Genomic DNA, 144179 nt, shown 5'->3' with positions numbered 1-144179 from the left:
AGCATTCAATCAAGCAGTCTCTGTTTTTGGTCGACCTCCTCGTCTGAGATGTTCTCCTGATACCAGGAGTAATTTTTCGCCGAAATTTCTCCGATTTGATCGATTCTTAGTCAAAGTATTATATAAGCAAGAGATCGCGGGCTCTCTTAAGCTAGCAGGCATGCATCGAGACTCACAGCATCGACATCATAAGCATTCATTCAAGCAGTCTCTGTTTTTGGTCGACCTCCTCGCCTCAGCTGCTCTCCTGATACCAGGAGTAATTTTTCGCCGAAATTTCTCCGATTTGATCGATTCTTAGTCAAAGTATTATAGAAGCAAGAGATCGCGGGCTCTCTCAAGCTAGCAGGCATGCATCGAGACTCACAGCATCGACATCATAAGCATTCAATCAAGCAGTCTCTGTTTTTGGTCGACCTCCTCGCCTCAGCTGCTCTCCTGATACCAGGAGTAATTTTTCGCTGAAATTTCTCCGATTTGATCGATTCTTGGTCAAAGTATTATATAAGCAAATGATCGCGGGCTCTCTTAAGCTAGCAGGCATGCATCGAGACTCACAGCATCGACATCATAAGCATTCAATCAAGCAGTCTCTGTTTTTGGTCGACCTCCTCGTCTGAGATGTTCTCCTGATACCAGGAGTAATTTTTCGCCGAAATTTCTTCGATTTGATCGTTTCTTAGTCAAAGTATTATATAAGCAAGAGATCGCGGGCTCTCTTCAGCTAGCAGGCATGCATCGAGACTCACAGCATCGACATCATAAGCATTCAATCAAGCAGTCTCTGTTTTTGGTCGACCTCCTCGGCTGAGATGTTCTCCTGATACCAGGAGTAATTTTTCGCCGAAATTTCTCCGATTTGATCGATTCTTAGTCAAAGTATTATATAAGCAAGAGATCGCGGGCTCTCTTAAGCTAGCAGGCATGCATCGAGACTCACAGCATCGACATCATAAGCATTCAATCAAGCAGTCTCTGTTTTTGGTCGACCTCCTCGTCTGAGATGTTCCCCTGATACCAGGAGTAATTTTTCGCCGAAATTTCTCCGATTTGTTCGATTCTTAGTCAAAGTATCATATAAGCAAGAGATCGCGGGCTCTCTTAAGCTAGCAGGCATGCATCCAGACTCACAGCATCGACATCATAAGCATTCAATCAAGCAGTCTCTGTTTTTGGTCGACCTCCTCGCCTCAGCTGCTCTCCTGATACCAGGAGTAATTTTTCGCTGAAATTTCTCCGATTTGATCGATTCTTAGTCAAAGTATTATATGAGCAAAAGATCGCGGGCTCTCTTAAGCTAGCAGGCATGCATCGAGACTCACAGCATCGACATCATAAGCATTCAATCAAGCAGTCTCTGTTTTTGGTCGACCTCCTCGGCTAAGATGTTCTCCTGATACCAGGAGTAATTTTTCGCCAAAATTTCTTCGATTTGATCGTTTCTTAGTCAAAGTATTATATAAGCAAGAGATCGCGGGCTCTCTTCAGCTAGCAGGCATGCATCGAGACTCACAGCATCGACATCATAAGCATTCAATCAAGCAGTCTCTGTTTTTGGTCGACCTCCTCGTCTGAGATGTTCTCCGGATACCAGGAGTAATTTCTCGCCGAAATTTCTCCGATTTGATGGATTCTTAGTCAAAGTATTATATAAGCAAGAGATCGCGGGCTCTCTTAAGCTAGCAGGCATGCATCAAGACTCACAGCATCCACATCATAAGCATTCAATGAAGCAGTTTCTGTTTTTGGTCGACCTCCTCGGCTGAGATGTTCTCCTGATACCAGAAGTAATTTTTCGCGGAAATTTCTCCGATTTGATCGATTCTTAGTCAAAGTATTATATAAGCAAGAGATCGCGGGCTCTCTCAAGCTAGCAGGCATGCATCGAGACTCACAGCATCGACATCATGAGCATTCAATCAAGCAGTCTCTGTTTTTGGTCGACCTCCTCGCCTCAGCTGCTCTCCTGATACCAGGAGTGATTTTTCGCTGAAATTTCTCCGATTTGATCGATTCTTAGTCAAAGTATTATATGAGCAAAAGATCGCGGGCTCTCTTAAGCTAGCAGGCATGCATCGAGACTCACAGCATCGACATCATAAGCATTCAATCAAGCAGTCTCTGTTTTTGGTCGACCTCCTCGGCTAAGATGTTCTCCTGATACCAGGAGTAATTTTTCGCCAAAATTTCTTCGATTTGATCGTTTCTTAGTCAAAGTATTATATAAGCAAGAGATCGCGGGCTCTCTTCAGCTAGCAGGCATGCATCGAGACTCACAGCATCGACATCATAAGCATTCAATCAAGCAGTCTCTGTTTTTGGTCGACCTCCTCGTCTGAGATGTTCTCCGGATACCAGGAGTAATTTCTCGCCGAAATTTCTCCGATTTGATCGATTCTTAGTCAAAGTATTATATAAGCAAGAGATCGCGGGCTCTCTTAAGCTAGCAGGCATGCATCAAGACTCACAGCATCCACATCATAAGCATTCAATCAAGCAGTCTCTGTTTTTGGTCGACCTCCTCGGCTGAGATGTTCTCCTGATACCAGGAGTAATTTTTCGCGGAAATTTCTCCGATTTGATCGATTCTTAGTCAAAGTATTATATAAGCAAGAGATCGCGGGCTCTCTCAAGCTAGCAGGCATGCATCGAGACTCACAGCATCGACATCATAAGCATTCAATCAAGCAGTCTCTGTTTTTGGTCGACCTCCTCGCCTCAGCTGCTCTCCTGATACCAGGAGTAATTTTTCGCTGAAATTTCTCCGATTTGATCGATTCTTAGTCAAAGTATTATATGAGCAAAAGATCGCGGGCTCTCTTAAGCTAGCAGGCATGCATCGAGACTCACAGCATCGACATCATAAGCATTCAATCAAGCAGTCTCTGTTTTTGGTCGACCTCCTCGGCTAAGATGTTCTCCTGATACCAGGAGTAATTTTTCGCTCAAATTTCTCCGATTTGATCAATTCTTAGTCAAAGTATTATATAAGCAAGAGATCGCGGGCTCTCTTCGGCTAGCAGGCATGCATCGAGACTCACAGCATCGACATCATAAGCATTCAATCGAGCAGTCTCTGTTTTTGGTCGACCTCCTCGTCTGAGATGTTCTCCGGATACCAGGAGTAATTTTTCGCCGAAATTTCTCCGATTTGATCGATTCTTAGTCAAAGTATTATATAAGCAAGAGATCGCGGGCTCTCTTAAGCTAGCAGGCATGCATCGAGACTCACAGCATCCACATCATAAGCATTCAATCAAGCAGTCTCTGTTTTTGGTCGACCTCCTCGGCTGAGATGTTCTCCTGATACCAGGAGTAATTTTTCGCGGAAATTTCTCCGATTTGATCGATTCTTAGTCAAAGTATTATATAAGCAAGAGATCGCGGGCTCTCTCAAGCTAGCAGGCATGCATCGAGACTCACAGCATCGACATCATAAGCATTCAATCAAGCAGTTTCTGTTTTTGGTCGACCTCCTCGGCTGAGATGTTCTCCTGATACCAGGAGTAATTTTTCGCCGAAATTTCTCCGATTTGATCGATTCTTAGTCAAATTATTATATAAGCAAGTGATCGCGGGCTCTCTCAAGCTAGCAGGCATGCATCGAGACTCACAGCATCGACATCATAAGCATTCAATCAAGCAGTCTCTGTTTTTGGTCGACCTCCTCGGCTGAGATGTTCTCCTGATACCAGGAGTAATTTTTCGCGGAAATTTCTTCGATTTGATCGATTCTTAGTCAAAGTATTATATAAGCAAGAGATCGCGGGCTCTCTCAAGCTAGCAGGCATGCATCGAGACTCACAGCATCGACATCATAAGCATTCAATCAAGCAGTCTCTGTTTTTGGTCGACCTCCTCGTCTGAGATGTTCTCCTGATACCAGGAGTAATTTTTCGCCGAAATTTCTCCGATTTGATCGATTCTTGGTCAAAGTATTATATAAGCAAGAGATCGCGGGCTCTCTTAAGCTAGCAGGCATGCATCAAGACTCACAGCATCGACATCATAAGCATTCAATCAAGCAGTCTCTGTTTTTGGTCGACCTCTTGGCCTTAGCTGCTCTCCTGATACCAGGAGTAATTTTTCGCGGAAGTTTCTCCGATTTGATCGATTCTTGGTCAAAGTATTATATAAGCAAGAGATCGCGGGCTCTCTTAAGCTAGCAGGCATGCATTGAGACTCACAGCATCGACATCATAGGCATTCAATAACGCAGTCTCTGTTTTTGGTCGACCTCCTCGGCTGAGATGTTCTCCTGATACCAGGAGTAATTTTTCGCTAAAATTTCTCCGATTTAATCGATTCTGAGTTAAAGTATTATATAAGCAAAAGATCGCGGGCTCTCTTGAGCTACCAGGCATGCATCGAGGCTCACAGCATCGACATCACAAGCATTCAATTAAGCAGTCTCTGTTTTTGGTCGACCTCCTCGTCTGAGATGTTCTCCTGATACCAGGAGTAATTTTTCGCCGAAATTTCTCCGATTTGATCGATTCTTAGTCAAAGTATTATATAAGCAAGAGATCGCGGGCTCTCTTAAGCTAGCAGGCATGCATCGAGACTCACAGCATCGACATCATAAGCATTCATTCAAGCAGTCTCTGTTTTTGGTCGACCTCCTTGCCTCAGCTGCTCTCCTGATACCAGGAGTAATTTTTCGCTGAAATTTCTCCGATCTGATCGATTCTTAGTCAAAGTATTATATAAGCAAAAGATCGCGGGCTCTCTTAAGCTAGCAGGCATGCATCGAGACTCACAGCATCGACATCATAAGCATTCAATCAAGCAGTCTCTGTTTTTGGTCGACCTCCTCGGCTGAGATGTTCTCCTGATACCAGGAGTAATTTTTCGCCGAAATTTCTTCGATTTGATCGTTTCTTAGTCAAAGTATTATATAAGCAAGAGATCGCGGGCTCTCTTCAGCTAGCAGGCATGCAACGAGACTCACAGCATCGACATCATAAGCATTCAATCAAGCAGTCTCTGTTTTTGGTCGACCTCCTCGGCTGAGATGTTCTCCTGATACCAGGAGTAATTTTTCGATGAAATTTCTCCGATTTGATCGATTCTTAGTCAAAGTATTAAATAAGCAAAAGATCGCGGGCTCTCTTAAGCTAGCAGGCATGCATCGAGACTCACAGCATCGACATCATAAGCATTCAATCAAGCAGTCTCTGTTTTTGGTCGACCTCTTCGTCTGAGATGTTCTCCTGATACCAGGAGTAATTTTTCGCCGAAATTTCTCCGATTTGATCGATTCTTAGTCAAAGTATTATATAAGCAAGAGATCGCGGGCTCTCTTAAGCTAGCAGGCATGCATCAAGACTCACAGCATCGACATCATAAGCATTCAATCAAGCAGTCTCTGTTTTTGGTCGACCTCCTCGCCTCAGCTGCTCTCCTGATACCAGGAGTAATTTTTCGCTGAAATTTCTCCGATTTGATCGATTCTTAGTCAAAGTATTATATAAGCAAAAGATCGCGGGCTCTCTTAAGCTAGCAGGCATGCATCGAGACTCACAGCATCGACATCATAAGCATTCAATCAAGCAGTCTCTGTTTTTGGTCGACCTCCTCGGCTGAGATGTTCTCCTGATACCAGGAGTAATTTTTCGCCGAAATTTCTCCGATTTGATCGATTCTTAGTCAAAGTATTATATAAGCAAGAGATCGCGGGCTCTCTCAAGCTAGCAGGCATGCATCGAGACTCACAGCATCGACATCATAAGCATTCAATCAAGCAGTATCTGTTTTTGGTCGACCTCCTCGGCTCAGCTGCTCTCCTGATACCAGGAGTAATTTTTAGCAAAATATTTACAAAAGTAGCATGTAAACGAGCGATAAGATGCCCTCCTAAGCGAGCAGGCATGCATCGAGTCTCGCAGCATCGACATCATAAGCATTCAATCAAGCAGTCTCTGTTTTTGGTCGACCTCCTCGTCTGAGATGTTCTCCTGATACCAGGAGTAATTTTTCGCCGAAATTTCTCCGATTTGATCGATTCTTAGTCAAAGTATTATATAAGCAAGAGATCGCGGGCTCTCTTAAGCTAGCAGGCATGCATCGAGACTCACAGCATCGACATCATAAGCATTCATTCAAGCAGTCTCTGTTTTTGGTCGACCTCCTCGCCTCAGCTGCTCTCCTGATACCAGGAGTAATTTTTCGCCGAAATTTCTCCGATTTGATCGATTCTTAGTCAAAGTATTATATAAGCAAAAGATCGCGGGCTCTCTTAAGCTAGCAGGCATGCATCGAGACTCACAGCATCGACATCATAAGCATTCAATCAAGCAGTCTCTGTTTTTGGTCGACCTCCTCGGCTGAGATGTTCTCCTGATACCAGGAGTAATTTTTCGCCGGAATTTCTTCGATTTGATCGTTTCTTAGTCAAAGTATTATATAAGCAAGAGATCGCGGGCTCTCTTCAGCTAGCAGGCATGCAACGAGACTCACAGCATCGACATCATAAGCATTCAATCAAGCAGTCTCTGTTTTTGGTCGACCTCCTCGGCTGAGATGTTCTCCTGATACCAGGAGTAATTTTTCGCCGAAATTTCTTCGATTTGATCGATTCTTAGTCAAAGTATTATATAAGCAAGAGATCGCGGGCTCTCTTAAGCTAGCAGGCATGCATCGAGACTCACAGCATCGACATCATAAGCGTTCAATCAAGCAGTCTCTGTTTTTGATCGACCTCTTCGTCTGAGATGTTCTCCTGATACCAGGAGTAATTTTTCGCCGAAATTTCTCCGATTTGATCGATTCTTAGTCAAAGTATTATATAAGCAAGAGATCGCGGGCTCTCTTGAGCTAGCAGGCATGCATCAAGACTCACAGCATCGACATCATAAGCATTCAATCAAGCAGTCTCTGTTTTTGGTCGACCTCCTCGCCTCAGCTGCTCTCCTGATACCAGGAGTAATTATTCGCTGAAATTTCTCCGATTTGATCGATTCTTAGTCAGAGTATTATATAAGCAAAAGATCGCGGGCTCTCTTAAGCTAGCAGGCATGCATCGAGACTCACAGCATCGACATCATAAGCATTCAATCAAGCAGTCTCTGTTTTTGGTCGACCTCCTCGGCTGAGATGTTCTCCTGATACCAGAAGTAATTTTTCGCCGAAATTTCTCCGATTTGATCGATTCTTAGTCAAAGTATTATATAAGCAAGAGATCGCGGACTCTCTCAAGCTAGCAGGCATGCATCGAGACTCACAGCATCGACATCATAAGCATTTAATCATGCAGTATCTGTTTTTGGTCGACCTCCTCGGCTCAGCTGCTCTCCTGATACCAGGAGTAATTTTCAGCAAAATATTTACAAAAGTAGCATGTAAACGAGCGATAAGATGCCCTCCTAAGCGAGCAGGCATGCATCGAGTCTCGCAGCATCGACATCATAAGCATTCAATCAAGCAGTCTCTGTTTTTGGTCGACCTCCTCGTCTGAGATGTTCTCCTGATACCAGGAGTAATTTTTCGCCGAAATTTCTCCGATTTGATCGATTCTCAGTCAAAGTATTATATAAGCAAGAGCTCGCGGGCTCTCTTAAGCTAGCAGGCATGCATCGAGACTCACAGCATCGACATCATAAGCATTCAATCAAGCAGTCTCTGTTTTTGGTCGACCTCCTCGTCTGAGATGTTCTCCTGATACCAGGAGTAATTTTTCGCCGAAATTTCTCCGATTTGATCGATTCTTAGTCAACGTATTATATAAGCAAGAGATCGCGGGCTCTCTTAAGCTAGCAGGCATGCATCGAGACTCACAGCATCGACATCATAAGCATTCAATCAAGCAGTCTCTGTTTTTGGTCGACCCCCTCGGCTGAGATGTTCTCCTGATACCAGGAGTAATTTTTCGCTAAAATTTCTCCGATTTGATCGATTCTTAGTTAAAGTATTATATAAGCAAAAGATCGCGGGCTTTCTTGAGCTAGCAGGCATGCATCGAGACTCACAGCATCGACATCATAAGCATTTGATCAAGCAGTTTCTGTTTTTGGTCGACCTCCTCGGCTGAGATGTTCTCCTGATACCAGGAGTAATTTTTCGCCGAAATTTCTCCGATTTGATCGATTCTTAGTCAAAGTATTATATAAGCAAGAGATCGCGGGCTCTCTTAAGCTAGCAGGCATGCATCGAGACTCACAGCATCGACATCATAAGCATTCAATCAACTAGTCTCTGTTTTTGGTCGACCTCCTCGGCTGAGATGTTCTCCTGATACCAGGAGTAATTTTTCGCCGAAATATCTCCGATTTGATCGATTCTTAGTCAAAGTATTATATAAGCAAGAGATCGCGGGCTCTCTTAAGCTAGCAGGCATGCATCGAGACTCACAGCATCGACATCATAAGCATTCAATCAACTAGTCTCTGTTTTTGGTCGACCTCCTCGGCTGAGATGTTCTCCTGATACCAGGAGTAATTTTTCGCCGAAATTTCTTCGATATGATCGTTTCATAGTCAAAGTATTATATAAGCAAGAGATCGCGGGCTCTCTTCAGCTAGCAGGCATGCATCGAGACTCACAGCAACGACATCATAAGCATTCAATCAAGCAGTCTCTGTTTTTGGTCGACCTCCTCGGCTGAGATGTTCTCCTGATACCAGGAGTAATTTTTCGCGGAAATTTCTCCGATTTGATCGATTCTTAGTCAAAGTATTATATAAGCAAGAGATCGCGGGCTCTCTCAAGCTAGCAGGCATGCATCGAGACTCACAGCATCGACATCATAAGCATTCAATCAAGCAGTTTCTGTTTTTGGTCGACCTCCTCGGCTGAGATGTTCTCCTGATACCAGGAGTAATTTTTCGCCGAAATTTCTCCGATTTGATCGATTCTTAGTCAAATTATTATATAAGCAAGTGATCGCGGGCTCTCTCAAGCTAGCAGGCATGCATCGAGACTCACAGCATCGACATCATAAGCATTTAATCATGCAGTATCTGTTTTTGGTCGACCTCCTCGGCTCAGCTGCTCTCCTGATACCAGGAGTAATTTTCAGCAAAATATTTACAAAAGTAGCATGTAAACGAGCGATAAGATGCCCTCCTAAGCGAGCAGGCATGCATCGAGTCTCGCAGCATCGACATCATAAGCATTCAATCAAGCAGTCTCTGTTTTTGGTCGACCTCCTCGTCTGAGATGTTCTCCTGATACCAGGAGTAATTTTTCGCCGAAATTTCTCCGATTTGATCGATTCTCAGTCAAAGTATTATATAAGCAAGAGCTCGCGGGCTCTCTTAAGCTAGCAGGCATGCATCGAGACTCACAGCATCGACATCATAAGCATTCAATCAAGCAGTCTCTGTTTTTGGTCGACCTCCTCGTCTGAGATGTTCTCCTGATACCAGGAGTAATTTTTCGCCGAAATTTCTCCGATTTGATCGATTCTTAGTCAACGTATTATATAAGCAAGAGATCGCGGGCTCTCTTAAGCTAGCAGGCATGCATCGAGACTCACAGCATCGACATCATAAGCATTCAATCAAGCAGTCTCTGTTTTTGGTCGACCCCCTCGGCTGAGATGTTCTCCTGATACCAGGAGTAATTTTTCGCTAAAATTTCTCCGATTTGATCGATTCTTAGTTAAAGTATTATATAAGCAAAAGATCGCGGGCTTTCTTGAGCTAGCAGGCATGCATCGAGACTCACAGCATCGACATCATAAGCATTTGATCAAGCAGTTTCTGTTTTTGGTCGACCTCCTCGGCTGAGATGTTCTCCTGATACCAGGAGTAATTTTTCGCCGAAATTTCTCCGATTTGATCGATTCTTAGTCAAAGTATTATATAAGCAAGAGATCGCGGGCTCTCTTAAGCTAGCAGGCATGCATCGAGACTCACAGCATCGACATCATAAGCATTCAATCAACTAGTCTCTGTTTTTGGTCGACCTCCTCGGCTGAGATGTTCTCCTGATACCAGGAGTAATTTTTCGCCGAAATATCTCCGATTTGATCGATTCTTAGTCAAAGTATTATATAAGCAAGAGATCGCGGGCTCTCTTAAGCTAGCAGGCATGCATCGAGACTCACAGCATCGACATCATAAGCATTCAATCAACTAGTCTCTGTTTTTGGTCGACCTCCTCGGCTGAGATGTTCTCCTGATACCAGGAGTAATTTTTCGCCGAAATTTCTTCGATATGATCGTTTCATAGTCAAAGTATTATATAAGCAAGAGATCGCGGGCTCTCTTCAGCTAGCAGGCATGCATCGAGACTCACAGCAACGACATCATAAGCATTCAATCAAGCAGTCTCTGTTTTTGGTCGACCTCCTCGGCTGAGATGTTCTCCTGATACCAGGAGTAATTTTTCGCGGAAATTTCTCCGATTTGATCGATTCTTAGTCAAAGTATTATATAAGCAAGAGATCGCGGGCTCTCTCAAGCTAGCAGGCATGCATCGAGACTCACAGCATCGACATCATAAGCATTCAATCAAGCAGTTTCTGTTTTTGGTCGACCTCCTCGGCTGAGATGTTCTCCTGATACCAGGAGTAATTTTTCGCCGAAATTTCTCCGATTTGATCGATTCTTAGTCAAATTATTATATAAGCAAGTGATCGCGGGCTCTCTCAAGCTAGCAGGCATGCATCGAGACTCACAGCATCGACATCATAAGCATTCAATCAAGCAGTCTCTGTTTTTGGTCGACCTCCTCGGCTGAGATGTTCTCCTGATACCAGGAGTGATTTTTCGCGGAAATTTCTTCGATTTGATCGATTCTTAGTCAAAGTATTATATAAGCAAGAGATCGCGGGCTCTCTCAAGCTAGCAGGCATGCATCGAGACTCACAGCATCGACATCATAAGCATTCAATCAAGCAGTCTCTGTTTTTGGTCGACCTCCTCGTCTGAGATGTTCTCCTGATACCAGGAGTAATTTTTCGCCGAAATTTCTCCGATTTGATCGATTCTTGGTCAAAGTATTATATAAGCAAGAGATCGCGGGCTCTCTTAAGCTAGCAGGCATGCATCAAGACTCACAGCATCGACATCATAAGCATTCAATCAAGCAGTCTCTGTTTTTGGTCGACCTCTTGGCCTTAGCTGCTCTCCTGATACCAGGAGTAATTTTTCGCGGAAGTTTCTCCGATTTGATCGATTCTTGGTCAAAGTATTATATAAGCAAGAGATCGCGGGCTCTCTTAAGCTAGCAGGCATGCATTGAGACTCACAGCATCGACATCATAGGCATTCAATAACGCAGTCTCTGTTTTTGGTCGACCTCCTCGGCTGAGATGTTCTCCTGATACCAGGAGTAATTTTTCGCTAAAATTTCTCCGATTTAATCGATTCTGAGTTAAAGTATTATATAAGCAAAAGATCGCGGGCTCTCTTGAGCTACCAGGCATGCATCGAGGCTCACAGCATCGACATCACAAGCATTCAATTAAGCAGTCTCTGTTTTTGGTCGACCTCCTCGTCTGAGATGTTCTCCTGATACCAGGAGTAATTCTTCGCCGAAATTTCTCCGATTTGATCGATTCTTAGTCAAAGTATTATATAAGCAAGAGATCGCGGGCTCTCTTAAGCTAGCAGGCATGCATCGAGACTCACAGCATCGACATCATAAGCATTCATTCAAGCAGTCTCTGTTTTTGGTCGACCTCCTCGGCTGAGATGTTCTCCTGATACCAGGAGTAATTTTTCGCGGAAATTTCTCCGATTTGATCGATTCTTAGTCAAAGTATTATATAAGCAAGAGATCGCGGGCTCTCTCAAGCTAGCAGGCATGCATCGAGACTCACAGCATCGACATCATAAGCATTCAATCAAGCAGTTTCTGTTTTTGGTCGACCTCCTCGGCTGAGATGTTCTCCTGATACCAGGAGTAATTTTTCGCCGAAATTTCTCCGATTTGATCGATTCTTAGTCAAATTATTATATAAGCAAGTGATCGCGGGCTCTCTCAAGCTAGCAGGCATGCATCGAGACTCACAGCATCGACATCATAAGCATTTAATCATGCAGTATCTGTTTTTGGTCGACCTCCTCGGCTCAGCTGCTCTCCTGATACCAGGAGTAATTTTCAGCAAAATATTTACAAAAGTAGCATGTAAACGAGCGATAAGATGCCCTCCTAAGCGAGCAGGCATGCATCGAGTCTCGCAGCATCGACATCATAAGCATTCAATCAAGCAGTCTCTGTTTTTGGTCGACCTCCTCGTCTGAGATGTTCTCCTGATACCAGGAGTAATTTTTCGCCGAAATTTCTCCGATTTGATCGATTCTCAGTCAAAGTATTATATAAGCAAGAGCTCGCGGGCTCTCTTAAGCTAGCAGGCATGCATCGAGACTCACAGCATCGACATCATAAGCATTCAATCAAGCAGTCTCTGTTTTTGGTCGACCTCCTCGTCTGAGATGTTCTCCTGATACCAGGAGTAATTTTTCGCCGAAATTTCTCCGATTTGATCGATTCTTAGTCAACGTATTATATAAGCAAGAGATCGCGGGCTCTCTTAAGCTAGCAGGCATGCATCGAGACTCACAGCATCGACATCATAAGCATTCAATCAAGCAGTCTCTGTTTTTGGTCGACCCCCTCGGCTGAGATGTTCTCCTGATACCAGGAGTAATTTTTCGCTAAAATTTCTCCGATTTGATCGATTCTTAGTTAAAGTATTATATAAGCAAAAGATCGCGGGCTTTCTTGAGCTAGCAGGCATGCATCGAGACTCACAGCATCGACATCATAAGCATTTGATCAAGCAGTTTCTGTTTTTGGTCGACCTCCTCGGCTGAGATGTTCTCCTGATACCAGGAGTAATTTTTCGCCGAAATTTCTCCGATTTGATCGATTCTTAGTCAAAGTATTATATAAGCAAGAGATCGCGGGCTCTCTTAAGCTAGCAGGCATGCATCGAGACTCACAGCATCGACATCATAAGCATTCAATCAACTAGTCTCTGTTTTTGGTCGACCTCCTCGGCTGAGATGTTCTCCTGATACCAGGAGTAATTTTTCGCCGAAATATCTCCGATTTGATCGATTCTTAGTCAAAGTATTATATAAGCAAGAGATCGCGGGCTCTCTTAAGCTAGCAGGCATGCATCGAGACTCACAGCATCGACATCATAAGCATTCAATCAACTAGTCTCTGTTTTTGGTCGACCTCCTCGGCTGAGATGTTCTCCTGATACCAGGAGTAATTTTTCGCCGAAATTTCTTCGATATGATCGTTTCATAGTCAAAGTATTATATAAGCAAGAGATCGCGGGCTCTCTTCAGCTAGCAGGCATGCATCGAGACTCACAGCAACGACATCATAAGCATTCAATCAAGCAGTCTCTGTTTTTGGTCGACCTCCTCGGCTGAGATGTTCTCCTGATACCAGGAGTAATTTTTCGCGGAAATTTCTCCGATTTGATCGATTCTTAGTCAAAGTATTATATAAGCAAGAGATCGCGGGCTCTCTCAAGCTAGCAGGCATGCATCGAGACTCACAGCATCGACATCATAAGCATTCAATCAAGCAGTTTCTGTTTTTGGTCGACCTCCTCGGCTGAGATGTTCTCCTGATACCAGGAGTAATTTTTCGCCGAAATTTCTCCGATTTGATCGATTCTTAGTCAAATTATTATATAAGCAAGTGATCGCGGGCTCTCTCAAGCTAGCAGGCATGCATCGAGACTCACAGCATCGACATCATAAGCATTCAATCAAGCAGTCTCTGTTTTTGGTCGACCTCCTCGGCTGAGATGTTCTCCTGATACCAGGAGTAATTTTTCGCGGAAATTTCTTCGATTTGATCGATTCTTAGTCAAAGTATTATATAAGCAAGAGATCGCGGGCTCTCTCAAGCTAGCAGGCATGCATCGAGACTCACAGCATCGACATCATAAGCATTCAATCAAGCAGTCTCTGTTTTTGGTCGACCTCCTCGTCTGAGATGTTCTCCTGATACCAGGAGTAATTTTTCGCCGAAATTTCTCCGATTTGATCGATTCTTGGTCAAAGTATTATATAAGCAAGAGATCGCGGGCTCTCTTAAGCTAGCAGGCATGCATCAAGACTCACAGCATCGACATCATAAGCATTCAATCAAGCAGTCTCTGTTTTTGGTCGACCTCTTGGCCTTAGCTGCTCTCCTGATACCAGGAGTAATTTTTCGCGGAAGTTTCTCCGATTTGATCGATTCTTGGTCAAAGTATTATATAAGCAAGAGATCGCGGGCTCTCTTAAGCTAGCAGGCATGCATTGAGACTCACAGCATCGACATCATAGGCATTCAATAACGCAGTCTCTGTTTTTGGTCGACCTCCTCGGCTGAGATGTTCTCCTGATACCAGGAGTAATTTTTCGCTAAAATTTCTCCGATTTAATCGATTCTGAGTTAAAGTATTATATAAGCAAAAGATCGCGGGCTCTCTTGAGCTACCAGGCATGCATCGAGGCTCACAGCATCGACATCACAAGCATTCAATTAAGCAGTCTCTGTTTTTGGTCGACCTCCTCGTCTGAGATGTTCTCCTGATACCAGGAGTAATTCTTCGCCGAAATTTCTCCGATTTGATCGATTCTTAGTCAAAGTATTATATAAGCAAGAGATCGCGGGCTCTCTTAAGCTAGCAGGCATGCATCGAGACTCACAGCATCGACATCATAAGCATTCATTCAAGCAGTCTCTGTTTTTGGTCGACCTCCTCGCCTCAGCTGCTCTCCTGATACCAGGAGTAATTTTTCGCTGAAATTTCTCCGATCTGATCGATTCTTAGTCAAAGTATTATATAAGCAAAAGATCGCGGGCTCTCTTAAGCTAGCAGGCATGCATCGAGACTCACAGCATCGACATCATAAACATTCAATCAAGCAGTCTCTGTTTTTGGTCGACCTCCTCGGCTGAGATGTTCTCCTGATACCAGGAGTAATTTTTCGCCGAAATTTCTTCGATTTGATCGTTTCTTAGTCAAAGTATTATATAAGCAAGAGATCGCGGGCTCTCTTCAGCTAGCAGGCATGCAACGAGACTCACAGCATCGACATCATAAGCATTCAATCAAGCAGTCTCTGTTTTTGGTCGACCTCCTCGGCTGAGATGTTCTCCTGATACCAGGAGTAATTTTTCGATGAAATTTCTCCGATTTGATCGATTCTTAGTCAAAGTATTATATAAGCAAAAGATCGCGGGCTCTCTTAAGCTAGCAGGCATGCATCGAGACTCACAGCATCGACATCATAAGCATTCAATCAAGCAGTCTCTGTTTTTGGTCGACCTCTTCGTCTGAGATGTTCTCCTGATACCAGGAGTAATTTTTCGCCGAAATTTCTCCGATTTGATCGATTCTCAGTCAAAGTATTATATAAGCAAGAGATCGCGGGCTCTCTTAAGCTAGCAGGCATGCATCAAGACTCACAGCATCGACATCATAAGCATTCAATCAAGCAGTCTCTGTTTTTGGTCGACCTCCTCGCCTCAGCTGCTCTCCTGATACCAGGAGTAATTTTTCGCTGAAATTTCTCCGATTTGATCGATTCTTAGTCAAAGTATTATATAAGCAAAAGATCGCGGGCTCTCTTAAGCTAGCAGGCATGCATCGAGACTCACAGCATCGACATCATAAGCATTCAATCAAGCAGTCTCTGTTTTTGGTCGACCTCCTCGGCTGAGATGTTCTCCTGATACCAGGAGTAATTTTTCGCCGAAATTTCTCCGATTTGATCGATTCTTAGTCAAAGTATTATATAAGCAAGAGATCGCGGGCTCTCTCAAGCTAGCAGGCATGCATCGAGACTCACAGCATCGACATCATAAGCATTCAATCAAGCAGTATCTGTTTTTGGTCGACCTCCTCGGCTCAGCTGCTCTCCTGATACCAGGAGTAATTTTTAGCAAAATATTTACAAAAGTAGCATGTAAACGAGCGATAAGATGCCCTCCTAAGCGAGCAGGCATGCATCGAGTCTCGCAGCATCGACATCATAAGCATTCAATCAAGCAGTCTCTGTTTTTGGTCGACCTCCTCGTCTGAGATGTTCTCCTGATACCAGGAGTAATTTTTCGCCGAAATTTCTCCGATTTGATCGATTCTTAGTCAAAGTATTATATAAGCAAGAGATCGCGGGCTCTCTTAAGCTAGCAGGCATGCATCGAGACTCACAGCATCGACATCATAAGCATTCAATCAAGCAGTCTCTGTTTTTGATCGACCTCTTCGTCTGAGATGTTCTCCTGATACCAGGAGTAATTTTTCGCCGAAATTTCTCCGATTTGATCGATTCTTAGTCAAAGTATTATATAAGCAAGAGATCGCGGGCTCTCTTGAGCTAGCAGGCATGCATCAAGACTCACAGCATCGACATCATAAGCATTCAATCAAGCAGTCTCTGTTTTTGGTCGACCTCCTCGCCTCAGCTGCTCTCCTGATACCAGGAGTAATTATTCGCTGAAATTTCTCCGATTTGATCGATTCTTAGTCAGAGTATTATATAAGCAAAAGATCGCGGGCTCTCTTAAGCTAGCAGGCATGCATCGAGACTCACAGCATCGACATCATAAGCATTCAATCAAGCAGTCTCTGTTTTTGGTCGACCTCCTCGGCTGAAATGTTCTCCTGATACCAGAAGTAATTTTTCGCCGAAATTTCTCCGATTTGATCGATTCTTAGTCAAAGTATTATATAAGCAAGAGATCGCGGACTCTCTCAAGCTAGCAGGCATGCATCGAGACTCACAGCATCGACATCATAAGCATTTAATCATGCAGTATCTGTTTTTGGTCGACCTCCTCGGCTCAGCTGCTCTCCTGATACCAGGAGTAATTTTCAGCAAAATATTTACAAAAGTAGCATGTAAACGAGCGATAAGATGCCCTCCTAAGCGAGCAGGCATGCATCGAGTCTCGCAGCATCGACATCATAAGCATTCAATCAAGCAGTCTCTGTTTTTGGTCGACCTCCTCGTCTGAGATGTTCTCCTGATACCAGGAGTAATTTTTCGCCGAAATTTCTCCGATTTGATCGATTCTCAGTCAAAGTATTATATAAGCAAGAGCTCGCGGGCTCTCTTAAGCTAGCAGGCATGCATCGAGACTCACAGCATCGACATCATAAGCATTCAATCAAGCAGTCTCTGTTTTTGGTCGACCTCCTCGTCTGAGATGTTCTCCTGATACCAGGAGTAATTTTTCGCCGAAATTTCTCCGATTTGATCGATTCTAAGTCAACGTATTATATAAGCAAGAGATCGCGGGCTCTCTTAAGCTAGCAGGCATGCATCGAGACTCACAGCATCGACATCATAAGCATTCAATCAAGCAGTCTCTGTTTTTGGTCGACCCCCTCGGCTGAGATGTTCTCCTGATACCAGGAGTAATTTTTCGCTAAAATTTCTCCGATTTGATCGATTCTTAGTTAAAGTATTATATTAGCAAAAGATCGCGGGCTTTCTTGAGCTAGCAGGCATGCATCGAGACTCACAGCATCGACATCATAAGCATTTGATCAAGCAGTTTCTGTTTTTGGTCGACCTCCTCGGCTGAGATGTTCTCCTGATACCAGGAGTAATTTTTCGCCGAAATTTCTGCGATTTGATCGATTCTTAGTCAAAGTATTATATAAGCAAGAGATCGCGGGCTCTCTTAAGCTAGCAGGCATGCATCGAGACTCACAGCATCGACATCATAAGCATTCAATCAACTAGTCTCTGTTTTTGGTCGACCTCCTCGGCTGAGATGTTCTCCTGATACCAGGAGTAATTTTTCGCCGAAATTTCTCCGATTTGATCGATTCTTAGTCAAAGTATTATATAAGCAAGAGATCGCGGGCTCTCTTAAGCTAGCAGGCATGCATCGAGACTCACAGCATCGACATCATAAGCATTCAATCAACTAGTCTCTGTTTTTGGTCGACCTCCTCGGCTGAGATGTTCTCCTGATACCAGGAGTAATTTTTCGCCGAAATTTCTTCGATATGATCGTTTCTTAGTCAAAGTATTATATAAGCAAGAGATCGCGGGCTCTCTTCAGCTAGCAGGCATGCATCGAGACTCACAGCAACGACATCATAAGCATTCAATCAAGCAGTCTCTGTTTTTGGTCGACCTCCTCGGCTGAGATGTTCTCCTGATACCAGGAGTAATTTTTCGCCGAAATTTCTCCGATTTGATCGATTCTTAGTCAAAGTATTATATAAGCAAGAGATCGCGGGCTCTCTTAAGCTAGCAGGCATGCATCGAGACTCACAGCATCGACATCATAAGCATTCAATCAAGCAGTCTCTGTTTTTGGTCGACCTCCTCGGCTGAGATGTTCTCCTGATACCAGGAGTAAGTTTTCGCCGAAATTTCTCCGATTTGATCGATTCTTAGTCAAAGTATTATATAAGCAAGAGATCGCGGGCTCTCTCAAGCTAGCAGGCATGCATCGAGACTCACAGCATCGACATCATAAGCATTCAATCAAGCAGTCTCTGTTTTTGGTCGACCTCCTCGTCTGAGATGTTCTCCTGATACCAGGAGTAATTTTCAGCAAAATATTTACAAAAGTAGCATGTAAACGAGCGATAAGATGCCCTCCTAAGCGAGCAGGCATGCATCGAGTCTCGCAGCATCGACATCATAAGCATTCAATCAAGCAGTCTCTGTTTTTGGTCGACCTCCTCGTCTGAGATGTTCTCCTGATACCAGGAGTAATTTTTCGCGGAAATTTCTCCGATTTGATCGATTCTTAGTCAAAGTATTATATAAGCAAGAGTTCGCGGGCTCTCTCAAGCTAGCAGGCATGCATCGAGACTCACAGCATCGACATCATAAGCATTCAATCAAGCAGTCTCTGTTTTTGGTCGACCTCCTCGCCTCAGCTGCTCTCCTGATACCAGGAGTAATTTTTCGCTGAAATTTCTCCGATTTGATCGATTCTTAGTCAAAGTATTATATGAGCAAAAGATCGCGGGCTCTCTTAAGCTAGCAGGCATGCATCGAGACTCACAGCATCGACATCATAAACATTCAATCAAGCAGTCTCTGTTTTTGGTCGACCTCCTCGGCTAAGATGTTCTCCTGATACCAGGAGTAATTTTTCGCTGAAATTTCTCCGATTTGATCGATTCTTAGTCAAAGTATTATATAAGCAAGAGATCGCGGGCTCTCTTCGGCTAGCAGGCATGCATCGAGACTCACAGCATCAACATCATAAGCATTCAATCGAGCAGTCTCTGTTTTTGGTCGACCTCCTCGTCTGAGATGTTCTCCGGATACCAGGAGTAATTTTTCGCCGAAATTTCTCCGATTTGATCGATTCTTAGTCAAAGTATTATATAAGCAAGAGATCGCGGGCTCTCTTAAGCTAGCAGGCATGCATCGAGACTCACAGCATCCACATCATAAGCATTCAATCAAGCAGTCTCTGTTTTTGGTCGACCTCCTCGGCTGAGATGTTCTCCTGATACCAGGAGTAATTTTTCGCGGAAATTTCTCCGATTTGATCGATTCTTAGTCAAAGTATTATATAAGCAAGAGATCGCGGGCTCTCTCAAGCTAGCAGGCATGCATCGAGACTCACAGCATCGACATCATAAGCATCCAATCAAGCAGTCTCTGTTTTTGGCCGACCTCCTCGTCTGAGATGTTCTCCTGATACCAGGAGTAATTTTTCGCCGAAATTTCTCCGATATGATCGATTCTTAGTCAAAGTATTATATAAGCAAGAGATCGCGGGCTCTCTTAAGCTAGCAGGCATGCATCGAGACTCACAGCATCGACATCATAAGCATTCAATCAAGCAGTTTCTGTTTTTGGTCGACCTCCTCGGCTGAGATGTTCTCCTGATACCAGGAGTGATTTTTCGCCGAAATTTCTCCGATTTGATCGATTCTTAGTCAAATTATTATATAAGCAAGTGATCGCGGGCTCTCTCAAGCTAGCAGGCATGCATCGAGACTCACAGCATCGACATCATAAGCATTCAATCAAGCAGTCTCTGTTTTTGGTCGACCTCCTCGTCTGAGATGTTCTCCTGATACCAGGAGTAATTTTTCGCCGAAATTTCTCCGATTTGATCGATTCTTGGTCAAAGTATTATATAAGCAAGAGATCGCGGGCTCTCTTAAGCTAGCAGGCATGCATTGAGACTCACAGCATCGACATCATAGGCATTCAATAACGCAGTCTCTGTTTTTGGTCGACCTTCTCGGCTGAGATGTTCTCCTGATACCAGGAGTAATTTTTCGCTAAAATTTCTCCGATTTAATCGATTCTGAGTTAAAGTATTATATAAGCAAAAGATCGCGGGCTCTCTTGAGCTACCAGGCATGCATCGAGGCTCACAGCATCGACATCACAAGCATTCAATTAAGCAGTCTCTGTTTTTGGTCGACCTCCTCGTCTGAGATGTTCTCCTGATACCAGGAGTAATTTTTCGCCGAAATTTCTCCGATTTGATCGATTCTTAGTCAAAGTATTATATAAGCAAGAGATCGCGGGCTCTCTTAAGCTAGCAGGCATGCATCGAGACTCACAGCATCGACATCATAAGCATTCATTCAAGCAGTCTCTGTTTTTGGTCGACCTCCTCGCCTCAGCTGCTCTCCTGATACCAGGAGTAATTTTTCGCTGAAATTTCTCCGATCTGATCGATTCTTAGTCAAAGTATTATATAAGCAAAAGATCGCGGGCTCTCTTAAGCTAGCAGGCATGCATCGAGACTCACAGCATCGACATCATAAGCATTCAATCAAGCAGTCTCTGTTTTTGGTCGACCTCCTCGGCTGAGATGTTCTCCTGATACCAGGAGTAATTTTTCGCCGAAATTTCTTCGATTTGATCGTTTCTTAGTCAAAGTATTATATAAGCAAGAGATCGCGGGCTCTCTTCAGCTAGCAGGCATGCAACGAGACTCACAGCATCGACATCATAAGCATTCAATCAAGCAGTCTCTGTTTTTGGTCGACCTCCTCGGCTGAGATGTTCTCCTGATACCAGGAGTAATTTTTCGATGAAATTTCTCCGATTTGATCGATTCTTAGTCAAAGTATTATATAAGCAAGAGATCGCGGGCTCTCTTAAGCTAGCAGGCATGCATCGAGACTCACAGCATCGACATCATAAGCATTCATTCAAGCAGTCTCTGTTTTTGGTCGACCTCCTCGCCTCAGCTGCTCTCCTGATACCAGGAGTAATTTTTCGCCGAAATTTCTCCGATTTGATCGATTCTTAGTCAAAGTATTATATAAGCAAAAGATCGCGGGCTCTCTTAAGCTAGCAGGCATGCATCGAGACTCACAGCATCGACATCATAAGCATTCAATCAAGCAGTCTCTGTTTTTGGTCGACCTCCTCGGCTGAGATGTTCTCCTGATACCAGGAGTAATTTTTCGCCGAAATTTCTTCGATTTGATCGTTTCTTAGTCAAAGTATTATATAAGCAAGAGATCGCGGGCTCTCTTCAGCTAGCAGGCATGCAACGAGACTCACAGCATCGACATCATAAGCATTCAATCAAGCAGTCTCTGTTTTTGGTCGACCTCCTCGGCTGAGATGTTCTCCTGATACCAGGAGTAATTTTTCGCCGAAATTTCTTCGATTTGATCGATTCTTAGTCCAAGTATTACATAAGCAAGAGATCGCGGGCTCTCTTAAGCTAGCAGGCATGCATCGAGACTCACAGCATCGACATCATAAGCATTCAATCAAGCAGTCTCTGTTTTTGATCGACCTCTTCGTCTGAGATGTTCTCCTGATACCAGGAGTAATTTTTCGCCGAAATTTCTCCGATTTGATCGATTCTTAGTCAAAGTATTATATAAGCAAGAGATCGCGGGCTCTCTTAAGCTAGCAGGCATGCATCAAGACTCACAGCATCGACATCATAAGCATTCAATCAAGCAGTCTCTGTTTCTGGTCGACCTCCTCGCCTCAGCTGCTCTCCTGATACCAGGAGTAATTATTCGCTGAAATTTCTCCGATTTGATCGATTCTTAGTCAAAGTATTATATAAGCAAAAGATCGCGGGCTCTCTTAAGCTAGCAGGCATGCATCGAGACTCACAGCATCGACATCATAAGCATTCAATCAAGCAGTCTCTGTTTTTGGTCGACCTCCTCGGCTGAGATGTTCTCCTGATACCAGAAGTAATTTTTCGCCGAAATTTCTCCGATTTGATCGATTCTTAGTCAAAGTATTATATAAGCAAGAGATCGCGGACTCTCTCAAGCTAGCAGGCATGCATCGAGACTCACAGCATCGACATCATAAGCATTTAATCATGCAGTATCTGTTTTTGGTCGACCTCCTCGGCTCAGCTGCTCTCCTGATACCAGGAGTAATTTTCAGCAAAATATTTACAAAAGTAGCATGTAAACGAGCGATAAGATGCCCTCCTAAGCGAGCAGGCATGCATCGAGTCTCGCAGCATCGACATCATAAGCATTCAATCAAGCAGTCTCTGTTTTTGGTCGACCTCCTCGTCTGAGATGTTCTCCTGATACCAGGAGTAATTTTTCGCCGAAATTTCTCCGATTTGATCGATTCTCAGTCAAAGTATTATATAAGCAAGAGCTCGCGGGCTCTCTTAAGCTAGCAGGCATGCATCGAGACTCACAGCATCGACATCATAAGCATTCAATCAAGCAGTCTCTGTTTTTGGTCGACCTCCTCGTCTGAGATGTTCTCCTGATACCAGGAGTAATTTTTCGCCGAAATTTCTCCGATTTGATCGATTCTTAGTCAACGTATTATATAAGCAAGAGATCGCGGGCTCTCTTAAGCTAGCAGGCATGCATCGAGACTCACAGCATCGACATCATAAGCATTCAATCAAGCAGTCTCTGTTTTTGGTCGACCCCCTCGGCTGAGATGTTCTCCTGATACCAGGAGTAATTTTTCGCTAAAATTTCTCCGATTTGATCGATTCTTAGTTAAAGTATTATATAAGCAAAAGATCGCGGGCTTTCTTGAGCTAGCAGGCATGCATCGAGACTCACAGCATCGACATCATAAGCATTTGATCAAGCAGTTTCTGTTTTTGGTCGACCTCCTCGGCTGAGATGTTCTCCTGATACCAGGAGTAATTTTTCGCCGAAATTTCTCCGATTTGATCGATTCTTAGTCAAAGTATTATATAAGCAAGAGATCGCGGGCTCTCTTAAGCTAGCAGGCATGCATCGAGACTCACAGCATCGACATCATAAGCATTCAATCAACTAGTCTCTGTTTTTGGTCGACCTCCTCGGCTGAGATGTTCTCCTGATACCAGGAGTAATTTTTCGCCGAAATTTCTCCGATTTGATCGATTCTTAGTCAAAGTATTATATAAGCAAGAGATCGCGGGCTCTCTTAAGCTAGCAGGCATGCATCGAGACTCACAGCATCGACATCATAAGCATTCAATCAACTAGTCTCTGTTTTTGGTCGACCTCCTCGGCTGAGATGTTCTCCTGATACCAGGAGTAATTTTTCGCCGAAATTTCTTCGATATGATCGTTTCTTAGTCAAAGTATTATATAAGCAAGAGATCGCGGGCTCTCTTCAGCTAGCAGGCATGCATCGAGACTCACAGCAACGACATCATAAGCATTCAATCAAGCAGTCTCTGTTTTTGGTCGACCTCCTCGGCTGAGATGTTCTCCTGATACCAGGAGTAATTTTTCGCCGAAATTTCTCCGATTTGATCGATTCTTAGTCAAAGTATTATATAAGCAAGAGATCGCGGGCTCTCTTAAGCTAGCAGGCATGCATCGAGACTCACAGCATCGACATCATAAGCATTCAATCAAGCAGTCTCTGTTTTTGGTCGACCTCCTCGGCTGAGATGTTCTCCTGATACCAGGAGTAAGTTTTCGCCGAAATTTCTCCGATTTGATCGATTCTTAGTCAAAGTATTATATAAGCAAGAGATCGCGGGCTCTCTCAAGCTAGCAGGCATGCATCGAGACTCACAGCATCGACATCATAAGCATTCAATCAAGCAGTCTCTGTTTTTGGTCGACCTGCTCGGCTGAGATGTTCTCCTGATACCAGGAGTAATTTTTCGATGAAATTTCTCCGATTTGATCGATTCTTAGTCAAAGTATTATATAAGCAAGAGATCGCGGGCTCTCTTAAGCTAGCAGGCATGCATCGAGACTCACAGCATCGACATCATAAGCATTCATTCAAGCAGTCTCTGTTTTTGGTCGACCTCCTCGCCTCAGCTGCTCTCCTGATACCAGGAGTAATTTTTCGCCGAAATTTCTCCGATTTGATCGATTCTTAGTCAAAGTATTATATAAGCAAAAGATCGCGGGCTCTCTTAAGCTAGCAGGCATGCATCGAGACTCACAGCATCGACATCATAAGCATTCAATCAAGCAGTCTCTGTTTTTGGTCGACCTCCTCGGCTGAGATGTTCTCCTGATACCAGGAGTAATTTTTCGCCGAAATTTCTTCGATTTGATCGTTTCTTAGTCAAAGTATTATATAAGCAAGAGATCGCGGGCTCTCTTCAGCTAGCAGGCATGCAACGAGACTCACAGCATCGACATCATAAGCATTCAATCAAGCAGTCTCTGTTTTTGGTCGACCTCCTCGGCTGAGATGTTCTCCTGATACCAGGAGTAATTTTTCGCCGAAATTTCTTCGATTTGATCGATTCTTAGTACAAGTATTATATAAGCAAGAGATCGCGGGCTCTCTTAAGCTAGCAGGCATGCATCGAGACTCACAGCATCGACATCATAAGCATTCAATCAAGCAGTCTCTGTTTTTGATCGACCTCTTCGTCTGAGATGTTCTCCTGATACCAGGAGTAATTTTTCGCCGAAATTTCTCCGATTTGATCGATTCTTAGTCAAAGTATTATATAAGCAAGAGATCGCGGGCTCTCTTAAGCTAGCAGGCATGCATCAAGACTCACAGCATCGACATCATAAGCATTCAATCAAGCAGTCTCTGTTTCTGGTCGACCTCCTCGCCTCAGCTGCTCTCCTGATACCAGGAGTAATTATTCGCTGAAATTTCTCCGATTTGATCGATTCTTAGTCAAAGTATTATATAAGCAAAAGATCGCGGGCTCTCTTAAGCTAGCAGGCATGCATCGAGACTCACAGCATCGACATCATAAGCATTCAATCAAGCAGTCTCTGTTTTTGGTCGACCTCCTCGGCTGAGATGTTCTCCTGATACCAGAAGTAATTTTTCGCCGAAATTTCTCCGATTTGATCGATTCTTAGTCAAAGTATTATATAAGCAAGAGATCGCGGACTCTCTCAAGCTAGCAGGCATGCATCGAGACTCACAGCATCGACATCATAAGCATTTAATCATGCAGTATCTGTTTTTGGTCGACCTCCTCGGCTCAGCTGCTCTCCTGATACCAGGAGTAATTTTCAGCAAAATATTTACAAAAGTAGCATGTAAACGAGCGATAAGATGCCCTCCTAAGCGAGCAGGCATGCATCGAGTCTCGCAGCATCGACATCATAAGCATTCAATCAAGCAGTCTCTGTTTTTGGTCGACCTCCTCGTCTGAGATGTTCTCCTGATACCAGGAGTAATTTTTCGCCGAAATTTCTCCGATTTGATCGATTCTCAGTCAAAGTATTATATAAGCAAGAGCTCGCGGGCTCTCTTAAGCTAGCAGGCATGCATCGAGACTCACAGCATCGACATCATAAGCATTCAATCAAGCAGTCTCTGTTTTTGGTCGACCTCCTCGTCTGAGATGTTCTCCTGATACCAGGAGTAATTTTTCGCCGAAATTTTTCCGATTTGATCGATTCTTAGTCAACGTATTATATAAGCAAGAGATCGCGGGCTCTCTTAAGCTAGCAGGCATGCATCGAGACTCACAGCATCGACATCATAAGCATTCAATCAAGCAGTCTCTGTTTTTGGTCGACCCCCTCGGCTGTGATGTTCTCCTGATACCAGGAGTAATTTTTCGCTAAAATTTCTCCGATTTGATCGATTCTTAGTTAAAGTATTATATAAGCAAAAGATCGCGGGCTTTCTTGAGCTAGCAGGCATGCATCGAGACTCACAGCATCGACATCATAAGCATTTGATCAAGCAGTTTCTGTTTTTGGTCGACCTCCTCGGCTGAGATGTTCTCCTGATACCAGGAGTAATTTTTCGCCGAAATTTCTCCGATTTGATCGATTCTTAGTCAAAGTATTATATAAGCAAGAGATCGCGGGCTCTCTTAAGCTAGCAGGCATGCATCGAGACTCACAGCATCGACATCATAAGCATTCAATCAACTAGTCTCTGTTTTTGGTCGACCTCCTCGGCTGAGATGTTCTCCTGATACCAGGAGTAATTTTTCGCCGAAATTTCTCCGATTTGATCGATTCTTAGTCAAAGTATTATATAAGCAAGAGATCGCGGGCTCTCTTAAGCTAGCAGGCATGCATCGAGACTCACAGCATCGACATCATAAGCATTCAATCAACTAGTCTCTGTTTTTGGTCGACCTCCTCGGCTGAGATGTTCTCCTGATACCAGGAGTAAGTTTTCGCCGAAATTTCTCCGATTTGATCGATTCTTAGTCAAAGTATTATATAAGCAAGAGATCGCGGGCTCTCTCAAGCTAGCAGGCATGCATCGAGACTCACAGCATCGACATCATAAGCATTCAATCAAGCAGTCTCTGTTTTTGGTCGACCTCCTCGTCTGAGATGTTCTCCTGATACCAGGAGTAATTTTCAGCAAAATATTTACAAAAGTAGCATGTAAACGAGCGATAAGATGCCCTCCTAAGCGAGCAGGCATGCATCGAGTCTCGCAGCATCGACATCATAAGCATTCAATCAAGCAGTCTCTGTTTTTGGTCGACCTCCTCGTCTGAGATGTTCTCCTGATACCAGGAGTAATTTTTCGCCGAAATTTCTCCGATTTGATCGATTCTCAGTCAAAGTATTATATAAGCAAGAGCTCGCGGGCTCTCTTAAGCTAGCAGGCATGCATCGAGACTCACAGCATCGACATCATAAGCATTCAATCAAGCAGTCTCTGTTTTTGGTCGACCTCCTCGTCTGAGATGTTCTCCTGATACCAGGAGTAATTTTTCGCCGAAATTTCTCCGATTTGATCGATTCTTAGTCAACGTATTATATAAGCAAGAGATCGCGGGCTCTCTTAAGCTAGCAGGCATGCATCGAGACTCACAGCATCGACATCATAAGCATTCAATCAAGCAGTCTCTGTTTTTGGTCGACCTCCTCGGCTGAGATGTTCTCCTGATACCAGGAGTAATTTTTCGCTAAAATTTCTCCGATTTGATCGATTCTTAGTTAAAGTATTATATAAGCAAAAGATCGCGGGCTTTCTTGAGCTAGCAGGCATGCATCGAGACTCACAGCATCGACATCATAAGCATTTAATCAAGCAGTTTCTGTTTTTGGTCGACCTCCTCGGCTGAGATGTTCTCCTGATACCAGGAGTAATTTTTCGCCGAAATTTCTCCGATTTGATCGATCCTTAGTCAAAGTATTATATAAGCAAGAGATCGCGGGCTCTCTTAAGCTAGCAGGCATGCATCGAGACTCACAGCATCGACATCATAAGCATTCAATCAACTAGTCTCTGTTTTTGGTCGACCTTCTCGGCTGAGATGTTCTCCTGATACCAGGAGTAATTTTTCGCCGAAATTTCTCTGATTTGATCGATTCTTATTCAAAGTATTATATAAGCAAGAGATCGCGGGCTCTCTTAAGCTAGCAGGCATGCATCGAGACTCACAGCATCGACATCATAAGCATTCAATCAACTAGTCTGTTTTTGGTCGACCTCCTCGGCTGAGATGTTCTCCTGATACCAGGAGTAATTTTTCGCCGAAATTTCTTCGATATGATCGTTTCTTAGTCAAAGTATTATATAAGCAAGAGATCGCGGGCTCTCTTCAGCTAGCAGGCATGCATCGAGACTCACAGCATCGACATCATAAGCATTCAATCAAGCAGTCTCTGTTTTTGGTCGACCTCCTCGGCTGAGATGTTCTCCTGATACCAGGAGTAATTTTTCGCCGAAATTTCTCCGATTTGATCGATTCTTAGTCAAAGTATTATATAAGCAAGAGATCGCGGGCTCTCTTAAGCTAGCAGGCATGCATCGAGACTCACAGCATCGACATCATAAGCATTCAATCAAGCAGTCTCTGTTTTTGGTCGACCTCCTCGGCTGAGATGTTCTCCTGATACCAGGAGTAAGTTTTCGCCGAAATTTCTCCGATTTGATCGATTCTTAGTCAAAGTATTATATAAGCAAGAGATCGCGGGCTCTCTCAAGCTAGCAGGCATGCATCGAGACTCACAGCATCGACATCATAAGCATTCAATCAAGCAGTCTCTGTTTTTGGTCGACCTCCTCGTCTGAGATGTTCCCCTGATACCAGGAGTAATTTTTCGCCGAAATTTCTCCGATTTGATCGATTCTTGGTCAAAGTATTATATAAGCAAGAGATCGCGGGCTCTCTTAAGCTAGCAGGCATGCATCAAGACTCACAGCATTGACATCATAAGCATTCAATCAAGCAGTCTCTGTTTTTGGTCGACCTCCTCGCCTCAGCTGCTCTCCTGATACCAGGAGTAATTTTTCGCTGAAATTTCTCCGATTTGATCGATTCTTAGTCAAAGTATTATATAAGCAAAAGATCGCGGGCCCTCTTAAGCTAGCAGGCATGCATCGAGACTCACAGCATCGACATCATAAGCATTCAATCAAGCAGTCTCTGTTTTTGGTCGACCTCCTCGGCTGAGATGTTCTCCTGATACCAGGAGTAATTTTTTGCCGAAATTTCTTCGATTTGATCGTTTCTTAGTCAAAGTATTATATAAGCAAGAGATCGCGGGCTCTCTTCAGCTAGCAGGCATGCATCGAGACTCACAGCATCGACATCATAAGCATTCAATCAAGCAGTCTCTGTTTTTGGTCGACCTCCTCGGCTGAGATGTTCTCCTGATACCAGGAGTAATTTTTCGCCGAAATTTCTCCGATTTGATCGATTCTTAGTCAAAGTATTATATAAGCAAGAGATCGCGGGCTCTCTTAAGCTAGCAGGCATGCATCGAGACTCACAGCATCGACATCATAAGCATTCAATCAAGCAGTCTCTGTTTTTGGTCGACCTCCTCGTCCGAGATGTTCTCCTGATACCAGGAGTATTTTTTCGCCGAAATTTCTCCGATTTGATCGATTCTTAGTCAAAGTATTATATAAGCAAGAGATCGCGGGCTCTCTTAAGCTAGCAGGCATGCATCAAGACTCACAGCATCGACATCATAAGCATTCAATTAAGCAGTCTCTGTTTTTGGTCGACCTCCTCGCCTCAGCTGCTCTCCTGATACCAGGAGTAATTTTTCGCTGAAATTTCTCCGATTTGATCGATTCTTAGTCAAAGTATTATATAAGCAAAAGATCGCGGGCTCTCTTAAGCTAGCAGGCATGCATCGAGACTCACAGCATCGACATCATAAGCATTCAATCAAGCAGTCTCTGTTTTTGGTCGACCTCCTCGGCTAAGATGTTCTCCTGATACCAGGAGTAATTTTTCGCCGAAATTTCTCCGATTTGATCGATTCTTGGTCAAAGTATTATATAAGCAAGAGATCGCGGGCTCTCTTAAGCTAGCAGGCATGCATCAAGACTCACAGCATTGACATCATAAGCATTCAATCAAGCAGTCTCTGTTTTTGGTCGACCTCCTCGCCTCAGCTGCTCTCCTGATACCAGGAGTAATTTTTCGCTGAAATTTCTCCGATTTGATCGATTCTTAGTCAAAGTATTATATAAGCAAAAGATCGCGGGCCCTCTTAAGCTAGCAGGCATGCATCGAGACTCACAGCATCGACATCATAAGCATTCAATCAAGCAGTCTCTGTTTTTGGTCGACCTCCTCGGCTGAGATGTTCTCCTGATACCAGGAGTAATTTTTTGCCGAAATTTCTTCGATTTGATCGTTTCTTAGTCAAAGTATTATATAAGCAAGAGATCGCGGGCTCTCTTCAGCTAGCAGGCATGCATCGAGACTCACAGCATCGACATCATAAGCATTCAATCAAGCAGTCTCTGTTTTTGGTCGACCTCCTCGGCTGAGATGTTCTCCTGATACCAGGAGTAATTTTTCGCCGAAATTTCTCCGATTTGATCGATTCTTAGTCAAAGTATTATATAAGCAAGAGATCGCGGGCTCTCTTAAGCTAGCAGGCATGCATCGAGACTCACAGCATCGACATCATAAGCATTCAATCAAGCAGTCTCTGTTTTTGGTCGACCTCCTCGTCCGAGATGTTCTCCTGATACCAGGAGTAATTTTTCGCCGAAATTTCTCCGATTTGATCGATTCTTAGTCAAAGTATTATATAAGCAAGAGATCGCGGGCTCTCTTAAGCTAGCAGGCATGCATCAAGACTCACAGCATCGACATCATAAGCATTCAATTAAGCAGTCTCTGTTTTTGGTCGACCTCCTCGCCTCAGCTGCTCTCCTGATACCAGGAGTAATTTTTCGCTGAAATTTCTCCGATTTGATCGATTCTTAGTCAAAGTATTATATAAGCAAAAGATCGCGGGCTCTCTTAAGCTAGCAGGCATGCATCGAGACTCACAGCATCGACATCATAAGCATTCAATCAAGCAGTCTCTGTTTTTGGTCGACCTCCTCGGCTAAGATGTTCTCCTGATACCAGGAGTAATTTTTCGCCAAAATTTCTTCGATTTGATCGTTTCTTAGTCAAAGTATTATATAAGCAAGAGATCGCGGGCTCTCTTCAGCTAGCAGGCATGCATCGAGACTCACAGCATCGACATCATAAGCATTCAATCAAGCAGTCTCTGTTTTTGGTCGACCTCCTCGTCTGAGATGTTCTCCTGATACCAGGAGTAATTTTTCGCCGAAATTTCTCCGATTTGATCGATTCTTAGTCAAAGTATTATATAAGCAAGAGATCGCGGGCTCTCTTAAGCTAGCAGGCATGCATCGAGACTCACAGCATCGACATCATAAGCATTCAATCAAGCAGTCTCTGTTTTTGGTCGACCTCCTCGGCTGAGATGTTCTCCTGATACCAGGAGTAATTTTTCGCCGAAATTTCTTCGATTTGATCGATTCTTAGTCAAAGTATTATATAAGCAAGAGATCGCGGGCTCTCTCAAGCTAGCAGGCATGCATCGAGACTCACAGCATCGACATCATAAGCATTCAATCAAGCAGTCTCTGTTTTTGGTCGACCTCCTCGGCTGAGATGTTCTCCTGATACCAGGAGTAATTTTTCGCCGAAATTTCTCCGATTTGATCGATTCTTGGTCAAAGTATTATATAAGCAAGAGATCGCGGGCTCTCTTAAGCTAGCAGGCATGCATCGAGACTCACAGCATCGACATCATAGGCATTCAATCAAGCAGTCACTGTTTTTGGTCGACCTCCTCGTCTGAGATGTTCTCCTGATACCAGGAGTAATTTTTCGCCGAAATTTCTCCGATTCGATCGATTCTTAGTCAAAGTATTATATCAGCAAGAGATCGCGGGCTCTCTTAAGCTAGCAGGCATGCATCGAGACTCACAGCATCGACATCATAAGCATTCAATCAAGCAGTCTCTGTTTTTGGTCGACCTCCTCGGCTGAGATGTTCTCCTGATACCAGGAGTAATTTTTCGCTGAAATTTCTCCGATTTGATCGATTCTTAGTCAAAGTATTATATAAGCAAGAGATCGCGGGCTCTCTTAAGCTAGCAGGCATGCATCGAGACTCACAGCATCGACATCATAAGCATTCAATCAAGCAGTCTCTGTTTTTGGTCGACCTCCTCGGCTGAGATGTTCTCCTGATACCAGGAGTAATTTTTCGCCGAAATTTCTTCGATTTGATCGATTCTTAGTCAAAGTATTATATAAGCAAGAGATCGCGGGCTCTCTCAAGCTAGCAGGCATGCATCGAGACTCACAGCATCGACATCATCAGCATTCAATCAAGCAGTCTCTGTTTTTGGTCGACCTCCTCGGCTGAGATGTTCTCCTGATACCAGGAGTAATTTTTCGCCGAAATTTCTCCGATTTGATCGATTCTTGGTCAAAGTATTATATAAGCAAGAGATCGCGGGCTCTCTTAAGCTAGCAGGCATGCATCGAGACTCACAGCATCGACATCATAGGCATTCAATCAAGCAGTCTCTGTTTTTGGTCGACCTCCTCGTCTGAGATGTTCTCCTGATACCAGGAGTAATTTTTCGCCGAAATTTCTCCGATTCGATCGATTCTTAGTCAAAGTATTATATCAGCAAGAGATCGCGGGCTCTCTTAAGCTAGCAGGCATGCATCGAGACTCACAGCATCGACATCATAAGCATCCAATCAAGCAGTCTCTGTTTTTGGTCGACCTCCTCGGCTGAGATGTTCTCCTGATACCAGGAGTAATTTTTCGCTGAAATTTCTCCGATTTGATCGATTCTTAGTCAAAGTATTATATAAGCAAGAGATCGCGGGCTCTCTTAAGCTAGCAGGCATGCATCGAGACTCACAGCATCGACATCATAAGCATTCAATCAAGCAGTCTCTGTTTTTGGTCGACCTCCTTGGCTGAGATGTTCTCCTGATACCAGGAGTAATTTTCCGCGGAAATTTCTCCGATTTGATCGATTCTTAGACAAAGTATTATATAAGCAAGAGATCGCGGGCTCTCTTAAGCTAGCAGGCATGCATCGAGACTCACAGCATCGACATCATAAGCATTCAATCAAGCAGTCTCTGTTTTTGGTCGACCTCCTTGGCTGAGATGTTCTCCTGATACCAGGAGTAATTTTTCGCGGAAATTTCTTCGATTTGATCGATTCTTAGACAAAGTATTATATAAGCAAGAGATCGCGGGCTCTCTCAATCAAGCAGGCATGCATCGAGACTTACAGCATCGCCATCATAAGCATTCAATCAAGCAGTCTCTGTTTTTGGTCGACCTCCTCGGCTCAGCTGCTCTCCTGATACCAGGAGTAATTTTTCACTGAAATTTCTCCGATTTGTTTAATTCTAAGTCGAAGTATTATCAATATTTCAAGTAACAATAGTTTCGCCTCAGAACTGATTTGTAAGATCCCCTCTGGAAGAATTCGACGTTGACCAACCAGAAACAGACATCAAAGAAAACATCGGACCGACAGTTATGGAAATATGAAGAAAACACACAGAAGTTCATTTTTTCATTTATTTCAATTCAGGTTACATAAAAGAATACAGTGATATGCATATTATATCATATGGAGCTGCAGTGCACCTGTGCGCACTGCAGTTTTCTAATATAAACTCAGGAACCACAATGATAACCATTCCATATACTACTCTCTACATTCAGCTTAGCGTATTCTACTCTTAAATTGTATTGTCGTCGTCAGCATTGTTATGCAATAATAAATTATATATGTTTACATTTTCTCTATCTGATTCTACAACATTCGGTAATCTTATGTCATACTAAACACTCCCATCTGAACGCTTGTATTGGGATAAGGACGTACCAAGCAAACTGAAACCTACAATAAACAGAACCTATTTTGTAGTGGTTGTTATTTTCCTGAGGCATCTTTTTGACAACCTGTTGCGAATTCCGTGTTTTGCTGCGGCTATTTCCAATCCGTTGTTCGCTGCCAGTGAAAACTGAAGGCAATCGATTTCTCCGCAAAAATCGTCGGAATAGTGCATCAGAGAATTGGTTGCAGCATCTCTTGGATTCCTCGAAATATTCACCAAAAATCCAAAGGGGTTAAGCCTTTCTTTTCTCTGACTGAAGAATCTTCTGTCTCGTAATCAGTATGTACGAGCCTTTTCAGAAGAATCGATACCCCTGAAACCCAAAACATACAGCAATGGCAGGGTATGACCAACAGCAGAAAAATTACGTAGCGAAGACGAACGGCAGAAGAATAAGAATACGAAGTAACTCGTTTTTCGGCCGTAAGTTTTGATTCATCGTTCGCAGTGTCTTCGGACTGCGCTCAATCGATTTCTGTCGCAAAATTACTTCGGAATAGTGCTTTAAAGAATTAATTGCAGCACTTTCCAGAATCGTCGAAATTTTCGCCAAAAACCCAAAGGGTTTTAGTTTAGTTTTTTCGTGATTTTCGAAGCCGAAAATTTTCTGCCCCGGAACCGATTAGTATGACCCTTTCTAGAGTAATTGAACCACCAGGAACTCAGAAAACACATGAAAAATAGCGTAGGACCAACGGCAGAGAAATGACGATAAAATCTCCAGTTTTTCGGTTGTTACTTTTCAGGCTTTGCTCGCACCGTATTGGGACTGCGCTCAATCGATTTCTCTCGCAAAATTATGTCAGAATAGCGCCCCAAAAAACTGATTGCAGCACTTTCAAAATCGCCGAAATTTCCGCCAAAAATCCAAAGGGGTGAGCCTCACTATATTTACTGGCTGAAAATCTTTCGTTTCGGAATCATTTGTATGATCTCACCTAGACCAATTGGACCCCCAGGAACACAGAAAACACAGCACAAATATGGTTGGACCAATAGCGAAAGATTCACATCGGAAGGAAATGCTGCAGAAAAATGAGAAAACGAACTGTAACGACTCGAGAGCCGTTTATTCCCGAGCGGTAGGAATATGTTGGTTTGATCCGTCTCCCCCTTTGCGCTCTGCAGTAACCGGTACGGTGAATAATGAGGGATAACGATTCTGTATACGTTTATCTTCATCAAGAGCGTTCTGATTCGGAGTGAAGTGTTCTGTTTGGATGGTGGATCAGAAGTGCCCGAGTAGCAGAACGCACCCAAAACCAGTGCAGAAAGCTGGGTGCTTGGTCAGGGTTCTGGGAACGAGAGGAGATAGTCAGGTGAGGACAGGCTGTATGGAAGATGGTATAGTCTGGTGAAACGCATAGGTTTATAGAAAAGAGGGAGGAAGAATGAGTAGTAAGTGTGAAGAAGGGCTGAGCACGTAACAGTACCGTTTTGTTTTTCGGCCCTAACTTTCTATGCGTTGATTGCAGCGTATTGGGACTGCGATGAATCGATTTATCTCCCAAAATTACGTCAGAATATTGTTTGCAAGAGTCGTTCGCAGCATTTTCAAATTCGTCAAAATATTTGCCAAAAATCCAACGGGGTTAGCCTTACTTTTTTTTGTTCAGAAATTCTTTGTCTTCGAATCGATATGTATCACCGTTTCCGGACTTATCGGACCCAAAGGAGCTCAGAAAACACAGCAACAACAGCAGGGTAGGACCAACAGCAGATAAATTCCGTAGGAAAGACGATCCGCAGAAAAATGAGAAGAAGATGTGTTTAATTTTCTGGAGTTCCCTTTTCATGCGTCAATCGAACCGTTCCGGGACTGCGCACAATCGACAACTCTCACAAAACAACCTGAATTTTGTCATCCACAAATCAATTCCAGCAGTATCCAGAATCATCATCGTCGAAATTTCCACCAAAAATCCAATGGGTCAAGCCTTTCTTTTCTTTAGCTAAAAATCGTTTTCTTATAGATCTCACCTACCTTTAGGAACAAATTGAGCCGTCAGGATTGGGAAAACGGCTCTGAAAATAGTGAAGGCGAAAGTGCTAAGAAATTTTTCGTCTCGCGACGAATCACTCTTGATCCGCTGCCCTTAGCGACCTCATACAATTAATTTATTCGCAAAATCAAGTCGACAAAGGGTCGTGAAATTCATTCTAGCATCATTTAACTTGCCAAAAATCGTCCTTGAAAATGCAAGTCGTTATCCGTACTTTTCTACCATTTTTAGATGCAAAATTTCATTGTGTTAGAAACAATTCAACCGACCAATTGGTCTCCAAGAACTGCAAAGAAAGCATTCAATATACCAAATTTTGAATTCACACCATTCATGACCGAAGTGATGATTCAGTGGTGCTCGGATTTCTAAATTCTTTGAAACTATGGTCGTTGGGTTAGGCTTTAATCCGCTATTTGGTCACTTCTAAAGTGATCACCAGATATTTATAACTGCATGGTGGATTGTCGGCAGGTATATATTATAAGTGTGTAATTTTATTTCATTACATAGTAATTACAAGCAAAGAATAATGGGCACCTTACTAGCTATAGTGTGACAGATTAATTTTTTCCCTTGAAAACGACGTAGTAAACAATGCTCTGCGTATTTAATTATATTATTCATATAATGCATATGTATTTAATATTTATAGTTCTTGAAAACTGCATCGTATAACACGTAAATTTATAGTATAATAGTATATATAAATATAATTAGGCAGACTAATGGAATGTTCGATTTTATACATAAATACAAACGTTATGACATTATCGCAATATACATAATAAGGTACGGAAACGCAGTCTTTAATTTCTTAAATCAGATATGAAGATTGCAAACCGTAAATAAGTTCATGAGAATCGTTGATGATTGTGAAAACCAGAATAGTAAAAACCATCGATGATTGTAATAACAATTATAACAATATTGAATACGAAAACAAGATTTTCAGCAAAACATATTTTAATGGGAGATGCCATCAAGGAAGGAGAAAAAGATCTGTCATTATTGAATGACTAATCGGTGTTACTAAAAATGGCTCAACTCAATAGAATAATATTTTTTTTCAACAGGATACTTTTTCGCCTCATTTCGATTTGCCTCAGATCACTTTGCACATGATTTTATCTCCCACAGCATTATTCGACAAGAAATTATTCCTCTCAGGTTTTATTTGTTTGATGCTGGTGTTGTTCGACACGACGTTCTCTCCAAGGACGTCTTAGTAGAAGTACCTGAGGTGAATAATGTCCTGTAAATTAATGCTGTGTGGAATAACGTCGAGTGGAATATTTCTCCTCGTGCAAAGTGGACTGCCGGTGAATCGGGCCCTTTCCCCTTTTTCTTATCTAGATCTAAACTTTAAAAGAAAACTTAGAACATAATTTTGTACCATTGAACTGAAATGTTGTACGATTTTCTTTGGTGTTGTACACGGTATATCTATATAAATATATGTATATATATATATATAGTATCGTAGATATATTTGTATGTACATAAATAATAATTATAAAGATGTAAGTAAATCGTTGAATTATGAAGTTTTTTCTATTCAACATAACCTCACGCAGTACCTACTTATTGTTAGATATAATCAGTGTAATAAAAGAAATAAAATATGAAAATAAAAACCGGTCAACCTCACAAAACGCAATCTAAACACGAAACAGCTCGATTTAATCACTCTTAATTATCGGAATAATTATTGTAGACAAACAATCGTAGGCAAAGTTGCATTATATATCCGCAACTATGTTGACCCATAACGCAAACATATAAAACTAACATATAAATCACTTTTAAAACGCTATAACAGCGGTTAGTCTGTACCGCGACAGACACTATACATAACATATCTCCCACCGCGATGACACAGTACTGCAAATTCAGCACTGTAACAACTCCGTGACACTTTGAAGTACGTGTAACAGTATTCTATTATAGATAAAAATACATCATAGGCTGAAATACGAAATTATTTGGTATATCTATCTTTTGGTATGTTAAATAATAGTATAAACTCGTATATAATATGCATGTAATATACCAGGGCAATCGTCGTAGGATGTACATGAATTCGTTTTTTCAATTTCAATTATCGAACCACCCACGGCGATGGAAATGATTACCCTGACCGCGTTTCTTTGGTCCAATAAATTCACGGAAATTTTGTCACCCGTTTGCAATCCCCCTATTATATTTCGATCTCACAAGTATTTAAATAATCCTCATATAATCGTGTTACATCAATCACAGTTGTGATCCTCTATGTACATCATTCAAATGTATAAATCCGCCATCACATAGTAACAGCCAGTTGAAATCTGTCCACAACATGTTCTACATGGCGCGACCATTCTGTAGCCCATTCAGTCCATTCAACCCGTTTAAAACTATTCCATTTTCAATTTTTTCAATGCTCTTTTCCACGCTGTTGAAGAGCAGAAGGTCCTCTTGTCCCTCCTTCGCCTTCTTTCCGTCCATATCGATGTAAGATTGGGGCCGTTCATTCGGGGGTGTTTTAAGGGTGTTGTCCGTGCTACTGGCTACGCTTGCGTTCCGCAGTTTAATGGGACTCTCGTAATGGTTCTGGGCCATCGGCCTGTTGGAGATGTCGTTTACGTACGGCGGCTTGATCGGCTCTTCCGGAAACGAGGCGATGGGCTGTTGCCACAAAGCTTGAAGCTTGTCGACCTTATCGCACTTGGTCATCTCCTCGGCGGGTGTTTTCGTCAAGTAGTTAACATCCGTCCGCATCACTTCGTTGTTCACGTTGCCATAGCCCAGTTTGTCGGTTCCGGAACCTGAAACACAAGAGCAGACACTGACAACCATTCTTCGCGGATCCTTTCACCGAAACTCACTTGTTGGACTGTCCAATGCGTGAAGGGACGTGAAGTAGGCCCTGTTGTGAACTGTCCTTGGGTTTAGGTCCAAGTAGTCGACGCCATCCTCTAGCATGCGCTCCCAGTGGCACGTCAACTCCTTGAACGAAGGCCGCATACCCGCTTCTTCGTGCCAACAAGACACCATCAGCTTGTACCTGCAGGGCGTAAAGAGAGTGGTAAAGTGTCAGGATAAAGAGACGGAGAATACGTCAGACGTACAGTTTACAGACGTGTCATATTCTGTATTACTCACAACTGGTGAGAGCAGTTGGCTGGCTTCTCCATGCGGTAACCGGCCTTCAGCAGGTTGTAGAGATTATGGACATCCACCCCGGGGTAAGGCGACGCCCCGAGAGTCACGAGTTCCCAAAGAAGTACTCCGAAGCTCCAAACGTCCGATTTACTGGTGTACACGTGATCGGCGAGTGACTCAGGCGCCATCCACTTAACGGGAACTGTAATCCGGAAGACAAAGAAGTTTCTCGGTTAGTCGATGAGGATTTGCATAATGCGCGACATTATCCGAGTCTAATTTCCACTTCTTCTCACCTCGACCCTTGCTTCGCTTAAGGTAAGCGTCATCCTCGTAGACATCTCGCGTTAGCCCGAAATCCGAGATCTTGCAAACCTTTCCGGTTGCAAGAAGAACGTTTCGAGCTGCCAGATCCCGATGTACTAGCTAAACGTAGGCAATGATTCGGTATTAATATTTTTCAACAAAGATACATATGGATGTGGCTAAATAACATGGGATTTGAAAGAGATCGCGTCAGAGAACAGTTTTCGTTTTTAACATAGAAGATGCTAGAAACTACTAATTGAATATGACAGTCTGAAATGCAGCTACAGGATTCCAATTCATTTGATTTTGCCGAATCAATTTCAGCGATGCTCACTTTATCCTCATGTGCTTTTCAGTCGGTCAAATTACCTTGATATCGGTGAGGTAAGCCATGCCTTTGCTGATCTGCCATGCGAATGACAGAATATCACGTGGCGTGACGCCGTAGTTACACATTGAGTCAACAGTCGAGATGTCTTCTCGAGTTACAGCAGGGGATGCCGAAAGCAGGGACGTAGAGCAGGGCGCTCTGCCCTCTGACTCCAAGTGCCGACTTCGTCTCAGATAATTTCTGTGCAGGGGAAATACGAAGAAAACGACCATATTATACGACGAAAAAAAGGGTGGGAAGAAAGTGGGGAAGACGGAGAGAGAATGCGAGGTTGACAAAGAGAAGAGGAATTCAATACTATAATGTCGACTTGTTGGGGTCAGCAGCCAACCAGGGTGAATTCAACTCCCCACCACAATGAGCGTGGATATACGTATATAGGTATAGCTTGGGGAAGAGATGAAAAATTTAATAATAAGCGGAAAAGAACTATTGTCCACTCGACCAGCGGAAAAGCATTGTGCCATTCGAATGGAATTCGTTGGACTACTTTAATATATATCGTGGATATAGGTATGTGCGCACATACATCGACGTTACTTTCGCTATACCTATACTTACCATTTTTACGTAAGGCAGTAGTTCTTTTCATTTTAAATATTCTAACGATACAATGGAACACCTTCAGTTCATTCTTATGGACAGTACAGCGGACATAGTAGGTGCCAATCAAGCATTCGGAGAATACGAGTATATTCAGTAAACTAGAGTGGAATCATTTCTCTCAGATTCTTAGAAATGAAAAAATTTTCCTCCGCACCATCGCGTACCGTTCTAGTAATGATTCTACGAAAATTCACGTATCTGCCAAAAGGATTCCTGATATGGTATCTCAAAGTATGTCTGCAACTTCGAAGCTCGTAGAAGCGAGCGACGAGTTGACAGGGAGAAAGGAATTGCAAACCTGAGAGATCCGAATTCGGCGAATTCGATGATCAAGTAGACCGGTCCCCCGGGAGAAGTGCAAGCTCCGAGGAGTCTGATGACGTTTGGATGCTGTGCTTCCTTCAGTAGTTGATACTCGGATAGTAAATCAGCTAGTTCCGAAGCACATGCTCCTTCCTTCAGTGTCTTAACGGCAACAGTCGTCGGTCCAGGCCAACCGCCGATGTCAATGGCTCGAGCTCGAAGGACGCGACCAAATTCGCCTTCGCCAAGAACCTGTTCGATGGTCAGCTGGCCTCGTGGAAATTCCCACTTGGGATCCGGCTGAATAAATTGGATTCGGTTTTTGTTAGATTTTTTTTAATTTTGTTAGAAATGGCTATTTCATCTTCGGGAAAAAATATTTATCTCGTTTTTTATCCTATTTTTGAACCTTTCATTATGGAACAACGCAAAAGCAGTGTTTGTCTACTGGACGAAACACATTGCTCGCTTTCCGACTTATTTGTTTACCCTTCCGCGTAAACACACGTGCGCAATTTCCATACATATTGACAGTGGAAATTTAATTTCAGTTGGAAGGTCGGAGGTGAACAAACTTTGGAACTGAGCATTTTTAAAGGTCATTGTTGACTCCGATCCTCTTGAAAATTGCTACAGTTTGTATTCCAGTACTGGTATGGCGTAATCAAGTGTCCTTGATATACCAAAATGTTCTAGTATCGATTAAGTAGAAAAAAATTTAATTTGCTTTAAAATGTGGTAGAAAAATAAAATTAGAAAAAAAAAAGTAAAAAACCTTTCACGAAGATTTGAAATTGATTGATACATACTCACAGATTTGTTATAGATTCGCAACCTTAGCATTCAAATACATTGTCCCTTAATTTCATTCACCGAAAAGGTTTTCGAAAAGAATTGTTAAAGAGAAAGAACTTTCGTGTATCCTTCGCCACGATGAACCGCCAGCTTATGCAAAAGGTTACGCTGCTAATCGCCGTTTTTGCCCAGGCTATTAGCGTTGATGAAACGTTTCTCTTTTTCACTTTCGCAATGGGAATTCGCTTAGGGTACTGCACGAATAGATATCTACTAATGGATCGATTTCCCAGGGATAGGGAGTTTATCTAACTTAATCCAGACGATACAGGTTCCTGATTTATAGGACTCAATAAAATCCATAAATATCTTCTTCCATCTCCTCGGTACTATACCTAGCACTTCACCTTACACGTACACTGTCGTAACTGTAGGTACAAGGGTGAACAACGTTCGAGTATAGCGACGATCAATCACGCGATGAAGGGACGCGTGGACGCTGAAGTAAATGAACCGCCCAGGAAACTTGATTGCTCGATCCGGCGAATAGCACTTGGAAACTTTACTGCAGAACTAATAAGTACCAGTCTCAAAAACAAACTTAAGAGGCTGGGCCCAGGCCATGCATCTAACAAACCACGATGAACTTCTGCTCGAAATTTAAAATTAAATTGCGAGGTGTGTTGGTATATGCATATAGATAAGCGAAAGCCTTCGTCAGACGATGTAATTGCAAAAAAGTTGAGAAGCAGCCTTTGGCTTACGCACTAGCGTTATTTAACGTGGATTATACTCTTCGCAGCATTAAGGGTAGGGTCATGCAGCCTGCAGAATTCAGCTATGCGAATAGAAGGGGCGACGTAAATCCCGGAGATTTAAACTGACTTCTCCGCTCTCTGAACAAGAAGGATTTCTGTGCACTGTAAGTGGTGAGAAAATCCCGTATGCAGGCCATCCGGCGATTATTTTTAGTCATCGTCAGTCTGCGGTTTCGTTCAAATTCTAAGTACGCGAGATGGAAATCCGCGAAAATCTGAGCTTGAAAGAATTCTTTGCAGACTGATTCTCGCAAAATTTAAGGAATGAACTCATTACTTGTGAAATAAGAAAAATTAATAACTTACCGGACAAGATTTTGGCAAAAGCAGTGTTCGATTGGCTGTGGCTAGAGAGTCCAGGCCGATGAGAAGACCATCACCGCGGTCGATGTAATCGGAGGGTAGAATGCTAAGACCGCCAACACCGCCATCGGCGTCATGTTTGCACTCTCGGCGCGATCCTTTGACTGCCATTCTGTGAAAGATAAATTGATAAAATGCCCAGTGAACGAGAACTTATTCGCAATTTTGAAACTTCCGAAAGCCTGATTTTAGAAATATTTCATTTTCGACGGAAATCATTTTGTCCAATAATTTTAAATCCTTACCTAAAGTTAACCATTCATAAACCAGTTTTCAACATCTTAGGAACGAAAAGACTTTCAAAATTTGGAAAATTTCATAGTATTTCGAGTAGATTAAAAAACATTTTGCTGACTGTTAAAATACTCGAACATGTCCATTTTGCACAATACGTTTTACAGATTGATGAATTGATTGCTAAGAAACAAAGGATTTGTACGTTGCATTGGCGAATTTGAGAATAAATCAGGAATCGAATGAAGATTGAAAAGTTCGCGGATTCTAAATAGATATCGGAAGATTTTCTTATACATAACTAAAATATAATAGACTGTTACGCGGTACAAACTAGATATAAGTACCTATAAGCGAAAAGATTGGCCTCCTCCCAGAGCATAAAGAGAGAATAACTCGAGAGCTAGAAAGTTTTGTAATCTTTCAGGCGAGTGGGTTGATATTGCTTTGCGCGGTGGGAGTACTGAGCTTTTTTCAAGTAGTTAGTCGTAGCTTTGAGGTACGCTTCTCATCAGCAGCGTCCACCATAACTACTCAGTATTCGACCCCTGGTCACACGCCTTGCGGCGTCTGATCGATATCCCAAAGTGTCGACGATAAGGATCTTCCTGCCTGGGGTTCGTAGCCGAGGGTGAAATGAGTGAAATGACTACGTATATACTACGGGAGTGCGTGCAGTGTGGTGGATTACCTATAAGGTCCGATTCGCTAACCTAAGCGCACTGTAAACGTCAATTTCCAGCCCATCTAGTTCCTCCGGGAAAATGGATTGACCAGATCCCAACCGTTAGTCAATCCTATCATGTAAACTTTTCGAAAGCTTTCGCGAAACCCGAGGATCAACCGAATTCTTACGTCATGTACAAGAGGATAGGAAATCGAGTCACGATTCAGCTCTGCGTCATATATAACGTGGATTCCTCGTCGAGAAGGAAAGTTTTAAGCTGTTTTCTCGACTGAGGTACAGAGTTTCACGTTTCTGATCAAATAATGAGATTAACTTATCACTTTTTCGCCGGTTTGCTACACCGCCGGCTGACTCGACTGTGCGATGCATCTTTCACCAGCCGGCTGCAACGTCTGGTGCAACCGCTGTGCATACAAAAAATGCAAACAAGTTTAGTGCGACTGATGCAGTTTAGCTTGTTGCAGTGACGTGATGCAGGGGTCTCGGCGTCTGCTTATGGACTTTGTACAGTCTTTCATCTTCAATTTATTGCATCTGCCATGCATTCGATGGCGTCGCGAGGAACGATGGAATCTTCCTCGCTACTTGTTTTTCGCAAAACTATTTTATCGTGCTTTAGAACGCGTTAAAATCGACGATTTCTGTGACGTGAATAACAGAAAAACGGTTGTTCGGTCTGATAGGGTACGAAATGAAAGAGGAAATGAGTTTACTTCCAGGTCTCTGACGCAATACAATTGCACTCTGATATTTGAACCCCAACAAAAGTCCGAGCCTGATATCACGCGAGCCGGGAATATCTGATCCAATCGTGTTAACTAGACGAAAAAAAAACTTATTGCTCGTAGAAAATTCGATTTGCCAATATACCGGGGAGATGACCTCAATCAAACTTAGGTACGAGCACATTCGAACAAATTTGAAAATGAAGTAATCCCATGGCTCGGAAAAATAATGAATTTTGAGCGTCATATAGTGGCAGGTAAATATTTTTCAGAAGTTTTTTGCGCTGATGATTTGAAATGAACTATATTTCAGACAGTTTACTCATTTACTCTGATTAATTGGATAATGTTATTCAACGAACACTGAACACGCATATACAGATAAAACAAGGAAATTTTAATTCTCACCGGTATCTCCAGGTGATGAAAATTCCGGCGACGACGATAAGAACAAAGAGGCTCGCGCCGATTACGCCGACAAGACATGTGGGTCCACAGGAGCTGGCAGGAACTACTGAAACACCAAAATACTAGAGTTAGAAATTTTCAGATTGAGAATTTGAAAGCCAGAATTCGTCTACATGAGTGGAATTCAACTCTTTTGCAAGATAATGGTATCAAAATATCGAATTCGGTACCGACGACTCTTTAATCCTTCATAAAAACGAACTACCAAGAACGGTTAGTTAAGGTTTCCTATAACCAAGGTAAGGATCATGGCGATGTAATCTGGTCTCGATCTCGTTGAGATTAACGATCATAACGTTGGAAACAAGAACCTACTGCGATCCCAAACGACTTTGTCCTTGCTTGGAGTTAGGATTAGTCGACCTTTGACTCGGCCTATGTTACAACGTTAATTGCTGTTATAAATATCGATTCTCCATCACACGCTAACGATGATGGTGATAACTGATAAGACGCAGGCCATTCTCTCAACACTCAAAATAGTTTCCTCTTTTTCTCCGACTTTTATGTATATGTGTGCTGAATATTCACGAAATCGAAATTCCTCGCGATTTTTCAATACACGCTGTGTCTTTTGAGAAAGAAACAGTTGCTTTTTGAACCTACTTTTTTCCGGTCCTGCAACACCGGTCAGGCTTTTACCATCCTTCTTCGACTTGCCGTTGGATCCAGGACCTCCATGCGGGCCATTTTCCTTCTTCTGAGGTGTCCTGGGACCGCAAGTGCATTGCAACGTGTCAGTGCACGAGCACATACCCAATCCAACGTCGATTCCTCTCCCTTCCTTGTTAATGTGAGCAAAGTGGACGTCGGCTGTAAAAGAGATACAGCTCGAAAAAAAAAGATTTATGGTTCTCCGTACTGAGAAGAATTTCATTTCTTGCTGTTACTAGATAAATATAATTGTTACAATAACAGTTTGACGTAGAGTTAAAAGGAAATGTGGTACAAGTAACTATTTGGTATGATTACAGTTATTGATACTATATTTTCTAGTTATTGCATGACGTTAAGTCTGTTTGTTTAGCCAACATCAAATTGTCACAACAGTTGTACAAGAAAATATAGTATTATGCGAGTAATTGTAATTATAAAACAAACAAACAAAATAAAAAATAGTAACGTATACTAGATTTTCTGATAACACCTACAAGTCAAATTTTCATCTTATAACCATGACTACCTTTTCCATGCATGATGTTAGATTAGATGAGACTAATTTGTGAACGTTACACTAATCGGAACACAAAAATTTGTCTCCACGTATACAACTGTATTCAAATCTGAGAAAACTCACATTCGATGACGCAGTCCTGGGGGCAAATTCGTGGGTTGAGTTCTTCAAGGGCGTCGCAAGTTTTGTCTGGGCAGTGTGAAAAGGACGGAGAACAAGTTTCGTACCGCGAAGTCATGACCATAGAGGCGGCACTCGCGTCATTCTTTCGCCAGATGCATTCGGGGGTGAAGTTGCCATTCCTGACGATGACACAGTGACTGGTATCGATCAGGGTATTCGCGGGAGAGAATGATTTTTGGTTGTGCAAATACAAGGGATCAGGCTGTTCAGCCTTATTTGCACAACATTATTAGTGAAAATTTCACAAGTTTTATCTCACGTTAACGTTCCGCTGCCCACGCCGCAGCTGCTTCCGCAAATTTCCTCCGTCTCGGCATTGGCGCAGGAATGTAATCCCATCGATGTGCGATTACAGGCTGATCCGTTGACCAGGTGAACTGTTAGCGAGGTTGTTGATACTGTGCCGTTTCGGTTAAGCCACTCGATTTTCAGTCTGAAATATCGGTCATTTAGGTGGGGCTGCAATATCGCCGTGGTTGTGTTTGGATTTCGAAATCCAAAAAATATCCGTCACGAGACTCTAGAGGATCTTTGAAAACTTTAAAGACAACTAAACGGCCTATTTTTAATTATTTTTCAGACAAAAATTTACAATTTTTAAAACGCTAGTAACTTACGATAAAAAAAAAATGTCATTCCAAAATCTTTAAAAAATTGTTATGGAATTCGATACACAGCTGTGCACAACTTCACGCAACTTGTCAAATCCTCGTTGATAACTTATTATGGGATAGTAGCTATTAAAAAATAGCCAGCTTTTCAACTATTGCAGAAAGCGATGAATTAATATAATAATCCTGAGCGCAGCACATAAAAGTGATCGATTCCTTTGCTACCTACTCAAAATAGTTAATCGACTAATTACTTACGTTATCGATGACGGTGCCGATTTCAATTCCGTCGAGTCGGCCACGTAGACGATGCCGCCGCTTCTGGTAATGTTGAAGGTCCTCGTATTTCGCAGGGTGAAAACCACCGCCGCGTTTGGTGAAACTGAGGGTGCCGCAATGCGAGAATATTGCGAGGCTCCACGGGCTACTCGTATGGTTTTAGGGTATGATATCGGATGCTGCAGGGGAACAGATGTCGTTGCTGATGAAACTTGTCGTATGGAACCGTAAAACGACAGCGTGATGTTCACCTGGGATACAAAAAGTGATAGGTTGAAGTACGGGGAATTTGTAAAAGATTCTTTCACAACCCCATGATAAAGTAATTTGATGAAATCAAATCCTGAGTATATTGATTATGAAACAAATTTCACGTCATCCAAAAAAGATCGGTTTGAATATTGTTGGACTTCCAAGCACACGAGGTACAAGTTACTATTTAGCGTAATTATATTTGTTAATACAAAATTTTCCTGTGATTGCAACATTAATTCTCTTCAGTTTACAACATTTTTTCATCGAATCAAATTACTCGGACGTTAGTCAGAATTTAGTTCAATCGTCTCGAATATTTGCATTCGAGTTGCAGATTCGATATGAGCAGTATCATAAAATGGTAGCACTCTACTCTAATTGAGAAAAACCGAAGTGCTAGCACTTGGCAGGGTGAAAAAAGGATCGGTCGTCTATTAATAGATCGCGGGGTTTATTTTTTCCGTACGGAAAAATATTGGACCGATGAAGTTTAAGTCTGAAACAAGTTTTACCACAAACCTAATCACAAACGGAGAAAAGAAATCAAAAAAGCAGACCCTCGAAGCGAGATTTATTTTCAAGAAAAGATCAAATCGGAATCGCGGGTTGGATTTGGCGAGCGTGGCTTTGGCTTTCACAGCCAATAAAGGATCCCCTGATCCCACCGCGATACGCGGAGTTCGCAAAAATTGGACGCTCTTGGTTCTTCGCTTATAAATTATATTCCTCCGAGCCATGTGTATGAGCGAGGAGACAAAGGTTAAGGTCACTGAATCTTTTTATTACTCTATCGTGGCAATCCGGAGAATCTTATCTGCAGGCAACACCATTTATATTGTACTTATGTATACATGACTAAACCAACTAGTGTCTGCAGTATTTATGGCTAGGGTAGTTTTTATAGTTGTGTTTACTATGTAGCTCTTAACTATTCCGATTTTTTAACATCACCAAAAATATGATTCTGAATACAACGCGAAATCAGGTTTTGAAAAGTTTTTTTGTAACTATAACAAACGAATTTTTTATCACAATCAGTGTCTTAAAAATTTACTCGAACGCTTGAATTTGCTACTTCGATGAGCGACAATCGTCGAACATCTGGAAAAATTTCATCAATACAAATATTAGTCTCTAATTGACACTATTGAATTGAAAATCGATTGTATCTATACCTCGCTACGCTCGCTACATTCTGATTCTTTTCACCTTGCACTAGCCTCAAATTAATCGAAAGTCCATTTTCTCAAGTTCAATTTAAACTGTTGATCAGGTTGGGAAACGTCTACGAAATACGTCACGGTCAGGCCAATGTCCAGCAGCCGTGGCTCGCAGCCAATCGAGAGGTTTGGGGGGCTTAAAATGTCATTAATACCTGTCAGCTACACGCTGCTCGTGAAAAAACTACAAATAATATTTTGTACATCGGTTCGTGACTAGATATGATTGCGGAGTGAAAATACCAGGAGGCACCAACCCTCCGGATGCGCCCTTCGACTACCACCGAAGCAGTTGTACCGCCTAGGAAAAAAATCACTGGCATTATTTCTTGACTCAGACCTTTAGAAGTCTGTAATATGTCAGCGATAACTTGAACCATGTTTGCGAAAGATTGTAAAGGCGGACTTGGAATTTTCGTATGTAAAATATTCACCTTTACTGTACATTTTGTATAATATATGAAAATTTATGGGAAAAGTTTGGTGGGAAAGTGTGTTATAAATTCGGTTAACTAACGCGACAAGTTCTTCGATAAATTTTTTATGCAAAACATAAAAAAATGCTTGGTCAAGTTAAGTGCGAAATATTTCATACACTCTCAGATTCTGTATCAGATTTTCTTAATTATTTCAAATGAACATTTCAAGCTCTGTTTAATTTATAATAATTAAACAGCCTGTGAGAATCCAGTTCAATTATGCACGGCAGGTCGGGTCTTAGTTTTTTTTAGAACACAATAACAATGAATGTCCTAAAATATTGCAGAATAAAAGTACAATCTACAATGAGAGAGTAAAAGTGTTGAGATTTTGGCAGTTTTCAAGTGAACGAAGTCTTGAATTAATTGGTTTAATTAAACCTAGTTAGCAACATTACGATATTGTATCGATTAGTATCAAAGGTTGCGGCAAGCAATTTGAGCTTTGCAATGATTAGAGGGACATTCATTAGGTGTTTAATTCGGGGCGGGGTTGAAGTTCGTATTTTGAAAAGTTCTGATACAATTTAATTCCGGAGAGTAAAATTTCGATAGAGTAAATTCCGAAAATTAGAATACACTTACAAAATCAGAAAACCCGGAAATCAGAATTACTAGGATTCCGAACGTAAAAACTACGGAAATCCAAAACAAAGAAAGATCAAAGTGGTGAAATTCAGCCAAGCAAGAAATTCAAAGAAATGAAAATCTTCGATTATTCGGAATTTCAATGCTTCAGATTTTCAAATTTTCTCATTTTCACACTTTCGGAAATTTGATTTGTCGAAGTTATGCCGTTTCAGCATTTTTTCTTTTCGGAACTTTTAACGTCGGGTTTCGAACCATTCAAAACCTTGGTGGTTCGTCAAAGATTGATTTCTTTACTTCAAGTTTCTTCACCAAAAATTTGTGATTTCAGCGATTCCAGAACTTTTCAAATTCGAAATTTGAACCCCGTCCCTTTAATTTAACAAAAGTTCTAAACGTTCCGTTTAATAACACAATTAGTAGCCACACCGTGAGTTTCTCCCATGAGTTACCGCATGAACATGTGGGTAGGGCATTGATTTTTGCCGGTTATTAATTGCCCCCGTAGGTGTCATTTTTTTCGCCCACGTTTATAATTCACCTATATACACCACTGAATAACGACCCATAAAAACCCCGGTAGGGTACAAAAAGCACAATTGAGACAAAAAGCTGCGGACCAGATTGGAGCAGCAAAAAAAAAAAAAAAAAAAAAAAATTGTCTACACCGCGAAAACAATAAAGATGAAACATCGTAATTACCGATTTATCGCCGCGTCCCCGTAGCAAGCTCTCGTCGGTCATCTGCAGGACAACCTTGTACGGTGACCTGGGCAGCAATGTTGTATTCGCGTACAACCCTGGAGAACAAAAAGAAATTCTGAGTATAAAAATTTGAACAGCGACGAGAAAAGAGAGTGAGTGTCAAAAAGTTGAATGGCCACATAACTGAAGCGTCACGTTATCGGATTTTAAAGATCTCGAAACTCTGTTTGATAGAATTTCAAAATGTAGAACGATAAAAGGTGTATAAAAAGTCACTATACAGTATCATCAGAATTATGAATAAAAATACGTTTCTGACCGGAGTAAGGAATACGAAAAATCGGTTGACTTTCAAAATTCTTATTTATTCTGACGATCATTCTACCCTGTTTATAAAAAAATTGACTGTAATTTTTTATAAATCCAACACTACTATAAATAAATGTGGAATTTTCAAATCGACCATAATAATTATTCTATAATGGTCCAATCTAGTTGATTTTCGTCAATTTCAATACCACAATTTTTTACAGTGTATATTTTGGCATAATTTTTTTTTTATCAAATTTACAAGTCCTTCAAAAATGAATATAGCGAGCCTCTTATTACGCAGGCACTAAACTCTTTGACTCCCAGTCGAGTAAAGTCTCAAAGTGATGAAACTCACTGGTGTAGATGGCCATGGAAGCAGGGTTGGTGTGATGGTCAACGAGATAGGGTTCGTAGTCGATTTTGAGGGCGTTATCGACGTCTCCCAGTATCCGAACGCTGTACTGATTCACGGTCATGGTATCCGCATCTTGGATGATCAAGTCGTTCTCGTCAAGCCTGTCCCCCTGTTTCCGGGCAACGAACTCTGTACAGTCTCGTGACGAAGCGAAGAGAATTCCCACCCTTTACCCCGAGAAAATCCTCCCCGAAATCTCATCCGACGACTGTCACTTTCAACCCGAAGGAAAGCGAGCTTTGGAACCAACTGCAGGAGTCGGGGTTTAATCAGGATGTGCCGGAGGCTCTTACGCAGCCTTTCTCTCTCCTTCTCTCCTCCCAACTTTCTCTCGCTCGTTTTACTCCCATTCCCTCTGGTTCGGAGCATCGCTTCACTCCTCCTCCTTCTTCTCTTGCATTTTTTATCCCGCCATTTTCAATTCTCGACAGTTTATAGTCAGTCACACTCATCCCGAGGTCTGAACAACGCTTTAATCATTTACACAATACGCAATCCTGATACTCTTTGACTCCTGCAGTGGAATCCTGTTACAGTGCAAACCGCAGTTCTGACTTACGTGAGGCTAAGTTTAGTAACGTTAACGCAACGATACATCAGGAAGAAAATCGTTGTTGGTCAAATTTGTAATGACTTTCAAGGAATTGGCTTTCCAGAATAAGATCATGTTTTACTAAATTTTTCCTAAACATGCATCGTTAAAGTCACGTTGCTAACTTCGTCCTCATTGACTTACCGCGACGAAGTCCTTGAGTCGAATCTCTTTAAAGCTAGGAAATTGGGGAACGGGAGGATTGTCGTCCTCGTCGAGGATGTCGATGCTCAGTGTCGCGTTCGAGACATGCTGGTTGCCCGTCTTCTCGTCCCAAACAACGCAGCTTACCAAAAGGTCCATATGGGGTCCAGGACCAGGGCCAGTTGGCTTCGGTAACGTGTCTCGGTCGAGAGCAGCTTCAGCGTGAAGGCTGTTGTTTATTATACGAAAATATTTCGTGCCTGCGAACAATTTTTTGGAAATATTTTTTCTGGGCTGAAACTGTTGAGGATAAGATGAAAAATTTATGTTTTGTTTCGGAGTTTGATTATTCTTTTTTTTTATTACATGTAAGGTACGACAAAGGAACCGTAATTAAAACCAAATTTTTTAAAGAACTGAATTATTGAATTGAAAAATAATGTATTTTCTAAACAATGGTAAAGAAATTAAATAATCGTTTGTTCAAGAATATTTCAGACGATTTTAGGTTAGGTTCCATTTTTTTAATAATAAATGAAGAATGGAGTCGTTGAAAAATATTTCCTTATCATGATACGAAATTGACGATTGAACCTTCTATTACACAAAGAAACACTACATTTAAGGTAAACTTTTCTTAAATCGTTGGAAGATATTTTAAAGTAACTGATGATGCAGTTTTCTTACAATTTTTGAAACAATACTAAACATCGAATGAATATGTAATATTTTAGGGTTAAACAAGTATCATTTTATAATCTGAAACCAGGTACTGGCTATATTTTTATTGATACTCAATCTGATGACAGTTGAGAATTTATTTAACTTCTTCTTGACAGGATGAATTGTCTACGAGTATGAAAACTAATTTTGAAACACATTAGTGGGATTCAAAAGAAAAGAAAATTTGCATAAGTATATCGATAATTATTGCCAAACATTTATAACATACGTATTATTTACGACCAAAAAAAAAAAAAATATATATATACATATATTATTACCTTGCCGTGAAAAAAAATCGTGAAAATGTAAGAATCAAATTAACTATGCACAGTTCAGTTCATCACGGTCTCGTTTTATTTGAATAGCACGGTTGAAAACAAGGGACATAGGAAAACGTGCGTAAATAATAACAATTATGTGCATTCAGGCACGTATACAAATATTGAAATTGCATTCTAGCGCTCATACGTAGGTATAATAACGGCTGGAGAGCGAAAATCCTTCGTTCTCTAATAGCTGCGGTTATTTCTATTCTCGTGACGTATTAGATAACCTTTGTGACACAAGCTGAAAACGTTCCGGATAAATTGAAACTGGAATCGGAGTGAACGAGGGAAATTTGTCGCAATGCCAAAGATATTTTATGATATTCAATGAAATTAGCTTTGATAAGTAATATTGTGAATACAATTGTTTCTAACGAATCATCGAAAAAGATGAATCAGAATTAAGGTTTAATGTGTTCTTGAGTAAATGAATAGTAAAATTCATTTTAGTTTCTTCAAGGGCTGAAGGGTTTGCCTGCACTTACCGTTTAGCAACTCGTAACGCGTTACATGAAAGTCTGGACATATCGTGGCATAAACATCTGGTCCAAGTCGGCCAAGCATGGTGGCAGGTTTGTTTTCGTATATTCGGTACTTCGAAGTGTTCCAAAAGCACATGTCCTGCAAGTTGAATCGCCGAGAAATATTTAGCAACTAATAGATCAATTATTCTGGGCGGTATGCAGCGATGGAAAAGGATCAAGGCGCTTATGAGAAGTCATGAAAGGAATGGAAAGTGCGACTACTCGGTGACCGTTCTACCCACTTCGTACTTCGACAGAAATACAATTTACCCGCACCAGCTGCTGGGTATAAAGCAGTCATCCTACCCTTTAAAATTGTCGGGTATAGGTAGGTATACACGTTTCTATAAACATACAATTTTATTTTATCTCATATAGCTACGCAGAAACGTCGACGAGTTTTAAAACTCATAAACTCCAGACGAGATGTCATAAAACTCGGTGTCGAAGCCTAATGCCAAGTCAATACACCGGTGTTGTTGCACACACGGATAAAACATGTATAATAAACGTGACTCTTGAGTCATAAAAATATCCCCCAAGAAAAGCGATGCAAAGAATTTTTGTCCCGGATTGTATCTACAATTAAAACTCGACTGTAATTGACTCGGCTAATCGCGATTGAATCGAGGTCCAATTCTCCTGACCGTACTTAACGAATATTTTTTTTTCTTAAGTCTTACCTTCACGTAGGGAGTACAATTCAATTTTTTTCCCTCCGAGGAAATGCTCTGAAGTTTAATTTCCAGTTCAGCGTCTGATCTTCCACGTGCCGTTGCCTGCACGATTACGATCTTTGGAAAGTCTGAAATTTAAAAGAGAAGATGGATGTCAATGGATATGAAAATTAGGCGAAAATGAGATACAAGTTGATTCTGTGCACGGTTGAAGTATCGTGCAAGTTCGGAACTCGAGGCATTAATGATGCGAATGATAAAATGAATCATTTAGTTGAGAAGGTTTATTAGCCAAAAGTCAATATTATTCGTTAGTTTTATGACGTTAATAGTATTAGATTCAGTATTTAGAAAATTATTATATACGTGAGTAGATATATTTGTTTAAGGATCGAAAAAAAAACAACAAAAAAAGTGAAATACTAAATACTGCAATTGTGAACGAAAGCTTAGAACGATACCGATGCTTCGTTTGAAATCGCTTCTAAATGTCAAATGCAGTAAAAAATTTTTTCGAATTCACTTTACGATGGTGCATTTTATTCAGAAGACTTTTTTCCAAAAAGTCAGTGTAGCAGATTGTTTCTTTTATAATTCAATATTGCTACTTGTTGATACATAATCAAATAAAGAAATTCTGCTCGTTCTGAACTTTGATTTTCAAAAAATAATTTTTTTTTTTTTCAGTTGTTCGAAGTATCAGCCGCTCTTAATTTTTAATTTCGCAACTTTAAGTTTTCTGTGTATTCACATTCTGTGCTTTGTTCATTCGGAATGCAGACTGTTCTGAAAATACTTTTTTGGATAAAAGATCGTTTGTCTAAATGAACTTTCGGAAGAACAACAATTCCATTGATTGATTTATCGAATAAACCGATCAGTCATCATTCTAAAATTCGTATCTCAGTACAATCGATTGAGTTACTCAATACCAAAGCCATCGAGCAAATTGATTTTACTGACTAATTGTAAGGCATCTTTATCCTCGAGTAAACATATTTCATCAGGGCTGAACCTCCTTAATACTCGTCTAGCTGAAAATTAAACAACCATCTCAAAGCAAACTATACCTACAAGGTAATTGATGAACGCTTGATACTAATGATCACCGGTGATCCAACGTCTTGACATTGACGTTAATTAGCTGAAAATTGGGGTATAAGGTACATAAAGTAACGGTATACTTACCTCTATTATTCGTGATCGATAATTTCAGGTCTCCGGTGGAAGGATTTAAGGTCAGTGATTCGTGGGACGACGAGGCGATAAAGTACTTTAGATCCGTGGAAGCGACAGAGTCATTCCTAAGTGCCCTGACCGTGACTAGGCTGACATTTCCGATCAATTTACCCCCGCCTTTGGCTAGGTAAGGTAACCTCAGGGATAGATCTGACTGAGGAAAGTACAAAGCTGACACTGGAACAGAAAAGTAGGAAAATATTTTAGGTAAAACTGATGATATTGAGTACAAGATTTACAGAGGCAACCTAAAATTGATTGACTCGATTTTTATGACAAGAGATGAAATTCAAATCGTCAATGAAAGCTCAGTTCTAATCGAAGTACGAAGTAATATCGCATTTTTGGTTTAATTTTTATGCTTCACTAGAACTGATATTGTTGTAATTGTAACCTGTGAAAGTACCGATTATAATCTGATTATTAATTTATTATTTTTAGTAAAGACTTGCGGGACTTGAATAATTTTCTATATTAAGGAGAAATACTTCTAATTAAATTTAGTTTATTAGTTTATAAATCTTCTTTGTAATAATTCTTATAATAATTCGCATTTATTTTCTTCTCCACGACATCTTACAGGTGTTATTAAATTGTCTCAAAATAAGCCGTCGTGCCGTGAAAAAAATCCCCTGAGATGCTGTGACCTTTACAAAATGGCTCCATTTAATGGTACATACATTATGCGTAAACGATAATCGCACATCTTAAAGAAACCGGATGCTTCTTAATTTTTATACAGCATCGAGTGAAAATTTTGTGATTGAAATTTTTCTTTGTAGAAAAAAGTGCGCCGCGTTATTCACGTGTGTAATGTACAGGCACATGTATATATCGGATATCCTAAAATAATCGGAGCAAATGGAACTTCCGGAATTTCAATCAAACGAGATGATGAAACCTGCGTTTTTCTAAACGTGTCGGTACCGGATGCACACTGAGGAAACGGTTTTTTTACCACTCAAACAACGAATCTTCGTTTTTTCGTTTTCACTCTTTTAACGGGAAACTTTTGACGGATGAAATGATGAAAGGTTACTCAATGGTCAGCATAATCAAACATTAAATAGAATTTTGTAATTATTTAAGGGAAACAGGATGTCGTTTAGCAATTGATTTCACTAACAGAAGTAAAAATTCATTCAAGAACTTCTTCACTTTTGGTTATTCAGTCTGTGAAACAAAATATTGGTTGAAATCAAACCTGATAAGTGAATTAACTCGAGTATATTTATAACATCGGTGTGAACTTGATTCTAACGAAACAAACTCAAATTTCAATAAATTTACGAATCAGTTTTCTTTTTTTCTTTTCAATTTTACTACAATTTGTGAGAAAGTTTGATACTTCACGTAGGCGATATACGTATTGGCAGTTGTATTTTATCGCTGTGGACAGACACCTGTGACATATCAAATATATTTATCATCTGACCGTAAAGTATATCACATATATCTTGAGCAGTATAAAATATTTGAAACACTCGAGAGATGAGGGTCATAAATTTGGAGTTTTATAGAACTGTCAGATGAGTCAAAAGCGACCGGATATATTTTGAGCATTTATTTTCATCGCCTTACTTAAATGGATCGCAACTTCCTACCGATTCAAAAACGAGGATCTCGAATTTCACCGCAATACAAAAACTGCTATCCAAAATCTAAAATTATTTCATTTTTGCGCTCTTAACAAACTCGTTTTATTCGTCGCGGGAGATAAATTGCCGTACATTATACAAAAACACACACGCACACACACACATGTGTTCGTATGTATTTAAGCGACTTAATCGATCCTAGCAAAGTGAATAACGCCCACGTTGTCGTTGCTTTCGAGGATGAAGGGATGAGCAGCTTTGTTCGTTGGTCCATTTAGGGGCGTGAAAAGGTTCATCAGTTTTCAATATCGCTAATCCGTTGTTAAGTGAGCTTGATAAAGGTTCTTCCACAATTTCTTTACTGTTTTCTTTTACCTTAGCCAAAATTTAGCAGACAAATTCTTTCTCAAAGTATAACTTATCGGAAAATTTGGTAATTAAATCGGGTAAAGATATCATGAATGAAAAACATTTTCTAAAATACGGTAATCTGTTGCGGAGATTTTTCAGTGTGCGAAAAATGTTTTACTGACAAAATATTGACGTTAGGAAATAACCACGTATTGTGGATGGAAAGATTTTGTGCGAATCACGCACGTATTTTCACAGTTTTGAAGAGTGGCGATAAAGAGTTACGACTAGCTAAGAAAAACACACAGAGATATTGAGCATTTTCTACGGTAACTCTACTGCGCCTGGTTTCTGGCTACTATTTTTTTCTCTTCATAATCACTCCAATTATCTGAAAAAGAAAGTTAAATTTGTCCAGATTTTTCTTCACCAATCGTGATTATTAATCCGTGTTTTTTTTTTTTTTAACCTTCAAGAATAAGTTTTGCCAATTTTGTGTTAAATACCGATAATTTTTGTAGATTTATGATACAATGGAATCCATGTTTATTTCGCCAGGTTGATTGATTTGTAGAAATTTTTATTACGAGAAACGCGGTATGAATGAATTCCATGATTTATTCATCCATTAGGCAGAATGCATCATATTTTTTCTACATTAAGTGTATTTTCGAAACTAATCGATGACGAAACATTGATTGACTTCGCGTGAAATAATTTTTGTCCTTTCTAGCATTGTCCATTTGGAAACATGTAGGTATAGCTCAATAATCCGTTAATATGTTGAAAAAAAAATCACGGAAGCCACTAGCCTGATACTTTGAATTACATAATTTTGTTGAAATCGTTCAAGTATAACAAAGAATAAAGTTAATTATGCTTTTTAAAATGTCCCAATATTATTTGTATGGACAAAATTTTTTTTACAATATAATTAGAAATCTTTAGAACCGAAATTATATTTAGATCTCAAAAAAGCTGTAATTACTTTTGAGGATCGAAGAAACGATAGTTACTCAAACAGGTATTAAGGGTTGCACGCTAGTCCAGTAAAATATATTTTACTACACAGGTACGGAAAATTTTTTTGCAGTGCCGGAACAAGTTAAGGAATTAAAGGCGGCTGGTAGAACCTTTGCTGGACAGCAGAAGCCGGAAATGAGTTCAGATGTTGGCGCAACATTTACAGCCTGCATATAACATGGCTGTACGTATTCATATAGACGAAACAAACTAACACGTGTCAAGGTGAACGTTTAATCGATATTTACAAGGCAGTTAATTTTAATCAGCACAGTTGCGTGACGCCATTCTCGTGCAGGGTGAAAACATCCGCTATTATATGGAACGTTAATTTTTTCTTTCTCTCTCTTCATTTACAATAAGTCAAGGTATCCCGCCGTTCCTTTTTACCGATCCTCTGCTCCCTTGGACGACATCGTATGTTTTCACATTGGGGAAAAAAACGTGTAAAATAAATGCGAGACGTTTACGGAAATAAATTTTTAGTTTTATTTATTAAAATCATTAAGCGAAAACGAAAAAAATGTAATTTTGCAGGCAAAAAATGAAAATCAGTTTAGTCATTTTGGGCAGAAAATCTTGATTTGATGTTGGTGAAAAGCGGAAAAAGTGAAGTTAGCTAAAGAAACAGATTTAACTTGCTGATAATCAGAAAATGTGAAAAAGTAATGTAAATTATAATCGCAATGATTGCTTTTACTACGTTTTCTTGTAATGTCAATAATATTTAAACCGTTATTGTAAATATGCACATTTTACTAGAATTATCTTTTAAACGTAACAAATGAAATGCTTCTCAATGCATGATGCAGGGTTAATTTCGGCAATAGCGGGATTTTTGGGTTTCGTGAAACGCGATTGAACCCCAAGGGGCTCGCTCATACCTTGCACGGCAGTGCGGGGGCGTCTATTACCAAATTAAAAATTCACGTGCGATCTTGATTAAGAGCCATACGCGTTATACCAGCAATGGCCTTAGCACTTTGACTGTGGCATTTAGGCGTGGGCGTCTGGTTGTCGCGAAATCAGCCAAGCCTTTATAGTCTTGGAGATTGCGAAATTCAAAACCGCTGCGATGTTTCGACTCGAGAAATTATTCGGAGATTAAAAAAACAAAAACAAAACGGTAAGAAATAGACTCGAGAGAAACGTAATATCTCGAGTAGAGAATAAGATGTAAGGAAATATCGTCCGACCCCACGGGATACAACAAAATGGCGATAATTTATCGTGCGAAAATAATTCTTGTAATTGCTCATGTGAGGAATAAGAAAAGTGAGTAAAAAAAATGCAAAACCTGTATTCTCGATGAGAAAATGAATGAATAAATCAATATCTTAAACTAAATACTGAATTATTATATCTAATTAATTAAGTGTACTTAGAGGAGAAAAAGTAAATTTATTAGAAACGATTGTTTGAATCAATTTAAATGGTGTACAGTTGTTGTTTATATTTTGGGGAAAAAATAAAAGGCTAAATGATATTATTGTGAATAATTTTTCTCCTTAACTTAGTTAGAGTCAATTAATTGTTTGTGATAAGTTAGTTTTCAAGTCTACTCTTGATGGATTTGAATGAAACCAACGATGAAATGTTTCTGTCCATTAATAAAACATTTCCCGTTGATGTAGGGAAAAATGCAAAAATGTCTTAAACTGGAAGGAAAAAATCTTCGCATATTATTAACAACTTGTGAATAACTTTTTTATGTGAAAATTTTCCGTTTTTAATTAACGATAGTTTCTTAGGTTTCTATTAAGGATAGTTTAGTTTAGTCGTAAATTGATATTCTTAAGAAATTTTCAGAAGTCAAATTTTTAGTCATCTTCTTCTCACTTAATGCCAAAACAATAAAACATTATACGTGATCACGTCAGTTCACCAATGATAAACTTTTATACGATTTATGAATTTGAAAACTGTAATTAGTGCCAAAAAAATCAGTCTTAGAATTAAACTAATTGATAGAAATTCAAATTCATAGCGTGACGAATAAACTAGATTCGTTAAAACTGACTGTTTTTACTTGTTCCGACCAAAATGATCGATTTTTTGTAAAAAATGAAGACAGCTGATAACGTGATAAATATTAGATTAACGAAAATTTTTCAAAAAATCTATCTTCTAGAGCATTATTACATTTTTCAAATAATAGCAACAAGAATTTTTTGTTCTGATAAAGTGATTAACAGTTTTCTTAATAAAAATTTCAAATGCATCCATTTTTTCATATGAAAATTTGACTGCTCGCTGGAACATGTTAAACTTATCAGACAAATTCGGAGTTGCAGCCAATTTGTTCATTGACGTATTAAATATCGCTATAAATATACACAGCAATGAAGCGCTAACTTCATGCGTCTTAATTTTTCGATTTTAAAACCGCTAACTTCAGACGATCAATATCTTTTTATTAGATAGAGATAGAGAGATACGTTGATTCTTTTCGAGGGGTGAGCGCAAAGAAATTCCTCCACGATCAAAATAAAAACCAACCTAATATACATATACGTAAATATCGTGCGTTGTACAATCTTACACGTGTAAAACTGTGACGTAGGAATAAATAAGTATAATATACGTAATTCGTGAACGTTTCCGAGTCGCCGGTGACGCGGGATTCGCGAGGTCGAAGCGTGGGTCACGCGAGAGGAGCGTTAAAGCGAGGGCGAGGGTGGCTCTTAGGGGTAGTAAACACACATCGACAGACGCACACACAGGCGGATTTCCTGCAAGGTAAAGTTCAAGTGTCGTGTGTGGCTGTCCAAAAGGCGAGTGCTCTGTGTAATCTGGATCGCGAATTGCACCACCTGAATGCGTATTCGCGTGTCGACCAAAGACATTCCTTTTCCTTTTTTTTTTTCTTTGTTTTTCGCAAGTGCCATTTCACGTGATCGTGCTTTTAGTCAGAACCTTGGCTTCGTCTTTTGGTTCAAGTTCTCGTCGGAAATAAGCTTCACCATTTTTTCATAACGTATATAGGTTGGGTAAATATTTAAACTTTTTATTGGTTAAGGCATGAAATAATCGTATGTACTTTGAGTATTTAACAACTTATTATTATTATTATACTATCATGCGAAGATCTTGTCTAAATAAGTGCATGAATATATAATAATTTAAATGGCTTAGGTATCGTTGAAAATCTAGTAGGTTCGTTAGATTTTACTATAAACTTTGCAAAACTGATGAAACATTCTCTTTGCAATACTGCAATTTGTTCGTAGCAATTAATAATATCGGTGTAATGTGAGATGTAAATATTAATAACGATACCAATGTACCAAAAGAAAAAAAAAATAAAAAACAAAAGATTTTCAATGAATTTGTAGAAAATAATCTTCTGAATAAAATAATCCATCGAGATAATGAATACAAGCTCTCAGAGTAAGCTTCTCTTCACAATTCAGGTATTTCTTTTTCTTTTTTGTTATTGTTGCAATTGTGAAGAGACCTTCTTATCCTCCGATTATAATAATCTGATAAATGATCGGTGAACGGCTATTCCGTGATAAAAGAGTATAGATCATAGGCCAACCAACCCCCTGAAAAGCGATTTCGACCGTTTAGCAAAGTTCCGTGACTTTCGTTTCCGAGAGTGCTCGATGATCTTCTCTTCCTCTCAACCCTTATCCCAAGCCTAGTTTATTGGGGCTCTGAAGAGCCGCCGTCTGATCCGAGAATGCTGGAAAAACTCGCCTCGATCCTGAAGCGAGGATGTCGGGGACGGAACTCATCGATTTCAACAGGCTTGCTTTAGAACCCGTTTTATTATCCCATTTGGACTGTTTTATCTTCCTTATACTTACTCTGTACTTACTTAGTATAATTTTATTTTGAATCCACCCGCGGTGAGCCGATGCGCTGGTTTTAAGCACTTCGATTTTCCTCCGCGATGCTGTAATTAATTGCACTGATTTTCGCACCTTCAGCGCGTGTAGATCCGCGAACTTTTTTAATCGTTTAACAGAAGTGTATTTCTCATCACCAAGTTCAGAAAAAAAAAATTGAGATAAAAGTTTTACCCGATTCACTGTAACCAAGTTTTCTTTTTTTGAGATTTGGTTTAACTATTTTGAATTTTGATAACTAACATCTGAAGCAATTTGAGTAAAAATTAAACAGATTAGGAAAAGAATTTATATATGATTTATAGAATCTCATGATTATTTTCTACAAGTATCCAAAGCGATGCTGTCTAATGCGGGAATAAAAAGGAAAAATTTGAAAAAAATACTGTGAATTTAAAACTTGGCTAATTTCAACGTAAATCATAATCCTAACGCGCAGATAACAGAAAGTCGTTTCGGAAAAAACAAATAAGGCTATACGCTCCTTATAGCAGAAGCCGGAATGCTGAAAAAATTTTTTGGATATAAATCCCGAGAATATAAAGCGACGAACTGAACGACGTGCTTCGAGGAAACGGGCAATACGAAGACGAGAATTTCGTAACAGAGACCTTGAAGATCTCTATAAAAAAATTTTCATGCGAATGGCAAGAATTTATTATTTTTTCACGGGAAAAAATAATATAGCCACATCCTTACAGATGTCAAGGATTTTTCGTAGGACATATACTTGAAAAAACCATACATAAAATACACGCTTTGATAAAATATTTTCATTTGCATTCATCAATAATTTGCATTTCTCATAATCCTGATGATTTTTCTTTCTTTTTCGGATCTACGACAATGAATATTCGTGTATAAGTCCCTTCGAAAGTGCATAAAAATTTTTCAAAATTTTACGACACTTCAAAATCCGGCCGCGTTGCAGGTTTTTGGATCTTACAAATAAGTTAGGTCAAGTTCAGGGTATGAAGTACTTGCAATACGCCGTTAAAAACCGTGTTAAATACAAAGTTACCAACAGCCAGCATCCAAGGATCCCGCTACGATAATCGAGTGGTGCCAACAGCGGTCAGAGCGGACCATTCAAGCATGGCTGACCCAACGCGGCCTATTCTACTCATCGATTTGTCTAAGCGGTCAGAAGAATCAGTTCGAAAACTTGAGAGACAAGTCTGAGTCAACTTCGAGAAATGGGAAAACACGCAGAGTCATGTTACGTTGTGAGTAATTGTTTTCCAAAAGTCTTGACATTTTCGCCACGAATTATAAAGTAAAAAATCTATCAAATGAACAAGAATTAAGGCCTTGGGGTGAAGTTATTTTTAGTTATATGTGAACATGAATATATCGTCAGTTAGCAATGATTGATAGTCTGATCTCGATTATCGGGATCTGAGTTTCGCCAGAAATCGTAAGAAGGATCGTCCAAATCGTCATTTACTTGGAGAACCGAAGAACGATTTCAATTGATCGATATTCGTTTAAAACGATTTCTATTGATTTCTATCTTATCATGTGATTTTTTTTTTATTTCTCATTTTCATTGAATGTTCACGTGATCCATAATTTGCAATGTTTAATTTCGGCGATTCCCAACGCTTGCCCTGCGACTTCTTCAGTCCATTACATGATTTCAAGTTACATATCCGCTAATATTTCTAATGATCTCAGTTTCTCAATTATTCCCTCATTATTTCAAAGAATACTCTAGTCATTCAATTTTCTTTGAATAACGATTGCATTTCCAACTGTTCAAAATTTATGATATTCTTCATTGAATTAAGTGGCCTTAGCTTTTCATACAACATAAAAACGGTTTAATCACGTGAAAAAAATCTTTAACAACTAACAATTCGTTTATAGAAAACCAGAACTAATAATTTTCCTAATCTATCTAAAAAAAAAAAGCTGAAAATAAAATCGCATCGACCGCGTCTTCCTTGTAACTGTATTTCCTTATGCATCGGATTCTTCGGCGGGAAAAACTGTTCGTTGTATCTGAAAATAAGGAAGGGAGCGTGTAATCGTAGTGTGAAAAAAAGGGCAAATAAATAGTTGAAAAAAAGTCGTATCAACCCCGACAAGTAAATCCGTACGTTGAAGAGGCTACGCGTACCGTAGGACATAGGAAAGATCTTAGGACGTTGCGCGTGATAATAAAACCAAAGGATTAGGCCGTAAGCTCGAGGCGACTTATCGCCCTCCCTTCCACCTTCCACCCTCACCCTCTCTCTCTCTCTCTCTCTCTCTCTCTCTCTTTCTCTCTCATCGTCAGCAAGGCAGGGGCGGTTACACGGGGGAGCTGCAAGTGCCCGTCGACGATGATGCCGACGGTGGGAAGAAGCGGAGGAGGGTCTCCAAGGAATTGGTATTCCGAGGGCTGTAAGGGCCTATTTATACGCCCTATGGTAATATATGTGTGGCCGGCCCTCGGTCCTGTTTGTTATACACGCGCTAGGCGCACTGTAACACGATATTGTCAGAGCGGGGTATTTTCGTGGCTGCTCTACTACACGCGCACTTACCAAATATCTAGGAAAAATAAAGTTGACTGCCGTTCGAAGGTTCCTCTTTTCACTGTGTTTCCCGCCCTTTGCTCACCCGGAGCGTTTCTTGTCTTCGGGCTCTTTCAGGTTGGACGTCGGTATCGCGTTGATGGTGTCTCATGGCGAAAAAGCAACCCTAAATCGATCGACATTCCTCAGGGTGCTGATGTTATCAAATCACTTGATGTATAGTAAGGGGAAATAGTTTGAGGCTTGTGATTTGAAAAATTTATCGATTCAAATAGAAAGCGCTAATTTCAAAATACAAAAATTTCTAGCTGGTTGTAAGAAACTAACTGCAGAGTTAAGTTATAGGTAAAATGAAACTTGCCGGGGATTTTTGTAAAAGATAACTTAACAAGAATTTTATAAAGGTAATTATCTTTTGCAATTCATTCTATCTCCAACTCTAATTCCATATTTTGTATTCTCTTTGCAATTTCAATTTGGAATCCGCCTTTGTACATTGATGAGGCGAAATAAGAAAAAAAATTTATTTCCGTAAAAGTTATTAATTCGATGGGTTGTATTGAGATAATAAGATGGAATTATTATTACACCGGAAATTGTCTCGCCAACTCGATTAGAGAATGCAAATTTATAACGGCTGTAGCAATTTTTTAATTCTCTGTAAAGCAGTAAGTAGATTTTTCTTCATGAAAGATATTTCAATTGAATTAAAATACAAAATCGATACGAAATGAACTCCGCAGAATCGCAATTCATCAATTACCTCAGGACGTGTCTTCAGAATTGAAATAAAAAAAATCAACAAATCTTTAGGTCATTAATAAATGTCATCTAAATGTAATGAGTCGATAATTTTTTACCTGTCAAAATTAACGTGTTATACAAACCTCTGGCAATTAGCCTCATCAATTCCGGTGCCTTTAGTCTGTATGCGCATTTGAATCATAATTATTTGTTATTATAAGAGGAATTCAAGCTTCGGTAATATTGATTGTACCTAAACTAAATGGTCTAGAAATGAATGGTGATATTTATGTCAAAACAGTTCGAATCCTTAGCGATACAGCATTAAAGCTTTTAGAATAAGAGTGCCGGCAGCAACTTACAGATCGATAAATAACTACGTGATATTTTAAACCCATCGTAGCTCGCGTCTCTTACTTACTAAGAAATTGTACGCTTGGGAATAAAAATGGAAAATTGAAAGTCTGCGTAGAGCGATCGAGGAGTTTCTGATTTGTAGTGCGTATTGATAACTATAATTAGCTTTGTCTTAGCTTTACGCCTTCCGCAGCTGCAGTAACGAGTCGCGGGATGTATCATCAAAGAAGCGGATTAAGAAAATCAGGAAACTGAAAAGCAGAGGCGAATACATTTTCGCTTCGTAAGAAACTACTGGAAAATTTTTATTAACGGAACATTATGCGGTTGAAATACGTTAACCGACACCCGATCTCGCTTCCATTGACAGCTGTTCAGTTTTTTTCGTTCCGCTTATTCAGGATAAAATAATTATTGGCATTCGAGGATTAATGGTGACGAATGACTGTCTCAGCAGTTTATTTAAAATTTGAGAGAAATATCTATTTTCAGACTACACGGTAATAAAGTCGTTAACCGTCGACGTTGACAAGTCACAATATAAAATTATTTCCTCCTTTCTAATTAAGAGATTATATAGAGTTAAAATTGTCAAAATATCGATTTCTTCTTTATTTTATTATCGTAATGTACATATATTTAAGTACATACACAGAAAATTTCTTGTCAATCCGGCAACTGTTGAAAACTCGATGTAAGTTGAAAAAAAGAAATTTTTCCCTACATGAAAAGTGCTTTTGAAATTTTAAACGCGTTATTCTCGGAACTGTGTTTTTAAAATCGGTGAGTAAGATTTCTTGGAAACGACTCAAACCGATCAGTCTCAAATTTTAACCAAAGCTTTTCAAGTATATTTTTTAGTAATTAATCAAAGGTGTCTACTCACCGATAAATATTTTCCATTTTATACACAATTTAAGGCCTAAATTTTTGTTAAAAATCGATATTTTTATTCTTGAGAAGCCGCCATTTTGTCAAAAATTATCATTTTGCTTATTCCTTCGATCAATTACAAGTTAATACGTTATATTAACGAAATATTTTTGGTTCTTTCATTTGATAGCGTTCAAAATAATTATTTTTACAAATAAAAAATGTTAAAATACAGTTGAAAGTTACTATACATGTGTCCAAATTTTTACTTAAATAAATTAAAAGGTCTTCTCAAGAAAAATTCTTGAAAAATAGATTTTTCGGGCCTTCTGACTGTATGTAACTTCTTAATCACCATCATCGTTTTTCTTTCAGCATTAAACAGACATGCAGAAACGATAAAAAAAACCAAGTAGCAGAGACTTGACGAAGAGGGACCACGAAGATCGAAGTTCAAGATATCTTCCATGCCTTCGTATTTCACCCATTTAAAGTCCACCTCGCGTCAAAATTCATGAAAAACTTTTCAATCTTGCCTACACGTCTAGTTAAAATTTTTTCTCTAAGTTACCGCAGTTTCAGGCGAAGATATTTCACATCACCAAAAATAATCATTCTGAGTAAAAATTTTGTTCATATGTTTTTCCGTTTGTTTTCCAATAATATAATGTAAAATAATATCTGTTAAAAAAGCAAATTATGTCAAACTCGAAGACACATATTGATTTCAGCAGATTCTTTCTAGAAATATTCTGCTAAATAAATAAAACGATTATCACACCCTCTTGAAATAACAATATTGATTCGACGGTTTGTTAAATAATAAATTTGAATACTGCAATTAGGGATAAAAATTTCGGAAAGTAGAAAAAAAAAAGAAAAAAAAAATAATCCTGGTTCAAGGAAGTGAGAATAAAACAAAGGTGAAATCGGCGATCGGGTGAAATAGAAGGGGGTGTCGCGTTACGAGTACAAGAGACTCCGGAGCGTCGATGTATACCTGGAAACCCTATTATTCCATGGATGCAGTTCGAGGTACGATTCCCGAAAACGGAGCCAGTGAATTCGATACAGCAGCCGTATAACAGTCGTAAAGGAGTCCAAAGACCCGAAGGCCCCTCGTCCTTAGACCCCGAGGCCTCGGATTGCTGTCGCGACTCATTGTCGGACTACCGATGGTCGATTCAAGTCGAAAAGAATTTCGGGAAGACCGAAATTTATCCAAGTCCAGAAAGCTAAGAGTGAAAATTTCGGTGTTATAAATAAATTAAAGGCAAATAATCATGGTGCCGCGATATTTGCCAAGAATTCGAATTATGCTGTTTGAGGATTAAACGCGTGCCACGAGCCACGTGTGGGTGTTCTTTTGTCAATTAGGAAAAGCGGCGAATTAATCTCCGGCTTAGCTAATTATCATCCTCTTATAATTAAACCCGGTATGAGAATGTTGGTTCAGGGTCAGCTGCGCATTCTATTCGGGATGTCGACTCGAAAAATGTCAAAGGTTATCAGACTTCTGTCTTTTTCTACTTTTATCAGTTGGGACCGGAAACCGTGTGGAAAAACAAATTCATTCCATGATGAAAATTGATAGATACATAATTATTGCAGACCAATAATTAGCATAATATGGAAATCCTTATTCGTGGAGTCAAGTTGGAGTAAATTAGGTTGATTAAAAAATACACAATATCTGCTTAATGAGATTTTCTTCTGATGAAGGCAATAATACGTTATATCAGAGAAGGGGCGGGTAAAATAGGGTAGGAGGGTACCTTTAAAGTTTTATAAAAAAATTTTGTTTTTTAAAATGTGTTTTAAAAAGTCAATAATCACTTCTTTAAACATTACTGAGCATTATTTTGAATTCTCGAAATTTTTCAAAAGTTCTTTTCTTCCCTGACATCTGAAAATCATTTTTTATTTTCTTTGGTTGCAATTAAAAAAAAAAAAAAAGATTTAGTGTATTTGAGTCATCGATGACAAAGTATTTCCTTAAGTACGCCGTTTCTTGAAGTTCTTTACCTTCCAGTCGTCACGAAAATCAGAACTCGTGTTGCAAAAAGAAAAAGCATTACGTGTAAACTCAATCAGGTTGACAAAATACTTTAAAGAATATCAAGAGCTGATTGTCAATAAACGTGTAAACTCAATCAGGTTGACAAAATACTTCAAAGAATATCAAGAGCTGATTGTCAATAAACGGTTCAATGTAGCTTTGCCACTAATTTTTTTTTTTTTTTTTGCAGTATACCTTGACTTATCCAGGTGTTTTATATCCAAGATTGTCATCTTCGAGATTCTTTATTCGTCTCTCAAAATTGAACGATGAGCGAATAAATTTCATCAATCGTTTAAATTACAATTTATTTAATTTCAAGTTCTTTCATTTCACTTGCATGCAAATTTTCTGTTTAAAATCGAATTACGCATAGACAAGTACCGATCCTACTATAAGCATATCGCTAAAACATCAACATTCCGAACACGAAGTGACAAATTTCAGTTTTATTTTTAAAAATTCGACCAGATTATCTGACTCTCCTAGAATTATTCAGGGTGAAACAAATACCTCCGACTATTCCAGCTTACTCAAATTCCCAAGTAAAATATCAATTTCCTTGACTTTGAAAATTGCGCAAGACAATTTTTCTCCACGAATATTCTATTTTTATTTTCTTCTCTCTTTTAAGTGTAATTTCCTCAACTCCGTGAGCTTGCAGCAACGATTGCATAATTCATCGTCTCAGCGTGTAACCTTAAACGCCCTCGAATTTACCACTGGCCTAAAAATGTCTGCTATTTGGGGTGGGAGCGCATTGCGCACATAACATGTAGAGATGCACACGGATATCGGTGGCTACGTCAGTCGAGCAGCTCGTGGCGTGTATAACCTAAAGGCGCTGGTAAGTCATAACTTTGGGGCCGTAGGGTATAAGTTCGAAACTTGGTACCTACACCTGCACGCAGTCGCAGCTTGTAAATTACGAAAGGACTTTCCATGCCGCCCCGAAATAGCCCCGTGCACCGTTTTTTTCATCGACGCTTATTTTTAGGGGGGAGGGGTGTGTTTCGTACCCGCGACTCGAGTAACGCCCAGCTTCGAAACGATTCGAGAGGATCGACGGAGCTTTCTGCTCTCTTTTCTCTTATTTCCTTCGGCTCTATTTCTTCCTCAAGTTCCTCTTATTCCTCTCATTTTTCCGAGTTTGATAAGCGTCTCGAGTGTCGAATAAAACCAACGCGAGAATACAGGTCACCTCGACTTTTTTCCAGTTAAAAAAAATTCACTGTTTTTTTAGATATCCTCTATCTAATGGTATAAGGACATGTGCGCAATTTTACTACCTTTTACTATGTGTAAAGGTAAAAAAGCGTATTTTTTCTCATTTGGATTCAGGCGAATACATGAGGATACATTAAAAAACTATCGAAATTGAAAAACGGATTTATTAGCGGTAAAAGATCGTAAGTCTGTAGATATCTCGGTTATGCCCGTTCATCACGAATTTTATGAAAAGTAATCACCTTCACTAATAATGTAAAATCGCATGTGCCCGACATACGATATTACACCCTTACGTTTGATGTATTTTTTTTTCTTTCAATAACAAACTTCAAATCTTGCTAAAATCGACGAAACATTACGTTTTAAAGATTTTTAAAGCATTTGCGAAAAGAAAAATTGGCGGATTCGATATAATACCATTTATAAATGTTATAAATGAAAATATACTTTGTTGCTGAAAGGGTGTATCCATTAAACATATGACCTTTTAACGTAAAGGTATTTTTAAATTATTAGTAGATTGATGTATTTGTAAATGAATATAAAAAATTGTAAATGTTTGTAATCACGATGATGACTGTTGTATTAAATAAATATTATAACATTTCTGACGTGGGTCCCTCCCCACTCGGGGCCAAAACGTCAAACAATTTTTTACTTTTAATAATATGATCTTCGATCTCGCAAATCCTGCACATAATTCTGAAGATAGGGTCGAGAAAACATTAACATCACAAGGCCTCTTACCTTTATTTATTTTTTTCACCAATTTTAATGTAAATATTTGGTTTTGAGTGCTTTTTCCGAATGCGATGAGGAAAAAATTTATGTGTCGTTCTACCACCAAATCTACCATTTTGGCGCACATGTCCTTATATACCTTTAAACGCGTTATATGCGGTCATGCAGATCCGACTCTGCGGATATTATTTAAACTGTTCCATCAACCGGAAGGTAAGACCTTTGTTTTCACTTGTTTTTAATTGGCTCATCGTGACAGGTGAGTGATAAAAGAAACTCTATAACGGACTGGGTTGCGCAAATCGTGTCATGTACAGGACGCAGCAAAAGGAATAATTCGTACTCTTCAAAGATTATACCTGGCAGTATAACGCTTTCTCATCCTTCGCCTAGCAAGCATCACGATCCCGCCTTTGTAGCCGATGTTTCCTTCGAGAAATTTGATTTCCTTGTACTCGCGAGAACTCCACTGAATAGCTAACGACCCCTGATAAAGACGAGACTTTGACATCCTCAACCCCGTCTATTCGCTGAAGTTTGCATGATTCAAAATAATTGCTTGACATGTTGACCATCTTGGTATCACAGAGGACCACGTACTTGGCGACTCTTTTTTCTAGGTTGATCTACTTTTTTATTGATTTTATTACGATTTCATGTACTCCATGTACGATATCACATCATAAAAAATTGACGAAACGCATCGACTTTTGGTCAACGAACCTCGCGAAGTTTTCGGTATTCATCGTTCTTCAGAATACAAGCTTCTATCGATTGGTATCAATCATCATCATAGATTAACTGCTTCAAAAGTAATTATTCTCTAATCAAATCTCAGTTATTTTACTCATTTGTCAAAGTGAACTCATTACGACGATACTTTTCCTTGAGGTGCATGGTTTGACCAGGCGGAGGTACAACGTGCAAGTATGTGCCATGATATTGATCCAATCTTCGCAGGAATTGGTAGGCATAAAGTGTAAGTACTGTCAAACACGGAGTGCGATGAACCCGCAAACTGCATTTCACACATCCCGAGTACTTACCCCGGAGACTTTGATCTGGTCGGAAGTGTAACGTGTGGCAGGAAACGTTGCGGGTGGAAAAATGGTGTAAAGAAATTGTTGGAGTTACGATAACGGTTTGCGGTAACGTCGAGAGTTCCGTGATGAGGGGAGAATATAGATAGATGGTGAAAAAAAAGGGGCAGCGGAATGGGTTCGAACGTTGGAGATAAAAGTTGTGAACCCAAAGTCATAGCCTCTAACGTCTAACGTCTAAAGTAGGTGTAACTCAAGTTCTTTTTATATCGTTTCGGTGGTTTTCACCACTTAAAACGTTGAAAGTACGGTTTTTATGGTACTCGCCCCGACGAAACTGAGTGACTCTAAATTACCGTCGCTCTATCTTGTGGCGAGAAAGGCGTAGGTGGCATTGAAAAGTAATTAGTGACACGCGCTCACAAAGTGTGATAGTAATTTATGTCACCTATAATACGTCTCTGAAGTTCTTCCGCTGAGTAATATTTCATTCGTTGCCTAGGATCGGAAAGATTGAAAGGAAGAAAAGTTTTTCTTTATCTTGGAGAAAAATCATCTCGTCAATCTTATATGGCGTGATTCGATAACAGCCGCTTATGAGTCGATCTACTGTCCATCAGACTGTTTTTGGCGGTGTAATACAGGCGTGGTTAGCCTTAATCAAGACCTCGGCAAACACGACCCACTTCTTCCCAGAACCCTTCGAGCTCAAGTGAATTCAATCCGCCCACGTCTTATTAACTTATACTAAACCCTGCACAAAGGCCCCTGAACAAACCCATTCGCCATCAAATAAATTTCGGTCAACCTCTGCGTCGCTTCTCAAGAGATATATGGATTTTACTGCGTGTTTTGCGGTTCATCTCCATTACTAGTCTCCAAGGTGCGCGTTAAGCTGGACTAGAAAAAATACTCAACGTGCTTAATAGTTGACGCTGTACCATCCAGCTGTGTTTCACCATTTCACGAGGCTTAAAGAAAACAGACAATTTTAAAAAATTTGGAAATGTCTGTTTTCATCGAAACGTTGTTTCTACTACCAAAAACTCATAAATAAATATTTACGAATTATTTTTTAATACAGTGCAACCTTACTTGTGAAATGAAAAAAAAAATTTAAGCAACGAATGAGAAAGAAATGGCAAGATTCGCGGCTCCTTTTGCAGATGGTTTAGATCTTTTACGAATAGTGAGAATTCCTTTCCCTCTTAACGTTGGCGAAAGACTTGCATATCATACCCGATACAATGAAAGGAAGGTACGACGGCTGGGCGCGATGATCGCGTAAACAACCGGTTTACCATGAAAGGGACAATCCTATTTTGCTACTAATAGGCGGTACCGGGTGGTGGTAAATATTTGAATTAAAAAAATGTCCATTACCGTTTCCACCGTAACGTTCCTCGGAGAGAGTGTATAGATAGGGATACGATTACAGTATAAAGTGGCGTCCTGTTGACAAATATGCCTTATGTATGCGGCATGGATGGTTGGCTTCGTCGGAAGTTAGGTACAGTAAAACAGCGTTTCCATGTTGTTCTACCTGTACGTCGATCCATACGGTTTCGCGATTGATGGTTAAAAATTTGCCAAGTCAACAAAGGTGTCGCACTCGGTTCATCTTTCGCGAAGAAACTCGTTGGGAATGCGTTGTCATAAATAAAATCGAAAATCGAAAAGTCCTCTTGATAGCTTCCTTACTTTTCCCAACGACCATTGGGACCATCATCAACGTTTTCTAACGTCTCCTGCTTGAGGAGAAGTCATCTGAAAGAATTGCAGTACCGGTCTTTTACGAGAGCACCTCATACTTAGCTGACACTCTCGAGTCTTTCCGTCCGAGAATTCAGTGCCGATTATAAGGGGGAGAAAACCATCGGCGACTTACTGCAAACACACCTTGAAGCCAGAGGGCGAGCACCCGTTTGCTAGAATAACAAGGTAGAATTGAGGGGATGGAAAAATGGGAGTAAAAAAGATCGAGCACAAAGACGATGGGACTGGAAGAGGGGGAGGATGAGGAGCTGGTTTACGGCGCTTCGAAGGGAAAGGATCAGCGGTACAGTAGAAGACGGAGATCAAATTAACTTCCATTATGGAACTACACGTGTCGAACGGCTTTGTCAACGACACAAGGCGGATTATTGTCTGGCCCACAGTGTGGCAGTCTCGCTAACAGTCTAGTCGTAGTATCCAACAAGTACGACGACTACACGGTATCGTCGCTCGTGGATATCACATTTGTATCCACAATACAACATCACGAACCTATTATGTATCGTCAACTTCGACGCAGCAGTGTTTGTTCGAGAGACTGCTTGTAGTTTGGCCTAAACGATATTATGTAGCTTAGTTTAATAAAAGTAAGGTTCCTAATTCCATGTTTCGTTGCTAATATATCCGGGCTTGCAATCTACATTCAGGAGAATTGAAACACTCAAAATGATGGTAATAGTCCTTGTGAGGTTGAAGTTCGCAAGGTTGAAGGAACTGTTTGTCATCTTTAGGAAAAATGGTTAATTTGCAGCCTAAGGATTCTTCGGAATTCGGTAAACTATAATTAAGGTAAATTTGCACAAACTTTGCAAGCTCAACGCCTCGAGCGATGAGGTTGTAGTTAGTAACGTTAGCGTAACGATGCATGTTTAGGAAAAATAGTTTTTTCGCAATTTGAAACCTTAACGAAGGGTACCGTGCTCATTAGTGTGGTCCTCATTTGGAGTGTTGATGAATTTTTGCCCTCCCACCGCCCAAGTCAACTTCAAGTAATTCGAAAACAATTGCTTCATTTTTTCAGACTTCTACCTCAACTCTGGGATAATCCGCTTCGTGATCAAAGTTTCTTATGGAAATAACATGAGAAAAACTTGTGTCTTCGGTATATATTTTGTTGCAAGAGTAATAATAATCAAAAAAATCAGTAACTGCGAGGTTTTAATGGGCATTAGTGCTACTAATGATTTTTGTTTCAACGCTTCTATCGTTTTCATTCGTTTTAAATTTTTGCGATCCATCTTAGAAACATCTTAGAAAAAATCAGACACACATTGTATCAGTAAAATAGTTATTGCGAGTTCTTATGATTCTTCTCAGAGGCGATCGATTACGGAATTTTTCCAATAATACCGACAATATTCTTAGTACCTGTTTCAGTTATTTAAAATTATCAATGGTTTTTAAAACTTTAACTGAACAAAAGCACTGCATGTGACGTTATTGATTAATGAAGCAATGAACATAAATTAAGCAATGCTTGTGAAGTTGGCAATTGGCAATTGCTGATCGTCAGTATAAGAAACACTTCTACGAAAATGATTTCTTCTCAATTCAACGAAAAATCTCAAACTTTCGCAATTATCCTGTGCACGTGAACAGTTGACTCACATTTACGTCATGAAGCAATTTGGTGAGCAATAATGACGGTAATTTCGGGGTGAAACAGGAAAATACAACATCGCCTCGAGCGGTTTCTGGCTAGTAATCCATGTATTTACCTACCAAACAACCCCAAAACAGATTAAAACCGTCACGTTCTAGAGCTAAAGAAGCATTAATATTATATCCGAGCCGAATTAACCGCAACACCTTTGTCCCAATCCAATTTCCGGTGTCCAATGAACGTTTGGCATAATTTTCCCGCCAAAATTTTCCCAAGACCATGTGTCACGTCAGGACCGTACACTTTTTCGTCGCATGCTTGTACTCGTTGACTTTCTACCGCGGACATAATCCAGTTTTATAGAGGAAAGGCGGTTGCGGGTTTGTTATGGAAACCCCATGGGCCTCGGCCGCACCCTGTAACCTAAATACTAAACCATACAACATTATGCAGCCAACGAATGCATGCACGTATACAGTATTTGTTCACGATGATAGTAAGAGGTCTGCGCTAATTAAATAGCTATGCCAGATCACTTCCTCGTTCCAACGTATCATCATATTAGCCTGATGCATATGATATGTTACATTGTGTATTATATTTATTTTTCCGTACACGCATGTACCTGTTTTTTTTTTTATTTTTTTATTATTTTTTTTATCACTATCCTTTTTTACCGCGCTAATTAAGGCTCGACTCGTTTATTCACACTTGCGTTCGGACACGTCGATCACGAACAAGATTTACTTCGGTTTAACCTGTGCAGCAGCTTTGAATTTCGAATTAAATTCCCTGGGTAAACGACGCTGTTATTACTGATCATATCGTTTTTATAACGCATTGCCGACACCCACGTACCTCTATGTCACGGCACAAATTACTCTCATAAATTGCTTCGTTAAATGAAAAAAAAAAACTAAAAGTGAATACGAAGTTTTTTTGTATACAAGATTTGATCATATTTCTACTTGATAATTTTAAGCGATTTTCAAACTTGAATATTCTTTGACAAACATAATTATATAATAAGGAACAAATTATAATTCACCGCAAATTCGTAGCGTCCTTTAATAATAATATTAAGGAATATATGACAGGGTTGGACTCTGGAAAAGATTTTCAACCACCCTTTTGTCACCCCTTTTAACCTTGCAACACTCTCGTTGCAATAAAGAAATAGCTCTGAGGTTATTGAGATGTAATTTCTGCGTGCTAAACAACATTTGTATCCTCGAACACAAGATGCTTATTCGAAGTAGATGCATGTTTAAATACTCCATAGAAAACGGTCTCCTAATTCAAATAAACATTTTCTTGTCCAAGTACTGGTTCTTTTTTATCAAACCAGTTTAAAAAAAAAAATAGAATAATTGTTTATTTAAGTCCAAGAACATTTTTTTTTTACTGAATTCAAACGAACGCAAATGAGGGATAAACTTTTCTCGGGGTTTACTTTGCGTTGGTGTTCAGTTTAATCGATATTGACAGTATGACGGATGGGTTAATGTATCACAGTCAAACGCGTTGTAGATTGTGCCAGATTCCGGAAAAGACATTAGTATGTCTTTTGATATTAACAAGGGAAATACGAAATATTCCATAATTGTTATACATCGAGAATTTTCAAGTCACACACGTCTGTTCCTTAAATATAGCAAAAATATGTTCAAATTGAATATGAATTTTTCAAAATATATTTCCTTCACTAGTTGTTATAACGTAATGGTTGTTCCTCGAATGACTAAATATTTTTCAAAAAAGTCTTCTGGAAAATGAGGAAAGAAAAAAAAATTCAAGATCAAATTTTTGTCCAGTAGAAAAAGAAAATTTCACCCAAAAAACCACATATTACAGTTAAACAGACAGAATTAGAAAATCCATTGATGATTCGGTATATCTTTGTGAATAAGAATAAGGTTAAAAAATATTTCATGAAAATTATATAAAGTTTTTCAAGATCAGATACAGAATCACTAAATTATATGTAATTCCAGTTTTATTATACCCGGCGTTGAATAAATCTTCAGTGTAAACGTTTCCCTGGTCGTTTCCACGAAAGAAAAAACTACACCTCCGAGGATAAAATATCATTTATATGTAATATATATCTCTTAATCTGGCTGTACGTTAACCTTGCCATTCGCTGAAATAGCTACTCTGCATGTGCGGGAAAACATGCCAGAAAATTCACTCGAAAGCACTCAAACCTTGAACTTCTCTCTCCCGACCACAAAACTGTCTTGGCTTCATTAAATATTCTCGTTGCTCTTGTTTCGACTCTTATCACCATCTACTACACGAAATTTACCCATTATTATTATTATTATTATTATTATTATTAGATATCCGCTGCACTTTAGGGAACGTAATGAATAAAGTAACTACTAGACGTTCATTTTCCAGCACGTGCAATGAAAGCGAAAAGAATCAGTATTAGATGAATAAATAGCGGAACGAAAAATTGTGAAAAAGAGAAATTTTGAAGACGTTGAAGTATTGAAACTCCAAAATTTTACGTTACTATTTAGGAGAGGCAGTAAAAAGCTTGAGGAGATCATCCCATGGAATTAGGATTAATCTTTTTTCGTCCATAAATTCAAGGGATGATGGAACGAGGATTAGTTTTGAGGGTTGATCCGAGGACTTGTAACCGAGTTATTCTACTCTAAAAATTTCCTCGACGGCTTCGAAAGTTTTTTACAAAATTATCCTCCTTGAAAAACGCCAAGTGAATTTGACTTTCCGAATTTCTTTAACGTAAATCATTTCACTGTCATCAGATTTTTTTTTTTAATGTTAGTATATATGTTAGGTTTCGAGAAGTTAAGCCACTTTAGAAAGTTCTATTAAAATTCATTTGCGTTGACGTTTTACTGAAATAATTCAGTGACTTGAGACTAAACAATTTGTGAAGTTAGTTTGAAAAAGTTAAATTTGTGCACTTGTTTTTATATAACAGAATTCATGTTGTACAAAGATATTGAGTGTTGTTGGTTCTTATCGTAAAGTTCAAATAGACACATAAACTATCATAAAACTAAGTCTAAAGCCAAGTGCATGTAATCTTTGTTTGACAACAAACACGCCAATTGACACAAGTAAATAATTTAACTCAACTCACGTGCTCTGGCAAATGATTATAATCCAAAATTTGTAGAATTTCAGAATTATTAATTTTATAAACGCGAATTGAAGTCTACTTTAGGTGAACATTTCCAGTTTTATGGACACTTTGAACCCGGTGGTGCGTTGCACCGTGATTTTTACAGATCGATAGCTGCGTTTAATAGAAGCCCAGGAATCGAGCATGTATAAGGTATTCGCGGCGATGACGATGAACTTCCACGTTGGGGTTAAGGCCACAGACTTGCATGCTTCTAGGCAATAAGTTGCCTCCGACTGCGACTAGAGACAGCAAACAGAAGGCCCACCGAATCGATACCTTAACGGTAACACGCATCTGTCTTGGTGCGCATTAGACACATCACGGAGGGTCTAATACACCTTCGTATAGCCCTGCATTCGTTCCTGGCAGCGTGCACTGCGGGAAGTTCGTGCATAAGAGGTGAAGAAAACGATGGACGTTTGGAAGTCACCGTGCAAAGTCGTCCGTGAAATTTATTTGTGTGCACGCTTTATGCCTGTTCTATATTGGTGAAGAGCAGGTAAGAGGAGTTTCATTTCTATGAACTTTGATGGAATTGGTGAAGCGAAATTACACTCGTCTCCATGCAATTATTGAAAATATCAGTTGATGAAAAATGTATTTAGAATTTTTTTACTCGACGTAAAAAAATTCAGGATGTACAGTGAAGTTAAAAATATCTCAAAACAAAAATATGATACGGCAAGAACTTAAAACATGAAGCTTAAACTTATAAAGTTGAATGAAATTCGATAAGTCTGTGATACGGTAAAGGAAAAATTTCAAATACTAAATTCCAATTTTAAACACAATGTTACTTCGATATCAAATAAATTTTTCAATTCAACTATTTTTGTTTTTTACCAAACAATCCATATAGATCTTTCGAATTTGTAAATGGAAATCTTTTCAGCCAATTTTTCTTGAACTCATCGGTGTGTGAAAAAAGAAAATTCGATATGTACCTTCAATCGTTATAATTTAGATGATAAACTCGTGGTTAAACAATAATTACATTATCACTACCGAAAATTTGACGTAGATGACCTACTGAGAATTTATTCCGAAATTAAATACGAGTCATAATTTATCAGAATCGGATAAACAGTTTCGGAATTTTTTCTGAAAAATTACAGAATAATGTTATTTCTCTGAAGTTGTTAACTTAATGAGGTCATCGCTATTTAAAATTATCCCTTGTGTCACGGGGACTTTCTTAGTGACATGTAACTAGATTATTTATCTAAAATGAGCCTTTTACGTCATTATTTTATCACCTCTGAAAACTAGTTTCAACTATATTTTTGCCTTGACTGTACGTACCGTGTATCTTTAGGCGTTCAGTGCCTGGCGATAGTAAAGAAAAGAGAAAAGTTTGACAAGTTTTGAGACATTGTAGGTAAACTTCTGATACCGGTGTTTCATCAGAGAGTTCATTTATTCAGCAACTGAAAATTGAAAAAGCAATTTTTCATACATTGTAATAGCCAGAGAAATGTTTTGCAGTTGAACGGAAGCTGGTTGTAGGATTTGAATTCAATCATAGTAAGTGAGAATTTTCAAACATCGTGACAAAGCGTCTTTCCGCGATCGGTCGACACGAGACCTGCATGCTTAAGGACGAACCAAACGCGAGAGAATCCCCGTCGTCTGCAGCTAGAATGGCCAACGCCGCAGGTATAAAACTCTGTATAATATTACACACCTATAAGCTATTGTTGTGTACCTTGAAATTCGACCTGTCCTACGCCAGGATGCGTTTTATGCCGTGTAATGCTAATGTCCCTCAAGGATCGATAACAGGGGTTCGCCCGATGCTCCGTGTCGACGATCCTGCTTGCAGTGCAGCGGCCTGCAGGATGAGGCCCCTGACTTCAAATCATCGGGTATCCTGCCGTCATATCGTCTTCTTACTTACAACAAAAGTTTGTTTAAACTATATAGGTGCCAAGGGATGTTGATCAGGGGGACTTCGAGACGTCCTCAAACAGTTCTCGCTAAACTTCGATCCTGGATGGATCAAAGGGTTGGCTTCTTACATTCAGACTTCCATTTAAACGCGTTTGAAGATTTTCAAACAGATTATCAATCTCATGCAAATTTTCTACCAGCAATCCCATCACTCTCCCGCAGTGTGATACCATTTTATTAATCGAATAATTGACCAGCAGTCTTTAGAGTCTTTAGCCTCATCGTTATTGAAATGAGTATTTTCAAGACGAGTAATTTGTCATTACTGGCTCTTCAGGAACCAGTGCTATCAATTGTTCCATTCGAGCCGCGGGCAGAGTATCTTTTTTCATCTCTGAGTCAATTTTTACTCGGCTGACGAGCCAGGCTCTGCACCCTCGGCGAAAGAATTTCAAGCTCGACTGGAGTGAGATTTGTATGCGGGGGTTTTGACGATCGAAGACGAACCGTTGCAGGAGAAACAAGACGGCGTCTTGACTATTCGAAAATTGCAGACGGCCATTACTTTCAGCATAATTGGCAGGGGCACGCCGCTCTGCGATACGTCAAATACGTCTATCCATCGTACCATCGAGCACCATCCACCTACAGTAATTATAAAAGATTGCTTGATAGGTCTGTGGATGATTTTGACCGGATACTGTTAGGGAGCGATAAGATTCAAGATCGTTAGATGACCGTCGAATTTTGAAAACAACGAATAGTATAGTGAGTATGGCAACGTTTTGCTCGATAGTCAGACGATGGGCCCATGAAGTCTATCAAGCAGCTCTATTTATACTCAGGTATAAGGTATATGCGATCGTTTCGTTCGGCATGATTTAAAGTGTTGCGCTTCGGTTCGAGATATAAATATATAAATACGAGACATTTGCTTCTTGACGTCTAACATGTACTGTAAAGCGTCTAGATACTATAAATAACACAGTTAATTGGTCGCTTATACATAGGCAGTGAGGCTCGTTACGCGAGGCTTCGGGTACGCTGCAGCAAATTGCCGATATGGAGATTGCCTGGACGAAAAAAATGAAAGTAAACCAAAATAAAAACAGACAAGATTATTATCTCTTCCGTACTTCCCCAGGGCTGATATTTATTATTTCGGATTTTTTATGCATTCCACTAATTCCAAGCCCGATGCGTTGCAGTGCACACGAGTCACGCAAGATTATTAATTGTCATTTTACGAGTACGATAATTACTCAGCGGAACGCATAAAAGTCAGATCTTGGCACGTGTCACGTCGAACCAAATAATCATTTTCAGTTCAAACTACCTCCGGTCTTTTAAGCCGGAGATAATTTCGGGCCTTGAACCAAGTTCATCCACCCCCTGATCAATATATGCCCATTCGCTATACGACTTAGTCAAGGCAACGAGTATCGTAGATGAAGCCTTTGCAGAGTTGCGGAGTTTAATTTGGCTTACAGTTCATTTACTCATCCCTTCTCATTTTTTCCCATTTTTCAAATGGCACGCATTACGGATATTAAATGTTGCCGAAGTTTCCCCGAGTCCTGCACATCTATGGACGATACGACAATTATTGTAATCAAATCTTTTCGCGATATCGATTCCACGTATTCTTTGCACACTTGATGAGTTACACAGAGTTGAAGTTGTCACATAGAGACCGTGATCTTAAAGCGGCGGGGTAAAGACAAATTACATAGTAATTTGCAAGCAACGAGACCATATAAGACCAATTTCGACCATCGCTGAACTCTTACTTTGGTAATTCAGATATACAACGATAATTGAGGCCCTTGTTCAAGTTCTTTATGAGATTCACTAAGCAGTTCTGACGACGAAGAGAGTCAAGGTTGGAAATTACAGTGCAGGGATCTATAAAAAAAGTTATGAAATTAACCTCTTTGATGAATCATTTTCTACTCGTTAATTTTTAACAAGTTTCCTCATAATCAAATCAATCTCGTCTACTTTTGTAAAGTTGTATCGTTTGTGGGTCGGGTGTAAATTTCATGGAATAACAAATTAGATGTACCTATGCCATCGGTTAATGTTCATACCCATGATACATTCACCGATGATCCGAGACACTTTGGTATAACAGTCCGGACATCCTAAATCAATGTCTCTATTGACGATAGGTTATCTCCAGATATCATTCGACCTTGCACCTCCTCCGATCGCCCCTCACCAGCCAACCGACCATGAAATGGCCGTCGAGGTTGAGTTGTGAACGAGGATGGCAGGGGGGCTCGTGAATAGGTAAATGCATAGAGACTGATCTCGCTGATGAGTCAATATTGTCGAAAGTGAGGTTTTTTCTCCCCCCCTCCCCTCGACGCGTCTGACCTAGGCCTAGACTCAGCTGTCGTGACCACGTCATTACGTGTGCTTTGATGGACGGTGTCCAAGAGTTTCCCCTCGTAGAAGAAGAATATCATGCAGCAAGGGATGTGAATAGTGTGTCAGTTTCCTGATGTGCAGGAGAGAACAAAACTCTGAGGAAAATAATTTGCTGAGGACTTTCACTAGCTGCAATTTGATGTCAATTCAATCCACTATCTGATGCCAAATTTCAGAACCGATCACAAAAACTCGTCTCTATCAATGTGGACATGATTTTCTTTTATAGTTTTGGATTGTTGATCATTGGCTGCGGGAAATTAAGGATGCAACAATGTGAAATCACATGTATAACAATTCTTAATTCTATGACGTCGTTGCGATCCTGCTGAGAAAATTTTTGAGCAAATATTACGCACTTGTCGTCACTCGGTGAAAAGTTGCTAAAACTGTGAGTTGATTTTCACGGACAGTTCAGGCTGCCAAAAGGCATGTACACGTGTTAGTGTCGAGCACCGTTCTCGATCCGATCATCGAACTAGGTACGTGCGTGCGTGCCTCACGCACACAGACGCACGCTAATACACACGAAGTCGCTTATCTGCTTGTCAGGTATTTATACAGAGTGATGTTCTGTTGTTTTCGGGAAAAAACGTTATAGTATACCGCATATCTATACATTCCGTAGCCAACACGTTATACGCAGCAGCAAAAGCAGCGGCAGCAGAGACGGTGGTGCCAGATTACCTATCGTACCTCACAGAAGCTCTGACAAGCAATTAGTAACGGTACCGCTCTACCGCGTTCTGAAAATACTGTTGAAACGAAAATAAAAAAAAATTATGTGCTAGGCACACGGAATAGAAATGAACACATGCAAGGTTCGATTTTAAACAAAGGATAATTTAAACTCAACAAGTATTGTGCAATCTTGATGGAAATTGGGCCACTGCAGTGGGACTATAAAATTGACTCTATGAATCTAATTACTTCACTCTCCGCAGGCCACTTGAATTGGATTTCAATACGTATAATCTTAAACCCAAACTTCCGGCAACCGGAAAAGCTCCAAAGACCCGAATTAAGAATCGACAGACGTCCGTCAGGCGGTTCTGAATGAATATATCCATCGGGTTAACGGTTAAGAATTGGCGATTGACGTTCGCGAGGTGCAGAAACCGGACAGCAAACGTACCACACACATATAAGACGGTACTACGTCACGCGGAGCTTTAATTAACGCCTTCTGTTTGCACACCTTCCCTGGCGACTATAACACTAAAATAGGAAACGCAATATCCTCGTCTGGTCTCACGCGAGACTTGACTCTACCAGACTTGGTCTGGTTCATGACTTTGGCTTGGGTTAAATCCTGATTATACCGTCCATGGTGGATCCGACGTAACCATTTCCACCGTGGACAAGATCTCGGTTCCAAAACAGTCATCAAGAGGATTGATTTAGAAGAGTGATTAGTAGCTTAGAACCTACAAAAATGTCACATTTTCTAATGTATCATTGTGGTTTGGATAACTAGAATCCACTAACCTCTCGGATTTCGAGTACTAAATTCTCTCGCAAAATTTAGAAAAAGCTTAATAAATTCAGGTAGAATCCAGACATTCTGATCACGATGGAATGACACGTGTTGTTTTTTCTTTACTAAACGTAGAAACGATCTTTGATCCCTAAAACCAAGCTAAACGCCTAGAACTTACTAGTAACCAGTATACAAAATATCATCCGGATATCCCTCGAGGATAATAAAAAGAACTATAATCGGCGTTGGCCTCGTGTTAGGAATACGCAATAACGATTCGAGCCAATAGACTCATCACGGGTTAATCGAGAACGGGAACCAAGAGGCCGACATCACGCGGCGAAGGTTAAGAAAAGACGCCCTCTTATCGGTTCCCAACATACGACCACGTTATGGAAAGATCGATACCGGCTACTCGATTCGTGGCTATATTCGTCGGCTGACTCGAAGCGGATGAAGACTTCAAGATCCGAGATACACGTCAATCACTGTCCTTAGACTTGGCTTAGGTTTGCCGAGCGGCAGGGGAACCGATAAGGAAACTGCAGTCATGAAATGAAGTCAAGACGAAGCAGCCCTAATGAGGATTACCAGTCCAATCAGGGCTGCACGCTTGTTACCGAGGAGGTGAGGGTCTCGACGCAAAGTTCTACTGCACAGAAACGAAAGATAAAATTACGCCTCTCTCAATGCAATCTAAACGAAGTCAACCAGCCTAAGAGTGCGAATTCATGAAGCCGATCTTCTGCATCGACTACGTGACGTGCAGTCACATCAGAGAGTCTCGTTTCCAGCGTTCAAGTCTCCGCTTCAAGGAGACATGCAGCACCGAGGCGTATACCTGGAATTGTTATCGATCGGTTTGAAGATTGCTGTAATTAACGTGGATACACTTATCCGACCACTCAATGAGCTCGGTCTTGTCATGTAGTTACCTGAAGTTTCGACTGATCAAGCTCCAACGACATGAGTTTGAATAATACACTCACATATCAAGCAGCTTTGCGTTAAGATTTTTTCAACCGAACAAAGCCGATTTCTGCTTACGATTTAGCAACAATTCACCGATACTCTGCAATTTTGAGTTTACGAATATACAGCTATTGGCAGTCCAATCGTAAGTCTCTAGCCTCATTCTGGGTCGATTGCTTTCTTGCCCTGATCGGTAACGTGAATAGAACACCACGAAAATCGAGTTTTTTATTTGTAAAACTGAATCAAAAATGGAGTAACTAATCCTTATCGTAGTGCAGACTACTTGACAAAAGCGAACACTTCTGACGATTTTTAACTGCACATAAGTACAATTGGTTTCAATTAACTTTCCGATTCTCTTGTACTACGGTGAACCGAATATATTTGAAACTGCATTACCATTAAAAAAATTTCTCATCAACACGATCATTCAAAACTCGTCCGACTGTCAGCTGACTTCGATGCTGCCACACGATAGACAAGAGTTAAGGACTATGAAAAGTCAGGCTGTTTACATTTCTCTGCAGTGCTAGTTTCCATTTCTTACAAGGTCCTCATAATAGACCGCCTGTAACATATTGCCACGAGGTAGCCGACGATGATAGACTGAAAAACGTACTTGAATAACCCCTCGGTGTTAAGTACCCCGCATCGCGTACGTCTCACCCTCGAAAATCTGAGGCACTTGCTTGACGTAGATATACGGCACGAGAGGCCAAACACACTTAGGGTAAAGCTCCGCAGTGTGTATAATGCAAGTATCACGAACTCGCATTGAAACACCGTCAAAGCAGTACATCATGCAAAAAGATGAGAACTGAGTATTCATCTCGATATGCAGAGTTAAATTTTAGTGTCATTTTTGAGGTTTTTATTTTCAAACCCTCGGGCTTTATAGGCTTTAGATACTGTACCAATGATAACAGAGTTCTTTGTTTTTCAGATTGAATTTGAAAGATTAATCGGAAACTTTTTTCTAAGCGATCATACAGATACATGGAATCTATTTCCATACTCATTTCAGCCGAAAAATTCCAATTTTATCGAGGAAAAATCAATTTCCGGAACAAAGTACTCTATATATGGTAAGTTTGTGCCGCTGGCACTTCCAAGTCTGTTTTTTTTTCTCGCCTCATACATTCATAGAATTACAATTTTCAGAATCGTCTCGTCCTAAATCTATATATATATATCTCCTATATGTCCTATATATATATATATGGGCATGATTTTCTTGACTTATGAATGTTTGGCTTGTATCAAGTCACTGAGTCCTGCCACAAGAAAGTTAAATACAGCCCAAGAATCAGCAATGTTTATACTCGATAAATTAGTTTAAGGGTTCCATCCATCATCTCAGATCAGGTAGACAATTACGCTTATGATGAAGCTTGTGTACATGAATTTCAGAGGCGTTTTAACGGACTTATAGATTCCGCCTCGCTTGTCGAAGTCAAGAAGCATCGACTAAACCGATTTTTCTCACAAAGTTTACCCAAAATTTTAAACTTTCTCAGAGCTTCTCGTAAAAAACGATTGAATTTATAATTACAAAAACTTTCAAAGGATTTCACAAAATTATAAATAAATTCGTTTCTCTCGTGTTACAAAATCCGTCTATCGCACCAAGTTTGTTTTGAAAAATTTTCCATGATTTTCACCAGTCTCTATGGTTATAGCTATTACAAAACGGCGCTGTCAAGCCTGTGATCATGTATTTAATTGAAATCAACCATTTCATTTATCTTGGGTCGTAACTCTCAATCCAGGATTTCGCCGGATTTCGTGTTTGGTAAACCGGGCATCTAATTTCAGAGGGATGAAAGGATACGCATAGAAATCGTTCCGAGTATTTTCGTTCAAATTGTATCAAACCACCAACTCTGAATCGCCGGTATTATACATACAATACACGGCTTAAAAGTTCAGCTTCTGGACTTTTGCAACTCAAAGAACCGCAAGAGTGACATTAAAATCGGCGGAGAAATGAGAAAAGTTGACAATCATTCGTGCATATTCGCAATAAATTGGAGACTCGTTACCATAATTTCTCAACATCCGCAGTCCAATTTACTTGTCGCGATAGGATACATTCCATTCTAGTAACATGTATGGGTACCTATAACTCACATTACCTTGGTTGCCATTTTCGAAAAACCAATACGGTATTTATACCGCTGAAGCTGATCGAAGCCTACGACGATAAAGGTCAATAAATTTCAGTCACCGCCAAAACCACCCCCACCCCATTTGATACTCTGATTGCATATCTCACGCGAAAGATCGCAGCTGAACCGAGAGTTGAGATTATACCGATATAAAGAGTGACGAGCATTTGTTGATATTTTTGGCGGGAAAACTTTGCCTCGAACAAGAAGCGTCGTCACGTGCACGCCAAAAAGAAGCAATTCAAAGTACGTCTAAGTGTGTAAAATTCAGAGCTTAGCAGACAAGAACACATTTGTCCGTATGGCTGGTACGAGATCAGCAAATATCAGCATCAAACATAACGTGCGGTTTAAATTTCAGGGAAGATATACATATAGGTAGGTAAGCGTATGCACACAATGTATGCCAGAGATAAAAAATTATCGCATCACGACGATAAGCGCAAAATTCACAAAATAACGGAGTCCGTCAGCGATGCGAACTCTCTACAATTCTTCGCCCACTTTACTCGCCTCAGTGTGTGTAGACGTGCAAAAACTTCCTCAACAAATAAGACGCAAAATAAAAATCCTAAAGTTACACGTTTCTTAAAACAAACATAAAAATTTCACGCCAGATGATATTTGCAATATCGAGTCAATATTGAATCGAGCCTCGGGATATCCTTAATAAAAATTCTAAGTGTTCCCCGTCTTCCAGGGCTTCGCAATCACGCTTTATTTTTTATTTTTCGCAGACTCGACGCGCATGGTTTCCCATGTGTAAGTTTCGATATGGCACCAGATGAGCAGCAACCCAAGCACCTACGCAATCAAGTTAGTCAATCGAGTCCCTGGCTTGGGAAAATACGAGCTCTATTATCGGCCATACCCGTGTGTCACTATTGCGCAGTAAATAGATCGAAAATGAGCGTTCGCTTGGCCGGATAGACATCAGTATTTCGCACAGTATCGTTGGCTTGATACTGCTAATTCGATTCGCACGAGTATACATCGACGAATCGAAAAAATTCGCAGCTGGTAACACTGACGCATATTTCACAGAGTACCTAGTACCTCAAAAAGCGAGTTTATCCACAATCGACTCGACTGATTGTGAGACTGAATGGTGCCTAACGAACAGCCACGGTAAAAAAAATTTCCTGTCGCATCGCTGTTCCAACAAATTGCTCGGAAGACTTGAAATTAGGGAGGGTCTATCCCTGTTCTACTCCCAGAGTACACACCGCCATTCAGAATTGACAACACAATCCACCAACGTCTCGACCCCATCACGTTTCTTGTGTAACTATTCCGAGTGGCGACGACCTTTATTTATTGTCGGGATAGCCGCCCAAACCTTCGCAGCTTCCGTTTGGGGCACAAGAAAAGTTAATACCCCTTATAGGTAGGTGAGAGTCAAGACCATTGTGCTATCATCGAATAAGAATATGACCACTGTTATAGTTAAACTGTAATTGGCTAACGCGAGAAGCGGAGGGCAGATGAGATCTCGTTAGGCGGAAATTGTGCCGTGCCGTGTTTATTCCAAGGATTAGGACTCGGGACCGACGACGGGAGAAGGTGATTCTGCACAACCAAGAGCAGATGTTCGCTGTTTAATTCCTCGCGTATATTGTAATGAAAATTTTATGCGCGCGCCGGTTGAATCATCCGGATCATTCCTCCCTTTCGTTCATTCTGCAGTGTTTATAACTATGTATAGGTATATATTATATGTATATATGTATCGTGATTTGTTGGCTGACAGAATACACTGTGCGGTACAAGACAGGATGGATCAAATCTGGGTCGCGACTTATACTTGTGATCGTTAGTTTGAAATCGTGTTAATGGACGCTGAACGTCATTCTCCAGTATCAATTACAACAGTGTTAATAGCCGGACGGCAAAAAAACATTCAATGTGGTCTTGATTGTTGTAAAACTCGATTCTGGAAAGAACAAAGTTTCGAATGGTCGGAAATCCGACGGCTTAATAGAGAATCCAAAATAGAGAAAGATGAAAGTGGTGTAGTTTCACTGAACTGAAAATCTTCGATCATTTGGAAATTCAATGTTTCAGGTTTTTAAATTTTCGCATTTTCAGAACTTTGCACTTTCGTAACTTTGAGCGTCGGGTTTCGGAACTTTCCAAACTTAGACATGTCGTTAAAGTTTGATTTCTTTACATTAATTTTTGCCATAAAAAAAATCGGAATTCTTTCGAAACCTTTCAAATTAGGAACTTCAACCCCTTCACCGACTTGAACCTGTATCAACCAGAATAACAACATATCGCATTTCCCTCATTACTATAAACTTGAGAAATCCAGAAAGCCGTGACAATGATTTCCATTTGATAAATGCCCTCAATTTATTCTACTTTTCGGCTAATAATCGTTATACGCTGAATTACCCGAAAACAAAAGCTGATAATTTTCAGTTACCAACAATAAGACTGTAATTCTTAGCTCAAATGTCATCGTATACATATAACACCTGTGTCAATTGTTCGACTTAGCATACAATGGTTGGGCCAGCTGATCGAATGCAATTTATGTATTTGGCGCGTGGAATGGCATAAGTATGTACGCTGAATAGCCCTAGTAAGAATTTATGGCAGGGTATAATGCTGCACATTAGAAGGGACTCTTGAAACGTGATGAACTGACATGTATCGACAGGAACAAGATTTTATCGTGGATATGAGGTAAAAAAAAGGTCAAAGTAAACGCGGAGGTATTTCCGGAAGAAAGAGGGTCATCCATTACAGAAAACATAGGAAACAAGCCTCGTGCAACGAATATTTCCGAACAAATCACGCGCACGAGAGACACTCGTTAAGCGTTAAAGCTGCATTCCTCGGGTTGCTGGGATTAGGATCAAACCACCTACATAGTATGCTAGCTTTCATTCCTATCCACGATACCGGCAAAGAGCTGAGCCGGCTTGTGATTGAATTTATTACAGCCAAACCATCGGCTTGCTTAGTTGCTTGACTGTAGGATGCAGGTTAACCGTTGCGTTGGTTACTTCTCAAACAACCCTAGTATGCGCTCCGTGGTAAACTAGTGCTGCTGCATTCAAAGATGGGCGTTAAATTGTTAACGCACACCTGTCATTAATGCCACAGGTGTTTTCGATGCTCTGATGATCCGGCTCGCACGGTAGTTGAACGTGACATAAAGAGGTATGGATGTAAATAATTCCTGGACACCGGGTACCGTTCCAGGTCTGTTGGCACCGCAGTTTGTTTACCGTTTCAAACGTGTCTCGATGTTTCAAACACGTCAAAAGCTCGTCTGATGGATCGACCAAGTCAAGAGAGTACGTACTGCGGAAAAAGAAAAATTTTAAATCGGAAATAACCGGTGGCGAATAGTCTCTTCGAAGGTCACGGCTGCCAACAAACGACGGATTGTCCATTGGGACTGACTTTTAGCCAGTAGAAACCGTCTGAGTATCCTTGATTCTAAGGCAACGAGCTTTGCCTCTGCACAAGTCGAACAACGTATATATTTATACACAGTAGTTTGGTCTATTTTCAAATCTGCGTCGCGGGATTCAATTATAGTTCACGAATATTCGAGGATCGAGTGTTTTCTTCGAAGGCAGGTAGTACAAGAGCGCTGATAGTTTCCGGCTCTAATTACCCTGCGGTCTCAATAATTAGAGGAAACAAAAAGATAGAAGGCAAAGGTAAAACGAAGAAAGAAAAGAACGGAAACACCGTCTTACCTGCGGCGCACGTAGTCAGCAAAAGCAGCAATCTGACAGTTCTAGTGTCCATCGCTATGCCGTGTGAATTTTCAGCAACGCCAGGCTTTCTTCAGTCAATTTTCATCGTTCTCGAAAAACCGCTTCTTCTTCTTCTTCTTCTTTCTTATCTCACTGCAGTTAATCGGTCGGTTTATTCGCAAAAAATGTCAACTTCCGATGCCATCGACGCGACGTGGCAAATCTGCATCCGCGATGCCGTGACCATTTCAAAGCTTGCAAGCTCGCTTAAAAATCCGCAGCACAAGACACTGAAGTTCACTGTTTCCTCTTTCCTTTTTCAAACAAGTTTCACGATTCCAGTCCAAACTTACGCGCTTCCCAAAACTCGACTTCCGCTTCCGACAAGATAATCCAGCCGCGTGGCCTGTCAAACGGTGGTTAGAAAAGCGCGCGAGGGTTGCTCCGTGAGCGTCGTGACGCAGCGGCGTGACGGCCGATACTAAACCGACGACGTTGCGTCGCGACGCCTCGCGTTATCACCAACTTTTCGCCCGCCGCTCATGCGCATGCGCCGAAATACATTTCAACCAGGGGTTGGTGCTGCTTTTCTTTCTGCCCCGCGCTGCGATGCATGTTTGCAAGACGAAAAGGCGCTAATTGACTTAAAAAAATTCGTCTAATTTTTACCCCTTTTCACCAAGTTATTAGGGGCCATTCGTTAATTACGTAAGGGTCCCAAGAGGCCGGGGGGAAGAGGGGGGGGGGGGGAGGGGGTAATATTAATTTTTACGTATTATTTTACTAGTTTGAATGTGCGTAATAGACATTTTCCATTGAGATAAAAATGTCAGTGCAGCAATGTCTCGGGAAACAAAAATTGGAGAGAAAATTAAAGGGCAGTTTTTCAAAAACAACAAAAAATTTCTATTTCAACGTTCGATAAACTGTGAGATCTATTTTTTAATTCTTAACATACAATTTTATTTATACATTATTATTGTAAAAAAATTTCTTTCATAACCAGTATTTAAAATCTTAAATGTGTTCATTTTTGCATACTTTGAAGCTTATAAAGGAAAACTATAGGTCAAATCTTACGTAAGAAGTAGGAGTGGAAGGGGGGGGGGTAAAAATGGCTCAAATCGTCCTTAAGAAATTAATAAATTTCCCTTAATACACACGTCATTAATATTCGCGTAAAAGTGGGCGTATTGTATACTGTATAAATATTATATTCTTTTTGCGTATATTAAACATAATAAGGGACGGATCCACCGAGCGGTCGACCCTCTCATTAACATTTCTATATTAGGTGGTTGAATTCTGTGAGAAATTGGAGCGGTAAAGAAACGACAAAGAAAACAAAATTATAATAGTATGTAAATACTCGTGACATCGTTTTCACGCAATGGCTTAAGGATCACTTACACATGACTAATTAATTAATAATTAGCATTTTTACGAACGTGCTGGGTTTTTTCAACGCAGAAGTATAAAAGTTCGCTTTTTTAAACTAAGTGGATAGATGCACTGTTGATATATCAATCATTCGTGGCTTTCAATTTCTACGAATAAAATTAGAATTGGATAAAAAATATTTTCATGAAACTCGGTTCTATATTTCTGTACAGATTCCATTGAATTGAAAAGCGCTGCAATTATTTAATCTTTTACACAATCATTGTGTTTATAACTAGATATTTTTACCATACAAAATACGATATTACGTTCGTAAGGAAAATTATTACCAAACACTAGCCTTCGTAAAAAAAAGTTTTAGAAGTTAACTAACTATTAAAAAAGACACCATTTCACTTGAAATATGACCGAGAAACTTGAAAAGAATGGGTTGCCGTTAATTTTTCCTTTGTAGACACAGTGTCAGTCAAAAGTCTGATGTACCACCCCTCGAAATTGGGTTAATCCCTAGATTTGCGTCGATGTCGCGGGACGAGAAGACGACGATTAATTCCGAGGGATTATCTCAGACTGTTGATCGCCACTGTGCACTTTACTATTAAGAAATGATATAAGAAATTTCAGTTTTTCTGTACTTTTATGCACAGCTCCTGCGAGTTTGAGACATATAATTCTTAGTTTAGGTTTAGAAAATATTCAACACATTAAGATAATAGAAGCATTAAGTTTAGTTCATACCACAATTAGTTAAATGAAATAAAGACAATTCATTGAGACAGAGAAAATTTTATTATTCACCTGATCTCATTTCCAACCTCTTTTGAAAAATATGAGTTCTTTACGGAAAAACTGCGAGCCTTCATATAAGAATTACAAATTTGAGATAGAAGCTGACGAACATAAAAAAACAAACGTGGCTTTTTTATACTTTCTGAAAATTTATTTTAAAATGGTTCGTATGATAGTCGGAAGATTTATACTTTTCTAGATCGAAAACACCTTGGATCTCATTCACCCCGCGACGTATATAGGTTACAGTAAAATTATCGTTTCAAAAAAATCATTTGTTCAATGTAAAAAAATCGGTCAACGTGTTTCTCTTTATCGCTAAGAGTTACAGATCTGAAATTTGCAGGATCTTCACATTTTACAATCAGTACAGATTACAGGACATCGAAATTCCGACCCTGGATGGTTTTCAGACAATGGTTGGATGCAACCATTGGCCAATCAAATATGCAATACACCTGTTCGACGTTACTTTTCATCTGTTATATCTGTTTTCCTATCTCCGTGGCAAAACACGAAGTAAAAACCGACGAGAAAAAGAATTCTGAAGTGTGTAGGTGAAGGATAAGGTGTCGTGTGATCGGGTTCCCAGCTGCAGTCGAGTTCGTTCCCCAACGCCTCGAGGTATTGGTTTTCAGTCAATACCGGCGCCCTTTATTCTAATTGAATTAAAATATCGACCAGAATAAGAGTCCCGCCAAAACCAACACCATGGATGATGGGACACGTCCATGGGCAAAGGGTTGCGGGCTGCCAGAGAAGCGCGTCGAGCCCCGAAGACGTATTTAGATCTCTCGCGTAGCGATATTTTTTCTTTCTTTCATTTTCTCAGCAGTGCGGAAGGGTTGGCTTACCGGCAAGCACGTATGATTTAAGACGTCGGGCTTTGGACAGGGCTCAAGTCCGCTTCTCTCACCCTGATCCAAAAGCCGACACGAGCCGCGCCGTCACTTATGATTTACTCCCGGAGTCTTGAACTAAAGAAGATTGCCCAAAGACCGATACTTTTCAACATGTCCTTACGATATAGTCGTACAATGAGTAACTGTTAAATTATCACTTTCGAACTGATCTACAAGAACATCAACATTCGAACTTTTCGATTGAAATTTGAAATTTTTAAAAATAATTTTCGTGTTTTATACTTTTTTTATGCTTCAAGATGCATTTTCGTAGCTTACAGATGCAAAGTTTTTGTGAATCAAAGGTGTAGATTTTTTACCAACCATCTTTATCGACGATTCTCTTATATGCTTTCGATGGTCTTAAGGGGATTTGGTACCCTTGAGAGTCGTGAAACAGGCTTTTTTTAAACATTATTTCTGAAGTCATGAATAACGATAGACACTTGATTTGTTTTTCAACTTAAATCTTCTATTCGTCAACTTTGTTCACATTTGAGACAAAGTCATTCAGCTTCAGTAATCTAAAAGTTATTAACAATAACGTGCAGTGTTGCACTCGGTTCACCATTGAACGGTGAACATGATTCCGAGTAAGCGACTCATCTAAAATAAAATAAAAAAAAACTCGTCCTCCAATCCGAAAGATATTTATTACAGCACGCAGGAAACAGATTTTGAAAACACAAATTTGAAACGCTTTTTTACTCGCTATTCAAATTTGATTAGCTTATTTTTTCGGTGGAAAAGTGTTATAATTTTTTTTTTCAAAGAATTTCTCTGAAATTATTTTTTTAGTTATCGTTATTCATGAATTCAGAAATAATGTCTGAAAAAAGGCTTGAATCTTTTTACTTTTCTAATTAATTTATCTATTCGTGAGCTAAGAGAATTACCTTTAAATCTCTCGAAAAAAATCTTAAAATTATAAGCAACAGCTTAGATATGAATTTTTCATTTCAAGTGTTTTAAAATTGAGAAAAATACAGCAGTGTCGATCGATTCACTTTACCTTGGCTTATTTTTTTGAGCCAACTATTTTCTACAATTTTACCGTAACAATTAACATTACCAAAAAATTGTGCCCCGATGAAGTTGCGGAAAATAGTTGACTGAACAAAATGAGCCAATATATAATGAAATCGCTCGAATCTGATGATTTTTTTTTCAATGTTAAAACACTTCGAAATGAATAATTCATATCTAAGCAATTGCTTACAATTTTAAGATTTTTTGCGGGAGATTTAAAGAAAATTCTCTCAGCTGGCAAGTAGATAAATGTCGTTAATATCCAACATACGATTATAATGTATGAAATTAATTATAAAAATACTGATTCACGTGTAATAAAAATTCCCTCAAATCACGGTACTTAAATTTCATTGCTAAAAGTTGCCTCTCTTCGATTCCAAAGTCTCGTTTGATCGGGAAAATTCGGAAAAATGCAGTTCTTGCCGCTGCAGGAGTAACTGCAATCTTGAGAAGGAAGCGGAGGTCCTAGTCGAAGCACGGAGGGCTTAAACCCCGAAGGACTTGCATGCCGCATTCTAACTATGATTTACATCCCTACCCACGGTTCACGCACCCCCGTTATTTTTACGTGCAGGGTTCTGCGCGGCGTGCACGCATCACGCACCCCTCTTGCGACACGCGTTGCACGCTTCAGTAACGAAAAATTTCAAAGGTGGCATCGCCCCTGACATTATTCCATATTGTCGTGTCACTCTTGCAGGGGTGTAACACCCAAGGCACCAAATCTCTGGTATAGAGGATGAAAAAATTTCTAATCATAGTCACCACGCACTTCCAAGCCATTGCCATTGTTTACCATAACCGAAAAATATAAATCTTTATTCTAACTAGGTATATGTTCTTTTTGATCCTATTCACTCGCGCTATTTTTTTTTTTTAATTTTTGTAACTATTCAGATAATTTAATGTTGGTGCAACAATAATTTGATGCTGAGGCTGAAATTAGAGATTTAAGGTTGGAATAACCAGTGAAAATGTGTTATTGAGAATTATAATGATGTGATAAATAGTATTATTTAAAGTACCGCGTTATTTTGTTCGAGTTAAAAAATATTTGAAAGGTTGTTGAAACGGCAACCATTAGATTACTCAGATCAAGATATATCTACTCGGAATAAAATGTAGCGTTTTTCAGGTGAAAATTCAGCTCAAGTCACGAATAAAATAGTCGTAAAGTATATTTGACATGGTAATAAAAAGTTGGCGCAAGATCAAGACGCCCGGCCGAGCTTTTATCCACTTGCGATTTTATATCTCACATCAGCTGCGATCGTTCACAGCATCCACCGACCATCGTGTTACACCGATTCACACGAAACTGGCTAACGGCAAGAATAATCTTACAGTCACAGCGCTTGAGATTAGAGAATATTGAAATTCTCTGTTCATTCAATTGCGTCGAGAGCAATTCACTAATTTTAGGAAAAGGATCGAAGAGCCTATAGCGCAGAAATCAAACGTGAACAGGTTTTTAAAAACACGCGTTATGACGTCAATTACGGCGTTAATGACGAGGCTTGTTGTAATTGCATATCATTAAAATGTATTTAAACAGTTCTATTCAAGTGTTTGCATACACATTTGCAACCAGCATTATATGTATATATATATATATATATATATATATATATATATATATATGTAATGTATATACAATAAACGCGATGCCGCGGCAGTCATTGCTCTTGATATAAAAATTGCACGCAGGTTAAATGCGCATGATAATGCGCTGCGCAATTCGACGACATTATAACACCTTTTTACACTCTGTTAGCAGGAAAGGTGCGTCTGACAACTGAATTTATTAGCCCGCGTCGTCGCTGAGTTTGGACATACGATGCATGCGCTATTGGCGAGTCTTTTTAAGTCTGGCTTCTAGATGTCATATTTTCATTTCTTTCACGTAATACTAATAAAAAAAGAAAATAGTTTTATTAGATGATATTTGCTTTTGTTGAAAGCAGAACGATATTTCGTACCCAATTTCTCAAACATTTATTATAAATAACAATTAAACAATCTTCAGTACCGCATTTAAATCAATTTTATTAAAAAACAATAATTAATCAGTTTTTTTTACTTTATATTTACATAAATAAATTCTGATTCTATACATCGAATAATAAACAAAATATCCATTTATTATTTATAAAGATTACTTTCGTCTTTTTTACGTTTGTAAACAAGTCTTCAAGTTTTTGGTTATACCTAGCTATCAGGATTTTGATTATTATTCGATGTATATTATCAAAATTTATTTATCTAAGCATAAACTCAATATTTTTTATTTCTTCCTGTTCACCTGTGTAATTAATCCCCTCAAACAATGCTGCGAAAAAGCTCTCGGTGTCCTTTAACTTCCGTTGTCCAATTCGACCACCACTTTCAATGCCGAAGAAGCGATCAGCGCGACTTCATTGAGCGATTATTTATCGATTGGCCTACTCTCTCGTGCGGGACTCGGACAATCTTCGTAATTGATTCATTAAATTTATTGGTCATTCGGCTCGTTTACCTTACCCGTTGACAAAAAGACCCTCCTTCACGTTTACTCCACGCAGGACGAGTGGACATTTTTTTCAGATCAGAGTACGATGGTCAATGTTTGGATGTAACCGAAACGAAGCGATTGTTTCATTGCTAATTGTTTTCCGTCGGTGATGCGGAAACAATATGTTCTTCAATCCAATCAGTTGACAAATTTCACCAAGGCTGACGTTTGCGTTCAGAGGCGAATACAAAACTGAACAAATCCTCAAGTTCCAACAGTTCCAACAGCCTCTAAACAATCAACTTTGAATTAATTGTCGTCAAAGACGTTATATACGCGACTAATTGAAGCTCTTCTGAATGACACTGGATTTGAACAAGTTCTGCAGATTCATTGTCGCATTGTCAGAGGGTTGTTTGCCACTCTACATCCTTTGGCCTAACTTGGTCAGCGTAAAAATGCGAACGGTTGGACGAGCCTCAAGGGTGTGATTCGTACGCTGTTGGACGATATCAAGATGACAAACCTGATCAGAAGCAACGCCGCGAGATTTAATGGGGCCGATGAGGCGTGCGGGCGCGTCTTTCGTTCCTCTAAAATCTAAATCGTAAACTTCTTTTCGTCAACAGTAAAGCGGCGAGAGTCGCTGCACAGAGAGAGCGGAGGGATAGTGACTATAAATATAGGACATGTATGGGGTATGCGTGTGTGCGAGAGTGGTGATAAATTAGAAACGCGATTAATCTTATGGAACGCTTTGTGTATAAGGAGACCTTAATTTCGTGCCATATGTCTAAATTAGTCGCTGATGATATGATATTGCCCGAATTCTACTGGCGGACAGTTCTTACAGAACACGTCACAGATTTTTCTCCCAATTAAGAAGTCTCGCCTTATGTTCGATTCGCAATATTGAGATCAGTCGAGGAAATACAATTTCTAAACGGCTTAGGCAATCTCACGCACGCCATGAGCCCCTCTAATTGGTCCCATGGTTCTCTCATTGTACCATTGTCGACGGATTTTCCGGTTTCCGTTTCTCGTTTCACACGCTTAACGACTTAGTCCCATTTTCCGATTACACGGGGTAGGTCCACCATTTCTAGTTATTCAAAAATGTGAATGTAAAGACTGAAAAACTGTTGAATCTAAAATTATTCGAGTAAAACGATATGTGGAAGGAACCACCAGAACCTGTTCTATACATGGAACAAAATGTGATAACTGATAATTTTAATCGACAAAGTTTTATGAATTGTTGATAATATTGGAGTGATATAATTATTAGATCGTTATTTTCGGTACCAAAATAATTTCTCCAATATTTATAGATGATCAGGGATAATCTCAGTCGTGAGTCGATTCTTTTACCTGAATCGCGACTGATACATTTTTAATATCTTTACACATTTTGTAATGATAAAAAAAATTGTAACCGGCGGTAATTTGATAAAAGAATATATAATTTATAAGCAAAGTAAGCTAATTCATAAAAATTTATTAAACAATTAACGAGTAAAAGTTTCTACTTCTTAAATTAATTAATCTCGATTGACTTTAGTTTCATCTTTCGAATCTCTGTTTCATGATTTTGTTTTTAAATCTCATTTCTTTCTTGCCATGAATCTCTTTGTAGTAAAAATCGTAGGTCGGATAAATTTCCCAAGAGTCAAAACATCGGTAGGAGATCAGAAATCCGTACAATTAACCTCCAGTATTGCAACTTGGCTAAAATTCCCTTAAATTATATTACTGCTCGCAATTCGTCTCGTGCTTCCTCGCTATAGTAAATAGTACAAAACATATCTAGAAGTGCCTGCTCAAGAACCGGATGCAGGTTGCACCTTCAGCCGACACGATACGGAATGAGTGATGCGACGAAACGCGGAAATTAGTAGCTATAACTATCGCGCTTTACGCTTTTATGCAGTTTCGTATCTCGAATTGCTAGTCCTGCAGCAATAATACGTGACAACTTCTAATCTCCCCTCTAGACTGTGTGAATTTTTGTGCCACAGTAATGGCCGGTGGGCCACTAGAATTTCCCGTGTTACGATACCGAGAATATATATATTATACATATATGTATGTATGTATGTTTATAATGCATAATGGCGAACGGCACGCGACGACTTCCGGCAGAGACTCGAATTAATGACGCTGCTCGGTTCCGATCGCCTGCAAACTCGATCTGCATCGGTCTGCAGTAGTGGTGAAAATTTGTGCAGCAGTTATCTCAGGGGGAAAAAAACCGGGTATTGATTTTTGAGGTATAAAAAAAAATTGAAGTTAATTTTTTAGCTTCATATTGTGATAAACTTATACTGATTTACTAAAGAATTTTAGAGAAGAAATGAAATATAAATCATATACCTTTCAGATCGGCATTTCGATGGTTACGTTCATTCATCAGTTTACACAAAACATTCATTAACGAATACTTGTGAACTATTTTTTAATGTTAAATATTATATTTGGATGTACAGAAAAGAATTCTTTTCCGTCGAAATTAATTCCATTAAATTGAGGAGCTTTCCGACATGTTATGTTTTATATTTAAGATTCTCAACAGAGTTCGTAATCACACTTAAATTCGCGGGTAAATTAAAAATACGAGGAAAATGGTATTATAGAAATTTTATATATTGCTGGCGCCAAGCGTGCCAAAGGTATTCTGATCTAGAAATTTGAAAAAATCGATTCTTTTCCTCCATATTTTTAAAGTTTAGACCTTTAAGAATAAGCCTCTGTGCAGGATTTTTGAAAATTCAAATTATTTTTGGAGTTATAGTTATTTTTGTGACGCGCCAAGTAAACTGGTCCAACCGAAACGAATCTTTTGACGCGTTTTTCTCGAAACTACTTTTTTCGATACGGTTGACATGATATCTAAGTTCTGACGGACTGATTTACTTGAAATGTTCTTTGTATATCCCTCAATGGTTGGAGGCACAGATAAAACAAAAAAAAAATTGTTACTATTTAAAAAAAAATCGGAACGGAAAGGTCAAAAAACAGGGGCACAGACAAATTTTTTTCGATTCGTCGGCATTTTGAGAATTTTTTTTTCTCTCTTTCTGTTCTTCGAACTATTAAGATGTCTTCACTAATAAAGAATTTCTTTGGATTTTTTGTTTCGAAACACTACAATGTCATAAACATGTCGACCAGGACGCGCCATTTTTTGTAGCCCCCACTTTACCACCCTGTAACTTTTAGTATTTTTAATTGTTTTTTGTATTCTTGAGATATCAATAGAGTTCTTGTAAAATAATTGATGTTGAAATTTTTTTTTATTTCTTTTTTTATCTCACTTAGAAAAATTCCCAAGATTTAGGCCTCTAGACCAGAATACACCCTTAATGACCGATTGACCAACTAACCGTAATCCCTGCTCAGCTATATATAGCAACGAATTCGTTTTCTACCCTTACAATATGGTTAGATTTCTGGACATAACAATTAACGTCAGCGCTCTCATACCCTAAGATGAATTTCTAGTTGCGGCTACTGTGCAGCCCTTGTTAGTCCTTGGCTATATTTTCGTTTTACAGCATCAACGAAAAATATGGTTCTGGACATAAAATGAAAATGAGTTTTGTATCTAAATCCGGAAAATCAAACAGGTCTTATTTTTGTTTTTTTTATTATGGTGAGTATGATTACTCTCACCATATTTTCTGGTACTTATTGGTATACTTCGATGTTGATCCTACAATAAATAATGAATTTTGAGACCTTATATATAGAACTATAACATGAATAAATTCATTTTTCACGGCGTGGACCGTTGCTCGGTAAACCCTGGATCCTGATTGGGGATGAAACGTGCTGAAAGAGGGTAGACAACCTGGGGTTCCTTCTGCATGCCGCATAATTATCACTATATCGAAGTCTGATTCGATAACGACTGCAGCAAACGGAGAGAAGACACGAAAGCACCGTCTGTTAACCGTGAAAGAAATACATTTGAGGGTTGGGCGGGTCAAGTTTGCGACTGGCTTCCATCCCCATTATGCGCAAAAAGGTCTACTTCGATTCCACCCTGCGAGGGTGGGGAAAAAACTTCTTTGTAAACCCCTGCAACTGCACGGGGGTAAAGAAAGCAAGCAGCGTCTGCTGAAAGGCACCGATTTGATCGAACGGCCATTATGCAGTCGATGAATGATCGGTATAACTTATTGATACATATAGGTAATAAAAATACGGAAATATATTTGTTGGTTATCGTACTGCTTGTACTGACGTTTCTTATTCTTTGCAGTCTAGTGAAGCCAGATACAAACTCAAGCCGTGTATCGATTATAATGCTGAGGGTAAGAGAAAGAATTCTGGTATAATTGGACTGGAATTTCTCAATTTATAATCTATAAATAAAATAAACTTTTGAATTTTTAGCGAGAAATAAACGATAAGCATGTTGAAAATATTTGTATTTGTAATAAATTATTCAAGCAGCCAGGAACCCGGTTGAGTTACACGATCTTGAACTCTTACCTCTGAGCTCTTACATATCAGCTTCAACTTGTTCGAGAAGGATTTTAGAAAAATTGAAATATGAATTTTTCGCAGAGCTGTACGCAAGGAAGTACAATTTTTGATAAAATATACACCATGTGTTTACCTTGTTTTATAAGTTGTAACCAAAGAGAAAAAATCCATACTCGCTTATAAACAGAAAATATTTGTTTTTTTGATTTCATATTTATATGATATGAATATTTCATAGAATATTGTTCAAATATTGTTCTCTTATATGCTTAATGCTTGAATAACATAATTATTTTATTGCATGAAAAAAAAATTTAGAAGAAATCTGTTTTTGTTTCACCTGTCAAAAACCATGTAACCTCTTAACACGAGCAGTCATCCCGCAGGATAATTGTTTTGCAACAATGGTGTTTAGATATGGGTGTGAAGTAATTCCTACGACAGCGATTGCTATGGCTCATCGTTATAAGTTTGTTACCGGAAAATATCACTCAGCACTGAACACAATGGATACAAAAGATTGCAGTATTAATGGTTTCACCAAGGGTCCATATTGCGATTATATGGCATAGGGTCCTTCGTCTCCGCTAAGATCAATTAATCAGTAGAATATACGCGAGAGTCCTTCTCGAAAATGAACTATTTTCTTTCACAAAAATTCCAGTGCTTGCAGTTCCGCGTTTATGTAGCATCTCCAAAAGCTTCGCGAGCTTTTAGTGGCTGCTGAACAAACTATTCTTTAATTATACACCAAATCGATTTCCCGCTCTACAGGATACGCGCTGCACGAGAAGCCGCTGATTACCCGTTGCCCTAAAAAGTAATGCCGGAAGTAACGAGCCGGGAATAATAGAAAAAAACTTATTTTTAGACCGGGAGTATAGACCAGGCATTGCAGTGCAATCACCAGAATGACGTGCCATTTTTATGCGGATGTATTTTCCTCTTGCCGATCCTCTATTAAAAACGAAACGCCATTAGGCACTGCACCGCATCACTTTTTCGGTGAATTATTATGTCGTTTTTACCCATGAGAATGACGTTCAAATCAGACGGTTGGCAGGGATCTATCGGTAATTGAGTTGAAATGTGTTTTTGGTATCCTTTAAACTTTGCAGAACTTTTTTTACGTCGTACCTTATCTTTCTTGAAGGAGTTCTCTGGGCGATTTCAACGTTGATGTAACATCTCCAAACATCAAAGTCCACGAATCTCAAACGTGAAAACTGGCTTGACATCCATTATGAACAAAAACACTTCGATACATTTTCCACGAAATTTTCATTTGACGCAGAAGTAACAAAATGGCACAGGTTCTACGACATCGCAATAGTAAAATCGTAAAATTCATGCCACTTTTGAGTTTGAGATACGTGGACCTCGATATTTGGAGATATATGCGCCATTGTCGAAATCGACCAGGTATCCCCTTAATCCTTGCTCCATAGCTTTGATAATTATGACTTATTTCTTTATCTAAGAAATATATTCGATAAGAATTCAAAACTTTGGTAAATTATATCCATACAAGCTTAGAAATAAGAAAAAATATCACCGATTTCGTATACAGTGTGCGAAGAGACAATTTTTGTCGAGAAAAAGAATTATGGCAATGTATTTACTTCCATGATTGCGACATTCATCATCGCCAAATCCAGTCCCGTTCACACTGCTGTCTCGGCGACGCTCTTCTTCAAGGATGTGACACGTAGCTGGAATGAATCCTGTACCAGAGGATGAGTCATATCCGCGAAAAGCCTTGGGTTAAAGGTGCACTCGTGCTAGGATTAAGCTCTGCGCTTGTAGAATAGTGGATTATAAGATCTGCTGCTACTGTTGGAATACCAAATTGCAATTCCTCTGTATTGATAGGCGTTTTCTTTCATCGAGCTTTCACGAAACACAATCAATTTTCCAGCAAGTTAAATTACAAATCCGGAGGTAAGTTGGTCAGGAATTCAAACTTCAGAACTTCGGAAAACGCTAGGACTTCTAAACTTCGTGAAATTCACCACCGAAATTTGATCGTGAATGCATTTTTGGATTCATAATATTTTTACAATACGTAAAAAATGTTTAATCCTTAATCGAAGAAAACTTCTCGAGTAATTGGCTCGACTTGTATTTCCTATCGACTGATTCCACAAGCGAACGTATTTCCGGAGGGTTATAAAACTCCCTTAAGGATTTCCTGCGGGATACACGCCTCGTGTCGAAGATTCGACGATGGAAAAGTCCGGCTGGGCTGCCGAATTGTCTCGCCAGGGAAATGCCAGTGACTCAGAGCAACCCCCACCACGAATCCGGCTGCTGTTATACGCGGTTCCAAGTCATCCCTAAATGAAGGAGTTTCTTCCTTCGAGGAGAATAATTCGCGAGATGCAGGAGTTGAGTGAATTCTAAGAATTACCTACGTTTTGGTTCTTCTGCGATGTTTTGGCTCGGCTGTTCGTTTTTTTAACCTCTCTTTTCTCTGCTTTCAGAGAAAAACGGAAGTTATTGCTATCAATCGGAAAATGAAAAGTTGAGTTTTCACCAAATCTCAACGTTTTGAAGTTTAATTTTCGAGAGCTAGTTATCGGATTTTAATGACCTGGTCTCAATCGATCTGCGTTTTCCAAGAACTGATTAAAACTGATTAGATTTAGGCTTTGATAGGTTTAGCAGTTCTTCAATCACTTAAATAACAAAAATTACCGTAAGATTTTTTAGCTCTCTAATCACGAATCTGAAGTCAGATTGCAATATCCAAAATGGCGTCCAATATGTTGGAAAAAAATCTAAAAATATTCCGATTTTGGTAGAAATTGGTAGATGAAAGTTCTACGAATCACCGATAACGCATCCAACGTCAGACTTCCAAAATTTTTAACGATGGATCTATTATAGTGATTCAGAATAAAAAAGCTTCGCTGCAAAGAAATTGTCATATATTTTCAGGTAACATGGTATAATATCCGAGGGCTTTGAAACCGTTAATCCCAAATCTGAATTTGTAGTTCAAAATTCGAATTGGATGTTATTCTTTTTTTTTTCTCTCTATGAACTTGAAACCCGCAGTGTGAGAAGGGGAAGTTCGAGGTCTGGCTTATGGCCAGTCGAAAGCTGCTTGTTTTCAACAACTTTTTCGGACTACCAACGTATCTGCACTTCACTTTTACAGACATTCTGCCCGTTTACTACAGTCGAGGGCTTCTCTCTGCGGCTGCTTCGAAATTTCGCCCGCGGGTTCGGCCATTGTGTGGGATTAGGTGTCGGCGATGTCTCTCGTAAAACTGTGGCACTAATAACCAGTCTTTTCAAAGTAAATCCTTGCCTACGTAACGAGGATACTCGCGTGTCGTGGAATCGTGAAAGATTTTTTGAATTCAATTGTAGGATAGCAAATAGGCTATCGTGGCCAAAAATGTGTACTTGATATCGATTCGTAACCTACGGAGGTATTTTGAAATTTAGGTACAGAAATACAAAATACTGAAATTGCAAAAAAAATCTTAGATGTCGATGTTCCGGTTGAAACCGCTTTCAAATAGTTGAAAATCTAATAATTTTCTTTCGATTTCACTATACGACGGATCATGTTGTTTCAAAGACTATTTTTCTCCCATTCGGCGGCAAATTTTTGCTCAAGAAAATGAGCTGAGCAGATTTTTAACCACTCTAAAGCGTCGTAATCGAATATAAATTCGAAAAAGAATTTATCGCTTGTTGTATTCAGGTATTACACGTGATTTTTTCTCACTCCATCATTGTTATTTCATCTTGTTAAATAGAGTGGTTATAAGAAATTGCTGGAGTATGTTTTCCGATCCACTGCTGGGATCAAACATCGAAGATCTTCGATCAGACGCGTGCTTTCTTACTTTCTTATTTGTTTTACCATCTTCTTCGTTTTCCTTCGTTTCTTTTTTTTTCTTTTTTTTCTTTTCTTTGAACGTGTTTACTGCCGGGAAAACTAACGGGGCTCAGGTATTGTCAGGGCTGTTTTCTCCTTGATTTTACGAGGTAGACCAGAGTATAAAATCCTGACAAGACGACAAAGAGAGCAAGATTGGATCGCATTTTATTCTCATAATAAAATTACAGATTGAAACTTGTGGTAAAGAGGTTACCGAAACGATTCAATATTCATTTACCACCAAAATCAGGATTTCTTCATTTTTTCTCTCAACTAATTAGGTATCGCAAGCGAATGTGAAATTCAAGACCCATTTTTAGACCCGTAGTCTTCTGCTTATGGTTGAAGTCTGAACTGCGATCGATCGGAATTCACGATATAACGGCGTCGAATGGACCATTTGCGGAAATGACTGAGCCGTTATAAGGAGAGTTACAAATTCGCGCGTGTTTGAGGCACGTCAAGTGTTCTTGCCGCTGCAGGATTGGATCGATTATAATGGACGATAAGCCGAGTTGGCGTCAAGCGAATAGAGCCAGACAGTCCGTGGCCTCCGAAATTGACGCATGATGGATGCGGGCTCAAAGGATTACGCCAACATCCGTGATTTCTACACACATAAATTGTTCTATGTATTTTGCACATGCTTGTCCTGCTTGGATTTCGTTTTAGGAATAGCGCACAGGTAGATATATGTATATATATATATATATATATATATATCGTTGAATATTCGCGGGAGAAAAAGCTTTTTGCCTCGGGTTAAAATGCGCGAGCGATTTTGAATTTTGCAGTAAAGCCGTAAGTGTCAATTCCTCTTTATTGAACACGTGATCCGGTATCGCTTTTAAAAACTCGGATCAGACTATCGTAAAACCGACTTTGAAAAATTTCACGACGGTCAAAAATTTCCTAGATAAAATTTTGCGCTTCTGCAAAATTTAAATCCTTCTGTATATACACTCTAGCGATTTCAACAATGGATGGTCGTGTCAGAATTTGGTTTTTATAAGACTGTCGAATCTCCGCCGAGTTGAGAAATCTCGCTGCTGATAATGTACTTCGATTGTGTCTGCACGATAGCCACTCTAAGCTGTCGACAAACACGCAACGTGCGTGTTAATGTTAATCGAGTAATAATCCGACCGAGATTATCGAATTTGCGTAGATGGGATGAAGAAGCGTTGATTGGTCGACGACTCATTCGGAAACCCGCTTGCAGAGCTTAGCCAATATCGCACGCCGCGCCGATCCAATCGGTAAACATGGCTAAAAATGTTGCGTCAAAAGCATACTGCTCGTGGCTTTACGGTGTAAAAATGATGTTCACTTTATTTAAAAAACGCCATTAATCATCGCAAGAATCTGCATTGGATAGTCGAATTCATAATTATGACAAAATCGGAGCCAAGTTATCTTTCGAATCCCGCAATTTATTCTAAACGATCGTTCTCTGTCGGAATTCCAACTTTTCGTATGAGCAAAAAAAAGTATCATTAAATGCGGCTGATTGTGAGAAATTTTTCTCACGTTAAATGAACGTAATTTTTTAGAGCAACCTTCAAAAATTGGATTCAAAACTTATCCTTCCGCGAGGATATTTTCTTTACTATTTAATATATAACAAGCTTCTCAGGTAAAAGTAAAATAAAAAAAAAAAAAAATTTTTAATTCTCGTAACGAAACACTCTATTTCACATCACATTTCCGCTAGATTTGATTACCTTTTCTACTGTGACAAAATATCGTTAGAGCGCCGTGACGAGATGATCTCGCACGTTCTAAGAGAATGCACTTGATGGCGAACGTCAGGCAGGGATGATGGGGTCTCCCCTAGGGCAGAGTGCACGTTTATTCACGTGGTAAGGAACCTCAAAGTGGTATCTGCCAAATAAATATGTAAATTTGGCAATTATAACATCGTCGGTTGGTCCTGCCGTCCGAATCGCGCCCGCTATTACGAAGCGTCGGACCTACATGAATAATTCATCAATTTTCAGACACTGTTAAATAGACATAAACTGCTCTAAGTCATATTCCGATGTGTTATCGGCTGTATCGAGGGAGCATTTTACAAGATCAGATGAACAAAGGCGTTAAATTAAATGATTACAATGAGCTGTGAAGCAATTAATGTAATATATTCATCGACTTTGTTTTTATAATTTGCTGAATTTTCTTTTCTTGAATTTGGAGTATATGTATAGAAATATTTACAATAAGTTTTGTCTTCCGATAACTTAGGGGGACCATTACAGCTACTTTCAAAAAACTTAACGTAGTCCAAAACCGATTTTCATTTCAAGTCGACAAAATGTTTGTCCAAAGAATTTTTTCACAACCTTGGTCCAATTCGCCATTTCGATATCTAGTATGGTGTTTCTATCAACTATTCCTCATCGTCTGAATCTAAGGTTAAGAGAACAAAAGTCATGAAATCCTAATCTAAAAAAAAAAAAAAAAATTAATAAAAAAAACACTTATTCAAAAATAACTTGAAAGAAAGAAATAAAATTATTTCGAAGAAAAATAAAATGCTACTTAGAGCAGTTTTAAAATTCTAATCTTCAATTATTATCCATATAAAATGTAGAGTTTGCGGAGTGACCAGAAAACCATTCGGAATCACACACGCACACACATATGACGATTCAAAACTTCTCCATGAAACCTGACGTCACTTTAGCCTTATTCGTATTGTTATGCCATTTCTCCGGGGTCAACGAACTTTGACCTGCGATGACTTATCTCAAAGCGTAAACTGCAGTCTCGGCTGGCGTCCTGGACCACCGAGGAATGTTTTAGTGCAAATTAAAGCGCCTCCGACGTTTCGTGCAACGCTTCCTAGGTGTATATAATATAAGGGCCCTACGATTTCATAACGAAGGAATGCCCATCTGCCGTATTACCCTGTACCTACACATATATATGTGTATATGTATATTTAACATGTATATGTATAAGCACATATTATTTACACATATGTATATGTATATTGTATATAACCTACTGCATTTCACTTCCGGTCTAGGGTTTCAACGCTTCACGTGCGTTTGTTTTATATTCACATCGCGAAATATTCACGGCATGTACCCGCCAATTAGAGACGTCTGAGTATGCTGCTTCATTATCCGTGAATTGAAGTTTATGTGAAGCGGGCTTCTTTCACAATATAATCAAAACCCGGAGAACCGTCTATGCGATATTCCTGCAATATGTAATTTTCGTAATTAATGAACCGACAACTTTGTTCTCACCTGTAAGTCGGGAATACTTTAAGAAACCTGCAGTGATTTCGGTTAAAAAATTATACGTAAAAAACTCTTTTTATACATACATATCTGTTTATTTATATAAATGAAGCGATTTTGCCGGAGCTGGTCATTAAATTACTATTTATTTCAACGCTTCGATTCGGCCCGGCTGGCAAACTACGGGCTAAAAATAATTAAACAATAGAAAAAATAGCTCAATGTTGTATAAACTAACCATAATATATAGGTAATATTGAACAGAACTCACAATAAATGTTCCGTTTGTTAGACTTTAAATTATACTAGAGAGACAGAGTGAAAAAATTGTTGGAAAGCTACATTTTTCACTAACTGTCGAATTCAAGGTTAACAATTATGGACTAGTTAGGAAACTAATTATAACACAAAGTACAGTAACGTGAATCACAAAAATTTCCGGAGCAACGTCAAAATTTGGAATTGATTATAACGATATTACTTACAAATTTTCGGTTTGAAATTAGTCGAAGAATCGATCCAAATACTTACAGTTCGATTGTATGCTAATGAGAATTGATTGCAAGATGGTGTCAATTCCTTGGAACATACGGAATAGTTATACAACTTTTTCAGTTATTTTTCTATTTTTTATTTTGATTTTTGGTAATCTAAAAGATGGCCGGCCGAGCCCGGTCAAAACTTTGGAATAAATATTAATTTAATGACCAACCCAGACAAAATCTCTTGATTTATTCAAACTACCGTCGTCACGAAAACATTTTTTTTTTCAAAACTCTATAACTCAGCGGCGTTTTATGCTGTCACGTTGTTCTTGGTCGCGATATAAGCAGAATTGAACGATCTTTAAAAGTGGCCATAACGTCGTAATTTCAGCTTACAATGGTGAGATGGTATGGGTTACTAAAGTTGATTCTTACCCAAAATTCTCATTTTTTCGCTGTTATGTCCGAAATGTTCAACTTTACCGAAGAAATTTATAAAAAAATTTTGTTGGAAATTCAATTTCCTACAAAAAATGTCCATTATACCTATATGTTCAGATTCATATTTCTTGAGATATCGAACTTTAGCTTACTTGTTGTATAAAATTTTTATGGTTTACTGAATCAAACGTTTTAAATTATTGATATTGCATTTGAATTCGATTTTTTTTGTTGTTAGATTCGATCCATTCGATCCATTCCATATGAATATCAATAATTTGAAACATTTGATTCAATAAACCATAAAAATTATATACGGCAAGTGTCATTATAAAAACTTGTTAGATGGTTAAGATTTGGTATCCCTGAATTAATTATAGACAATTTTGTTCAGGTATAATTTTATTCCGGTAAAATCGAATAGTCAAATTTGAGTACCTGGTCCAGAGGCGTTATACCAGCTACACACCCACGTAATTATGTACCCCTTGAACATTTATCATGTAAATTAGTAGCAGTCGATAGTCAGCTGTGGCCCAGATGATCAACAATAGCTCATTTATTCTAGCTGGTTTATATGCTTCTTAAGAGCTGTCTAAACAGAACGTCAGTCAGGGCCGTAGTTTTGTATTCACCGGCCAAGAGAGGATTTTATACCTTACTTATGGAGATGGAAATTTGAATTACGCGACGTATCTCCAACCGTGAATAGAATCTGGCGAAATAAAAGTTTTGCAGCTTTCTTTACCTTGAAAATTAATAACATTCGTTAATTTTTTTCTGCACCCTGACGGTACGTTGACGAGCTCGCAATTTCGTGTACGGTTAGAATTAATTAAGCTTGATGAGAAAGTGATACGCCTGATATCAGCACCACTCCTTTACATCATATTCAACGAATCACATTATGCTGTGCTACGTTTACACGGAAAAAAAATATAGTAGCTAAAAAAAAAAGAAATTACTGGGTTGTGTCCAATTTGCGTATTCCTCAAATTGTAGGTGAAATTCGCACGTTTTACGGTGCGATCTGCACGCATACGCACTACAATTATCGGGTAAAGTATCTTCAGTATTTTCACGGTGGCATTTCATTCACGTAAGTGATAATTAAGTACGACGATTTCGCCTAATAATTTTTGCGAATAATTTTTTTCATTCATAATTTCAATGGAAAAATAATACTTTTTAATAGCGTGCTCGCACATTTGCGTATCTCAAGGTGTGTCCGACGTGTGCACAAAGAGCACCGACGTATGTTCTGTTTAATTACAATTAGTTCCACTTGGACCCGCCTATTCGCGTTTAATTAACTCTCGGTCTTCGTTGTTTTTTCAACTGTGGCCTAATTTTGCACAACGCTACAAAATCGAGCTAAGTGATTGGGTTGTTGTACTTGCTGTTCGAGGAGTGATGCAATATTGTAGGATTGCCATGCTGTGCGCGTCAAGTATTCGATAATGGCAGTGTCGATTGTTTTGAAAAACTGGAACGAATCGATTCATTTCAACTATCAAGAATTCATGATAAAGCAATTCCGTTTATTCTTCTAAGAAATGAATTATTTCTTGTCGATAAAACGAAATTCTTTGATTCGTTTTTCTGTATATTTACTGCAAACAGCATTGCTAATAAAAATATAATAATAAATAAATTGACTTTAGTCACTTTACCTTGCAAGAGAAGTTCAGAGCAAAGATAATCAACGCTGTATTCAAATTTCTCTCTTTTTTGCATTATTCCTGCCGCTTTCGTAAACGAAATAAAACTTCAAAGATCTACAGTCACAGTCAGTGTTAGTAATACAAAATTTGATCTATGTTTAACTTGTCGCATTTAAGTAAAATAAGCTTTCAAGTATTTACTGGAATGATTTTTTTCCAAACGGTCGAGTCATTCTAATCGTTATCTAAATTTCAAATTAGACGAAAACTTAGTATACGTTATTATTTGTAACGATAAATAAGTAAGAAGTCTAAATAAACCTAGTATATACATTATACGTATTGCAATCTAAACTTATTAGGAATTTTGAAATGAATTTAGCATTCCTAATATTGCAAATAAAATTTGTAGTGTACAAGATATTGCTTTACCAACGTAATTCTTTAGTCCGTTAATGGATACGATCCTTGATTCAGGGGCAGCACTCTTCGGCTGCAGAATAGTCGGTACTGAAAGATATTTTCCTGTCGATGTTTCTGGTGACATGTTTAAACCGTTTAATGGTATCAATAGATCGTATGGTAGGTTACGTTTCTTTCCCATTGGATTTTCAAGTCCTGACTTACCATTCCTGGGTTAGCAAGTGCAAGAGTTACCGACTGTTGGTAACAAATCCACAACAATAAATCCATTTTACACACTCCTTACATTATTATTATTTAAGATATTTCCATGTACAAATTCTGGGCCGAATGAAGTGGTAGATTATATTCTAAGAACAGCAATAGATCGATAATATCTGGTTAACGTAATAATAACTTAATAAGCAAGCAAAACTGTATTGTTGGCTTCTTGCTAACGTCAACGTCGTCTCGAAATTAAGATTATTATGTGCATCGTTTGGCGAATTGATTACCGGTAATCCGGTATTCTTACGCTTTAGCGTTCATAAAATGATGCGACTATTGGGGTCAATCGGTAAGGTAGAATGGTGAGCTGGCAATAACGGCTTAGCCAGAATGCCGCGCGTTGTAATATTTTATAGGGGCAGGGGCGGTAATATAACGAGCGTGGAAGGGTGCACGAACGTCACGTTCTTCCGATAAACCAGACGGTCTTCTGTCGGCACGAAGCCTCCCGTTCCAGATGAGACATTTGCTCCGCAATTTAATATCATCTCATGTTTTCCACTTCTCGTCTGTTTTATTCCCAGCAGAAAAATTTTCGCTGATAATACGATTGATTTGTGTAATGCGGCATCAATTCGACAAATCGTTTTTTAAACACTTAACATATTCATGAAAGTCTCACGTATTGAACTTGTAATATCGAGAGCACTGATCATCAAATTGCATAAATAAGTTTTTCAACCTTTCGCACTGTTGATCTTTACTTATGGAGTTTGAATAAAAATTTTCTCACACAATATTGTATTCCTTTTATTTGAATCTTTCGAACAGCTTTAAATAGACTTTGAAACTGATTGAAGTCGTTGCGAAGAAATGCTCCCGAAATTGAAACGAAAAAAAAAGAAAAAAATAAGGAAAGCACATCTTGTTATTATTCATAAGAATCCGAAACACCGCGTGGACTCAAAGTAATTATAAAATAAATGCAAATTGAATGTTGAAACCAAATTCCAGGCTCCTGCAGATATAATTCCGAGCCAATTTCGAAGCTTTCAGAATTTTCAATTTCCGCAGACTTTCCGTACGAAAAATTTGCCACTTTGTAATTAACTGACTAATTATATAATACAGTTCAATGTAAATAATTACGGTCCATATAAGCACTCCATTTTTTTCATTATTATCTCTGCCACAGATCAGTTTCCACAGCGGATATTTACTATTGTTAACCATGAAAAATATTACATAACTATTTCCCATCTCAGGAGGTGTTCAGGGCTCGAAAGTAGTCCCGAGGAATAGCAGAATCAAGAATTCAGCACCCTCGCGTTGACCTCAACTTTATATTCAAGAAGGCATTGGAATTCATGGTTTTCACAGCGAAGCATTTCTCATTTAAATCAGAACGACCCTCCGGACCCCATTGACTCTCTGAGCAATATCCATTTCGTTGTATGTACGTTCGTATTTACGAGTACGTGTGTGTTTGACCAATGGATACCTTCACACACAATCTGGAGGCAATTAAATTGACAACAGAATCGGGCTGCCGAGAATCACCTGCGGGGTGAAACTTAATATTTCGGTGTGTATATATAGAATTTGCGAGATTCTAAGCCACGCATTCACATGTGTGCAACAACAGCGAGCCTCTTTCCACCGTGGCTCTTATCCGGGTAGCGCTCTTGGAGAACTTGCGGTCTATGTCACGGCGTAATTAACAGGAACCGTAAACAACCGGGCATAATGCTTAGCTTATGGAGCTACCGTTCACTTACCACTCGACTTGGAACCCTGCCGCGTGCTACAATCGCTAGTTATGCATAGGTTGAATGCCATTCCAGATTACCGCTGCGGAGAGACATAGGGGAGGGTGGTGAGGCAAAGTGGGCCCCTTAAGGAAGTGAAGCCTAAAATCAGAATAAAATTTTTAGTTTTCATATGAACAATTATGTTAAATTATTATCTAGCTTTCTCGAGGAAAATTAATCATAAATTCAAGTTCAGAAAATTATTTGACATTGAGGAGTTCAGAGTAAAGCACAACTTCAAACGTTTCGCGTTATGAGCTGTGCAATTACTTGAGTAAATGATTTCCGAATAATTCATATTTAATAAAAAGTTGAGATGGTTAATTTTTTCCCTTGTTATTTGAAAAATTTCAGGGAGCCCACTTTACCCCCAAATTTTTTGAGATATCAAAAATTTTAAGGTGCCCACTTTGCCCCATCCTCCCCTACACGTATGTATGTACTCGTGTAGGTATGCCAAAGTCGAGAACTGAATCCACCGAAGGACAAGAGTTAGGGAAACTCCGGAAATCCTGTGAAAACCTCGGAACGGTGCAAAAATCGCGCGTGGAAATCTGTGAGGTATCAAGAATTCAGGGGCTCATCGAAAAGATCTATGAATGATTGATGTGATCGAGATAAAGATTCGGGTAAATTGAAATCATCGGGAAAAACTTGGAAGCATCAGAAAATAGAAAAATAAAATCGACGAGATCGGAAAAGTGTTGAAAAAGTCGAATTAAAAAGGAAAAGTTTTTCATTTCGTCTAAGGAATAGAATAAAAAGTGTTTTCTTAATTGGGAAATAATTTTGTTGAAAAGACTGTTGGATTATATTATCAAAGAAAAGGTTTTCCGAAAAGCCTTTCAACGAATCGCATGCTATATCTAACCTAACTTGGGGATAATATTATTATTAAAAATATTTTTTTTTATGCAAAAAAGGTGAAAAAACATGGTATAAAAACATGACGTTATGTTCAAACACCTCAAAAACATGCAATTTTCAACTTTTTTGATCACAATTAGGTTCATATTCTTAGGAAATATATTGTTAACGAAAAAAAAAATTGTAAAGATTAAAGATAAAAATTGTGACTTCAGGAATGCCCACCAGAAAAAAACTCGGATGGCGATTGTCCATGGACAGTAGCTTCTAACTCCACTATTTTAGGCGAAAATGACTTGAAAAAATTACAAAGTGTATTCCAAAACATGAATAAAATATCCTGCAAGTTTAAACAAATTCTAATTATTCCTTCTCTGTTAAAAAAATTCACGAAAAACACCAAAATTCTTGCCTCCTAAACTGGTTTCCTCCCTTAAGCTTATGGCAATTCACTATAAATATTTCTTTTCACGGCCAAATACTCTCACTGTTAGCCCAAAGTTTTGGGCTGCTCATCGATTATTTGCAGTAAACTTTGCTCGCTGATTCTTAACAGGAAAATACTAGCTTTTTGGTGCAAGGAAATAAAAGGAGAGTTTTTTTCGAGTGGTTTGGTATAATCAGAATTAACCTAACGTATAATTTTGGAAATTTCACGTTCAGCGTTCCGAAAATTGGGAGAAAATAATTAATCAACGTACTGTTGATTCCTCGTTTGTGAAATGGGGTGAAAAATTATTTGCACAAAAATAAATAACCGTTGAGGAGAGAATAAACGAGCGCTTTATTACGCAGCTGAGTGTATTTCGATTTCTTGGCACATTCTTCCGCACTTTTAAAGCAGGGAATGCCTAACGTGCAAGCAGCTTTGCTTCTCAGCTTTGAAAAATACTGCCGACCAAGATTCCATTGTTGTTTTCGCGCCGTTTTCCCACCAAAGCAAAGAGCAGTAATGGCTCTCACCCGTTTACCAAATGTACGCAAACTGCGCGCTTTGCATACGAAATAAGACTCCCGACCACACGTCGCATATTATCGGTCACAAAATCGCAAATCCACCCTTCGATTGCCTTCTGGATCTGTAGTCAATTTCTTCCGCTCTCTCTCTCTCTATTTTCCATAAGATTATCACCGGATTTCAGTTTCGGAACCCAAACGGCATCGCCAGAATGCTTTCTGAATTCAAATTCTACACAAGCCATGCAATTCTAGTCAATTGTGCACTGAGAAAAATTTCAGTTTTTATGGTTACTAGAAAATCCTAGTTGAAATGGATATCGTTGCAATCACAATTCAGATATTGTTGGTCCTGCAAGAGAATAAAGTACAAGTAACGATTTGGTGTAATTATCATTTTCAATACGACATTTTCTGGTCATTGCAACATTCAATCTGTTTGTTTAATTTTTTTTTTTTTTTTTATCAGTTTAACAACGCCTCGACATCAATTCATTCTTTCCCCAACATCGTATTATCGCGATTATAAGAAGAAATTATAGTACTAGTACGAAAAAAAATTACTACTTAGTAGACTTAGTACAATTTTTGTAACTACAACTTTTATTTGAGATAAATTCGTCTGTTAATTAGGTATTTTTGCAGCAACTTCTTAGAGAATTTCAATAATTTCATAAAGTCCCTTATTTTACCGGAAAGATAATAAAATCATGAGGTAATTTTTTTAAAAAGTACAATATATTTTGAATTATTCGGTCACTGCTAAAAAACTTGTTTTCACTTCGTACCTAGAGAGTTTTATTTTTCAGTTACGGTGAAAAATTAAAGTATTAATCACACTTGTAGAACTTTCTCTCCGTATAAATCACAGACGCACGTCCAGTGGCTGATAATAATTAATGATAGTCTTTTCAGTGAATATCACGCCAATAAACAGTTTTATAACTTTTATTTCGTTTACTTCCATCGCTGATCTATTCCCCCATAAACCAGAGATGAATTGTATTCACTCACATATGATAAACAAATGGAATACACGTATTGACAATCGATTACACCTACGTATTTGCGCATCACCCTTCTCTTGTTACGGCTATTTTTCGTTTAGTTATTTTGTGGTTCACGCTGATGGTACAATTGTGAAAATAAATGGAGACACGAAAATATTATTGGATGATGTGAAAATACCTGCATGTGTTCACCCACGTTACGAAAATTCATCTACAACCGCACTACGTCAATCGATGTTTGGATAACAATTATTTTATATTTAAATTCACATTTTTGACACGTTGTTAAAAATTTCCTTGCAGTTATTATCACCACGGCGTAAACTATTATAGCTACGCAATATTTAGTTTCAGTCGTAACAATAGCTTGTCTTTACGTACAAACCATTTTATCCACTGCACTAATTGTGTATACGTGCAATTATGCAGTTAATATCACTAATACTGTCTCTATTTACAATTTGTTACTTTCCTAGATTGTTCTAATCCCTCTCGAATATTCTCAGTCGTCAGCACTCTGCTGCTATGATAGTTTTCCTGAATATTTTGACAGGAATGTCGCGAGCACGAAGCACACTGAAACACATACATATATTAACCTTAATGATTAATCGGTAATAACAATAATTTTTCTATGGTCGGTTGTCCCATTACAAAAAACACATTTGCCACCTAGTAAGAAGATCTTTTATCTTGTGCCTCGGTGAGCCTTCCTCAACATCTTTCAGGGATGCAAACGAGAAAAAAAAAAAGAAATAAATAATTTACTGGACACAACGAGTTTAATTCAGAAACAGTGCAAGCTGTGATATGTGGACAAAAGCTACTAATTCTGTGAAATTACAGTAAAGTAATAACAGAGGAAAATGAATTTTATTGGGTATGAAACTATACGGCACACCAAGAGCGTAAAGTAGAAGTCGGGAATAAATGGTGTAGAATAGTGTGAAAAACCACCCGACGCGAATTCAAATTTCTCGCCGCAAGAGAACAACTTACGTTTTCGATTCGAGATACCGACCATAATTCAATTTCATTATCTAAAAGTGAAAAAAGTTGTTTCGGCCCACGTGATTTTTTATTAAAAAACGAAGAAAATGAGATACTATAAAACAGAGAAATGGAATTTACAATATTGGGGCGTTTCTTCACCCTCCGTTACACGAAAAGGAACAAAAAAATAACGATATCGTTCTAGGGTTAAAAATAAATACAAACATAATGTTTTTAAAAATATAGTGTAACAATGTGACCTAATCCGAAACATTATTCCGACTACCAACGTTGACTCGAAGCGTTGCCACCCTTAAGCGAGTTCCAAGTCTGCCGGTATAAAAAAAACAACGATCTCTTGGTGACCCACTTGGTGCGGAGTAAACACTGTAAACCGGAAAGCTTAAAGTGTCGCATTCCGCGTGAATGCACTAAAGTTCTTGGTGCACTCTGACTGCGCTCGGTGCAAGTGCTTTGGCGAGTATATAACACTGCACTACATGTGCAGTTCTTGTTACTCACACATGAGAAATCCACCGATGTAGTAGAAGGGAGCGTCGCAGGATACATTTAGAAGTATCGGAAACAATAAATTTCCCGTCAACGCTCCAAATCTGCCCGTCATCAGGGTGACGCTTACAGCTGTAGCTCTGCAGAAGAGATGATAACATGGTAGGGAGAAAGAGTAGTTTTGGGTGAAAACCAGCAGCCGGATTATCAATTGCTCGCGGATTTATCCGACCGTTTGAAACCTACCTCAGAGTCGTGGGGACAACTTCGATTATCATCGAGGTTATCGCGTTCGTCGATATCCCCGTAAGTGCGATAATCGCCGAACATAGTATGAGGAATATTGTCGTCGATGGTGAGAAGTTCAAGCCCAGATAGCACAATCCTCCAGATACCAGAGAGACCACTGCGAACAGTTTCATGATGTGCCTTCAACAAGTGTTCTGCCTCGAATATGAATACGTCGGAAAAATGAAAACGGGGAGAAAGTCAACGGTTCAAAAATTTATGCCAGGCCATTTGTCGAGACGTCATTTGCATACGCAACGAATACTGGATTTGTGAAAAAAACCTTTTAAGCAGATTCTTTCAACGAGATCGAATTCAATCTTTTTCTGTATAGTCTACTTTTTTGAACCTTGATTTCATCGCTTCTTCGATTTAAGTAGGTATCTATCCGTGACCCATTATCGAGTATAAATAGATGCACCTCGGTAATGGAATGGCAAACTATAATACCGATTGTTTTTCACATATAAAGAGAATCATGCCACAATATTTCATATATGTTGAACTACTTGAAGTTACTCTTAAATCGATATCATCGTTAAAGATTAGCATAGAAGAAAAAGAGCAGATCGTTGATCGTAGACGTCATTACCAATAACTGAAAGCTCGATTTAAATTTCCTACGAAGAATACAAAAATAGACTCCACCTATTCTCTAAATAAATAAATAATAATAATGCCAATAATATTAAAATCAAAAAAATGACAAGAAACTGTCTCGCAACCAAAACACCTGAAAAGTCTTACACAAAATGCTTTTCTTTCCGACCTTGTTGACGATGATCCCAACTAAGAAGGAGCTTGTAACTGCGGAGGCGGCAATGATAGTAGCATTAGTATAAACTGCGGTTGAAACAATCATCTGAAAAGAGAAAAACCGAACAGCACGAAGACTCAACAAGACTGAAAATAAGAAAGACTCACCGAAATACAAGTCACGGTTGTATTGCCAAGAGCAAGAGCCGCCTGAGTACCAAAAGTCTCGATGGCTTGAACGTTAAGTTTTTCACATATTGTCGGCACGATGGGAGAGTCTTCCGACTCCTCGGGGTCAAAGTTGTTTAGAATAACGATTAGCTGGGGCAGCCACGATTTCATTACCTGCATCCTATGAGCAGAAATTTAATTACTTCCTTCAAGGCAGGAAACCGCCATAATTTAGCGTACTCCATAGTCTACATGCACCTTCTGCATGACATAAATATCCGTGGGATTCAAAGTCGATCTTTAAACCGTATCGACGATTCATGTCTGCTGTTGCATTGCTGTCGATTATGTTCATTACTTCGCAAAAACCGTTTCTCGACGCATCCGAAAGTCAAGAAGTTAAACCAATTACGAACCGTTTCACCCTGGCTGTAACCATTAACTTAAGGGTGCTTGCTAACCACGTGCCACCGTGATATAAGGTTAATAGAAAGGCATCATCGGTGGCCCTAAAGAGTAGACTTCGTCGTGATACCGAATTTGATACGAATAAAGCTTCACAAGTTTGTTCTGATAAAAGGATAACTTATTTCACAGCAATCGTATTGCAATCAAGAGTAAAGCAAAAAAAAAAAATGGAGCGCAATTCGATCATCACTTTACGTTCTCAATAACTTTGTAGTTACGTCGCTAAAGGATTTGGTTACCCATTCTTGGCGCTATTTTCGAAACGTCACGAATGGTATTCTCAAGTTTTTAATCTCCAAAAAAAAAAAATTGATCAAAGCAGCTCATTAGAAAATTGATGATTAGTTGAAACCTACAGAAAGACGGATATCTTTTACTCACCCAGTCATGCTGGCGAAAATAATCACATTGATGATAAACAGAGGGAAGAGATACGGTGTTGGGAGGAGGAATTTCGTGGGACAAAAACTTCTCCGCAATCCATCACGAGATGATCTGTCCACTGGTTCTAACGGCGTTTGAGGCTTGCCGACGGTCTCTATTCGCAAAACTTTCACCTGTGGCGTGAAAACAGGTGGTGTAAACGAGCTTGCAGCTATTTTGGGATGCGTCAAGTCGTCGAAACGTGCAAATTTTCATGCCCATTGATGCGTAATTGCTTTATCAGCTGTATCGAACGGGCTGCAGGCTGTTAATTTCGAGTTAAAGAGATAGAGTTGTATCAGCAATTGTTAACACGTCAACAGGTAGAGTTTATAATGTTTACATTTCGTCGAATGTAAATACACACGCGTTTATACGTATATATATTTACAGAAACAATGTTTGATCCGTGACTCTAGTTCGATGTATTAATTACAACGAATTGGCTGGGCAGAGTGAGTGTGATTTAGTTTACCGGATAAGCGTCCTCCGGCTTTCCAGTGTTCATCGAATACATTCTTCGAAATACTTTGAGAGCCTCCTCCGATTTCCCCTTCGTCATGAGGAATTTTGGACTCTCCGGAAAGCTCCACATCGTCACGAATCCCAGAAACGGCGGCAGTGCGCAGATCAACAAAAATATTCTCCACGAGTCAAATATCAGCGAATTGTTGAAGAGCGAAAAGGACCATGTTTGGGGTAACACGGCTCTGGACAATGCTGCAGAAATGACATTCGATTGTATGTCAAATTCGCGATTTATTGTGGAAAGTGGAAAGCCTCTTGGTGTTCACAGATGAATCAAAGGTTTGAAGGTGAAAAATTTTTTTTTTTGAAATAACCTTCAGTAACGTAATTTGCAACAATCATAACGAACACGAATGAAACAACATGTATTTTATGTAATAGAACGAATCACGTGCAAACTTGAATAGCATAAGTAAGTCGTACGATACTAACTATTCGTGAAAAGGTTATGATTAGAAAGTTCGAAATGATCAGACTCTGGTATTTTTCATCATCTGATTCCAATGTTCTTAGACTTGCTTTGAATCATGATTAGTACAAAGAGATCCTGAAACCGCTCGAAAAAAAATTTATGTACAGTTGTCTCCAGATTGAATGAACATAGATTTTTCTGAATACCGTGCAGCAGATATTCATATTTCCGTACCTAAGACTTTCATTTTGAGAAGCTTTCTCAGACAATTTGTGGAATGATCTGATCAAAGAGCAAAATGTGCTCAAGAGTATTAGAAGAATCTAACGAGAAAAAATTTTTAAAACACGAGAGTTACTTCATTTCTATCGTTTCAATTATAAAACCTTTTGTAAAATCGGTAACGTTTTATTGTCAGTTAATTTTTGTTATTCGAATTCACTGAGATTACTTTCTACTACAATTGGTGCAACAACGACTCTTTCAGATTCTTCAAACGGTTTATTCCCCAACTTTTGAATCACCCTAAAAATATTGTACAAATAACAAGTACCTGGAACCGCGACGTTTCCCAGGGCGAACAGGGATCCCGTCCACATAAGAACTCTGCTCCGATGACATTCGCCATGAAATTCAGCGATGTACGTCATCAGGATAGCATAAGGACCGCCAACGCTGAAAGCAGAGGAAGTCAGCTTAGCGAAGCAGAGACGAGACATCGTCGTCTGCTGTCTGTGGTTTCCTCGGGTGCCCAGGGTCCTTAGACTGTATCCGAATATCCGTTGCCCGGGCAACCATGCAGCCTTCGCAAGGGTTGGGATCTGCCATTTGTCACAGAGTATTTTGGCTGAGTTAGTGCGAGTGCTTTTGTATCGGTACGTCGAGTTCTGCTATATGTACCAATTTTGCAATTCCGTACACGTTCGCTCTGGTTAATTTGGTAGCGAGAAGCATTACACCTGAAACAAGTTGTTGATTTTTACTCACATTATTCCACTGGCGAATTTGAACGACAAGTAAACGTAGTAACTCTGTGCGGCACTGCCGAAGACGTTGCATATCGCGTCTGATATCAGGCCGAAGAGCAAAAGGTACTTTCTTCCTATATGATCCGCTATAAAGCCCCACACAACAGCGATGCATATCATTCCTGAAAGAGGGAAATCCTGTTCTTTGCTCAGATCGGGCGTCTCTCGCCAGTGCTCGTAAGCACGTTAAATTTAAGAATAAAAACACTCCACGCCAGAGATTGTTCTTTCTTTTTTTTTTTCGTTCTTGATTCACTTTTCATGGAAGGTAGTCTCTCTTTCTCTATACTTATGTCTATTCAAAGCAATGCGGATGAAGAGAACGGACTTCATCTGGCTAAACGGAAACGTTAATGCTATTCTCATTGTGAAAAGGACATAAAGGCAAATTGCAACACCGCCGGGAGGAAAAATTTTTTCCACAAAATGGTGTGTTTTCGGTCTTCCATTATTTGGATTAGCCAATTCTGCCCACCTGCGTAAGTACTGGCGGCCAATAGCCCCTTTCGAAACAGGCTTAGGTCAAGCTCACACTCTGCCGATGGCATGATAAATGCGGTGGTCGAAGTGTCGAAGACCGTTGTCCACCCTGCCGGAATCGATGCCATCAGGAGAAGCACGTTGAACAGTCCATATCCTGAATATTTTCATGTCGGCATAAATATACGACTATGTGACAGACGAGGAGAGTGGGGCGCAAAGTGGGCACCTTAAAATTTTTCATGCCTCAAAAAATTTGGGGGGAAAATGGGCGGGCTGAAATTTTTTAAATAACAAGGGGTAAAATTAACTACCTCAACTTTTTATTAAATATGAATTATTCGGAAATCATTTACTCGAGTAATTGCACAGCTCTTAACGCGAAACGTTTGAAGTTGCGCTTTACTCTAAACTCGTTAAAGTGAAATAATTTTCTGAACTTGAATTTGTAATTACTTTTTCTCGAGAAAGCTAGTTAATAATTTAACATAATTGTTCATGTGAAAACTAAACATTTTATTCTGATTTTCGGGACTATTTTTTTAAGGGATCCACTCTGCCCCACCCTTCCCTACTTGAGAGCATTGGATATTTAAAAAACAAAAACGAAAAAAATTGAGGAACTTAGCGGACCGAAATTACGTGTCAGAGATCAAATTCGTGCTAACGGGAATAATGAAGATTAAAACACTCACCAGTTGCCGATACCGCAGTTTCAAAGTCTACCGCAGCTTCCGCGCTCTCGTTTTCTGCGGATTTCGTATATATATAATTTTGAATGCTTTATCTGGATATACGAAGGTAATTTTGTCATTCATCTAAGCCCATATACTTCTCACCAGGTACTCGAGGCACAGATTCGCTGTCGCTATTAACTTCCATATCCGATTTAACACACGTTGATTGAAAAATTTTTCACTATCTTGACACGTATAGTCTGTTGGATAATGGTCCTAAAAATCTAAGGCTCGACTAATATTGTCAAATTTTTCGGACGCATGGTTCACGAAATTTCTGCTACATCATTTTTGGCTAAATTTGACCTGGTCAATCCATTGACCCCGTGATATTCTCAAATTCATTTGATCCATATCATGTGATAAATATTTTGTGTGCGTAACTTATTGTTAGACTAAATTTTATCTAATAAAACTATTTTTTTTTTTAACTTTCTTGACAGAATTGAAAATTCGTGTTGACTGGTGTATATTCATCAATGTAAAAAATACAAAAGCATACTTTATAAGTAATAAATGAAGACTTTGGTTATTATTCCATGTATAGAATTAAAATTTATTCATTTAAATATAAACTGAAAAAAAAAAAAAATTATTTTGTTGACTTGTGTAATCTGCAGTGGGTCACACAGTTGAGCACTGTCTTTCTTTTAATACCTTTGCTTGAGTGTAAAAATGTATAATCTCACTATCAGAGATAAAATTAATCGCTTTGCCATTTCGAAAATATAGCTGTAATTTAGTATTTATTTAAGAATATCAGTGACTGTCTCTTGTTTTAAAAACAAATAAGGTCTGGATATGAAATAAATACAGGTACCGCGCATTCGCAGGTATAAAACAAAAAAAAAATCCTAAGAAATGTCAAAAAATAGAAAAGAGACACGAGAGTCGCTTATCGTTGGTAATAAATGGAAAAATATATATGGCGTAATGCATTCTAGAGATAAATTTCTTCAGATAAGATATTTATTTTTTTATCCATCTTCGCTCAAAATATTACAAAAGATGATGGTTTTAAATAATCATAGTAATTAAAAAAAAAAAAAAAAAAAAAGCGGATCTGTAACTTTGTAAAAATTGATAATATGAAAATTTTGTGCATAACTTTTTTGTAGAGCGTCAGATGGACTACAAAATTGCTACTTAGCTTTTTGTTCCGTCTTCAACAGTTTAGTTGAAAAATACCAAAAACTCAAAATTTTCCGCAATTAAAACTTTACGACTCTGTAGAAAGAGCAATTTTGATGATAGAAATTTGGCTCAATGACATTTCTGGTGTAAAATTTAATGAACAATACGGTCCGTTTACTGATTCTATGAGACAAAAATTTCTTCATAGCTTGCAGGAGGAAACAATGTTGAAAAATCCTATTTCTGTGTTATTTCAATAGGAAAATTTTAGGTTTGATGGAGGACCTCTGAAAATTAAAATGATGGGCTCCGCTTTGGACAGGATGTTCCTTTGGTCATTTTCTGTGATATTCTGAGCGTAGAGTGAAGAAAAAAAAAATTTCGATTTCTTTTAACACACCCTCATACTACATATTCCCTGTAATTTTATCTAAACGACGCGAATACCTGTCCGATGATGAGTTTTCATAGGCGATCATCAATTACCCCGGAGTTTGAAATCTCGCATTAAATGCCAAGGATAAATTAGACCGGCTATAACTCAAGATCTCCACGAGTTTGGCCCAGTTTCGTAGCCAACTAAAACTTGAATAGCGAATCTATAGACACTGATATTCCTGGCACTCCGCTGTCTTCCATCTCAGTTCTTACGTACGGTGAAAAATCTTTTCCAAATCAACTTTAATAGTGCTAATCATACCCTAAGTGAATGCAATCGATTGAACCATTTTTAGTAAAATTTTCGAGACTGCTCTGCTTTACTCTTGTATTATCCACATGCACATTACTTGACCAGCAACACGTCACAGAATCAGACTACGACACTCGATTTCTCCAACTTTTCTACTTTGCACTTTTCACTAGTAGGGTATTAGTTGGGAATGTCTTAACGCAGCTTTATGGCTCGAGAAGCAATCGACATTTACCCTGCGCACAGCTACACAACCAACAACGTACTGTTCGAGCAAGTACTTGGGTCTCCATCTTACTACAGTTTAGTTTACCAGTTGACAGTTTCGCTAGGTGACTTGGGTGTGACAAGTGCGAGGCCAACAATAAGCGAGACCTTCATATTAAGATTTACAGCCCCTAGATTTGCAGATAAGCCTCTAGCTGCTGTTTCCACGTGCGTATAATTGCACTCACAATCAGACTTCATTCTTCATTTTCTAGCCGATTGTTAGCTGTAATAGTTTGTGCAATTTTCAATCAGCATTATTTTCAGTTTTAGCCATATTAGGCTAGTTCCTAGTCACCGAGTTCAAGAGCAAAGGCTTATTACAGTCGCCCTTATCTCCCGCCAATGAAAATTAAAACAGTCTATATAATCACGTTATCTCTTGATATCAACATATATGCTATAATTAAATTCTTTAAATGTATTACATGATTTTCTGAATGGTAATAAAATCACCTGCAGACTCGATACAGCCCTTAATAAACCTGTTTTATTATTGGCCAAAGCAATTTAAGAGTTCCTCGAAAACGGATTACCGATAACAAGTTAAACCAGCCGGAAATATTTTACGCTCTTTGCCATGCCTTGATAATAATTTTCCTAGTCGGTCGTCGATTGCTTTAATGAATAGATTTATCGCTTTCCTCCAATTCTGCTTGTCCTTGTCTCGTCGTCAACCACTGAGCTCATCAGGCTACGATTTGGAACAATATGCTTATCAAACCTTTATCAGTTCTAATACCCCGTATTTAGTTGAGCGCATTTAAGCAAATATTTTGAAATTTGTGTGTTCCGTCAATAGGAGGATGTGGCAATCGTCTGTCGGCTGTCTGAAGCACTCTCTGAGTATTAATCTTGCTCATAATTAACTGCTTTGATATCTGTACGTCATCATGACTGTAGCTGCTTTGTACAAACATCGATACGTGGTGAGACTCAACCAAAATACCGACCGTGGCATCTCTATGGTTACCTTCAACTAGATCTATGTTGAAAATTGTACAACCTTACCATCCATTATTGAAGAAACATACTATCAACGTATTTCTGATTTGTACATCATCCACCACCAAAGGTCAACTTCAAATTTTCGATCATGATCAGTTCTTGCTGTTTTTTGGTTTAATCAAAAATTCGCACCAATCCACCTTACTTCATTCAACAAGCTTGCTAGTAAAACTGGATTGTGGAAGTATAATTGTGTTGAAAACATTACAAAATTGAAAAAAAAACTGCCACGATATTATAATAAGCACGTGTAAACAATTCACGTTGATCGTTTTTCTTTATTCCACTCGGATTAAATTTTGTTTGCGTTTTTTTAGTCCGTACATTTTTTCGAAAAGTTCTCTGACTTGCTGGCCGTGTTGGATTGTCTGCATGATGCCTCGGGAATTCAACCGATTAGAATCGACGAATTATAACATATCTATGAGTATATAATTAGAACTAAGTATATTGATAAAAGTTAGGATAAAGCCAGCGTCGTTAGCTAATATATGTATGATAAAGGTTTTTTATTGCTTCGACCACGGCGTCTAGTTTTTTTCTAATTTCTTTACAGTCCTTATCAAGGAGCATGTCTCGGCAGATAATTTGGCAGCTTGCAAATATAGACTCGAGAGAAAAGGCTCTACGAATTACCACCATATCCACCATACAGAGACGCTTTTGCACGTGTTGAAATTTTCGTACTTAGAATTGCTGCGACTATAGTAGCCGTTGGATTAGCTGATAGTCATCAAACGTAAATATAAAGAAGCTTAATATGTTGTCACTGATATGCATGCGTGTATTCGTAGAAGGTATGGATATGACTGATGTGACTTGGAATCCACGAAAGATGGTGCCACTTTATAGATGAGTTCACCCACGTTTGAATTTCTTTAAGGATGCCCATTTCATTCATATTACATGATTAAAATTCATCAGAGAATTCGTAATTTATTTTCCTTCCAAACTAGCTGCAGTGCCAGCAGCTGAATAAGTGGGTAAATTTTTCCCTTTGCCCAGATATAATTTGTATGTTTGTTTTGAATTTTGATGATCGAGTAGGTTTCGATATCGACTAGACTAGTGAGTGATAAATGTTTAAGATTTATTTTGAAATTGGGAGCTGTTTTGCAGAAACATCGAATTGGTCGATTCGGTCGGTAACTAATTCGAAGATCTCCGTTGGTATATGTGAAATCTTCAATGATCGAAACCGTTGAAACTTGTACCGACCGTCAGGACTTTTCATTATTTTAGAATAAATCTCATACCATCGCGAATTGCTTGATAATTTTGTTTTTCATTTAATTTGAACGAGACAAAACGTGAATTGTAACCAAATTTATTCTGAACAACATTCTTGTGGAGGGATTGATCAGTCCAATCATTTTGAGTGGTTGAATCAATTTTCTGCAATTTTCTACCAAAATTTAAGGATTTTCAAAACCATTTAACCGAATCGGTAACGCGTGAAAGTCGCTCCCGTGTTACCGCGAATATAGGTATCAGACTTTCATTAGATCGCCTCTCATAACATAGTTAGAGCCACACTCAAGTGCCCATCAAAGATCACGCGGACATTACGCCAAGGAGCATCAAGTATCTAACACTTACATGAAAAGTGTAGCGCTGGCGGCGGTCACGAGTTAGTTATGTCTGTTCGTTTATTATTAGGATTAATTGAAGGTCTTTCTGAAGCCCGGGCGTTCGATAATTTTACCATATACAAATAAACCTATTCGCAAAACGAAGCCTCAGATTCACGCAGATTCATGCCGATTGCACTTGACGTGCGCGTTAATTGGAAAGTCGAGAGATTGTTCAATTACATGCCGACTAAAGCGCATTCTCGCAGTTTGCTTATCATGCGCAGTCTGGATGAACGACGGGAATGAGGAATTGAAGGTGGAAACCAAATCCACTGAGATTGCATTTTCCCTTCGGACTCGATTCCACTGCAACCTACGGACTTCAGGCTTCCTAAAATGATTATACACACCTGGTCTGCGCCTAAACACTTTGTTTTATTATCATTACAAGTTCATGGCGTTGTATATTGTGGCCAAAACCAGGTTTAAAACAAATCGAAGTCAATGCAGGCCTTCTGTGAAATTTATATCGTGTAGTTTTGTGCCGCTAATAATATGCTGTCCCCTCGAATAACGGCTGCAAATATTTGAGTTAGTAAACGTATCATACAATCCTTATCTCAAAAGACATAGAAGAACCTAAAAGTAAAGTTTCTCTTTGTTCAGACAGATCCCTACCATACGCAAATGCGTTAGACTGAAAGTTTGACTGAATTTTAGGCAACAATTTTGATACCGGGACAAAGAAAGAAAAGATTGTTGATTCATGTAGTGGTAGTCCTTGAATCAAGACACATTTCCCAGTCGTTCTTAATTTCGGCGAGACTTGATCTTGATATTTTCAATGTCAAAGAGCCGCTACAAGAACTCGACTAAGAACCGCCGGAGAGAACGGCTCGTCAATCAACTGACTACGTGACTATACAATGCAGTATATAATCGACGATTGGCGTGTGTTTGTAAACTTTAATTGCGGTCATTTGTGTTCCGGAAGTCACGTGGCTGCAGCGTCATTGAGCCAGCAAAAAATTGGACTTTGATTAAAAACTTTGGTACCCGATGAGTTTGCGGAACATGGAAAACGTCAGTGATATACCTTAACTCGTGATGACTACATAGTGATACATGCTAGTTCGAAAAATCACTCGGTGAAAGTCATGGCGTAGTGATTCGACCTAGAACTACAATGTCAATGTGATGAACAATACGATATACAACGTGGAAAATTATATTTCGTGCTCAACTCAAAGCGCAATCTCTGCGCGAACATAAAACGCCTTATGACCACTAAAAATTGTGCAATCGTTTCGTAAGAGGAAATTGAACGAGGCGGGTACGTAATATATAAGCTTGAAAGGTTGGAATTCATAGGCTTTTGCCGCCGCTTTGACGACTCCGATATCAATGCAGAGTCATGCGACTATTCTATCAATGTAGATCAATGATTTAGTCCATTTGTGAAGGAGGATGAATGCCAATTACCCGATGAATTGATATTTGAAAGAAAGAACAGTTTTGGTAGAGATATGATTCGAATTTCACTTACCGCGTTCGGCAGTCGATACCACGTGATAACGAGTCTGGTCAACGATCAGAGCCATCTCAAGACCTTGCAGATCTTATTTATACTGTAAAGAAACGTTACATCCGTAAACTCTCGACAGTTTCACTTCACTTCAACTACTCCTGCAACCTTAAGAACCGATCTTCGACTACGATTTTTTAGCGCGTGCGAAATCGCTGCGCTCAACTCGTGCGTTATAGTACCAACTATTGTGTCTGAAGCGTACTCAAAGCGCCATCTTTGAGCAACAAGTATAGGTATGTAGATGTACTTACATATTAAAAATTGTGGGAACACTTGTGTCACACACTTTACAATACTTGTTGTACACAAGTTCTGTTGGAATGCAGTTAAAGCGATTTTTTTAATGTCATATCACGTGTGATTTACGCTATGATCCATTTATTGTTCGGATTGCAAGTCAAAACAAATTTTTCGATGGGTCTTAGACGGTTTTTTACTTCCCAGTGATATCGGCATTTGGTTGTAAACTTAACTCATACCAAAGTATTCAAAACAATAAGAAGAAGTATCCTAAAAATTTCTAAGTCAATGCAGTGACGGCTTGTCGATTGGATCAAATTTGACTTGAAGTATCGAATCTCCAGGACTACTTCCTTATACAAGTATTCCATCAGGAGAAAATATTCAGTTCTACAGTAACTATCTGACTTGTAGGACTGGATTAATGACGATATTCCCCGATTGTCCAGCTCATGATTCTGACATATCAGATGACATATGAACACAAAAGAGTTCTTCTTCTATGCCAAAACGAAAAATATGCCACACTTTTATAATTTCGATGACGCAATGAAACTGTTACAATTTTTAACCATCTTTTGGTCTCCGAATAACCCATCATAATCACTTGTGTACCGGATTGTTAACATATTGGTTGACATATTGCCTGACAAGAAATGATATGGAATTCGCAGCGCACAGGTGTCCGTGCGAAATATTTTCACAGTTATACTGCATCGCACGTCATGCTATATCCAATTCCGGGAATACTCTCTTTCATTTACGGCTACACGGGTCTGATTGCAATTTACTGTCCGTTCCTGAACCCCATTAATTACTGCGAACGCGTGACGTGGTGTGTAGGAAATTGATTTCACCAGTTCTGACTTTAATGACCGAAGATAAATTTAACAGTTTGCGATACGTGTTGGACTTCGTCGAATTGTTCAACGTCTACATTTTGATATAAAGTGATTGCTGATACATCACGAAGTGCAGTGAAGGGGTCGTGGAGAACAGTTTGTGCTACGGAAACCTGGAGTGTCGAATTTGAAATGGAACAAGAAAAAGTTCGTTACTAAGCAAACGACGTTGGAATTTACTCGAATCATTTGACACACTTGGATCCATCGCCACTCTTGAGAATGGTATTTGATGAACGGTTCAACCACTCGTGATTCTATTGGCTGTATTGATGTACGGAGGGCATCGCGTAATTAGAAACTCGAAGTTACGCCTGTGCCATTCCAATTGGCACTTTGCTTCAACGATTTTTTCTCTCTCTCTCTGCTGTATAAAAGGTTCACGGCTAAAACTTGTTCGCATCATTTATGCAGGTTGTTATAATAATAAATGCTTGTAGCTAATAAATTATTATTTCAAGCGCCTATTTAAACGCTGTGTCTACCAATCATTGAAGTATGGAGGTTTAGAAAAGATAAAATTTGTTCTCCGCACGTAACGTGCAACGTCAATTAAATTGATCTTACGGCAATTGGAGCGATAGAAAAATAAATAAATAAATAAATAAATCGGAGGTATTCAGTTTATGCTATTATTTCGTTATAATGAACGCGAAAAAAAATAAACCGGTCGACTATTATCAGGAAACCATAAAATGTCTGAATATAGTTAACTCTTCGCGCACCGATACAATGACCGGTTAACGCGATTATCAGGTAAGTTGTGAACAAGTTAAACATCCTCTCTAGATGTAAAGGGAACAGCCCAAGCTGGTTAGGTCTGTCGTCCAAGTTAACGTCCGTAATTATTTTTTTACCGGTAAATCGCTGTCCACATTTTAGCAATTGTGTACAAAAGCAGGTGAAAATTTTTAATCCTTATGCGTTATCATGTTCTTTGATTTAAGAATCCATTACGATAATTTTATACAAGTTGAAACTTCACTCTCGTTGCGCAATTAAAACTAGAGTTTGAAAGTCTGATGTAATTCCGTTTTCTTCGTCCATCTCCAATGCACGTTCTCTGAAAGAAAACTGCCAAAGACAGACGATGGAAAACTCGTAAGCACCTCGTATACTTCTTTCGTAGAAGCTGAGTTGAAGACAAAAATTCACCCTCTCTGAAGGGAGAAAATTTTCAAACTCTTTCTCGCAATTCCGTTTGTTTTCGACACGCGTTGGGTTTGAGTTGGGGACGCGAAAGAAGGGTAAAAATTTCATTCTAAGGTTCCATTATACCTGCGTCTCCTTATCCGTCGTCCACTACACGCTATTTACAATAATGGATATAAATATATACCATCTTAATCGCGGATAGCCAACTACACGCCGTTTATAACGTTTCGTGTTTCTTGTTTTCTCTGTCTTTCCCTATCTTTGACACTCAAATTTATTTGAATTGATAAGCAGTTGCAATCTTAATTGTCCTATATTTCGCACGTGTACCTTGGAAGGAGGTGAGCGGTTACAAGCAGTTTAACCAACTCGAAAACCTAAAAGACGGGGAGTCGGCATATTTTAGATAATCACAGCCGTATAAGTATAAAAGCTTTCAGTGAAAGTAGCTTTTCAGTCTTAATAATGCGGTGGCTGTTGGCTGCGTTTTCCGCTCTCTTGTTCTCGGTAATAAAACCCCGTCTGTAGGGTTTCCTATAGCGATTGGGCAAATGCAGTGCGATAGAAAAAATGAAAGTTCAGTTTTTGAAATCACTGCTTCAGCTTCAGAACGGAGAACAATGATTCGTCATACCCGTTTTGTCTATACGCATGGCATTCTGCACCTATTCGCGTGCTGTTATTCTTGTATTTTTGAACTTTTGTTCCCACGATTTCGACTCTCATTGTTACTTTTTGTCACTGAACAATTTACGTGGGATGGTTTCTCCTTCTGGTATATTCTTCCTCTCTGCATGACATGTTGACATGCAGAGAGGAACAGAGTAGAATGGTAAGAAAAAACCCAATTTTCAAAGATGAATAATCTGTTGTATGGTATTTCGAAATCCTGAAAGTCGATGTATTGGACGAAAAAATAAAAAACGGTCAAAGTATAGAAAGCTAAAATACAAAATTGTTAAAATGAATGACATAGAATTGTCATCATTTTTTGGCTTTCAATACTTTACCTATTTGTAAATTATTCGACTATTCTATAATTGAACTACCTGCATTTTGAGATTCCACAAAACTGCTTTATGCATCTTTGAAAATTGGACATTGAAACCTTTTACTCGGTAGCAATTTCACTTTTGGACCCACACCCAAATTTTACACTTCACGAATGCAGTTCGCGTTATGCAAAAGCTCGGACAATCTTTGGCTCCGAACTCGGCTTAGAAAACTTTGCACAATATCTGACGTCGCATAAAACTTTTATCGTAGATCAACGAGTTCGAAGCCTTACCCCATCAGCGTATCCTAGGAGGCCACGATGCAGCTCCAGGAGAGTTTCCTTGGGTTGCAGCCATTTGGGCGGAAGGCATTTTCTTCTGCGGTGGATCCTTGGTGTCACCTTTCTACGTCTTGACCGCTGCCCACTGCGTCTATCGGTGAGCTAATTGGATTACTCCAATCAATACTCACCTAATCCTCATTACGCCAATTAGCCGCCCTGGAAACCGGATCTCGACTCCAAAGGCGCTTATGTTACGTATTTGGTAACGAGAATTAGCTGTTATGAAGAACAGTGAATTCTCTAGAAGGTACATTTTTTCACATTTCTTTAAGCCTCATTAGAATTTCGAGATGTCACTCATCAGGAGGTTATAAACGAGAAGAGAACAAAGAAATCACTTGTCTCATGATGTCAAGTCAATAGTTTCATAGTGAGAAATATGAACCAAAGATACGTTACAGCATTTACAAAGGTTGATTTTTTATTCACCCTCATCCTCTGAATACTAATAGATCCACCAGGATCAGATTGATAAATGGGTAAAAATGCGGTGTGGATATCTATACACTATAATTTGCTGTCAGTCTAAAATCTCATGATGCCAATGCAACACTATCAGCTGCTGTTGAATCGATCCCAAAAATTGAGTAGTTCATAACGATGAATTTTGATGAATGTTAACATCGCAATTTTTTACAATACGAACTGTTTCTTCACTGGCGCAGGTTCAGCAATTTTCACGTCATCATGGGGGCTCACGAGTTGTTCGAATGTTCTGAGACGACGCGGCAATCTAGAAACACGACAACGGTGATCATCCACGAGGATTTTGTCCCAAAGAGTTACAAGAACGACATCGCTCTGCTGCGTCTGAGTATTCCCTTTTTCCCAACACGTACGCATGGCGTTTATGCTTTTAAAGCCATTATCTCGCAAGCCCATCACATTAGCGTTCTGCTCCCCTTGAGTAGACGAGAAAAATCGGCGGGGGTGGAAGAGAAGAATTGCAAGAGTGTGAAACAAATCATCGGAGAAAATATTATCGTCTCCATGACTGAAACGGTTTTTTATTTTGCCATCATTTTTTAATAAATACAGATTTTATGCACGTCTTGGAATCGGCTGTTCTCTCCACGCTTGCCAATTTTTCAACCCCTGTTACTTGACTGAACGTGGCAGTTGCTCGCCGCTGCCCGTATTCAACTATTCACTGTTTTGATTGAATTTTGATTACAGCTTGGGTAAGAACAATTCGGCTAGCATCGGCCCCTCACTGGAAGGACAATAAGCTGAACCTTCAAACAGCGACCCTTACCGGATGGGGTTTGGATCGAGATGGTAAGAAATTAGCCGGCCCAATGACGATGTAAATTAACACGCTAATTACGCCGGTGTCATTACAGACGCTCCAGAACTCTCGACTGTACTTCAGAAATTAGATCTCCGGTTAATTTCGAACGAGTATTGTGCGACGATGTTCTCCGTACCCAACGCCATCGGAAACATTCAACTTTGCGCAAACACGACGAAGGATCAGTCGCCGTGTCGGGTGAGGCAATTGTAGTGTGACTTGGTACCTTTTTACCGCTTTTATAATAAGAGTTCAAAGCAAACACTCGTCCTGAGTTTTACTCAAGGTGCCAAGGGAATTTCTTCCAAACTAAGGAAGACGCATCGGTAGACAATAACGTAAATTCCCCTCGTAAAAACGTTTTATTGCATTTCGTCAAATGTTTCACAGGAATGTTTTATCGCGGAAAGTGGAATTGAAAGTTGTCGTTTTTTTTCCTTTCTCTTCATCAACGAAGCGGCGAAAAAATCTCTCTGGTATTTATTTTAGCATACAAGGGGTGCGCCGAACGGAATTCAATGTGGGGTATTCTCTGTGAACTGGATTACATTTTGAAAAATATTTTTTGAAATTTATTACATTTTTTATAATCATAATACTGCGCAAAAAAAATTGTTGAAATTATTTTTTAAATCTTGCAAAAGGAACAGTTTTGGTGGACCAATTTTTCGTAAATCGATACAACGCAAAACGAAAAAGTTTCAGTTTTCGGCTGTCTCTGATGCAGCTCTAGTTATCACTTGTTTTGCGATATTAAAGCCGTTTTTCGAGAGAAATTGTTGGATAATGTTTTCCACATACTCCGCGAACCTTAAGTAGAAGAAACTTGTGGAGTGGAAAACATTCGAATTCATGCGAATTTGTTTATTCGTATTTTGTTGACCGATTTTGGAGTGAAATCATTTCTGCCATTATGCATTTGTTCCATTTTTCATTCCTGAATTATTGTAAAGCTGCCATTTTAACCATTTTGAGACAAGTCCTGATCAGTAAGAATAAAAAACGTCTAAAATTCTAAAGAAACTCGAAGTTCAGTATATTCGACGAAAATAATAATAATATATGATAATTTTGGCCTCAAAGAGGCTTAGATATCATCAGTGAATGAAATTACAGTCATGAGTGAATCGGCAAGACTCCCAAAAAATCGATCTTTCCTCAATTCCCTTTTTTTTTAAATACGACGCGTATTGGTTTCATTTTTAAACAGAGAACTTTGAAAACGGTGTTGCAATTTTACAATTGTGAATAATTTACAATCATTTTTTTTTAAGCAGTAACATTATTTAATTAACTTTAAGGGGTTGTACTACTGTAACCAGCGTGTAAACAAACTATTTTTTACCAATTTATTTCAGACAAGCTATGTACTAATTGAAGTACGTCTTTGCGAACATTAATCCACAAGGGACATGTTTTTTATGTAAACGTTTATATATTTATTACGTTTAAATTAATACGCAACGTACAAGCTATAAATGCGATATTATTAATTTTTACATGTGTTTTAGGTGCACCTTAAGGAGTGTGTGTAAAAATATTTCTCAAAAAATATTAAAATTTTAATGGGTGATCGATCGGTATACACGATTCCGTAAGTATCTATGGTTGGTATGAAATAAAAATGTCCTCATCAACTACTTGGTATTAACTATAACGTGACGGACGATTTTGTCAGTACGTATTTTGTGCAACATATGTATTAATAATAATACGCATTATTAATTCCATAATGACAAAAAAAGTTCAATAATTTTTTCTCGTAACCTAAGACAAAAAACGAAAAAAACCTTCATCACGCCATATCTAATACCATATGGTTAACGAGGATATTTGTTTTAATTTTTTTATTTTATACCAACCATATTTGTAGAATCGTACATACATATATCAGCCGATCGCACATCAGTCAATGCAAAGAAGAATAACGTGTGAAAATTTTTACACACACTCCTTAAGACGTACCAAAAATCATATGAAAAAAAATTAATAATATTGAATTTGAAATTTTTCTACAATAAATTATAATATATAACCCCTTAAGAAAATTTCGCAAACTTTTTGCCAAAAATGGTTCAGTTCACGAAAAATGTACAACATTCTTTTCTTTTATATTCGCAGGGTGACAGCGGCGGTGCTCTTACTGTGGTCGAACTTGACGGACGCAGGACTCAGATTGGAATCGATTCGTTTAGTACAGGTGCCTGTTCAGATGGATTTCCGGAAGTATTTTCAAAGGTGTCTATCTTCGTACCTTGGCTTCGTAGTAAAATGGGCTTTTTAGCCAACGCTTTGTAGCATGTTACTTATTCTTTAATCAAGACTTGAAATAATTGATAAGATCAGGATCAGGGTACCGATTTGTGTGGTCACTTTTCATACAACATTAGCCAGCTCTTTGTATTAGTAAGGATTTACATAAGGATCATTCAATTGGTTTAATAAGGTCAACGAAAGCTGTTTTAAGGTTGAACAAATATTGAGAGTTTCTAAATTGGCTTGAATCTTTTTGCAAATATTCATTATTCTCTTTAAAGTACGTTTCAAGAGGGGCCTAAGAGCTTGCGTTACTTACGATTTCAGTTAAATTCAGTTACTGAAATTTCTGATTCTACACTCACAATCAGCGATATATTCACACTTAAATATGTATTATAGATTGACATTGTATTTTAATTCTAGTGTAAGAGAAAACCGATAATATTAAATAAACAAATTGTAAGTATAATTACGCCTGAATTTACTCACGATCTTTAATAACTAGTCCGCAAATCTGTTAGATTCCTCTCTTAAAATCAGCTACAAAAGTCTGATAACGTGTTTAAGAACTTGAGTATCTATGGCAGCCTAAGTAGCATTTCAAAACTTCGTTTCCAGTATAAATAATGAATACGAATGTACGGTCCATCGTGAAAGTCGTAATATCCAAGTTTGATGGATGTTCATTAAACCGAAGTACCATTTCCGATTCCCAAATCCGGGGAATCAATCCCTAGAGATACTTACATTAAATTTTACCAATAGAAAATCCGGATTACTCGAGTTTTACCCAAGTTTCAATGGATCCTGAATATCCGAGCAGTTTTTCCCGAGGTTACTTTTTTCAAAGCTCGTACTGCCTTCACTTTGATGTAATCAGGTTAACCCGGCTGATGAAAGCTACTGCAGGGATCAAATGTCCGCTTCAAAAGATCAGGTCAAAGTTTACGCGTTGGCCAAGGCTGGGCTTTTGCCGTTATAAAGGGTGCAACGGGTAAGCGATTACCTTTCCTAATTCAGTGCATTCACCCACGTCTCTGCTCACCTTCCACGAAAAGCACATCACTGTTCTCACTAACGAAAGAGCAAAGACTAGTTCCTGCATTTTGGTCCCCGGAGACCTTGAAGTCTTTTCTCCAACAAACGCTAGGCTACTTGAGGACTTGGAACTTGACGTCCTCTGTCCTGAAGCCAATTCGAACGCCTTGTAGCCGGGTCGAGACTGGCTTCTGCTTACCATGGGTCACCGCCCTGAATGCAGGAGGCAGTTGCCAGTAACCAGCTGAGTGCCTGAAACCCCCGACCCTTAGTCAAACCAACTCCCTAATGAGTTTTCCAGCCGAGCGTATTCGATGCGGAATGCGGGCTCTATTCAAACTTCTTCGAGTCTCTTCTTCCTCTACGTTCTGGCAAACAGCATTACCGACGCTGCATTACCCAGGACGAGAATTTTTCTTTATATTCTCAACGAAACACGCCTGTACAAACAAGCCTTTGATGCGAAACCGATCGCGTCCGTCTGTCCAGACCGTGGTTTGAATTCCTGTAAGGAAACGGTGGATACTTTTGTTCCGAAAAATGTCGGCTATTGTTTTTCCTGCTGTTTGCTTTAAAAGACAAAAGACCCTTTGGGTCTGTACAGTACAACGTGTAGTCGAAGCACTCGATTTGCGCTGAATTCTCAGACTTTCGCGACAAAGTTAAAGGCAATGTTCTCGTGATTATCACTCTGTGTTACCCCAACCGCGCCGCATGAGAATGACGCATGAATATTTTCCTCAGTTTCGCAACCCTACATTAAAGATATTTCGATCAATATTTAATCACGGTCCTCGTCATCATCCTCCAAATTACGAACCTATTCAAAGCAACAATCAATTAAAAGTTGAAAGGACAAATTTTGAATTCTGATAACCCTATACATACACCCACATGAATACAGTGATTGCAGATTCAACAATTTCAATTGATATATCATTAGGAGCGAAACGGCTTATTGCGATTACAGGATAGTACCCTCATCAAATTCATGCCCTAGTATCCGAAATATTTGATAAACTAACTCCACTCGTTAGTCCGATATTCCTCATAACGTAGAGCGTAAATGTACACTCGATAGACATGTTTCAGTCCTAAACAAACTCCAATTAATGTTTGCAGAATGCTACATTCAGCGTTTCGAATATGTTATATGTTACGTCAGGCCTCAACCTTGCGAAATTGGCGTTTCAAGGGCTGCGAGTCAGTGAAACGTAAGTAGACATTCGTAATCCAAATCGAACTGTTATTAAGCATTGGAAATTCGGAATATCTTCAGATTGAAACATCTGTCAAATGGATTATCAGTAGATATCGAGTGTTGACGACATCAATTGATCAGTCGAATCTATGGAAACGTGGCTTCAGCAAAGCGATGTCATTGGAATCAATGCCACGTGTTCTTTTTAAAAGGATATTTCATTTCAAACGACACCTTAAAAGGTATATCGGTATCGTTTTAATAAGGTTGATGAGGTATGCTTGAGAAAAGGTGAGAGACACATACTCTGCCGAGTCCTGTCTAGTTCGCTAGGCCAAGTCCCGATTAAATTTTGGCTAGCTGTCGAGCTGCTGAAGAGGGTCTTGGCTACATTTCTACATGGGTGAACCAAACCAATTTGTGTTCAACTCAGCCCATTTTCCAATCACGAATGTATCTGACCTACTGTTTGAGAGACATTTTACTGCTCGATGACGGTCAGTCCGTTCGCAAGTTCTAAGAACAGCCAGTACCTACATTACTCTACATAGTTGATATGATCGTTAGCTGTGTGAGGTACGTACACCCACTGAGGTAAAGGCTACTCTATGTCAGTTCCTGGTAATTAAACATCTATCCAGCGTCTCGAGGGACCTTAGGAAGCAGTGACTAGTTTCTGGACTTCGTGATTCAGGACTCCTCGAGCTCTGCTATAAGAAGGGGTCAACGGCTTCTGCGAAACATCGTTACTCCACTAGCCATCAGGATTCCAAGTTTTCGCCATTACGATGAAACTGTTTGATAGTGTCACATATAACTGTTGGAGAAAAGTCAAGCATTTATATGAATGTACATATAAAAAACGAATCAGAAAATGAGCAATGCACGATCACTTTCACTTAATACGTTAGAAATGGTTGCTGAGTTTGATTGGTTTGTTCGCAAATGTTATCCTCTATAAAATTGTTCATCCATCACCAACTTTCTATAACCATTACTATAATCACCATCAATGCATTATCAACGCTGCTATTGAAGCTGAGCTTCATGCCAACCCTCGATTGATTTGGAGTGCAACGAAGAGGTCTGTTTACGAACACGTTACCGACTGAGCCGCTTGTAGACTGGACTTTAATTGCTTCCAAGTTGGGGTTGAGTTAATAAGATATAATGGTACCGTTGTGGGTCCGGTGTCAACCCCGTCCGCAACTCCATCAATCAATGGTGAACCCGGACACCCGGTGTCCACCGAACGACTTCGAAGACCCAACGAGCATGAGAATATCAAGCCTGAAGTTCAGTTAGGGTGAAACGAGCCAATGGCGAATGAGGGATGACGGAAGCTGGCGGTGGATGACGCCGAGTTAACGAATGCGCCACGGTGACGTCACCATCTGCCGCCCTTCATTTGCATGGATATATGCAGGCGAAGCCGGTGATCGAGATCGAGCCCCGCAGCATAGTTATTCGATCCCTTCAATTATACTTGCTGTTCGTTTCAACGATATCACCCCATAACCCGTGGGGTGCTTTCTTATAATTACCCGCAGACTTGATTTGGAATAATAATACCCGACCATGATGTGGTTTGGAAGCGAGTTATTTCATAGATTTCTCAACTTCGGAAAACTGCACTAACTTTGGTATAATCCGGGGTATTCCATCCTATGTTCTCTCCGTCTGACTGCTCTAGGCATGTAGTTTAGCAACAAAATTGGCTCCTGGATAGCCGGATAGGATGAGATGGGCACAATGCAAAGCCGGCTGGGCTCAACGTTTTGTTAGACTCATTCGCAGTGCCAACGAGTGGTCCGTTGTTCTGACGATACGTTGGGCATATTAGCCCGTGTATTTCACTCGGTATTGTGCTTAATAAACGAACGTGTCCAACGCGTTTACGAAATTGCACCTCAGTTATTACCATACGAATTTTTAAATTGATGAAGAAAAATGAACAGGAATTTATTGAAATTTCTTTTTTAACAGGATGAAACGAGTCATTATGTTGTCAAACTTAGTCCCTTTGAAATGGATTGACGTGACTTTCGAACAAAAGTTTGGGGATAAATATACGTCAATTGTCAACTGTGTTCAGATTTTAATTCAGAGCGATCAAACCGGATTCAAGGAAAATTGTGTTATTGATATTTTGATGGATGAATACAGGGCTGTGCAGATTGATAAAATCGATAAGCTCTGAATTGTCTTTCACCTATTTTCGCCAATCAAGATTTACCGAGTGTCATTTCAAAAACGTTCTTATTCCAATTCAACATCAATTACATACATACATCTCAAGCCTGAATTTGTATCAATTTGGAGTTACAAGGTCTTTCGATGTATTAATTTTCATCTTTCACCTCAGACTAATAACTAACAATCAGAGTTCCAGAGTTTGAGGTGAAAGTGTAATACAACGGTGTTTGAAAATGCTAGCGTCTTTGATCCTACCGCATGACAGATTTCCATACTCGTGTTGCTTTTTGTCGAGTCTAGACGTCGAGTTTCACGGTGTTCATTCGATTAAGAACTTACGAAACATAGTCAAGATTTCCATCCCGCTTTGTAAAGGAAAAAGATAAGTGTTTGCGGTTGGATGACAGAGTCTCTTACATATGCAGAGTTCTATTTCCCCTCAAAGAAAGTTGATCATGGGATCGGGGCACGCGCCTGTTCAAGGAGAGATAAAGGTACCGTCTAATTAAAGCTCGAATCTGTTGCCAAATTCGAATTAGCCTTCGACTACGGTAAGCGACCCAAAGCCATTTCCGTCAGCAGAATTGTGATTTAGTATTTCCAAGGAAGAGGTCATTAGCGGTTACTCCAATTAATACCTACCTGCTTGTTTCTCGAACGGGTCGGACTTCCTCTAACCCGAAAACAGGGTATGAACGACCCCAGACTTAGAGGGGTAAATAAAAGAGTCGGAATCGTGACTCGCATTCCAGACACCGAGAGCCGAGTAATCCGCACCGATATTATACAGCTGTATATTGCACCTTTTCTTTCGTCGTTCAGAATCGTCATATCGCCCCGCGTCCCCAAGGAGAATAGATAATTGCCCGGGAAATTGACATTTCCACCGATTTCGACCTCCGTTTTTCCCTTGAATTGGGACCTTGGGACATTGTTTGCACACCAATGAGGATTCTGGTACTAATGAAAGGATCGTTGGCTCAGGTTTCACGACGGGATAGCCGCAATGAAAGAGTTCTGCGGTTCTCCTTTCCAGCCATTTTGCCATTCCCGGTTATTAAAAGGCGGAATTACGTCTGCGTTTTACGCTGCTTCGCATTAACGATCATCGCCAAAAAAGCTGATAGAAAAAAAAGTCAACCAAAGGTTAAACATCGTTCTATCTGATTTCTGCATCCCCAATCAAGGAATCGATCTGACATCCAGACGCCGTCTCTAATCAGCGTCGAGACAAACTCTCGTCGCGCATATTTGCTCGTGATGCAGACGCCTACGCAGCACTGTTGCCTTCTTAAACGTACACGTCTCCCACGTACATTATACACGTAAATTTACAACGTAGTGGGGGGCTTGTCAACGTATGCAAATTCGCCCGAGCAACCCTACCTCTGCACTAAAAGCTAATGACACAAAGATAACCCTATTTACTGCTGTGTCCCTGTGCTTGCAAATTAAGCTGCGGATTGCAACGCTTCGTTCACACCTCGCCAGAGCCAGATTTTAGATAAAAATTATCCAACTCTGCTTCGAGAAGCAGCTTCATTTCATTTTTCCTGCTCGATTAGAGGATTTGCAGCCACGTTTGAGTGGTTGAAATGACGAATAACTGACTTGCAGATTTTGAGAGGATGCGAATTGTCGATTGAACGATTTTATTCGATCCAGATTTATGCGGTGATGAATTTATTTCTCATTTGCGAAGAATTCATGCATAACCAAACAAGCTCTAATTCTACAATTAATTTCCAACAGCAAACTGAAAAAAATGCATAATTGTGGGTCCTATAACCGAAAAAAACAGTTCTGGGTACAATATGAAAATGAGTTCTAAAGCTGTAACCAAAAAATGTGATACATATACTATTATTTTTAATCACGCTTGCTCGTACTACATTTTCTTTCAACTGTTGCTTGATGTTAGTGCAAAAATAAATTGTCGTTAAGGACTTAGATAACTAAGAAGTGTGGAAAACCAAGCAAACAGATTTATTGTTACGGTAATCAGAAAATGTAGTTTTGAAAACTGTAATCACACTAAATACCTAATCGTACCAAATTTTCTTGTAATTTCAATGATATTCGAATTGTTGTCGTAACGAAATATATGTTTTACTGTAATTTTCCTGTAACCATAATAAATGAAATATTTTTTACGATCAGTATAATAAAATCAAACTATCAATACATTCAAATTATCGAGTTTTCGATTCCTCTTACGTTGAAGTGAGATGTTTCCAACAGAATTAATTCGCCTGAATTAATCAGTTCAGCTATACATTTAAGACCTCAAATTTACTACTTTTTTGATTCAATCGAGTCAATAAACTACGCACCTGACAAGTCCTTGATTTTCCTCTCCTCAAAACTGCTCGCTTCGATTTTTCTCATTCATTCTAATTTCATTATCAGGGCTAAAAAATGATATCGTTCAAAGAAAAATGCATATCAATCATATTACCCGATACTCTACACCTTTTTTTACCGAGTAAGAAAGTTACGATTGAAACCAATTGAGCAATTTGGTTAAACTCTGTAGGCTTGTGGAACACAACCCCCCGAGGCGAACGCTCCTGGGCCGTTTGTTAGCATTTCGGAAGTGACGCGGGTGGGTTATGGACTAGATAGAATTACCAATTTGTCAATTACCCGAGTTAATGAATTTGCCAGTATATTCTCGATGATTATTTCATGCCCACCAACAGCGCATCAGCACGCTCCTTTATGTTTCTCGGTTGTTAATAGTTGGTAACGACGTAATAATAGGCCTAGGTTGAGATAGAGCGAGAGGTAAGTAAATAATTAATTTAACGGCGACTTATAATTCGATTGAGAGGTAAGTATTCGTCAAAAATCGTCACATCAAGCACGTACAGAAGAAATGATAAAATAATGATAAAATCAGAAGGAACAAACGATTCATTGCTGAATACGTAGTTAAGTTTCGCTTCACCAATCGGATAAAAATTCTGAGTTTATATAAAGCTTTCAATTTTCATAAACAGACAAGTGAAAAAGTATCGCGCAATCCGTTATCGTG

At 39.3% G+C, this 144179-nt stretch overlaps 3 protein-coding genes across 10 annotated transcripts; 1 reads left to right on the top strand and 2 right to left on the bottom strand.

The window, feature by feature from the left end:
- Positions 1 to 36519: 36519 nt before the first annotated feature.
- LOC124415850 (proto-oncogene tyrosine-protein kinase receptor Ret) lies at positions 36520 to 113687 on the bottom strand. 2 transcript variants are annotated; one of them, XM_046896527.1, is made up of 19 exons: positions 113599 to 113687; positions 54693 to 54920; positions 53511 to 53632; positions 52789 to 52924; positions 51252 to 51511; positions 50456 to 50624; positions 49786 to 49883; positions 46521 to 46792; positions 45911 to 46084; positions 45592 to 45770; positions 44901 to 45107; positions 44235 to 44340; positions 42123 to 42291; positions 40199 to 40503; positions 39273 to 39474; positions 38891 to 39020; positions 38595 to 38796; positions 38318 to 38496; positions 36520 to 38257 (listed from the first exon to the last, which is right to left on the bottom strand). In XM_046896527.1, the coding sequence occupies exons 1-19, from the start codon at positions 113657 to 113659 to the stop codon at positions 37794 to 37796; spliced, it is 3663 nt and encodes a 1220-aa protein (XP_046752483.1). In that variant the 5' UTR covers positions 113660 to 113687; the 3' UTR covers positions 36520 to 37793. The 2 variants fall into 2 exon arrangements, with proteins under 2 accessions (XP_046752483.1, XP_046752484.1); XM_046896528.1 differs by lacking the exon at positions 113599 to 113687 and adding an exon at positions 90346 to 90644 and having other exon boundaries at positions 53511 to 53638.
- A 3155-nt stretch (positions 113688 to 116842) lies between these two features.
- On the bottom strand, positions 116843 to 129684 carry LOC124416010 (synaptic vesicle glycoprotein 2B-like). Of its 7 annotated transcripts, none has more exons than XM_046896814.1 (12): positions 129480 to 129684; positions 123218 to 123271; positions 122518 to 122679; positions 122002 to 122128; positions 121568 to 121689; positions 120550 to 120794; positions 120033 to 120208; positions 119181 to 119364; positions 119004 to 119118; positions 118215 to 118374; positions 117981 to 118108; positions 116843 to 117041 (listed from the first exon to the last, which is right to left on the bottom strand). In XM_046896814.1, exons 1-12 carry the CDS (start codon positions 129532 to 129534, stop codon positions 116989 to 116991), a joined length of 1581 nt encoding a protein of 526 aa, XP_046752770.1. In that variant the 5' UTR covers positions 129535 to 129684; the 3' UTR covers positions 116843 to 116988. The 7 variants fall into 7 exon arrangements, 5 of the variants coding, with proteins under 5 accessions (XP_046752770.1, XP_046752768.1, XP_046752769.1 ...); XM_046896812.1 differs by having other exon boundaries at positions 122002 to 122164; positions 129480 to 129683; XM_046896813.1 differs by lacking the exon at positions 129480 to 129684 and adding an exon at positions 123362 to 123616 and having other exon boundaries at positions 122002 to 122164.
- A 2599-nt stretch (positions 129685 to 132283) lies between these two features.
- On the top strand, positions 132284 to 136903 carry LOC124416223 (brachyurin-like). Its single transcript, XM_046897148.1, has 6 exons — positions 132284 to 132325; positions 133085 to 133251; positions 133823 to 133992; positions 134334 to 134435; positions 134501 to 134646; positions 136570 to 136903. The coding sequence occupies exons 1-6, from the start codon at positions 132284 to 132286 to the stop codon at positions 136744 to 136746; spliced, it is 804 nt and encodes a 267-aa protein (XP_046753104.1). The 3' UTR covers positions 136747 to 136903.
- The last annotated feature ends 7276 nt before the right edge of the window (positions 136904 to 144179 follow it).

Source organism: Diprion similis, chromosome 2 (assembly GCF_021155765.1).
Source record: "Diprion similis isolate iyDipSimi1 chromosome 2, iyDipSimi1.1, whole genome shotgun sequence".
In the NCBI taxonomy this organism is placed as follows: Eukaryota; Metazoa; Arthropoda; class Insecta; order Hymenoptera; family Diprionidae; genus Diprion; species Diprion similis.
Note: the sequence above shows the minus strand (reverse complement) of the source record. Positions and strands in the feature narration are given on the sequence as shown.

What these genes read in the sequence shown, in the direction of transcription:
- LOC124416223 (XM_046897148.1), top strand. Translation starts at nt 132,284, where the DNA reads ATGCGGTGGCTGTTGGCTGCGTTTTCCGCTCTCTTGTTCTCG. An exon ending in TTTCCGCTCTCTTGTTCTCG is followed by an intron (nt 132,326 to 133,084) that starts GTAATAAAACCC and finishes CTTTTATCGTAG; the next exon opens with ATCAACGAGTTCGAAGCCTT. An exon ending in ATGGGGTTTGGATCGAGATG is followed by an intron (nt 134,436 to 134,500) that starts GTAAGAAATTAG and finishes GTGTCATTACAG; the next exon opens with ACGCTCCAGAACTCTCGACT.
- LOC124415850 (XM_046896527.1), bottom strand. Translation starts at nt 113,659, where the DNA reads ATGGCATTCAACCTATGCATAACTAGCGATTGTAGCACGCGGCAGGGT. An exon ending in GTGGGCAGCGGAACGTTAAC is followed by an intron (nt 45,771 to 45,910) that starts GTGAGATAAAAC and finishes TGTCATCGTCAG; the next exon opens with GAATGGCAACTTCACCCCCG. An exon ending in TAAGCGAAGCAAGGGTCGAG is followed by an intron (nt 38,797 to 38,890) that starts GTGAGAAGAAGT and finishes TCCGGATTACAG; the next exon opens with TTCCCGTTAAGTGGATGGCG.
- LOC124416010 (XM_046896812.1), bottom strand. Translation starts at nt 129,534, where the DNA reads ATGGCTCTGATCGTTGACCAGACTCGTTATCACGTGGTATCGACTGCC. An exon ending in AAATTCGCCAGTGGAATAAT is followed by an intron (nt 121,690 to 122,001) that starts GTGAGTAAAAAT and finishes CTCTGCTTTCAG; the next exon opens with CGTTGGCGGTCCTTATGCTA. An exon ending in CGGAAAGAAAAGCATTTTGT is followed by an intron (nt 118,375 to 119,003) that starts GTAAGACTTTTC and finishes AACTGTTCGCAG; the next exon opens with TGGTCTCTCTGGTATCTGGA.